A 144179-nucleotide genomic window follows, 5' to 3' on the forward strand; every position below is an offset into this window, starting at 1 on the left:
ATAATTGTGCCTAAACTAAAGCATGGTGGTGGAATACAGAGTACCAATTAGTTATTTCTTTCCACTGAGCAGTTCTACTAGCAGCTTTCCTGCTACAGGCTGCAAAGAGAAATGAGCCACACTGCTCATTGTTGCTCCTGTTCTAGAGTCAGAAGTACTACATGTCTCAGAGAACATGAGATGTCCCCTCTCTGCTCTCTGTGTATGTTGCTTATGACATTCTATATATACTAGGAAGCTGAGGAAGTCAGACATAAGTCTTTGGCACAAGTTCTGCATAAAATAGCCTTCTTAAAAACATTGTCTTCTCTCATGCACTAGGTTTTTTGTGGCTCAGTGCTTCTGGTAGTATGGTTCTGCCCAGTGTCAGACATTTGGAAAAGATTGAGGCAAGTGTATTTTAAGCTTCTCTTTTTAGTGTAGTCAAACAGCATCAGTTTCATCTATCCTGCAAATAGGATAAGAATAGAGGATGAGATGAAGTAGTAATTATTTAGAAATATTTTGCATCTTCTAAATAATATTCCTCACACCTCTACTTTAAGCGTCATGCTAAAATAACACTCATGGCTTTCTTAAAAGTTTCTGTAAAGTTTTAAATGGAAAGAAGCTATCTGCTCTCTTTCTCTTTTACATCTGCATTGTAACACCCGAAGAAATGCCACCCACAGCAATTCGTACGTATCTTCTCTTGCCATCCAACCATACCCAGCATCATCCCAGCTAAGTGGGAATCTACCTACTGCTCTTCATTCCTCTAGACACAGAGATCTGCAATCATAAATGTGATGTATGCCTTCTTGCTGTAATGTTCTTCTGGCATTGATTTTCTTTTCTCATTTCTAACAAGTCATTGGGGAAAATAATTTTCTAGCAGAGATAAAATTATGTGTATTCTGGTACTCTTGTATCATCTCCATGTGCCTTTCCAGTGTATTAGTCTACATCAACAGCTATTCCCTCTTTTAGCTGTGAAAGACAATGTCCTTGTATCAGGACTATCACAGATCTGTAATTCTTAGTAAGTACATATCATAACATTTGAGTGTATTCTGTAGTTTGTCTCTTAGAACACTGAGATGTTGCTACTGCTGGCCATAGTGAGGTGAGGTTTTATAATGCCTTTTTTCTGGTCTACCAGCTTAGTTCCATTTTGATTCAATCACAGAGGATAAGTCTACAGGTGTTGGATTGATGTCCATCAATAGCTAATTTTTTTCTCCACTCTAAATAAAATATTTTAGTAAGAGGAGCTTCTTTGATGCACAGGTAGTGCAGTATCTTTAAAAAAAACTATAAAGAACTAATGAAATGAATATTTTTTGACAGAAAATACAATGACAAAAAGCAACACAGTAAAAATTCTCCAGGTACTTTTCAACAGAGCACAGAAATGCAACTTGGCTGAAACATCTGCAGTATCACATCATCTGCTCTGCAGGAGTCTTGTTGAAGGTAATTAATTGTTAATCAGCAGTGTGCCAGCAGACAGCTCAAAAAAGGGTTGTTTGCTGAGTTAGCCCAAGTTGTCATATGTAATTTATGTGATAGAACAGCTGCAGTAACACAGTGTCTGTGTTGAATATACTAAGCCTGCTTTAGAGAACTTAACACATGCTACTTTCTCTAAAACTCTGGATGTTCCAGAGCTTAAGTGTTCACAGTGCTAAAATATAGACAAATACTGAATATGTGTTTGATAAAAGCTGATCAACAATTACTTTGGTTTACTAACATGCAGCTTCAGCCAAGAAGAATTCCATAATGACAACATTCCAAGTACAAAAGACACCTCGGGGGTTGGTTGGTTTGTTTGTTTGTTTTAAGTTTGAAGCAATATTTTGATGCTGCTCTCCATTTTCAGTGACAGACGATACTAAAAATAAAACGTGTGGTTGAGTTTTACAGAATTTTGGAGATAACTTGTCATATGTATTTTGTATTATTTTGTAATATGGACAAAAGTAAGTCATCTTCATTATGGGTTGACCTGTCATTTGGAGCTTTTTTCTTATTTGAGATAAATCAAACCACTCCTTCATTCACATCCTTTGGATGGCATTTCTTACGATAATTTGCAGTTCATGCTGATGTATTTTATAACTACGTTTGGCAGACTGTGTGCGGTGTTGCTGCCACCCTTTACTCAAGATGAGTATTGCATGGGTTACCATGTTTGTGAAGGACAATTAGACACTTCATTCAGTGTTCACGATTGAGCACTGGTCTTTCTCTTCTTGGTAGGTGTTGAGGTTTAACCCCAGGAGGCAGCTCAACCCCATATATCTGACTGCTCTCTCCCCATCAGGTGCAGGAGAGAGAATCAGAAGGGTAGAAGTGTAGTGGGTTGAGATAAAGACAGTTTAATTGGCAAAGCAAACCTGCATATGCAAGCAAAGCAAAATAAGGAATTCATTCACTGTTGCCCATCAGTAGGTAAATGTTTATCCATTTCTAGGAAATCAGGACTTCACGGTGTGTGACTGTTACTTGAAAGACAAATGCCATAACTCAATAGTTTGTCCTTCCTTCCTCCCTCTTCTCCTCAGTTTTTATCACATAGCATGGTGGTGTATAGTATGGAATATCCCCTTGCTGGGTTGGAGTGTCTCTTCCCAACTTCCTGCCTACTTGCTGCTGGGGCAGCATGGAAGATAGAAAAGGTCTTGATGCTATGCTATCATGAGTCAGTAATAGCAAGAGTATCATGTTTTGATCACAAATCCAAAGCACAGCTCCATACCTGCTGCTATGAAGAAAACTTAATTCTATTTCAGCCCAAACCAATACAGTAAGGAAATGTTAGAGATGAGCATACTAAGCTGTTGAATAAGAACAAGAGAAATTAATTTTCATCAAGAAATGTTTCTGCTCCTTGACATGTACATTTAAAAACATATATATAAAGACAGATAATATCAATATTTACATTTCCATGTTCGTTTAACTAGTGATCTGTAAGCTGGAAAATGTTTTTTGAATTACTGTTCTGTAGCCTCAGTCTAATGTCTAAAAGCCATGCTAAATTTTATGAAACTCACAGGCTAACACAAAGCCTGACTACATGGGCTGCTCATACAACGAGCTGCAATGGGACCACTACCTAGGGAACCTGCCAAGTTGGATCTTTCCACCTGAGGTGTAGAGTTGTTAAATTCTTTGAACTTTGAGGCTGTTTGTAGTCTCTCCACAATAACCTGAAGCATACAGTGCACAATGCAACTACCCTACTTTTCTTTCTTTTGCAGCAAGAATGAATGTCTGGGATAAGATAAGAGTTTAGATGCTTGCAGACAACATCTACAATCTGAATTTAATTCTGGCTTTATTTTAATGTTCACTGAGTGCCTTTAACAATACAAATTCTAAAATCTTACTGTAGTTGAAAATGTATCCATAGGCTCTGGGCCTCAGTTCATTCCTTTTCCAGGTTATAGCCCCTTTCAGTGATGACTTGGGCATACTGATTATGTTCATAGCTGTATGAAGACTGCAAGGTCAGTTTCTGACCTGGAAGAATAATTGACTGGTAATTGCTAGTGATAACGCAGTTGTGGTGTTATGTATAGAATTCTCCTGAGATCTCTTTTTGACGTTTCTTTTATTTGGTCCCACTTGTTTAGTCACATTAAAATATCATTCCATAGGTATCTTCTCTTTTAGTACTGCCACTTCTGTGGATAGGTGTTTTCCTCTCTTCACAGAAAAATAGTACGTTTTACTCTCTCTCTGTCTTGTTGAACACTTTTGTCTGCATGCCTTTGCTAAACAACTGGTGGATTGTTATTTTTTTATCAGTATATAGAAATATGCTTCATGTTTTCTTATTCAGAAGTACAGTCCCTCAAGGTTTGCAGTCAGAGGCATGAGAGTTTTTTTTCTTTCATAAAAATAACTTATTGTATATTGTTTGCTTTTCTTTCTGCTCTAAAAGTAGAAGTCAGCAGATAAGACTTTGACATGATGCAGAAAGGGTCTCTGTTCAATTTGGATGGATGAATACTAACTCTTGGAGGTTGTGTATATGCCTCACTGTTGGAGGTTTCCACCACGTGCTCTCTGTCTGTAAAACTCAAGTTTAGGAAGCTCAAGGTACTATTGGCCGTATTGGCAATGAGGTGTCCTCACAAACTACAATGGGAATGATACTTTTTTGTGGCAACTTGAAGAACCCATGATGTGTACCATTTTCATGAGATGTTAGATCTCCTTTGTCACACAGGAAAATACAAGCAGTCACCAAATAACTGTCAGAAAAGTCTGTCTGACAAAAGGCACTGATGGACCTGTAAGGGAATTGAGGTTAACCCTGTCACAGCAAGATGCTTCTGAGGTGATCCAAAGGAAAAGCTTCTTTTCTGTGAGTGTGTCAGAGCCTTGGACCAGGATGCACAGAGAGGTTGTGACATCTCTGTTTCTGGAGAGATTTCAAATCTGCCTGGGCACTATGATCCCTGGGCAACCTGCTGTGGGTGACCATGTTGTGGCAGGGGGATTGAACTGGGTGATCTTCAGAGGTCCCTTCCAACTCCCACCATTCTGTGAAAGAGGAAGACATATCAATACACTCTCTGTAGCAGAGAATCCTTGTTGAATGTATTACCTGCTCCTGTTTAGAAAGTAAGATGGTCTAGAAGATAAAATGTGAGTAACAGAAAGAAAACATGAATCTCAGACTGGCATCAAGGGACAAGAGAAGGCCCTTGATGCAACATCAACAGAAGAAAAAGTGGGTTTTACACCACTCTTAAACTCTAAATTCAGAATCTCAACCATTGTGAAGCACAGGCAATAAATCTGAGCAAGATCTATGATGACAGAGGTTAAGCCTTTCTAAACAGAAACTGAACAATCAGTTGTTGCTAAACTTAAAGTTATCATTTGCAGCAAGCAAATCTTTTATATTCCCCATTGCAGAAAACTGCTTAGGCACATATCAGACAGCCCACTGCTTTTTCACTTAAGTCAGGACTGCAATAGCATAGCTAAAGGTGTCTTGTTCACAAATTGCTTTACAATCTCAGGCTTTTGATCCAAAACATTCTGTTAGATCACTATCACTAACAAAATACTTTTCATATTTCTTTCTTTTGTGTAGCTATTTATTCACAAAGAGTTTAACTTTGTGAAATCTTTACAGAAGGCTTCTGCGGATTTTGTTTATATCAAATCTAAACTAAAGCTTTTAAATCTGGAGAGGATTGTTGTTTCCCCCTTCCTTCAATTATGTTGGCATGGGGTTCTATATTGTTGAAACAACACAGGAATCTGCAGAGTTACAGGGGTTTAAAAAGTAGAAATGGAGCTAAGCCCAAGACTTTTCATTTACAAAACTATATAACATGACTTTTGCTCATACTTGTGTGAATGTTGCATTGATCTCTCTATTAGGAAACTAGCTCTATTCATGGTAGCTTTAATCCTAATTTTTGGACAGGTCTTTATTGCCTCTTTTGAAAAAATTTAGAGGCACATAAGTAAGCTAAAATGTTATGCATCGTGGTAGAGATTTTACTTTCATGTAGCTGTAGTGCTACAAAAAACCCGAGGCATCCTAACAAGGATCCAAAAGGCAAGATAAATAAAGCATTCCAATTTCCAGGGGAAGTGTACAACTGAAGTGTGATAAGCAAAATGTGCAACTGTATCATACAGTTTTCTTTACCTGCCTCCTGAATTGTGCAGAGGTTGGGCACCTTAGGACAAGAGCCGTGAGAGTTAATTCTCCACGTGTTGGTGTGTCCTAATACTCAGTGTATTTGTCTCGAAAGTATGGCTCAGCTAGAAGTCCCAGAACAGAATAAATGGAAAAACAGACTGAAGATGGATTCTTGCAGTAACCAAAGATGATTGGGTACAGTGTGTATTCCTCAGTACATCTGGGTCATCTATTGCAACATCCTGGCAGAATTGCTATCCAATTTGATTAGATGCCTAGGCTATAGTGACACTGTTAAAGTTAGTGTTAAATATACTGCATTGGTCTTCTAAGAAGAACCATAGATCAGGAACTTTATGGTGCTAAGTTGTTAATTTTGACTAAACAATGCCTGCCTTGTTAATAACTATATCCTTGAAGAGTAGCCAACAGATTGATGATGTCTAGACTGCTGAAAGCTCCCATCAAAGTAAACAAGAACTTGTCAACAGAAGAAACTTCTATCAGCAAATCTGTCAGTATATAATCCCATTGCAACATATGTTCATAATGAGTGACCTTTACTTGTTAACGTATCGTTCTAATACTAAAATACACACCTCCTTGGGCTGAAAAGCCCATTACCTACAAACCCACCCCTGTCAGAGCAAGCACTATCAATTTTGTAGTTACCGTTAATTTAATTGCAAATGAAGAAGCTGTAAACCAATTAGGTGTTAGGAGGTTGTGCTTAAACTGTAGTTTGGTAGTAAGAAATTGTATATAACACACAGGGAGGTGTGCTAGCTTTGAGGGTGACAACCTAGTATCCAAACTTGCACAACTTTGTTAATCCATATTTCAGCTGTGTGTATATTGGCTGTTGCACACAAGATGAAAGAATCAGATTTTCAGACAACTGAACACTGTGGAGGATCTTTTGTTTTTCAATTTACTCTATGTGTCAGTTCCTCATGCTCTTTAATTTTAGTTTATAAAGTTAAATAAGTGTAGTGTTAGAACATTTGGTATTTCATAGCTGCTTTCTTTGGCTGACAGTAACATTTGGTTTCCACTTCAACCTCTGTCTGCTTTCTGCATGGAGTTTCCTTGGGATTTACTTGGGAAAGTGGAGATAAACCTGAACAAGGCAGACCTTGAATTGCTTTTTTAGGTTACATCATTTTAATGTAGGACTTTAGAGGAATGACCAGGAAACTTACTCGTGGTGAGTGGATTGGAGGTAACGATCCCAAATCCTTTGGCAGAGCTGGTGTTACATTATGGTGAGCAGAGCAGACAGAGCAGAAGAAATCTGCTTGGACAGAACTAGACTACTTGGTGTGTGATGCTTGAGCCCTTGTACACAATATGTACTGAAGTTGTAGTTAATTAACTGATGTTTTAGTAGTAGATACTGCTTTTACTAATAAGAGCCTTCTGGTGTTGGTAACTGTCAGCCTCTTGTCTTACAGTGCAGCCATGTTGCAAGATTCATTGTCATGCCAGTTATTGAGTTGCGCTCTGACTGCATGTCACGTGTGGATGTCCTACCAGACTGACAGATGCAGGCATGAATTCATGATGAGGAGCATGAGACACACTAGGTTAGTACTTGAACTGAGATGTAGCCTGAAATTCACAGATTTTTTTTTTTTTCATTCTAAGAGAGGTGGCTCCACCAGATTAAAAATCCAGGATTATTAATCTGGTTTAATATTTGGGAAGTTTTATGTTGCAAAAACTATGCTGAATTTCAGTAAAGTATTCCCAAAGATAGCAGCTTGCAATTACTCCCATAAACCTTTCAGTAGTTAGGAGACTGAGTGGGAATCAGTGCAAGAATACAGCAGTGGACTAAACACTTGTTGCCAGGAATTAATGACATCAGTGATTTAACACCCTTTGTACCTGCCAGTCATACTATACTGTTCTTTGGAGCAGGCCCCTCCAGTTTGGTATCATTGGTCTATTTGAAGAAGACTGATCTCTCCCATGTACTGAATCGTTAGTCATATGTTTGCTCTCCCTTAGCATCCCTTCATTTTTAGCCTTGCTCTCAGCAATGAAATGAGAATTCAGTTTTAGCTTTGATGTTTAAGTGTATCCTGTTGATCCTGCTCAGTCTGATTGGAATACAGAACTGCAATGCTTGTTTTGATCCCTGCTGAAAACTAGATGAAGATGGGGAGGATAAAGCAGCAAAAAACCCTCAAAGGTGGTTTGGGTTTCTACAAAGCCAGGTTGGGATAAAAAGCTCTAGTCCATCATCAGTTAATGAATACCAGCTGCATTTAAACCAAACCCAAACAAACCATAATGAGACAACCTAAATGCAGCTCTGGTCATGGCATGCCTGTGAAGGCCCAGGGTTAGGGTTCTGAAGTTAATGTAAAATCTATCTGTGGGCATCTTTCCATTGTCTTGAGTAAGCACCGGGTAAGTTTTCCTGGCAGTGTGAAAGTCCATGGAGCTGGAGGGCAAGAGGGAAGGAATCTGCATGGAAGCACATAATATGTCTGGGACAGCATCCTCCTGCGCACTTAAATGTAATCCAGGAATTAAGAGACAGTGTTCCACAGTGCATCTCCTGTAGCTGCAAAGCAAAACAGTGGTGATCGCAGCTGTGACAGAGAGTTTGGATCCCAGAGAAGACTCGAAGCTAAAACCTGAGCTGAGCCTTGCTGTTTGCCAAGGAGACGCTGCAGAGATGAATAATGGAAGAGGTATTTAGTTTGGGTTGAGAAACAAGGGGTGGAAATAACTGACCTACCAAAAGCAAAAAAAAAAAAAAAAAAAAAAAAAAAATCAGAAAATTCAATAATTAGAGAATTCAACCTGGAGCAAAACAGTTTGTGCTATTTTTCCTGTTCCTATTTCTGTTTCAGACTTAGCTTGGATGCTTGGATGCAAACTCCACATAGGTCATTTCACCTGTTTCCCAGTGTAACTGGGAACTGCTCACATTATTTCCACACTTTCCAAATGTTCCCCCCACAGTTTTCACCTCTTCTCTCCCTCCTTTTCCAGCTGAAGTTAATGCCATTTCCTTTCTGCAGGTACACATTTTTTTTAAAATTTATTTATTTATTTATTTATTAACCTGCCAAGCCTGAATTGGAGGCTGCCACACCAGGAGCCCAGCCCCCGGCTGCCCGGTGGGCGGCAGGCGCGGGGGAACCGGCGGGCAGGGCGGCGGCGGGGCCGGGCACTGCAGTGAGGCGGGCGGCAGGTGCGCAGCCACTGCTCCGCCGCCGAAGGCCTGTCGCAGGCAGGTCGCTTCCCCCTCACAGAGCGGAGAGCTGAGGGGATGCAAAGAGCGGGGCCGGGTGCCGCCCGGTGCTCAGACCCGGTTGCTTAGCGCCGGGCGAGGGAGCGAGGGGCTGGGGATGCTCGGATGGTGATGCGGGTGGAGGAGGAGGAAGAGAAGGAGGGGATGGGGGGAGCTGGCGGGACAGCCTGAGGTGGGCGGAGGGGGGAGGCGGGTGTTATACCATCGCTCCAGGGAAGGCTCAGCATTTGCAAATTCCGGCTTCAGAGCGCGGGGAGCATCCATCCTATCCCATCTCATCCGTGCCGGCTGGCCGGGCAGCAGCCGCAGAGCAGGACGAGGCTCCCCGTTGCTCGCTATCCTACGGCTGCTCGTTCTATCTCCGCCTCCCCTGCCCGCCTCTGCCTCGGGGCGCCCTGCCCCGTGCCTTCCGTGCAGCACAGCGGAGAGTTGCAGCCCGCGGGGTCTGCTCCGAGCCGGGCACTCAGCTAGAGACCTGCCCCTCGCCAGCCACGCAGGCACAGGCAGAGCCCTGGGTGAGTACTCTGAGAGCTCCCCTACTCCTCCAGGCAGGCCAGAACCATTCTGGCCCCCTTCTCCACATCTCTGTTGTCAGTTGTGTGCCTGAAAGGTGTGGGAGATCTCTGTCCTCTGGTAGGTTAGGGAAGTTGGGATCCTTGTTTAGGGAGGGATTTTTGAAAGCCTTCACTAACTGTGCCTTAAAACGGTATGTTACTACTGAGTTGTCTGTCTCCACTTAGAAATCTTTTCCTTTCCTAGTACACAAGGTTTTGTCTTTTTTCTTCCCCTCCCCCCCTTCCTTCCTTTTCCTTGTTTCCTTCTTTACAACTTCTCTAGCCTTACACAGTTGCGTCCTTGACTTTAAAGTTTGCAAGTTTATGTAGGTAATAAAAAGATATGCTAAAGGACTTGCTTCAGTCATAGAAGGATATCGACAAGTGACTTAAAAAGTAAAATCATAGCTGTACGTTTTCCTTTTGTTCTTCCCTAGGCTGAACAGTCATGACAGCTGAAAAGACTATTCCTATAATTAACGGCAAGCCAGAAGATGCTTTGGACCCAGAAGCCTCAAGTACCAACCTCGTCCACAGCAATGATAAGAAAGTTCATGAAAGGGGTCACTGGAACAATAAGGTTGAATTTGTGCTTTCTGTGGCAGGGGAGATTATTGGGTTGGGAAATGTGTGGAGATTCCCATATCTTTGCTACAAGAATGGAGGAGGTAAGATGGTATCATATGCTGATTTACAGCTCACCATACACATGTGGGAAATAAGCAGATTAGAATGTTTTACAGTGATTTCTTGCACTAGGTACAGACAGGTATTCAGGAAGCATAAAACATCTGATAGTTAAGAATGAAATAGTTAAATTTTTGTTTCCTTTTCATCCCCAAATATTTCCTGGTTTACTTTCACAAGTTTCTTTTCTGTTAGTATGTTTACATGTTTTATTCTGTAAGATTTTTAACGCATTAGAAGCCAGTGTTCAGTTCTAGCAGTACGCTGGATGTTCTCTTCTGCAATTGAACACAGACCCAAGCATGCTTAAATAAGTTTGTCTGACGTCACAGTTTTTCACAAGAGTATAATCTGGAGTGGATGGATATTTGTTTTGATAATGCTACAAAGTTTACTTTTTCATTTGTCAGATGAAAATTTCTTTAAATCAATTATAACTTTTTAAAATCATTGTTTGCTAGATCACTACAGTAGGGTAGGGGAAGATGTAAAAGCTGCCTGTTACTCAAAGAAGAGAGCAAACCTTATGTAATTAAGAATAAGAATGTTAGCTGAGAGAGGGAAGAACAGAGTTAACTTCTACCAAAGTATAATATGATGTCTATTGGTTACAGTTCAGTGTAGACTATGTAAGATGTGACAGTTAAGAATAAGCACATCAGCTGTGACTTGTAAAGCAACAAGGAATCCGTGTTAGCGTAAGCATGTAGGCTGGGTTAAAAATCGTGTGTTCAGTGGCTGATGTGCAAAGATCTGATCTGTGACAGGTTTGTTTGCCATCAGTACTGTGCCAATTTTCTTTCCCTTGCCCCTCCAAAACTAGACACAGTTGTCTGAACTCAGGAATAGGTTTGGCCCATTTTGTCTGCTCTTAATATAAGGCTAATGTTACTGTGAAAGATGGGCATAGGGCTTGCTGTTCCTTTCTTTATACATCTGTACTTTGGCAAAACTAAGATGATGAGAATTCACCTATTTTCAGACTAGCAAGCACTGCTGTTATTCCATAAATATTTGTATGCACAACAGTTTCTTGTTGATTGTCAAGGTTTTCCCAGAGAAGTTTTGGCAGAGGAGAAGATAGCATATTTCTTTATATGATGAAGCTTTGGGTATTCATACAGTAGCCTCTATATGCCCAGTTGTGTCTGTACATTGGCTTGTCAAAATGTGATGCTATCATTTTTAAGGCTATACATCAGATAGAAAAAATTCTAACCATATTTGTGGGTGATTTGGTGAAAAAGTAATTACTGAAATATCATTCTTAAACACCACTCTCTTCTTTAAGAGCAGAATTAATGTATGGACTAATTGACCATGTTCTGGGCCAGGGGAAATTTGCCATTGACTTTGATTTTATTCAATGAGGGCTTGGTCTATGACCTGTGTTTTCGTAACTCTCTGGAATGCCCTACTGGAATTAGACCAAAGCTGGACTTGTTTGATGCATCAGATGTAAATACTGAAAACTACTCAGTGAGTGGTAGGTGAAGACAATGGTAAGATATATCAGATAGCTATGAAACAACTTGCTAGATACAGAATGGATCTAGAAGGAGTTAGTAGGGAACTTCTGAGGTCTGACCTGACTCTGGTGATTACTCTGAGTTGTAACAGGTAGAGTAGGCATAAGCTTCTGTTATTTTTGTTTGTTCTTACAGATATTTAGTGTGGGTTTCAGGAAAATCTATTTTTTTGTATATTTAGAATTAGATATTTCTTGGAATATGATCTGTTGCAAGCTGGGAAACCTGATGGCCTCTCATTTTCAGGATGTAAACCTGGTGTATTGGAATAGTAGAGTCAAAGCTAATAATATCAATTTCAATAAGTTGACACATTAAACTTACTACCACCACACATATGAGTGGGCCAAGCTGGATTTGATACTGCTCAAACCATGTGCACAATAAATTACATGGTGAAACCATGTCTGAGATGCAAGGATTCCATCCTTTGTGCAACCTGCATGTACTGCTTGAGATGCAGCTGAGCTATAGGCAAATTACCTGGTTGAGGGAAGAGACTACTCATGAAGGGATCTCTCTTGATGTGCTGCGTCTTCTGAAAGCACAGTGTGCTGATCTGAAATGGAATGAATAGTGGGATGCTTTCATCATTTACTGGGAACTGTAAATTATATTAATTAGTCTTGTGGCCTGGATACTACACACTATGTATGTGGTACTAACCTTTGTTTTCATAACTTAATTAGACAGTTAAAGCTCTGTGATTTTAGTACAGTTTCAGATAAGCACTTGTCTGCTTGGTTAAACCAGTAAAACCTTTGGTGAAAGTAAAAAAATGGCAAAATCAGTTATTTTATGCTTCCTTCTCAGTATTTCCTTCTTTCATTGTTTCAGTCAACCAACATAGTCACTTGCTTTCTATGTCATCCTTTGACTTTATCAGAAAGTCTGAGTACTTGGGAATAAGGAAAAAAATTCTTTTTGCCTTATTTGTTAATGGATTCTCTACATAGCCAAAAGATGACATTTGTTGGGGTGGGTGGGTGCGGGGGGTTAATCATTTAGGTTCAATTCTAAAGAGAATACCTAAAATCCACATTATCCACAAGTGACATTATGCCTAACATGCATATCTTCTCCCAGTTCTTTGCTTCAGCACGCTTCACAGCCATGTTCTTCAGGTGTTTTATCTAGTAACAGGATCAATCATTAAAACAACACAATACTTCAGTGTTAATCAATAAGAAAAGTTTGTTGTTGTATGCAATGCTTCAGCATTGAATTGTACTATTCATTATCCATACTGGAGTTTACTGTCAGCATCTGACAAAAACGTTGATGCTTTGTTATTTCCTAGAAATTCACATTAATATTTCTAACTGATAAGGCAAACCTGCTTTCCTGTTCTTGCGCATAGCCCTAAAGTTTATTTTGTCATTCCCTTTTCATGATTCTTATCATCAGACTTATCTTTATACAAAGGACTTTGTGGATGTACTTTCTATTATACTTCTTCATCCTCACTTTCCTGAGTAAAGCAAGGAAGAGAAGACAGTGTAGACTGACTAGTGATGATCAGAGCAGAACCGTGGTCTTTTCTGTGTTTGAGAGAAACATGACAAAATTCAGTCTGTAGTGAGGGCACTTTGTTCTTTCGTTTAGTCCATGACACTGGCTTACAGGTTTGGGGCCAGGAATAAATGCTTCCTGCACTTTCAGCACAACACCTGAGAGGTGGCTAGTAAGCAATCTTTCTCTTAAGAAAACCAATTTCTCATTATACTGTCAAGGAACTGTGTTCATTAAAACCAATACCTGCCCAATGTTTTCTTGCAGGTGCCTTCCTTATACCATATGTGGTGTTTTTTATTTGCTGTGGAATACCAGTATTTTTCTTGGAGACAGCCTTGGGACAGTTTACTAGTGAAGGAGGCATTACATGCTGGAGGAAAGTTTGCCCTCTATTTGAAGGTAACATCCAGTTCTGTGTTCTACTGCAAAAGAGCATGTTAAATTTGAAGTAAATAAATTGTTTCAGAATTGAAGTAAAGACATACTTGAAGTAGTAAGCATTTGTTTTTAAATTACCAGAAAAGTAAGCATTTTCTCTTGTCCCCTGGGTTGGTTTGTTTTTTGGTTTTTTTTTTTTCCTCTAGGCATTGGATACGCTACCCAAGTTATAGAAGCACATCTAAATGTGTATTACATCATCATTTTAGCATGGGCTATCTTCTACTTGTTTAACTGCTTTACTACAGAGCTTCCTTGGGCCACCTGTGGGCATGAATGGAATACAGGTATGACTACAGCAGACCTTCTTGCTATAAAATGCTTCCAAATAATTGATTCATGTATTAAAATGTCAGGAACAAAATTATTCTGGTAGAAAAGTCTGTGGAAATGGGCCAATCATGTCACCACCAATACTGAAGATTTAGTCATACCTCTTTTGGTTTCAGTCATTGTGTAAGCAATTTTTCCTGCAGAATGTAATGCCAGAGAGCAGAACACTTTGAGTTTTGTTAATTCTATAGGATATTCTGACTAAATCCTCAGACTCCCATTTGCAATCATGTCTATTATCCCTGAATACAGAAAGTGAATTCTACTGAAGAGCTGATGACAGGTTACAGTCTTGCTCTTTCACTCTGAAATAAGGAGAGGAAAATATTAAATGTAGAATTTTGGATTAAGTCTTTTAAATGGCAGATGTTGAGGGACAATGCTTACATGAAAGATGAGGTGTGTGTTCATAAGAGTTTGCAGTATAGGGCTCTGCATCTGTCCTCTCACTGATACTTTTGCCTGTAGTGCTCTACCTATTGCTTTTGAGGATCACAAACATCCATGGGGAGGAATAAATATCAATACCCTTATTTCCAGGTTCCTAAAGGTTTTGCATTTATGCCTTGTATTTGTTCAATTTCCAATCATGTACCAATTGTACTCTAATGGTTTTTATTAATTGGTTATCATTGTGTTTGCTGAGCACACCTAAAGCTGTGAAATCTTGCAGTTTAGATTGTCAGGGAATTGGTCATAGGCCCCATAAATGTGGAAGGCTTCTGTACAAATTTTGGCAACCCTGCAAAAGATCTTTGCAATGTTGATTACTATTCAAATAGTAAATGTCAACTTAGCAATGCTGAGGTGCTTTAATTTCCTTTCTCCATATGGGAGATAACAAGCCAGAGTGACTTTCACTTGCCATGTTAAGGCAAAGTGGAAACTTGTTGCTGGCAGTGTTTCATAAGCCACGTGTTGGCACTGCCCATCAAACCGGCAGCTGGAGTAGAAGTATGTTGTAACTCCCAATCAACTGCCTCAGTTTCCCAAAGCATCTTTCTTTGGTATCAGATGTTTTAGTAGCCCTTGCCATTGCAACTGTACCTTTGGAAAGTGTCAGAGGAGAAGGTAGCATGCTGCACGGGTGTTTTTCTGGGCCAACCTTATGGTCTGGTGATCAAAATAATTTTGCAGAAGTAGTAGCTCTGATGTTTTAGTGTACCCAGAAATCCTTTAACCACATTGAGGAATTGTGTTACAGTATGGTGGCTTTGCAATATGCATAAATTGGAAGATGCTCAATGAGAAATGTACTTACATATTGATACAGCAAACTTTTTTTTTTTTGTTCTTTTATAGAAAACTGTGTGGAATTTCAAAAACTTAATATGAGCAACTGCAGTCAAGTCTCTTTACAAAATGCCACTTCTCCAGTGATGGAATTCTGGGAGTAAGTGCACATAAATTTTGCTCTTGATCAGACCGTTCCTTCTCTTCTCATGTTCTGATCATTTACACATGATTGGGTCACTTGTAACCCTATGGCACTTAGTAATGTGAGTTCGGCTGGAAATTCTCTCATACAGCCAAAGAGAGTCAGGATGAGAGTTTTAACTCTTTTTTAGAGGATACAAGGAAAGGAATTCCATATCCTGAAAGAACATAGAACAAAGTGTGCCACTTACTTGGGAGCTTGGCTCCTGCTGCTGGAGGAAAGAGCGTCAATCCCATACTAATGAGGAGGCAGAAGTGAAAGAAAGAGCACAATTTAAAATATTTCTTGTTTATTTCCATGATCTTTCTTCTCTTGATTTTTGGGAATTGCATCATCACCTTATTTGAGCTAATGAATACTTCAGCTTCTGTATCTAATTATGTTTTAAAGGACTATGTAAGGCTAGTTATTCAGCTATAATAATGTGGGAGTTTAACTATCTTGTCTCCTTGAGGCTGATTTCTACTTAGAGACTTAGAAGAGAATTTTATCTTAACAAAACGCAAACTGCTTTTGTGATGACACATAGTTTTTACTTACTATAAGTATTTAATTAGCGCGTGTGTAGTCACATTTGTTTCTTGCAGGGCACAGTGTGTGTTAAGGAAGTCATAGAACTGGAATGTTACTTCTAAGACTATGTCATCTCACAATTCAAAATGTGCTACAAGGTTCTGCACTGCTAAAATTTGAGGGTGCATTCTAATCCCAGTTATTTTTATTATTAAGATAGAGTCTTATTCTGAGGCTGTTTGTCCAAAGCTGTGTTTTACATTCAGGGCAACAATAGCTATACTTTGAAAGGATCATATATTAAGACTATCCTTGAAGTGGGAGAATGTCTAAGTCTTGTTACATCATTGACCTTAGCCTTCATGAGTGGTAGTTGTTGCTTCAGTAAATAATACTGTTTTATTTTAAAATAATAAAAAAAAACCCAAACCAACAAACCACCACCACCAAAACAACACAGAAAACCCCACCCCAACAACAAAACCAAATTAAGTGTGAGTAAAGTATGGATTTTTTTTTTAAGTTGTCATTGTATTTTCTCTTAAAGTTTTCAATAGACATTAAACCAAAATATACCTACTCCATCCACCTCCTAGCTAATATTTCAGAATAATCAAGAGTTTCTTTTGTGGCATCTTTTATTGCTACAGCTTCATCTTTTTAACAGAAATATCCTTCAGTTCTTTGGGACAGCTGGAACTAAGGTTTTAAACAGAGTAGATGAGCAAAGCATTTTCTCCAGTACTAGTCTTACTTACCCACTATCTTTATTTTGCTGATGCCACAACACCCAAAACTCAGCAACTGGTGGTAATTTCGTTTATCCAGAGAAGCAGGCAATGTTCAGTTGAACTATATATGGAGGGCACTGACTAAATTTTATATTGTCATGCTTCTAGGGTTTGGTTTGTTTTTTTTTTTTTTATGGTTAGTACTCACCTTTGAATGTCCCAAATTCCCACGTCAATGTTATTTTGATGTATGTAAGAATATTTTAAACGTGTTTCCTTATAAAAATTCTCTATAAATAAAGCAAACAAGCTTTATTTAAACAAGTTAGAGAGGGTTTTAAAACCTTCCAGTTTTGGACATATTTGTCTACATGATGTTGGCTGAGTTAGGAGTGAATTATGAAACTAGAAGACATTCCTCTAACTTATTTTACAGTTATGTGTATACAAAGTAGAAAATGCACACACTTAAACACTTTAAAACACAAAAACCAAAAGAGAAAGTAAACCAAATAATTTGTTAGTTATTTGAAACTTCCTTCTTTGTTGTGTTGTGGCCAAACTTTTTATAATACTAGCAGTTTACTGGCCAAAATAGCTGAAGATATTACATTTATCGTCTTTCTCTATCCAAGCAATACTCAAATTGCATAGCTTTTTGCCTCTGGATAAGAAATGCACGCTCTTCCTGCTGAAGGAGGTAGTTGCCTTGTTAAAATTTAACTAGATATGATGTTGCACAGCCCCAGATGTTAAAATAGAAATGGCAAACTAATTTAGAAGTGGAAGAATGAGCTTTATTAAACATTAGGACAGATTTTGTATTAAAATAACTAACTAGAATGATTAAAAGATTATAATTAAGTTATATATCTTAAATATATAAGGCATAACTACACAGTAGAGGAATTTGTGTGTAGATGTGCAGTGCAGATCAGAGTAGTTAATATGAAGTAAATTAACTAGACTAGTTAATTTGTCCAGCAAGTCATCTTACAAACTGTAGATAAGTGTTACCAGAAAAGTTATTTGCCTTTGCCAAAGAGGTCTTGTTAACAATGGTATTGCTTTACTCCTTTAGAAATTCTGGTGTCAGGAACCATAAATTTATTGAAAGACTCTTTCTGAAACAAATAGTAAAAGGAAAGTTGTTGGGGTAGGCTGCACAGAGCAGATGCTAGTGGCTATTTTTGGGAACTCATGTGGACAGTGTGAGAACCTTCTCTGCTGCAATAACCAACCACAGGACTGAATTAATTTGCATAATGACCAGGTTTCTTGCAATTAATTAATTGTTGCCTGTGAAGGGAAAAGGGAGGCTCTAGGTTTCTTCTGAACAACCACAGCATTCAAAACCTTTATACTTTGCTCTCTGTAATGTGATGTCTGTGATTGAAATTCCTCTAAGTAATGGTGACATAATATCAGTTTATTGTGTAAGAGATTAGCTGAGGTAAAACATATTTGGGTTTTGTGAGGCTTTTGTGGTGTTTTTTTTTGTTTTTTTTTTTTTGGCCTGTTACCATCTACTCATGAGATAACCTACAAATTGGAGTGGTAGTTATTGTGAGTAATGATCCAATTTGCTTAATGTACGTGATCCTGTTTGTCTGTAGAGCTGAACACTGCATCTGTAAATTGTTAGGCGAAAGTTACATCTTTCCTTTGGTGTGAATATCACATCACCAATATTTGCCATATCTTCTTTTTATTTTTTAATCAAAACCAAACAAACAAACAAAGGAAATCCTGTAAACCCTCCCTCCAACCCCTGCCAAACCCCAAAACTAACACAAATGTCTATTTTAACTGTGTTAAAGCTGTGTTTCTGTTAAGCTCTCAGTCCAAGAGTTAGCAGTGCGGAGGGATATATACGTTGTTTTGCATTGTAAAACAGGCCAGACTTGTACTACATAAATGCCAGCAGAGGCTAGTAGCAGGGACAGAAGTAGGATTTGGCTTTGTGTGTGTGCACACAAGTATATGAACACACCAGGCCTCAAAAGGTGGCTTTACCCTGGGGTTTTTCTCCCCCATTTTACTAGTACTATTTAGGTCTTTCACATCATTTAGGCTCCGAGGTTCCACACTTGTTTATTTGTGACTGGAAGCAAATCCAAATCCTCAGCTGTCTTGAGGATTGCAAATAAAGATTTCAGCCCCTCTGCTGAAGTATTTGTAGCTTTTATTGCTTCTGTGGTCTTGGCTACTCCTAAAACTGTGGCTCAAGTCAAACAGCAACTCGTGTAAATGCAGTGATGACTGGAGGATTCTTTGCAGTACTATGAAGCTTTTCTGGCATGCATACTAATAGTTACCTTTCCTTGGGTCTGTACAGAGGGCATACTCTTTCCTTGCTACCTCAGAAGGTATAGAACCACTTTCTCTGATAATTCAACATTATCTACCAACTTTGATGGCAGGGTCACACAGAATAAAGGCCTACTTAGTATTTAAATGATTGATTGTGGGGAAAAAAAAAAGGATGAGATAAGTACTGTGGTAGGTCCTAGATGCTGTTTTCCTTTTGGTGCACTTAGAAGAATCTCACATACATGCGAGGACCTCAAAACTTTCAATATTTTTATGAGCCTGTAAGTGATAACTACTTATGTGTAGCTATACAGTGAAAATGGTTTGACCCTGATGGAGGAGTGGTAGGCAAAGTCTGTGAGTTTGGACCCTTTTACTTTGTTTTCCTGCTCAGAATGCCTATCCCTATTAGTATTTTAAAACATCATTTGAGTTAGCAGACTTGCCACTGACCACAGGTATCATTGTTGACAACCCTGGGAAAAATTAGGAAACTGAAGTATTTCTTACCTTATTTAAAAAGACCTTGCAAGCCATACCCTTGGAGATTCGTATTCTGTCTGTGTGTAGTTTTCTAAGGTAAGCACTTGAATCAAAGCTCATTTTTTATTCATCAGACTCTCTGATGCTGTGTTCCAAAGAAGGACAGCAAGTGTCTGAGCCTTCAGATTTCATTTTATACTGATGCTCAGTATTCAGAGACCTTCCAGTTAATAACACTTCATGGTGTTTCTCTCATCTTAATTATATAGTTTGATTAAGGGTTTTCTCAGAAATAATAAATTCAAGGTACAGTGTATGGAATTTTTTGTGTCCAACCTTTAAACAGTTAATGGTGGTAGCTGCGGTAATAATTGTGGTATATGAACTTACATAAAATACATGAAAATACATTAAATCAGTCCCAAGAAAGAGAGCAGTGGCCTTAGATGAGATTATATTTATAGCCTGGAAAACCAAATGGAGAGAAGATCCTCCTCCATTGCTCTTTATGATTTCCTAGGAAAGGAATGCGCCTGGAAGGTAGAGGGGGCATCAGCCATGTCTGTGTGCTCTTTTGGCTACTGCTCCAGTCTGTCACCATGGGCAGGAATTTGAGGTTTCTAGTGCCTGGGAAGGGAGCTGGGTGGACAGAGGACCCATGGTTTTGTGGTTGATTCCACCTCAATAGTTTTTTATTGGCGGTATTACAACAACTTAGTCCTCTGTTAAAGAAGGTCTAGTTGTTGGCCTGTCATTCTCTGGAGGGGGTGACACATCCTTAGCCTTTCCAAGTAAAGCCTAGTGAGAAAAAACATTTTTTTTGTCTAGGGAAAAGAAAAGGGGCTGTTCTCAGCAAAAAGGAAAAGGCACAAACCCTTTCCTTGAAAAGTCAAAAAGAGGTTTTCCTGTTTCATTCAGGCTGCAAATGACTGCAAGAGTCACATTGTGGTTAATCCCCACTACTCCATGAAAAGTCATTAGCAATTTGAGCCTGATCTTGCAGTGCTCAGTACCCAGAGACCTTCAGCACCTCTCAGAACTAGACCCTTTGTGTGTGTCTTGTAGAACATTCAGTTGTGCCAGACTTGCTTGGTTTCTGTTCAGTTCATAAGAGGCCGTGTGAAAACTGCTTTTTGTTTGGAGCCATGTGAGCTCTATATCTGGTTTTGCCTCAAAACCACTGACTTTGCCTGGTTTTAGCTGAAAGAAGTAAATGAGATAGATGTCAGAATGCCAAGCTGATTTCTTAATACTAAGAGATAAATGTTACCCTGAACTAGGCAGATGAACTTCCATGGGGATTTGCTTTATCTTGAACATTGTACATAATGTTTTCATTACAGACAGAAAACAATCTTAAAAGTTGCAAAATCAAGTATTAATGTATTAGGAAATACTAGAAGTAAGGTTGTGCAATTTTAAGTCCACATATTTTATGAATATGATCATATTTAGTTGAAGAACTGCCTAATATTTTTCCAATAAATCTGCTTTTTTCTTGCTAGAAAATGGATAGGGAGGAAATACGGTGCAGATACTTAATATTTTGTTCTCTTGCCATTTTCTTATGCTTTTTATTATCATTATTTTTAGTTTCCTGCTATGCTAACAAAGTTATTAATTAAATCAAGGATTCCTAGGGTGCTCATGGTGTCAACAGCTTTGCAATCATAGTTTTCTTGATTATTTGCATGTTCATCTATCTTCTCAAAACCTTGATAAGGTCAAATTATTCCCATTTTAAAGAAGAGAATCTGAGATGAAAAGAGACAGTAAAAGTGCTAAGTATGAAAGGACAGAGGTATATTTTCCATACTACTTAGCGTTAAGGTTGAACAAATTTTGTTTCAATTAAGAAAAAAAAGATGATGTACAAAAGTCCTAAGATAAAATAAAGTTACTTAATTGAAGACATTGTAACATTTGTTTGAAACAAGTAATTGCTTTTTCATTCCAAATAAAACACATTATTTATTGTGCACTTGCCTGAAAATCTAAGTGATATACATATATATATATATATATATATAAAACCCAAAAATGTTTACTTTTGTTATGTTTGGTCTAACGATTCAGTATTTGGAAGTTTCTCTTCATTGTATTTTTCTTGCAAGAAGCTGAAGACATATGTTCCACTTCACTTTGTTTGGTAAGGGGTGGAAATTTCATCATCTTCTCTTGAATCTGCTCTACTTCATGTGAAAGTTAAATAACCATGAAATACAGTCTGGGATGCTACCATCTTACTTCTCGGGTGGTTGCTTTGACCAGATGTTTACAGGATCATTCTCCTACCGTCTCAGTACTTACATTGATGGTTTAGATTGAAGGGATACTTGAGGACAAGAAGAATTGAGGGGGGCTTTAGGTCAGTAGTTAGGCCACCCAGTCTTTATGCCAATAGATGTTTAAATTTTTATACACAGTGCTGACAGGAGAGAAAGAAAGCTTTTTTCTGAATCCACCTCTGCAGAGTAGCAGGAAGATGATAGCTGGGGAGTTCTGACAGAAAACTTTATAGGCTTTAGGGCAGAGGAAGTTTATGAATATAGATTTCCATCATGTGGGGTGAGTTTTTGGCAGTTTGTTCCCTGTCCTGGGGAATCAGGACAGGGAACTAATCAGCTAATCAGACTGCTCTTCCTTTTGCTCATTGCTTCTCTCTCTCTCCCTGTCTGCTAGTGAGAGAAAGTTTAGCCTCCTTGTCCGGACAGTCTCAGATCTTCAAGTCTCCCTCAATTCCAGTCTCTTCCAGGTGTTTGTATTTTTTCGGATGTTCTACAAATTGTGTAAAGTTAGTCATTGTGCAGCATTAGACCGTATTAATAGAGGATTATTAGGAATATTTAATCTATATCCTGATGAAGTTTGTTGGCAGCAGGTGCTTTTCTTTTTTCTTCAATGATAAGGCTGCTAGATTATGGCAATAAATTCTTTTGCCCCCTATGCCTGTGCTTTGAGTACAGCTAAAAATTAACATTTTGGAAGCTAATTATTATAAAAACCTTTGTTTAAATAGTAGGAGTCTGAATAAGTGTATTTGTATCTGAAAACAGGATTTTATAACAGAAAGTTTGAAATAATAAAAATTAGGTGTTAGGAGACCCACCTTTGTTTTGGAAAAGTAGCTTTAAAATGTTACAACCCCCTCCTCAGTAGTTATAGGTACTTACAGTGTGTAAATAAACTTCTATTTGTTTGTGAAAGTACCACAAACAAACTTTGTCTTTTATTTTCCTAGTTTTTAGAATGATTGTTACTTCAGATGGTGGTCATAAATAATTTATCTCACTATCTACTATGTAGAATGTCTTTTGGGAATTTGTAGCATTAAGTTATTTCCTACAACAAAATATGGGAAACAATAAAATCCGGGAAAGTTTTGGCCTACAGTGTTGGCAAAAATAGAAATTACACTTTTGTAGCAAAGATCATATGTGAGGTATTTAAAACACCCCTTAATTACGTAATTATAAAGTTCTAGCAATTGAACTAAAAGTTGAAAGTCTACTAATAGTCGAAAAACACGCAGAAGGGCCTTGACAATGTGCTTAAAAACTATGACTTTTAAGAAGCTGCTGGCTCAGATATTGAGATTGCTGAAGAATGTGAACCTTTTTTTTTCTTTTTTTTTTTTTTTAATGAATCAGTTATATAAAGAGCATTTCCATTGTTGTTAACATAGGAGCGTGTGTCTAAAGATGTGTATATCTATATATGCACTTTTTTGATGTTGTAGGGAAAGAAACATTTGAGCAGAACACAGTTTGCTTTCAGGGAAATGATAACATAAAACCCCAACAAACTAATAAAAATGTGAAAGGTCCAAACCAGCAAAACCTCAGTTGTGCCACGAGAAGTTTGGCCAAATCTATCAGTTGCAAAACATGCCAAAATACACAGGCGTGTTCCTCCTGGTTTTGCCAGGGTACTAATCAGTTTCTCACAGATATTTTTTTGTTACTTATGTAAGAGAAGACCTCTACTGACAGGGCTCCTGAAAGTTACGTGCAAATTCAAAAGTGAGCTTTCCACTCTTCTTTAAAAAGGAATTATTATGTGCTCAAATACGCTTGTATTTGAGCAAACTTTTAAATCATCTGGAAAACTAAAAGCAAGATACTATTGATGGCAATTGCTGCCTAAAACCAATTAGTCCACCTCAGTAACTCCTCTAAATAAGAGAGGGGTCTTGCACAGGACAAGTTGAAAAGTTGCACTCACATTCTACAAGGTTGCCCATCCCAACTAATATTTTCGCCAGCAGTTTACCACGGGAATTGGATTTGCAAGACTAGATGTGCAGATAAGTAGTATGTAACTCTTCCAAGACATATTTTTCAATACCTTTGGAATCCTTTAAATATGCATGTAGCTTTGCAAATAATAGTGTCATTTTCAGCTGTCCACATATGTGTCCATTTGATTTGCTTGCTGCCTTGAAACTGGGAATTTTAAGGACCATGCCACAACGGATTTTAGAGATGCACAAGTAACTCTGAAAACAATACTAAAGAGCAGTCACATCCATCTATTTCTTGGCTATCCTGAGCTACTGCAATTAAGCAAGCATGCATCTATTCCTGACTCTTGAAAAAGTAGCAACTCAAGAAAAAAAAAAAGAAAAAAGTAAAAAGAAAAATAAATGTAGTTTAGACACTTATTTCTCAAGTTTTTAGACACTTATGTTTCTCAAGTATGGTTTTGTAGATTCAGGACATTAGCAGAAAGGGCGCTAGCTTTAGTTTATTTAGGCAAATTGAATGCTCAAAGGAGATGTGTTTTTTTGCAAAAAATAATAGTGAACACAGACTGGAAAAAAATTATTTTATCATCATTCCTCCCCCCCTGGTTTTCCTCTACCTTCTCATATGGCAGCAAGGAAATTGATTTGCCATGTCAGGAGGACTTCTGAAGAAAGCTACAGAAATCGTGTAAGAGTTACAGAATATCAATCATTGCGGGCCTTTAAACAAAGATATACGCACGTTTGTCCTCTGTGTGGAAGGGAAAATGACTGATGGCTTCCCAAAGTCCCTTCAGCAGCTATTTTTAAATTACTTCAACTCTGCTTACTATTTGTTTTCATTTACAAATGAAAAAGGCAGCCAGTAGACTATCTGAATTTATTTAATTAGGAATCTACACTGTAAGTTGCAAGTGCTGCAGTAGAGTGGTTATTTTATGAAGATTCAGTAGCTGTAAATGTGAACAAAGGACCTCAGAACTCCCAAAATAGCTCCTGTACATTTGCAGTTTTCTTTTTTTTTTTCTTTGACCCATCAGTGATTCTTCATTGCTTTGTGTCCCTGCTCTTGTGTAGTTTTACTTGTTAGGTTTTTTCATAACCAGGAGTCAGTACAGTGCCAGTGAGTGTGAGAAATGTGTTGACAGTAATTCTTTTTAAGATTGGTTTTGGGTTCTTTTTGGTTCTGTTTTGTTTGTTTGTAGTTTTTGGTTGGTTGGGTGGGGGTTTGTTTGGTTTTGTTTTGGGTTGGGGTTTGTTGTTTTTTTTTTGCCAGTCAGGAAGTGGTTTTATATTGGCCTATTGTGTGGAAGAGCTGGAGCTTGCCATCATTCGTTACATGAGTTTGTAGCCAAAAGCTCATAATGAAGGATTATTTTACAAAATCATGGAATAATTCTCAATATTTTGTGGTGTGTAGTTCTCATTTTATGAACATTTAATGATGAGTGAGCAACAGAGTACAAGTTTACAGACAGCCTAAAAGGTTCAACATGACTTTTGAGAGCCATCAGATTGACTTACATTTCTTCTAGGTGCTTTCAGTTCACAGCTGCTGCTGTGTTGAACTAATTCGTCACTCAGAAGGTGAATAAAAGGGGAAGTTTTGTCACTGCATGACTTCTTCAGAGGAATAGGGAAAAAATGCAAAAGGATTAAGGAGTCATTAGAGATATTGAGGGAATACCAAGAAACTGTAGAGCAGAGGTGAGTGGAACAGTACAAAAAGTTGTTTGACAAGTTTAATTCTTAGTCTTGGTTAAGAATAAGTTGCCTGAAAGAGGGTGAGGAAAAATAGGTCAGGAATGGCTAGAGGAGAAGTGGGATGTTCTGTTTTTATCCATCACTGTCTCTCACTATAGATATATGTATATGTGTGCTTGTGTATAAAAATGAGAAAAAGCGTTATCTACATATATATATCTACCCAGGAGCTACTAAGTAGTGTCACAGCACATACAAATAACCTAAGCAATGATTTTAATGAGGCACAAGGGACAGATACAATAAATGTGTGTCATTTGCAAGCAGTGCTAGGAATTTTAGAGAACAGTCTGAGGAAATTTTCATCTTTTGGTTTGAAAAGATGTGTGAAAACGCATAATGAATGAAGCAATATTCAACCTGATCAGGACTTTAAGAAGAAAGAAATGGACTGAATAGCAGAAAATGTATCTTGGCTACGACTAATTTATTCTGATATGTGTAGGTTACAGGAAATATTTGTAAGAGGTAAAAACTTTAGAGCTGTGCATAATGCTCTGGCTGAGGGATTCTCAGTAATGTGACCACTGGGAATTGTCTCTCTTACTGCTTAAAAAAAGAAGACAAGTATAGAATAAAGTGGATTTCGAGGAGAGAATTCTTACTGTTTGAGAGAATTTTATTACTGATCCGTTATTCTAGTACAAGCAGAAATATGTCTTTCTAGTCATTGAGCACTGATGGCTCCAGCAGTAACTGGAAAGGGCTGTTTGTAGCCCTTTGTGTTGGTGTGAGCTGAAATTCCCCCCCCCACCAACAATAACCAGGCTAGCTCAGTCTGGAAGCAAATGAAAAGCTGTATTTACAAGCAGAGTCTAAAATCTACAATGAAATGCAATGAATATGTACAAATATACAAAATTCACAACATTCACAAATATATACAATCAACAGAAAAAGCACAATCGATCTCCCTTTGCTTCCCCCCAAGGGGACCCTCCCAAAGGGGCCTCTCTCTCCCAGGAGCTTCCCCCCAGACCCCCCTGGACAGAGAAGCAGAGTTAGTTAAGCAGAAAGTTGTTAACTTAGCTGCCAAGGTCAGTACGTGTTATCTTCAGCCAGAAGAGAAGGAGAAACAGCAGCCAGACAGCCCAGCAACTGCCCCCACTGCCGAACGCAGAATGTGCAGAATGCCTACTTTGTTTTGGGTAATAGTTCTTAAACATTTCTATCTATCCAATGGAAGTGTTTAGAACAATCGTTATTTTGCTTTCTTACACCCAATAGTGACTTATTTACACTCTTTCACTTTCTCTGTTCTGAACTTTGCAAGGAAAAATTAAAAAGACAGTTTCAAACCATCACACCCTTTTAGAAGCCTATGGATATATTATAGTTCTTATTTCAGACTTCACAGGAAACTATAAAAATGAGCTATGTGCAGGACACAGATTCTAGATCTTTTCTCAGTTCTGGATATGTTACAGGATTGGAGTAGATGAGCTTTAAAGGTTCCTTCCAACCCCATGCCTTCTATGATTGATTCTCTGTTGCTGCGATGGAGAGACGGGACAAGGCCTGATGCAAGCCAAGTGTCGATTTATTGTACAAAGCTTTTCTTTATATAGGTTAACATAACATCAGAAGGCAGCTTGTAATTGGTCATTGGTATGTCCATACTACAGTTGTAAATTCATGATTGGCTACAGAGAGAAAGTATCACACAAACGCATATATTTTTCAGAAGGCTTAAGCAAACATCAAGCAAGAGAGAAAGGGATTCCATAATTCTGTCCTAAGTTTTGCTTTGTTCTTGTTATCAGGTCCCTGCATAACTCCCTTAGGTCACAGTGGTCTCTAGGGAGCCGACCTGTCTGTGTTTTCCTTCTAGCTGCGCTCTGTTCCCAGGGTTTGCCACCCATCAGGGTCAAAGCATCTCCTTCCATCAGTAAGACAGTGTCTGGGGTTCTGGTCCCTAAATCAACCCCTTCACTCTGTAACTTTCAGAAAAGTGGAAGTGTCAGCTTACCTTGGCTTCTAGTGAGTTCAGCACCTGTACTTTTGCTGTTCATTTCAAAGAACGTACACTTTGAGTGACTAAATCTGCTACAAATTCACTAGAAGATTATTTTTATTCAACTTTATAGCTGTATCCATGTTTGTTCTGTAGATGTTTCAGTGATTATCATACTGCAGCACTGGGGAAAAAAACAATGCACCTGACAGAACCAGCTTAAATGTTTAATTTCCTAAATGTTAAAATCTAGAGAGGAAGAAAGATTGTCTGAAAAGAATCCTTCTTTCTAAGACATTCTCTTTCTGAAAGATATATGCCTACTGTATGGTATTAACATTATCAATGTCATTCTTGCCCTCATCATGTAAAAACAGCTATGCAGTTTAGTAAATCAAAAGAGGGTTCATTCAGTGCATCTTCTGCTTGTCTCCTTCACTCCTCCTGAGGTTTGAGATTGCATAATATGGGTGCAAGTAACACTAGAACCTTATTAATATGTAGCTTGAATTATATGTGTTGCTAGATTCTGACATTCATTTAGGCAACATAGTGTACAGTATGTGTAGTACAGGAGTAGTGCGTCGTATATATAATACACTGGGGCTTACCATTACAAAGGTTATTCCTGTTAAAATAGATGTTTCCATCCTGTGAAAGGGAGAGATCTCCCACACAATTTTGATACGGTTCTATACCATGTAGGTTCTCTTCTAAGAAGAATTTTTCTTCATTCACTCAGTGAAGCTCAGGTAGTCTCCTTTATTTGGCAGCTACCTTTTTAATATAAAGTCCTGTAAAGTATAGAACAGGATGTTTGATTTGTGTTTTATAACTGAAAATTGTTTCACAGATTTGATATTGTTAATACACAGACTGTTGCTAAGCTTGTTACCCAAGACAATATTGCAGCATTCTGTACATTTTCTTGTGCCAAGCGGTAATGAACCAAGCCAGTGAAGAGAAACTTTGGAAACTCTCGCTAAAATAGTGGGAGTAATAAATGCAGTAATAAATCCACTAGGGAAGTGACTAGGAGAGTCTTTAGGTTCATTTGACTGGAGGATATCTTTTCTTTTAACCTTGTTCTATATAAGTATGTATAATATACATATATGTACTTAGTAAAAAGTCCCGAGGACTTTGTGAAGTAATCTCCTAGCCTTTTGGTTTCTGACAGTTTTTACATCCTTTACCATTCAGCATAGAATGTGTAAATTTATCAGATGAGAACCCTTATCAAAAGTTATCATATGAGTATGTAAGGTGGTGGATAATACTATCTCAAATCTTTACTGTCTTGGACACTTCAATACTTCTTTTTTTTTTTTTCCCTCTCTTTTTTTCTCTTTACACTGTGGAAGAAAGCCATGTAATTGTGTCACCTTCTCTAAGCTGTTATTCCTTACTTTAGGAGACGTTGTGTGTCTAGTCCTTACATTGGAGACTACTGTCTCAGACAACAGAGCCTGCTCTGAAATATTACTGCATGTATGTTTACGTATTATTATTAAATAAACGTTTTTTCAAATGTTTTCCTTCCTCCTAAGCTGCTACCTTTCTATGCAGTCTGGATGCATGGATCAGTCTCTCTTCCAAATTAGGTTATGATTACCCTAGATTAGACAACCACAGGAAATTGTCACAACTCCCTGGCAGCTATTCCAGTACAGGAAAACTTCTGTACTGTTCAGCAGAGCTTAGTGTTTGAATAGAAGCAAAGGAGCTTCCTGGGAGATCATTTAAAGATTCTTGTAATCGTAAGAGTTGAGGAAGCACTGACTTGAGGAAGAACTTGCAGCTGTTCTGTCTAGGAAGGGTGCAGGGTCAAGTGAGCATTCAGTTTTTTAAGATGCTCCATCAGAATAGCAAAGCTTCAGTGCTTCAGACGACAGAACAAATGCTACTGGTGGTGAAACAACACAAAATAGCTGTTTCTAAGCCATTTGTGTAGCTGCGCAGTTGGCCATGCTCTCATCAGTAAGTAACGCGTCAGATGCATTAGCTAAGCAGCTGCTTCTGATCTCTGTGACAAAAAGAATGTCACTTTTAACTTTTTGTGTGTCCCTGCCAAACATCTCAGCTTTTCAGTATGTCTGGAAGTACTGTAATCATTATGGCCTTACAAAGGAGGCTGATTTCATGACTACTGACTATTTGAATAAGCTCTGTGATTGTTTGCATGCAGATGTTTACCAGAACCTTGGATGCTGATAGCACTCTGGCCTAGCAGTTCAAGCACCCATAGGGGATTCTGGTACATGGAATCCAAATCCTGCCACTTTCAGAAGTCACTTAATATCTACTCTGATTTCTGCATGTCAGAAATTGTATATCTGCATGGATTTGAAATACTTGAACCAATAAATTTTCACAGAAATTAAGAAATGTTAGTTGCATAAAGTGTGATGATGAGAGGAAGGATGAGTTGAGAAAACATCTCTTTGGTTAGAAACTTAAACCTAGTTTAACACAGGAACCTTTGTCTGTGGTCAGGCCTCCATGTCTGAAAGCTATTGATAGTTTTCTACTAAACTATTGAGAAATCTGTTCAGCACTAGCACTCAAATCTATTGTGCTTTTTGTACAAGGAGCTCAGTAACAAGGGTCACAAGGTAAATATGAACTGTCTGAAAAATCTGCAGGGCTGAAAGGAACACAACCAAAGCACATAAGAAAGCCCATTGCAGAATAGCACTGCTGCTTAGATGCTTCGTTTTGTTTTCTTTTCATACCTCACAGAATCCTCTGAAGACAGAGTCTGGCCCAGAGTAAAAAGAAACATTGCCACCCATGTTCCTGGCTGAGCAGATACAGATGGAGAAGAGGCTGCCTCCTCTGTTTGGGTGTTGTTAAAGAAAAATACCTTGGAAACTGCTCCAAATCAGAGAGGGAACACGAAGGGACCTTCTCAAATAGACTGAATCTGGTTTTCAGCCATAAGTACCCCAGTACATTCCTTTAAACAATGTATTGGCAGGAGCTCATTCCCTTTCTATTCCAGAGCCTGGGACAGTTCTGTACATTTGAGCACTTTAATCAAGATGCTCTTTCCAAAGCAAAATGTAGTGTTCTCTCATCTGAAAATGTAGTGTCACAAGCTTTCCAAATATTAGCTTTTAAATTTGGATGGAAATGTTGCTTTTCAGTTATGACTAGTTAGAAGTAGCTGTTACTTCACAACATTCCCCTCTACAGCAATTCCAGCAGTGGAGGGGCCCTTCTTCCTATCAGCTGTACTGAACTGTTAAACTGAAAGGTGTTTTAGTACATTCTCAAACAAATTAAAGGCCTTATCAGCAAGTGTAGAATACATTTTGAAGTAATTTCCTCATGGGATTTTATCTTTCTGAATTTTCCTGGGGCATATACTTGCAATGATATTAATTGAAAGAACAGAGGTAACCATTAGCAACAGGATGTTCCTGGAATGTAGGCAGCAAAAGGTTGTATGCTGTCTAGTTTCTTGTCAAGTACATTATCTGTGTGTAGCTAAAGTATGCTGAAATTTTTCTGTGGCTCTGTTATCTCTTCCCAATTGTGTCGGTGTTTATTTGTTTTTCCCCACATTTATGTTTTGGTTCAAGGTAAGCTGGAGGCTTAAGATAAGTTTACAACATTTGGTACTATAAACTGTAACCAGAATAAATCTACCCCATAGTAATAATGTCATGATGTTGCTCAGTCTAGTTGCAAATACCCTTGTGACTGAAAATCAGCCTTTCTGACAACTAACAGGAAACACAAAGTATGCCAACCACCAGATGTACGTCCTACCAATCCACTTAAATTTATATTTTATTCATTAGATTCTTCTAACTTTCATCATTTCTGTGTTATGTATAGGGGGAAAACCAGTGAAATCTTTCTTCAGGATCATTGAGTCAAGCTATATGTGTGTGACTAGAGGTAGTCTTTGGGTAGGAGATGCATTACAAATCCATTCTGGCTTAAATTCAATATTCTATCTACAAAATATCCTGTGTAGGATTATTAGTTTGCTACTACTGAACTAAAACCCATATTCTGGTGGGAGTTAACCTTTGCATTCCTAATTAACCCCAATACTAATGGAGTTTATTTCTCTCGGTACTCTGTTCAAGATGCTCAAATGCCATCAGTCCGCTGGCTTCTTTCCCAGACTATGGGTTGGTTCAAGAAACTGAACTGCTGTGTATTTTCAAACAACAAAACAAAACCCCTCCAAGCAACTACAACAACAAAACCACAAACCCAATACCTAAAATAAATCTTTTCAAGCCCTCATCAATTTCTATTTTCAATGAGATCAAAAAATTATTTGTATCTTCAGGTCTTTGTGCAAGACAATTTTTTTTTTTTTGATAGTGAAGTTTCACGTAGTCTGAAGTGTTGGCAGCAAATTCAATGTACTCAAAGATACTCTGCTTAAAACTGCTCGTACTAACCAGAGATCTTACCTTCTGTAGTAATTCACATGGTTAATGCAGCTGCCTCCAGTTTGCTGCAGCTACAGCTGTAGTGTTGTTCTTGGACTTTTTACTATGAAGATTATTGTTCGTTTTTAAAAAAAATTCTCTAAATGCATGACAGTTTCTGGAAACTTTCATTTATTAAGTGAATATCAGATAACCTTCCTGAGCCCAGTATCTTTTCCCCTAAGTGGCCTGCAAGGTAGAGTTTGCAGTATTTTTTTGAAGTTGGCAGTAGTGAATTCTAGTGATAAAGTTTCAAGATGTTCCAACGAAATATCTATAAAGATATTTTTCCTCATTTAATTTTGGGAAACTTTACTTAAAGATTCTCAGCTTTAATAAATCTTGGCATCTACAAGAAGTTATTTCTCCATGCAAGTATAGATCAAACCCATCTGATGTGCAAATTAACTCTCCTGATCCCATCTGGGTTTTTGTTTGTTTGTTTGTTTTTGCTGTTAGGGACAGACATGTTGTTTGGGAAGGCATACAGATTCAAGAAGCAAAATCTAGGAGGGCATGATGGGGTTTTTTATAGGATGTCTGGCATGTAGTGACGCCTGTGCTAAATCATATGGCTGCTGGCAATCTAATCCCTCCTGGAATATGTAGATTTGACAACTGAAAAGTTTTATCACAAAGAAATGTCTTGAACTTATGTCTTATCTTAGGCTTCTGATTCTTGATAATACAGTTACATAAAATAGCTTTGTCAGTTATTTCAGTGCTTGCCTGAGACTGTTTGACTTATGTAGTTATCTAGCTAGGGTGCCTTGTGCTCAGAAAATCACTATTTTTCACTTTTCATATCACCTTTATAACTGGAATATAAAGCCTCTGTGAGTTTGCAGTTTGTCTTGGAATCCCATTGTCTTCTTTTAGAGGATCATGTATTTTACCTGGGGTTGCCTAGGGTGAGACTGATGCCCTCTGTTCAAGAATAATTTCACTTACAATGACCATGTTCACAACCCCGTGCCATTACATCCACATAACTTGCACAATATTAGAAATTGCTCCCCTCTGCTCTGCTTTAATAAATGCTGAAATAAGTTTTTCCATTCCTGAGCATCTCACGATGGATCTCCTCTTTCTCAAACACTTGTTATGTCAAGCCAGAAAGTATTGCTTTCAAGGCTGATTTTACTGCTCCTCTTTCATCTTTCCCTGCATTAAGAGGTGAGGAGAACAAGGTAATGTAGGGGACTTGCAACACTATCACTTGTTTGTTAGTTTGTGGGATTTATGTAAGGCCATGGCAGCTTTTAGACAGAAGATGAACTGCTGAGGAGCATGAAGCTGCAATCAGCTCTGTTATCTTCTGACTGCTAAATATATCAACCTCAGTCCTTGGACACAGGGGAGAATCATGTGCCTTTAAAACACTCCCCTTTTTTTTTGGTTTTAAGTTGAAGAACAAAGGCAGATATGTGGGTATCTACAGTCAGACAGAACTGAGGCTTTATGAGAAGTCTTTCAAGGTCTGAGTGCCTCTTCCCTCCAAACCTGCATCTGCTGCTGCTGTTTCAGATGGTTTCATCAGCAGAGCTAAGCCCAGGCATTAGGGAGAGCTGTGTTGTGCCTGTTGAAGAAATGACTGCTAGCCTCTGACTTGCTCTTCCTTGGATCTATTCTTGGCATAAATTTTAGGTGATAGTTTCATTATATGTTCTAGACTTGCTCCTGTTTACTTTCCTACTAAACCATTGTTCTTCTTGAACAAAGAAAATAAAAAAAAACAAAACAAAAAAACAATTTACAGCAGTTCAGTGTATTTAAATGCTCATTAAGGTTGTAACAGTTGAAGGTGTTTGGCACCATGTGTCTTTTTTAAATGGGAGCAGCAGGATTAATTGTTGAGGTCATTAATCTGCCATTTACTTTCTGTGACACTCTTTACAAAGGAATCAGGCCAAGATTTTTGGATGGGTATGGTGGGTGTCTCTGCTCTTAGGGACTTCTCACAGAACATTCAGAAAAGGCTGAGCATTGATTTCTGCAGACAGCTTCCAGAAACCTGTTGCTTTTAAAAACCCTCATCTCAAATTTTTTCATTGAGATTTGTGTTAAGACAAAGTTGTCCTTTGTTGTGGGAAACATTCTGGCTATGATGGAAAGAGAGAGAATAATAACATTAAGAAGCTGTTATATGCAGTTAGGGAAGAGGATTGTAGTAATTCAAGTGGCTGGCTGCTAAAATAAATTACTTTGACAGCTGGACCTGGATCATACTTTAAACTCCCTTAACTCATCTCTTCAGCAAATGCCTGAATCAGGTGCAAAAGGAACAATTATTCCATCTGGCTAATTGTAGGTTGGACTTATTGAAACTTATACTCAGCTCTTGACCTGAATATGTTTTATTAACGTATGTTAATTATGTTATCTGTATAACTATATATATGGCAATGATACATATAATACGGTAATTATTATTGTTATAGGGCTTTTAGCTCTATCACAATAACTGTGAAATTCAGTTCATTTATTTACATTGCAGTCATAGTATTGTTTAGGCTGGAAAAGACTTTTGAGTACAACCATTAACCCAACACTCCAAAGTCTGTTGTGAAACCATGTCCCTCAGCACCACATCTCCACGTTCTTTAAAATATCTTCAGGGATGATGATTCAACCACTTTCCTGGGCAGCTTGTTCCAGGGCTTGCCAAACCTTTCAATGAAGAAATTGTTCCTAATACCCCACCTATTCCCTGGCACAACTTGAGGCTCTTTCCACTTGTCCTATCACATGTTGCTAAGCAGGAGAGATCAACCCCTACCTCACTCCAACCTCCTCTCAGGAAGTTGTAGAGAGCCAGGTTTCCCCTCAGCCTCCTTTTCTCCAGACTCCCTCCAATGTTTCTGGGAAGGAGAATAGTGTAAGTCCAGGGTCTCTAAGGTTGGGTAGATAACATATAACAGATTCCACAGGAAACTTTGCCCAGGATAACTTACACGTGTGTATATGTGTGTGTACAGGTGTGCAAAAAGCTTTATCGGAGCACAAATGGAATGAGCTGTGGCCAGCCCCTCAAGAGATCTGATTAAGTCAGTAAAAAGCTTGAATGACTGAAGTTGAGTTAGTCTTTTTATATAGTTAGCAATTATGTAATGCTTGCTTTTAGACATTTAAAAGCAATAAGGTGTTCCCAGTCTCTGAATGTATGGCATTTAAATCCATAACTTCTGACCTCACACACTCGTTAAGTCACACTTTTTTTATTATGGAAAATTGAAATTCCTGGGAAAAAAAAGGGACTTTATATATAGGATTTCTTTCAGACTTAAGTGCAGTTGCAAAATCTCAAGAGAATTCATGAAATCATTGATGTGATATAGGAATAAATTTCTGCTCTTCCTTTTAACCTCTTCATCCATACAACCAGGAGAAACAGTTTTTATTCATGTCCTGGTAAATAATTTGCATTTTGTATAATGTGAGTGTTTATTTAAAGGAAAAATAAAAGGGCATGAAAGGGCCACTCATCTCCCATATAAGTGCATCTTTCTTCTCTCAAAAACCCTAATTATTTTCATGAATAAAATGCTATTCCAGATTTTTGGAAATGAGGATTAAATTAGATTTTTTTGCCCTTTATCCTCTGAAAAGTGTCCAGTGTTTTATTTTGGGCTTATGTATGTCAGTTATTAATTCAAACAGAATTTTTTGAGTTTTTCTTTGGCTTTATACAAAAGCTATTTTAAAATTTTTTTATTGTGTTACTACCCTGGAAAAATCAAATATTTGTTCATGTTTTACCAGATGCAAAATTCATTGGGAATAATCTGTTTTTCCTTCTGTCTTAGCATGGTGCATTTTCACTAGTCTCCTTGGGTGAAGCTGATTTGGTTTTAGCCCAGTGTTTTAGATCTAGTGCTGTTTTGCTTCAATATTACTATCTTTCTATATTTTTTCTTTCTTTGTTTCTGGGAAGACGAAGGGTGCTGGCTATATCTGATGGAATTGAACATATTGGGAATCTTCGCTGGGAACTTGCACTGTGCCTCCTTGCTGCTTGGACTATCTGCTATTTTTGCATTTGGAAAGGAACGAAGTCTACTGGAAAGGTGAGGTTAAAATTCAATGCATCAGCTGTGCTCCAAGCCTGTGTTGTCATATCTATTTATTTTAATCAGAATTAGAGAATTTCATAGAATAATTTCAGCTTAAAAAGACCCCTCAGAATTTAGCTGTTCTCTAACTCTGCCAAGCTTGCGGCTAAACCGTGTCCCTTAACACCACGTCTCCAGGGAGCCCTTGCAGGGATTGGAGTTCAACCACCTCCCTAGGCATCCTGTTCCAGTGTTTGAGAACCCTTTGAGTGAAGATATTTCTTCCAATATCCAACCTAAACCTCCCCTGGTGAAACCTGAGGCTGTTTCACATGCATCTTACTTTGCTGTAGGTAACTATGCTAGGGGGCATAGAAATTATAACACAAGGTACATTCATACTTTGTGTTGTTTTGTGTCTCTTGGCTTTCATGATTTACTTTTTCGCTGATTTGGTTTATTTGCCATGGTGCTGTTAGGTTAATGATTGGATTTGATGATATTGGAGGTCTTTTCCAACTGAAACAATTCTCTGGCAGGTTGGTTTTGTTTTGCTTTGTTTCTTTTAAATTGGACAGACTACACTTTTGACATCAATACTGTGTTCTGTCAAGGTATACAAAATTTGAATTGTGTCCCAGACTGACAGGAACTGAAAGTCAGCCACACAAGTAAATTGCACATACTTAGAAATACAAGCACCCTGCAATAAATGCAAGCATAAACACCAAATGCAGAAACAGTGAGAAATCTCATAGGGTTAAAGCTGGGAAAAAAAGGGCAAACTACCTTACACGTGTAATTTTTTGAGTGAATGTTATTCCATACTGGACACTCAACACTGAATCTATTGCACAACCTAAGTCATGGGATGATGGAGAGCTTGTCTCTGGAGTAGCAGCAGATGTAGATCTCAGTATAATATATGTTTAATCAACTAAAGACAGAGAGGAAAAGAGACAGTTCTGGATGGGCTGGGTGGCTCTAAAAAAGTGGCACTGGTTCTCATGTTGGAACTAAAGAATATAGGAACAGTGCATTGAAGCATTTTGTCCATTTAATTTATGTTTATTATTTAGTTTGGAAGTGTGGCTGGATATTTTTGTTTCTTTCTGGCTTAGTAGCTTACTTTTATAGATGAAATATTTGAAATGTAGTGTGGAGTTTCAGCTTTCTCAAGAACACACGTTCTTCCTATCAAAATTTGGGTAGAAACTCTTTGCTGCATTCTGCCTGTCTTTGCCAACTGTGCTAGTCAATCTGGTACTGCATTTTCCATCTAAGTATTTGCAGACACAGATTTATATAGACCTTCTTTTATTGAGTCACTGCAAGAAAAACGCTGAGAAAGACTGTCTTGAAATACATATGAGCATGAATAGTTTAGAGAGGGGAAAAAAAGATTGGGAAAAATGTAGAGAAGAAAAGGTGATATAAGGGAATGACAAGATAGATGTCCATATGTCTTTGAAGCATGCACTCCAGGGAGGTACAAAAGTGGTTCAGAGTTGTCTGAGGAGCTACAGCTGGCAGTGAAGAAATGAAACTGAGCACAACTAATTTTCTTCTTTCCATCAGAAAGACTGTCTGAAGATGGAGATTTATTCTACCATAGTATAATCTGACCCAAGGGTGGAGGGAAAAACATGTCCTGTGAGTGCACATGTGTGCATGCACGCAAGGTTGTGCAAAACTGCACTTAAGAAAAATAGCACTGGTAGCAATCATTTGCTGATAGGGAGAGCTGGTGATTTTGGAATGGGCATATTTTCCATTTTTGTGGTTTACATTCAGAAGTTTATTGTTCTTTGTATGCATATCACAAGAGATTCATGCAGTTTATTTATTTTCTTGCATCTCCTGTATAGATCTTGTATTTTGAAGTAAAGTGAGAGTGACCTGTTTGACCTTTTTTGTTGTTGTTGTGCTTTTTTTTTTTTTTTTCTTTTGGTAGCTTAGCTAAAATCTCAGTTTACTGATGTGTGGAATAAATTTTATTTGATTTTACTTCAGTGTAATTTTGACAACCACCTTACTGGCTGCAGTTACTAAATTGAATTAATATCCAGGATGCAACTTCATAAATTTAAAAATAAAGAAAAAAAAATCAGGGTTCTTTAAGAAGTAGGCTCATCATATATGTGCACTATTTAGGTCAGATTACTATAAGCAGCAGTTCTGTTTGCAAAAATCCTGAAGAAGCAGCCCAGTAGATTGCTGAGTTCCTCAGGAGACATTGTGGTGTTCAGCAGACTACCTATGCAGAGGGTCCCTTTTTTCTCAAGAAGCACAGAATCACAGAGTGGTGGGGGTTGAAAGAGACCTTTGGAGATCATCTAGTCCAACCCCAAGGCTGAAGCATGTTCATCTAGAGCAGGTTGCACAGGATAGCACACAGTAAGGATCTTTCATAGTTAGTATTAATTGCTTCTTTTTTTCCAGATCTGTTCTTGTAATTAGGAAGGAAAGCTTTTTACCAGATGAATGTATGACATTGTAATTCGTTTCCAGTATTACCCTTCTTTCCTGGACATAAGCTCACTTCTTAGACACATTTAATCATTTTCATATTCTTATACTTGCCACGCTTATTACAGCCAAAGACACTGGAAACCTGTGCCACCTTGCTGCCTTGCCAGACCAGCTAAACAAAGACATAGCAGTCAGGTGTTGTGGATGCTACATGGGAATGAAGTCCTGTGAAACAGAAATAACAGACTGGTGGTATACTAGGATCCAGTACAGGGGTATTGGTGGGACCCCACTGGCCTAACCACTGCCCCTTGTCCCCTGTCCCCTTCCCAGAATTATTTCTGTGACATCTGGAACGTCTTCAACTTTGTGATAGTACTGGGAAGCATCTCAGTGATTGGTGACTGAGCATGGGGTAGGTGGCACCCAACACACCCCATGTCCTCATCTGGTAGCAGCTGGTCACCCACCCACCAGCAGAAGACCTGGTGTCAGCACTGTGTGTGCCTCCCAGAACAACTTCATCAGCCTGAGCTTCCTGCAGCTGTTCCATGACACATGGCTCATCAAGGTGCTGCACCATCCACATCATGCTCTGGATGTTTGTCCAGTCCTTCAGTGTGCCACCTCATGCCCACCTCCCAGCCAAAAAAAGAAACCCCAGAGACCCCCATCATAAACCCAGATTTCTGGGCTGCTGTTTCTGTTTCTGATATATTGATATTTCAAAAGTTCATTTTTAAGATCACCCAGTCATAGTCCTTCACACTAGATTGAATTTATTACATGCTCATTTCCAGGAAACACTTAAAATTTACTTATAGGTTTTCCTCATAATATTAAAAGTGATTTTAGGCTAGCCTGTTGTATTTGCTATATAATTTAATTGGATTGACTGATTTCAGTTAAATGACCCACTTAAAGCAGAAAACTTCTTAAAGTTTTCTCACACTTGGAAAGATGTTCAAAGGAATTCTGTGGGGCGGAATAGGTAGAGAGAAAGAGGGCAAGGAGGCAAAATGGAGAAGAGGAAAGAGAGACTTACTATTCTTATAAAGCTGCTTTCTGTGAAATATTCAAGAGGTTGGGTTATTCTTTTCCTCTTTTTTCTCTGCATCCTAATGCATGGTGAGAAAAAAATCCAAGCCTTAAAAGCTGTCATAAAATAAACCCATCATTTTCCAACTGGCACTACCACAGAACTCATCTACTCAGATGATGAATATTTAATACTTTAAGACATTAAATATATTAAAACTAACATATAGCTTAAGTCCAAATAAAGTGCTTGTGACACTGTTAGTGAGATGTTTCAAACTTTTCCATTACTGTTCTTACTTTCTCACAAAACATTTTAGTTTTTCATTCCAGCAGATCTGTAATACCAAATTAATTTCAGGTGGTTCTGGTGGCTTTCAGGAGAAACATATTTGTGCCTTTTCTGAGGTCCTTGCCATTTATTATTTAGTCCTAGATCTGAGGTTATTTGTATGGTAGCTTTCACACTTCAGATGTTGCATATATACTAAACGCAGGGCCTGTGAACGAGAAATTCAGAATTAAAATTATAGAATCATAGAATGGTAGGGCTTGGAATGGAACTCTGAAGATCATTGAGGCCAAATTCCTTGCCAGAGCAGGATCACCAAGGGCAGACCACTCAGGAAAAGGAGAAAACCAGGACAATGTAGTGTTTACCATAACATTAGGTGTACATTGAAACTTCCTGAGCTTGCTATCCATCTTATGCATCCTAATGGCTTTCAAAGATGAGGTAGGAACTGTGTAGAAGACCAAAGAAAGTTCATTTTCTATACATTTAAATTATCATTCTAGACTCTGGTAATTAGGGCTTGGTTTAATGTCTTATTTTTCTGAAATATTTGTGATTACTAATTATAATGAATCTGATTATTTCTGTAATGTATATATCTACGTAGTTGCTAAGTGTTGCTAATTTTTGATCTTCATATAACATTAATGAAATCTTCAGGTACCAGGGAACCAGTTCTTTCTTGGATCTTGGCTATCTATTTATTTATTTTAAGAAGTGTCCTTGTTCTTTAAACTTTGAGAAAGGAACACTGGAATTTCCTAATCTATTCTTCTAAATTGCTTGCTAAAGGAAGTAATCCTAAAATTTTTCTTTTTTTCTTTTTTTTTTTTTTTTAAGTGAGAGTGTGGAATTTTTTTTTAGACAGTGATTACTCCTTTTAGCAACTTCTACATGAGTCCTTTGAAGTGAGGAGGCTGGTAGAATGAGGGTTACCCACAGGCATTTTGCTAATCTCTGTCTTATTCATCAGTCCTTTCCTTTTCTGTTCAAGTATCTTGCTTACTTTCTGAATGCATCAACACATCCCTGTCTGGTAGTGATACTGTTAGTTTAGATCCCTGTCAGGAACATGGACTAATGGAATCACAAAATGGTACAGGTTGGAAGGGATCCTCTTAGTCAAAAAAACGTCAACAATGTACTCAGAAGAGTTTTCTTAATGCTTTGGCTGTGTCTTAAAAGCCTCCAAGGACCAAGATTTCACACGTCTTTGGGCAACCTGTTCCTCATGGTTGTACTCATCTGTATTCCTTTATTAATTCCTCCATATAGGTTCATTGCCGTATTTAATTTTGTTACTGAATTATACTTTTATTTTTATTTTTTTGCTGCATTTGTTGTATTTCTGCCATCCGTTCCTGATTAAAACATATTTTTGTATCACCTGTGTTACTGTGTAGCATGGGTTTGAGTGCAATTATTCATGCACACAAAAGGACTTGAAAATACTGCTATATTTAAAAAAGTTAAGAGCTGGATGTTTGTGGGGGGGATTCTCCATTTTTGGTTTTTTTTTCTCCATTGTCGGCAGAACTGCCCTATTCCTGAATGGGAGTGGCAGCTAACCAACACAGACTGTGTCACACAGCCATGGGACAACTGATCAAACAAATCTCATAAGATTCTATTCTTCAAATTTTGCTGAAATAGATTTGTGTTGCAGAAATAGTCTTCAGTAATCACTATTGTTCTATCTGATTCTGACTTCTGGGTCTTTTGATGCTTTCTTACTCTTTGTGTTCAGTTCAGCATCATCCTGATCTTAAGAGTATGTTAACTTTATGCTGTCTCTCCTCTTGGTATACTTTCAAACTACACCAGAAGGAGAGGCTATTAAAATAGAGGGTGATGCTGAAAGGTAAGGTCAGGAATGTTGCCCTGACTTGACACAAGAGCATGTAGAAGGTATCAACTCTTTCATGAGTGTTAAGTGTCTACAAAACAATCTAGATGACTAGAGTGAAGAGGCTGTGTCCCTTGCTAGAAGCTGTGGATGTTGCTCTAAAACAAATTTGCTTGTTTTTTTCCCTGATCATAATCAACTTTGCAAATGTCTTGCTTGCTGTCTCATCAAGCTTTAGCTTGAAAGCATCCTAGAAAATATTAATGTGGTTCTGCTTATCACTTGCTACCCCTTTTCACTCTGTAGGTACTCTCTTCACCATAGCAAAGGAAACGTTGCTGAAAGATACTGCTGTGCTTACATCTGTTTAAGTGCTACGTAATGAAAAGCATTGATACAGCTATTCTTTCTACATAAACATGAGTTGTCTAAGATCTTTGATTAAATAGTCCTGCAAGTCAAAATCTAAAATAACAGATTAATGATTACACAGTATCTCCTCATAAAACATTTATGACTTTTCTCCTAATTTATCATTGGATCGACTCATCTTATCCATTGCATTTCTGAAAAGGAGGTGTTCACTTAAGAGTATAGTTTGCGGTTCATCATTGTATTAGAAATGACATTACAAGCTTTCTTGGTGATGTAGTTGTCACATATAAACATGAAAGTAGGAGGCACTCCTTTTTTTGTGTGTGTGTGACTTTCAATATTCATTCAAGTATTTCACTTTCTACCCTGACATCGTTGGAAGAGTTATAAACACCTTAGGAAAGCAGAGAACTTTCTTTTTTCAAAGGAGCAGCAGTACTGGTTTACCTACCAGAAGTAAGCAGGATATTGGCTTGAATGTAACTGATGGCATCATTTTATTTTATTCTCATGCCATTGAATTTTTTTCTTTTTCCTTTGTATGTGTACAGTGTCTTAATCTGTAATGTTCTCTGTAACTCTTTTCAGTTTAAGAGTTTAGGTGCAAACCTGTCTTATTCTAAATGTTCTTTGGCAAACTTGGTTAGGTTCCATTTGAACTCCCAGATTTTTCCTGGTTTGAGTGTTTTATTTAAGCTTTACATCTGAAACATAGAAAGGAGTCCTTCAAAGGCTGCTAAGTGCATTTTGTAACTGTGATTAATATAAGGGGCTTAAGCTGAACTTTCTGAAAATCATTTTGTAACTGCGTGGCTGTTGTCCTTCCCAATGATGCGTTGTTCTTTGTTATTTAATTAGTTCCATAATCAGTTTGATTTGCTGAGGTGAATGTAGAGAAGAACCTTTTAAGTGTAAATTGTCAAGAAATGTTAAGGAAATCTTTATTAAGTCTATCTCTTAAAGAACTAGAGATAAAAGGGTAAGGTATGGCCTGCTTGACTGGGGCATCTTGGCATAGACCTATTACCATTAATAACAAACTGGCTTAGGAAATAGTTTTGGCATCATTGTTAATCTGTGAGTGTGATGGGAATGAAACAATCATTGAAAAATGCAATATATAATAAATGAAATGATGATTGCAATGAATAAATAAGATGGCCACTGAAACATACTAAAAGATATTTAACTGGCATTGCAGTTTAGCAAGTTTTAACTGAAGGTGTAGAGCCCTGTTTTTATCAATCTAAAGTGCTTCTGAAGCCCTTCTGTCAGGCTGTAGTCATAGAATCATAGAATCATAGAATCAAGAAGGCTGGAAGAGACCTCAAAGATCATCGAGTCCAACCTGTCACCCTAAACCTCATGACTATCTAAACCATGGCACCAAGTGCCACGTCCAATCCCCTCTTGAACACCTCCAGGGATGGTGACTCCACCACCTCCCTGGGCAGCACATTCCAATGGCCAACCACTCTCTCTGTGAAGAACTTTCTCCTCACCTCCAGCCTAAACCTCCCCTGCACAGCTTGAGACTGTGTCCTCTTGTTCTGGTGCTGGTTGCCTGGGAGAAGAGACCAAACCCCTCCTGGCTACAACCTCCCTTCAGGTAGTTGTAGACAGCAATGAGGTCTCCCCTGAGCCTCCTCTTCTCCAGGCTAAACAGTCCCAGCTCCCTCAGCCTGATAGGCCTGAAAAGTTCAACACAAAATATGCGTCTCAGCTACTGAGAGTTTATTCCAACAAATCAAACTCCTCACTATACATTACTAGAAAAATAAAATAGGTGCAACTGTGCTTAACCGTTGGTTACGTTTTCTCTTTCCTTTTTACATGGAGGAAAACCCTAGCATTTGCATGAGCAGTTTAAAATGTAAATTGTAAGCTGTCAAACTCTGGCTGGCTGAGTGTGGTGTCATCTCTCACTGCTCAACTTTACACATTCTCCTCTTACTTTTTATAGTCATGCTCCCTCCTCCACCTCACTTGCAGTGCCTGGGAGCATAGGATAATCTATGGATGTTTCACTGTTCATCCTACCAGATAAGATCGTTCTGGCAGAGGGGTGGACCCGATGATCTCTGGAGGTGCCTTCCAACCTCTAATGTACTATGATTCTGTGATCTAGACTGGAGACAACAGGACACACTAATAGTAAATTGGTTTTCTTTTTTTTTTCCCTTCTTTTCTCTCCAGCTTATATTTATTTGTATTTTTGTGACTGTTTTATATGGCTCTCAGACAGACAGCTGAGATAGTTTCAAGTTTATGTAGCAGCTATGCAGAACTTCAAGATTTGAGGGCTTCCCTCCTTCATTCCAAGCCTTAGATTTTGGAAATCACCTGCCAAGGCCATCATTTTTAGAATGTATCCCCACGGCAGAAGACTGACTCCATGGAGTTTCCCACTACAAGTATGGCAGAGAGAGCCAGCAGCTTCTATGCCAGTCTGCGTTCACCTGCTTGAGCTGGCCTGTTTGTATGCTGACCTCTTTTTGTATGCTATACAGAGCTCAGTGTTAGTTTTCTTTCTGTGTCCTTAGGCCTCTGCTTGGTCCTTCTGTAGTTCCTTTGCTTCTTTTGCATTGTGCACTTGTATAAAACCTAGTTTATCATCCCAGAGCAATAAAGGTTTTCCAGCTTGCATGCAGGTCTGTTCTAGGGTAAGCTGCAGGGCACTTGGGTTGAATCCAGCTTTACTGTCTTTGAAATAGTTTATCACACTATTGGCAGACCTGAATGGTCCTTATATTTCTGACTGTGGATAATTCTGTATTAACTGGGAGAGGACCTAATTTTACATCTCTTCATAGCAGCACATCCTTGTTGATGACAGTGCCTTCTAATTTACAACTGTGTAAAATCGATTGGCATATGGACCTAAACCAAGCAAAATAATTGAAAAGAGTATATTGATGTGGTTGAAAATATGAACAGAAAGATAACTGAATGTAACAAGACTAATGCATGAAAGAGGTGGAAAACCTGCTAGGATTAAGATGGTCCTTTTTCTTGAGCTGATTACCAGCAAGACACTGCAACGTATCCAGTCTGGTCAAAGATCTTGAATTCAAAGATGGACTTTTCCTACCTTTTATCCATCATTTTCTCTCCCCTCCCATCAGGAGTTAAGTCTTGCTTGCCAGCAGTTAAGACTCAGTCACTGGTCCCAAAGAAAATTTATTTCTCAATAGCTGGCTATATAAAGGCCTTAATGGATTCAATGAGGCAGAAAAAAAGAGTAAAAGCACAGAAGAGAAAAATAAGAGAAAGATGTGTGGAAGGAGAAAAAAAAAAAAAAAAAGAAAGAAAGGACAAGAACTGGGGCCCATTGTAGGAGCCCAGGAAAAGGAACTAGGCAGCAATGATTGTATCTCCTGAAGTGTCTTTTGTTTTAGCCTAAAGTAGCAGAAAAGAATAGCCCTTCATGGTGAGGCTTTAACACTCTGTCCAAGACTGATCTCTGTATTCAAAGGGGGAAAGTAGAACATTCATGAGATGCATGCAGAGTTCCTGCTATCCGCCTCCTCTGTGTGAGGTATTAAAACAGCTACTGCGGTATTTTTTTCACTCTCCTGTGCACTGAGCATTTAAGGACACCTCAGTTTTGTTTAAAAAGGAGATTTTTGTACCTTTCTCAGTGGTTTTTCCAAAGTTCTGTTTGTCAGTTAAATCAGAATCAGATCTTCACGATTTCTTTCCTTCTTAATTGCACCTTAACTGCAGAGATACACTTTTATATGAATACTTACTTAGACTGGATCTAAGCCTTGGTCCACAGCCCAAGCAAGTCCAAAGTGTGTTTCACTTTCACCGAAGGACAGCTCAGGGCACATGCAGATGTGAGATGTTTTAAGCAGAAAAATCACCAGATCTGTCAATCTAACAGATGAAAAGGGAAGTGGAGGGGGGGGTCAAAGGATGGAAGACCATCTGTGATATTTGTAACAGTAATGCAGTGAAATTTGCTGAAAAAATTGAAGGTGAAGCCAAAAGGCGCAGAGTAGTATTGAGGTCTCTCTAGAAGGAATGCACTGAGCAGCTAAAGGCAACAGACAGATTTTTTGTTTTTCTTTCTGTCTGTTTTTTTTAATCAGGAACTTCTAGGTCATTATCTGAAACAAATACACTGACTCAATTAAAAAAAAAAAACAACGAAGAACAACAACAACAACAGCTAAAAATCCCCACAAACAAACAAAAAAAACCCCAAACTTAAGAAATGCAGTAATTTCAGTCATTTGTTCCTCCATAACCTCCTCGTATTTAATTTCTTCTTCTACAGAACTTGTCCTTCCTTATGCATTGTCCTATTTAGGACCATTTAGGGGCAATGGTTTTAAACTGGAGCAGGGTAGATTTAGGTTGAACATGAGGAAGAAGCTCTTTATAATGAGGGTAGTGAAACATTGAAATAGGTGGCCCAGAGGTATGGTGAAGGCTCCATTCCAGGAGACATTCAAAGTCAAACTTCATGGAGCCCTGAGCAACCTGATCTGGTTAAAGATGTCCCCGCTCACTGCAGGGATGTTGAACAAGATGACCTTTGAGGGTCCCTGCCAAACCTGATACGTTCTATGATTCTATTTCTGCCTCCTTCCCAACCCCTCCAAAATTATCACTGAAAAATGCTGTACAGAAAAACATCAATCAGAAGCCAGAATGTAAGTTGTTTCTGTTCCTTGTGGTCATTGTTGATGCACATGTCAGGGCTAAACCTTTACTCCTTCAGGGGCATGACACACTGCTTGTAGCTGTGATGTGAAACTGTTGAGACTTTCTGAAGCTGTTTTACAAAAATGTCTGTGTGGCTTCCCAAGCCCTAGTCTCTCTGTGTGTACAGAAATCACTATAGATACTGCTTTGTTGGATCTTAGGCTGTGTATTTGGAGTATTACTTGCACCTTTTCTCCAGCAAGAGCATGCAAGCTATCTTTTTGGTGCCTCAGCTAAAACACAGAAACATGAGAGTTGGTTCCCGTTTATAGCACTAACTCTCTTAGTGATCCTTCAATTTCCTATTTTGTTGGCTGAAACAGAAAAGGTACCAGCCCCTGTTTCTCTCACAGGTAATTTGTTCTCATCTAGTGCTGCTCTAGACAGCTTCAAGACTAGCTCATTCTTCTCAATTTTCAATGCAGTTCATAGGTATGCATCCCAATGGCACTGTATGCAGGGGCTGGTATTAAATCAAATTCCTGCCAGTGGGAACGCAGTCTCTTTAGTTTCTGCAGTCAGTATATGCTTTATCTGCAATGTAAAGGTGTCTTTGTAGTGGAAGTTTTATGTACAAGGCTGTTCTTGTGAGATTTACAAACTTTAATTCTGTATACCACCCCAGTGTCAAGTTGCAGGGATTGAATCCAAATTTAGTCTTAAGAAAGGGAAAGCTCAATGAAATAAATTGCTGCAGGAGCAACAAAGGCAGCTTCAGGGAGCTGTTGCTGGTGCTCTGTTGGTAACTAAAACACATCCACAAGTAGTGAGTTGGCTGCCATGCACATGCTGTTCATTTCTGATGTTGGGCAATTGAAATATTTGCGTGGTTAAAAAAGAAAAGGAAAAAATCTCTCAAAATATTCTGTATAAGCTTGATTGTGTTATATATAGGAAGTATAAGGCACAGCTGTAACATTCTGGCTGAAAGAATTAACTGTAATAAAAAGTTCTTGGAATTAATTCCTGTGGGTATAAAATATGTTCATTGCTGTCCTAGCAAACTAACCAGGACTGTGAGCATTTTTGGGGATTGATTTGTATGCCACACGTTCCTGGGGTGCCTTTCTGAGGTTAGAATCTCACTGTACCAAGACTTGGATGAATACGGTGAGATGTCTCTATTCCCTGAAGATCTTCCTTTACATCCACATAACAGACAGTCAGAAGGCTCTGGTGAACTGAAGGGATGAAGGCAGAGCAGAGACATCAAAATTTGTCTAAGATAGATCTGTGGCACTAACATACTCTTAACTCACACTGTCTTCCAGTCCAGTGTCTTTATTCTGTGATTCCTCTTCTATTTCCTGTGCATCACATCTCTGCTTCTCAGACTGAACCTCAACTCAAAACCACGGTTAAATTGCAGCATGCTGTCAGATCAGTGTCCTACAAGGCAGCCTTGAGGTGATTTAGGGGCTAGATGCTGAGGCTGTTGGTAGGGAAGTTGCCTTTAAGCAAAATAAAGATGTGAGTAACTGCATTCTAATAGATGTAGAAGCCATAGGAAATGGAAATGTGGATAACTGGGGTCTGGATGATAACTGTGCTTATTAGTTTAGTTGGTTAGGCTATTTATCATATTTCTAATATAATTTCATACCTAATACAAAAGTACTATTGCAAATGCTTTACGGAGGGCACATATTTTAGTGGTCACCACAGTGATAAGGGCCTGTATTCCTCAGTGGATAATAGAAATTTGTTTGGCAGCCTCTGGGGAGATGAACACACTCTTTTTTCAATAATATATGATAATCTCTTTACTATCCTATAAACATCCTGAACTGCCCAATAGAATCACGGAATGGTTTCAGTCAGGGAGGGCCCTTGAAGGTCATCTAGTCCAATACAGAAGACAGTTTTGTGATTACAAAAACTATCAAAAGAAAGAAGAGGTATGAATGTGCTATAGGAATGTCTTTTATGCTTGCTTGTTTAGAAATAACTTTTTTCCCCCCACAGCCTTTACTGCACAAGATCAAATAATGCTGGAATCATAGGGGTTGGGTTTTTTGTTTGTTCAGGGTTTTTTTTTTTTTTGTTTGTTTTGGTTGGAAAAGACCTTTAAGTTTATTAAGTCCAACCACTCTCTAAGTGTACCAAGTTGGGTGCTAAACTACCTCCCTTAGCACAACACCTCTGCCTCTTTTAAACACCTCCAGGGATGGGGACTCAACCAGATTCCTCAGGAGCCTGATCCAGTGTTTGAGTGAAGAATTTTCTTCTAATATCCAACTAAACCTCACCTGGCACAACTTGAGGCCATTTCCTCTCTAACTGTCCCAAGTAACACTTGGGAGGAGACTGACCCCCACCTCACTCCAGTGTCCTTTCAGATAGCTGTAGAGATAGAGAAGTCCTCCCTGAGCCTCCTTTTCTCCTGGTTAAACAACCCGAGTTCACTCACCTGCTACTCACAAGGCCTGTTCTCCAGACCCTTCACCTCCTTTGTTGCCCTCCTGGATCTGCTCCAGGACCTCAGCATCTGTCTTGTTGTAATGCTGTGGTACTCTGAGAGAACTGTGCCAAACTGATTGATAAATTATTTAGAAATGGCTACTAACATTTGAACATTTGGAAGATTGATAGCCTACGTAACAAATAAAGTGTCTCATGTGTGACTAGTTTTGGTGTAAATTTGAAGGGACCTTTTGTGACTACCTGAAGGAGGAGGGGTTCTGGGAAACCTCACCTCCTGATGCTTTTGGTGGATAGCATTGTATCCACTTTGCAGACTGCATGCAGCCATCTTTATTTACTTAGTGGTGGTATTCATTTGGGACTGGGGACAAGCAAGCAATCTAAGGTAGAGATGATGAGGAATGTTCTGATTCACTGAAACTAGTCATTCTGCAGAGCAATTAGTGATTACATGAGGACAGCATTCATCAGGACAACTCTCTCTCATGTCCTCTAGCAAATAGTCTGAGGGCAAACGAACTTTACTGCCCTCTCAATTAGATGAATGAATTGGTCAAAAATTTTGCGTTCATTCCACTGCAGACTTAAAATCTTACAAGTTTTTCTGTGATACTTGCTAAGAATCATGCCCTGTCCTGACCTTTGTATCTTTCTTTGCTTTACAAATTGAACAGTTTTGGAATATGCCAGACCCTAATGACTGATGTCTTCAGTGAGATCTGGAAGGCAACTAGAGTAGTAAAGGAAGCATCTTCATATAGCACCTTATCAAGTCCCAAATTTCTGCCTGTGTAAACCAAGTAAGAAAACTGGGAATTCAGGTGCTAGTATGGGATAATTCTGACCCAATTCTGTAAATTACTTTCATAGAAATAAGATTTTCCTATATTATTAGCAGCCTTCCCATGTTAAATGTTTTTAAGGAAAATTCAGGTTTCTCTGCAGCTATGTAACTGATATATCTGGCTTGTTGTGCATGAAGGCAAACTAGACAGCATTCAGAAGTCTGAAAATCTGGGAAGGTTACAAAGAGGAATAGCTTTGATTTATAAAAGCTTGAACTTTTTAAAGACCTTTTAAAAATGAAAAAACCTTCAGTTGATTAATTAGTCCTAATTTATATTTAAAAATGTGCCTGATTGAGTTTTAAATTTGACTTTTACTTGATTAAATAGCAGTCTTTGAGATATTTGTGGCTCTGCAAATTCCTTCCTTGATGGGTGCTCTACATAAACACTTCTGCTTGCAGTGATGAGCTTAGCCAAGATACCGAAACTTGCTTCCTCTCCTTGCCCACAGCCACAGGGCAAGTCTTCCTCTTTATATGCTTGAATGTGAACAAAAGCAATACGTTAACATTATTCTTTTACATATTCATAGTTATAAGACATCATTATTTCATTTGTCATGCTAGTTCAAGGCTCTCCCATTTATGGAGGAAACAAAATAATGAATGTAAATCAATAACCTCTTCAGGGACAAAAAAAACCACACCTGTCCTGATTTTGCTGTGACAGAATCCCAGACCAGCCATAGTCTGCAGGCCATTAGCAATTTAAAGTCAGTCAGGGCAGCTGAGCTGAGCTGGTTACAGGTAGATTCTGGACCATGAATGTCATGCTCAGTATAAAGGGGGGGATGTTGGCTGAGAACAAGGGCTTTCTCATTAGGCTCTTCCTCTTGCTTGGGCTCCTCTTGACCCTACTCCTGATGGTAAGGATTGCCTTCCCATTTAGTGTGACCACTCTACCTTTTCTGTGCTTCTTATGTTTCATGTTGGTATTAGTTTGGCTATTTCAATAAATCTTTTTTTTGATTGTTTTGATAATTTCCCTGATTCCTCTTCTCTATTGAGGAGGGGTCACTGGGTGATAGGATACCTGCTATGGTTTAGCTGCAGATACAGGCAAAACATAGACACCACACAAAACAAAAAGATCCCACCTAGGTAATAAGGACAATGATACTTGGATTTTATCTTTGGATTGCTTCTTTTATATTTAGGCTGGCAGAGCTGTCTCTGCCACATTGTAGTGTTCTTTTAAATAAAGGATTTCTGCAACTTTCTGCATGTGAAAGTTACACCAGTGACTTCCCCTTGTTCACAGGTTTATTTTGGGCACGTTGTTTTTACAGCTGCTGCTATGTTTGTGTTTAGCTGTGTATTAACAATACATTAACAATGTCAAGCATTTCTCACAAATGGATAGCACACTCTAAGGCATATCAGTGTTCAGAATTGTTGCTTTTTTTTTTTTTTAAATCAACAAAACTCTTCTGAGGACACTCAGGCAGTTGATAAATGTGGGATGAATGTTGGTTTTGGACAAGGTAATTTTGGAGACTGACCAACAGCAGCACAGAGAAGATGCAAGTCATTGAACTGAGTTTCTGAGTTTTCCTCTGAGTTGTCTTTACTATAGATACTTATCTAGGAAGTAAATCTTCCTGTTGTCATCTTTTGACCTTTAGCAGCAAAAAATTATAGTAACATTCAAGAAACAGTATAACTAATTCTCAGTGTTTCTTAGTTCAGGCTGTGTCCTTGTTCAGGCCAGCACTTTCTTTGCAAGTGATCAGGTCATTATTAAGCTGTGCATGTGTATGGTCAGCTCAAGAAAGAATCTGTTTATCTGATTTTACCATTATTTAGTGCTGAAATGCAAATACTCACATAACTGATTTAAATAATGTAATAAAATTCACTGCTGCTAGCCATTATATAGACACCGTCGTGTGTTCCTGCCATCACAGTTGAGCTTTACTGATGATGTCTGCATGGAGGGGAAATTCTGTTCCAAAAAACACTTTGTAGTCTGTTTCCCACTTTTATCTATTGGGCATTCTCTACAAAATCAATGAAACTTCCTTCTACTCGCATGAGAAGGTTTCTTTCTGAAGATGTGAGGAATTTTTTACCTTCTTGTTATATTCAAACACCAAGCTGAGAAGTGGGAATAACTAAGGAGCTCAGGTGTTCCTGGGATTGTGAAGTGCACCACTTCTGCAGTGTAATGTTCCGAGACCATATATATGAATATTTCTGCTATGTTTCTATTGGTACTATGACAAATGAATGTTTTGGGGCAGCAGTATCTGTTAAATTATGGTATTTTAATGCAAATACGTGGAAATCTACTTTGCATTTGGTCTAGGCAGTACGTTTTTGGTTTTGTTTTGTTTTGGGGTTTTTTGGTTTTTTTTTGGAAGAATGAGGCCTGTAGAACCCATCAAAGTAACCAAGAAACTTGAAGAGCAATTTTAGCAGAAATAAAACTAATCTTGATTTCAATGGTCATGGGCAATCTGGCAAGAAAACCAGCTGTGGTAATTAGCTGGGAAATAATTTGAAGTTAACACACATTTAGGAAACTTGATGCTGCTTAAGGAATATTTATGGGAAGAAAGAGCTCATCATCTAAGTGAATTGTTCAGTCACTTCAGCCTGGAATGCAAGCTGTTGAAGTGCATTGGTGATGCCTGCCTTTGGTACTTCTTCCTTGCTTGTCAATTTTTGCTGTATTCCTGGGTTGCTTCTGTTAAAAGCTTATTTGAGCACTAGGGCACTCAGCACTGAGTCAAAACTTTCACCACATTTTCTTTCCCCCTGCTTTGGAACTTTTGACTACAGGTGGGCAGGTTTTTTTGAACACAGTATCTTGTTGAAGTGGAATTTGGAAAATGTTGAAAAGTTCATAAAGTCAGGTCTAATATAAATAATAATTCTTGCTTTAAAAATAGGAATTGTTTTTCAATTTTTCACTTTTTTTTTTTAATATTGGAATGCATCTTACAAATAATGACTTTGGCTGGTTAAAGTCCTTTTCAGTCAAGGCGTATCTCCTTTCTACTCATTCAGTAAAAATGCCAAACCAAAATAGAATAGGATATAATTCTTTTCTATTGACTCAAAATGAATTTTGGAGTTGAGTTTTCATTTCATTGTAGAAGAAACTATTTCAGCTTGACTCAAGCTGTTATTTACTTACTTATTGCCTTTAACATCACATGGATAAAAATAAGGACTGGCACAGCTCTACTAGACAGAGATCAGAGATCTTTTTGTGTTGAAGCCAGTGTCTTCAGTATGTTGTGATATCAGAAGTGTTTCTTTTTCTTCTGCTGTTATGGTGTCATATAGAATCCTCTGCTTCCTGTGATCACTATGCATCTAACAAGGTCCTAGCATACTTTCATTGTGTCCTCTCCTTTTTCCCAGTTTGTCTTGCATTCCCAGTGAAGTTTTTCCTCTTTGACTTTTTTTTCTCAACTCCTATTAAATTTCCTAAGCTGTTGGGTTTTGAGGTTCTCTCTGCTTCAAATGAAACTGCACTCACATGTGATTCATTAGCACCTAAGAAGAAATTCTACAATTTGTAAGCGATCTGATTAAGGATGTTTACAAGGTTATTCTGGAGCAAATTTCCTTCCATGGATAAACAAGGCAGAAGAAGATGATGAACAAACACAGAGAAAACAGAAAAAACCCAACAATTTTAATGATTCTAAAAGACACACAATTGGAAATCACATAAATTCGTCATCTGAGTTTTCATTTGATTTAGTTTTCTGCATATGACATTTTAGCTTTAAAATGGAGGTAACTCTAGACTGATTCCTGCCCCCTACCCCCCGCCTCTTGACATACTTAAAAAAAAAAACAACTTATGAAACAGCTGTCATTCCTTTATAGTGCTTTATAACTCTTTCCTTTAAATCTAATCAAGGTGAAAAAGGTTTGTTTGCAATTGTCATTTGTATGTCTATAGATGCTGTAGTATCATATCAGCAAAAGACTCTTCTTCCAACAACGCTGTGTGGGGAATTCCACAGTATACAAAGATGTCCACAAAATACAATGTTTTAGTGTGTTATTTGCTGTTCACTTCTAGGAAGTTAGAAGTAAAGCAGGATACATCATGCACGTAGCCAAATTTTGGGTTCCCAAGCAGTTTCTCCACACAGGAGTGTACATCAGTGTGGGCAAAGTTGTCTGTCCTTTGTCCTGTGAGACATACCTTTTATGTCACTGAGATCTAAAGATTACTCAGCAGTTCCCTCAACAAAGGAAGGTGGTGGTGTTAATCTAGTTCTCTGGGATCCACACTGTCACTTATATGACTGGCCAATAAACGGAAAACACTAAATGAAAGATAAGAATGAGCAGAGCATGCTTATTTTCCAAATAACTCTTCCAGTACTGAGTTGGAGCGAAATGCTGGTGATTCCTGCTTGGATACTACTTGTGTTCATAGCCTAACAGAGTGGTAGAGGACTTTAGAGGAAGAGAATTAGCAAGCCAGTAATTTTCTGAAGCATCAAGTGAAATTAAACACTTTTAGTTCATCTACATCAGTAAACAATTTCGTAAAGGCATGTTTCTTTCAGGTTCCTTTGGGTATATTTCCTCACTCAGCTTCGCCAAGGATGAGGTTTCTTCTTCTGTACCCATGAGAGTAAAGGTACTCGTGTACTGTAGACTGTAATCCCCCAGAGCCATCCCGGCTTTCAGTTATACCTCACTGATTTCTCTTCGCTGTTCCAAATGCCTTCCATAGCCTATCCACACCTCTTAACACTGTTGCAATTACTAGAACCACAACTTCTAGCACAGTTTTATCATGAGGGTAGCTGTGCCTCAGCTTTAAAGAAATAAGGACTCTCCTTCTTTTCTGATTACCATTCAGAAAGAAGACATCTATATAGTGCAATTGGCTCAGCAATTTTGGCCATAAATACCAAAGCAGATATCCAGAAAAATGAGAGTGATACATCCTTCCTGAGCCAACTGAGATGGGTGACAATTTATTGATGTTAGTGCTTGCACATCTGACGAGGCTGCTAAAACTGTGAGATTCTCCTGTACTGCAGCAGCTAGGTGTTGTGTATAGAGAGGAGAGAGGATCACTACTTGTAGGTGGTGTTCCAGTCTCCCAGTATGTTGAGCCACTTTAATGCCATAGAATCCAGTGCATCAGTGGCTTATTTGACCATGCATCTCTAGGGCTCCTGAGGTGATGGAGTATGAGGCATTTTAGAAATCAAACCCCATTATTAGTATCATTATCACATCTGTAGGCATTAAAAGTTTACTGAATTGTTTTCTTTTCTTTCACCACATCAAACCTCTCTGAATATAAATGAACACAACTGTTTCTAATTACACTGCATCCTGGTTTAATTGACTATAATTGCTTGGTATGTTAATTTGCATTCCAATGCTCAAAATGCTTTTTTTAAACTCTTGTCAGAGCAATGCCAATGTTTTTGTTGGAAACAAAATAAAAATTTTTGGCATTCTACTTTTTGCACCAAGTTCTCTTATTGCAATACAGTTGAAAGACAAATTTGCAAAGTTATTTAGACTGGAGCATCTAATAACTCTTAAGACTACTTAGGTGCTTAAGTGAAAGTACATTAGGACCTTGGATCCTGAAATCACGTATTTCATTGACTGCCATGAGTTACAAGTACTAGGAGTTTAAATACCAAAACATTAAGAGACTTAGATATCTGTATCACTCAAGGTTATCTATAAAGTTATCTAGGTGTCTATGTGATCATTTCATGAGTAAGGCACCACAAAGATCTTGAGGACTAGTTTGCATCTTTCAAGTTTCAAGTGAAGGTGACTTAGCTTGTGCAAAAATGTAGAAGAAATACATGATAACTCTGTTGAGGGTAAGGAAGAAGCCCTGCATGCGAGGTACTGAACTACACACCTCTCTTAGGTGTAAAAGAAGAAACCTCATCCTTGATGGAGCTGCATGAGGAATCACACCTAAAGGAAGCCAGGAAGAAATCTGCCTTTACAAAATTGTGTACTGATGTGCAAAATTTCAGGGCAGTGGCAGGATGCACAAGATACCAGGCTGCAAACTAGTGTCCTTAATGAAGCATAATGTGATGAAATGTTATTCTTTAATGTTAGAACAGATGCTTAGGTGCACTATCTTCCATGTCATCAAATGGATATGTCTGCTGACTATTCTATATTAAAATCAACTGTTGATTTAGAAGAAGTTGAGAAAAAATATCTGACACCTGAATGATATGTAGATGCTTAATTCCTGTTAAGATCAGTAAGATTAAAGTATCTAAATATGGTTTGGGCAGCTGGACAAGTTTGAAGATCTGCCATGTGATTTTTAAGTTCCTTCATTTCTGAATGTACTTGTGAGATGGTTTACTGTTTGGGGTTAAGTACTCAGCATGGGTTGAAAAGTTAATCTCGGTTTGTTAGACATGAAAAGGTTTGAGAGTAATTTCTGCTGTATCCCTTTCCTTTACACAGCCACGAGACAGATAATAAACTGAATAATATATTTAATAAATATATATATAATAAAACAAATATTTTTGAAGACTTTACATGTATTTTTCACCAAAATATTTTACTCATTCTTGAAGCTTGTTGAGTGATTCAGGTTTATGGATGGTAGAAGTGTATCATCTCATACTGAATATTTAAACCTACCCTGTACAGGTGACTATAGAGAATTATGCTGAGTTGAGGTATGTTTTTATTTAAAGGAAATATTTGTAGTGACATGAAATTGATAATTTAATTCATATTCATACTGACATGGAATTTATCATTTAATCCATCTCCAAGTTTGAGTAGCTACCTATTGCTCTCAGGTTTGTGACTGTAAAACAGAGTCAGTTATGCTCAGTTTTTCCTTTGGGAAGTGTAACTTTCAGGTTTCCAGAAAGGCTCAGTTGCTTCCCATGCACAGAGCACACTGATTTCTGGAAAAAAGAATATTGGCCATGTATGTGAAAACAGAAATTGCTGGTTTTCAGCAACTCAGGAATTTTGCCTGAAGGTGCTTTGCATGATAATGGCGTTATCCCAGATGGTAAGCAGGTATACATGGCATTTAAACTTTAAGCTTGATGAAATGTTTGTTCTTCAAACATAGACATCCAGGCTAGGTGACTGAGAATTCATTGCATGTGTTTTATATAATTCATGCCATTAATTACTTGCTAATACAGGTCAGTTCCTCCATGTTTGGAATATAATGTGGTGTAGTACAAAGGTGCACTATATAGAGTGTCTGGTTACCTGTCACAAAGAAAGAGTAAATCAGGTGCTTGAAGGGAACTTTCCAATCTCTGTAAAAATGTGTTGATATTTCCTACCTTCCCATAGAGTAATTTAGAAGGACAAATTCAATTGGCAAGAACAAAGGCAATGAAACCACTTTTCCTCCAGAAAAGGATTTGGTTTTTATCTAACAGCAAGATGGATGTGGAGATGATTTTGTTGCAGCTAGGAGACCATGTTTTTCTAATGTTTTCTTCTTCTTGCTAGGTTGTATATGTAACAGCCACATTCCCTTATATCATGTTGATGATTCTTCTGATTCGTGGAGTAACATTACCAGGTGCTTCAGAGGGGATAAAATTCTACCTGTACCCTGACCTCTCTCGACTGTCTGACCCACAGGTAGGATCATGGTCCAATCATTTATTTTCTTAGATTGGGAAAATTTGGAAGTTTCTTGGGTTTAAAGTTTTTACAGGTGAATGTTGGATAGTTGTTCATTGTTAGAGATTTGGAATTGTGGATAGGGCTTTAAAGCCATTGGTGCTTATGTGTGTTGGAATATATTATTCTTTTAGTGGAAAAGTACTTTGGGCCATAAACCAGAATTCTCAGATGTCTTCAGTTGCAGTTGCTGCTTCTACCACTGAGGGGCAAAAGTATTGCTGCTCGTTCAATGCAAACAAATTTTACTGATATTTAGGTATTCTATGGTTCTTTGCTCATTCCAAATCTAACTCTCAGTCAAAATGAGCAGAGAAATGAATTCTTCAGATAATTGTTGTCTTGGAAGCAGAAGACTATGTGCAATCAAGGAGGTATTAAGTATTCAAACTAGGAGCTCTCTTTTTTTTTTTTTTATTGTTTCTGGAGTGGAGCTGAATACTGGATTAAGTTGCTTTTTCTTTTCCATGACAGATGAGCACAATAGAATACTTACTATGTATAATTTGTCTGACATTGAAGAGGAAAAATGACACAAACTCTGCAAAACCTGACAGGTTGCAGATGGTACTCTCCTTACCTAGTTTGACAATGTAAAAGATGTTACATGGTGTCACTCCTAAGGCTATTACAGTATTAAATGGATCTTGAGATGAATATAGAAAGGAAAATTGTGAATACTTATCAAAGTGCATTTTATGAATCTGCTAACTAAAAATGCGACAGAATAACTTTTTTTTTTTTTTCCCGCCTTTGCTTGCTGAAAATGTTATTTTGTTACAAAAGAAAATAGAGGGGATCCTTCAGGTAATTTCCTTGAAGTGACTGAAATGACTGAGTCATGTTCACTTTAAACAAGTAATATTTCTGCAGAAAACAAGCAAACACACACACACAAAATCTCCCAAACCAACCAAACCTGTTGCAAAGGAAAAGAATAATTAAAAATATTGAAAATTTTAGATGGGAAATTAATTGTTGCCACTTTTGGACTTGACAGTGTTTCCATTGTTCTATGTCAGCATAGACAAAGTGAAGTGAAAAAAAGGAAGAGAAAGCAGAGCTGTGGAGGTGGTGTTGGAATGTCAGTGCATTATGGATTTCCAAGGACTATTTTGCTTGTGGTTCCCCTGAGAAATTAACATAGTCACAGAAAACCAGAGGACTCTGACACACTCCCAGTTATTTGACTACACTAGTTTGTGGTGTTGCAGTATAGCAAGGTAGCCCATTTTCAAGTGAATATCATGCATCTTAACTCATTTCAGTAAAGACAAAAAATTTGGCTGGCAGATTCATACTGAGAACATGATGAAATCTCTTTTTATTTTGTCTGCTTTTAACTAGTGCTATTCTCTATGGTTCTGATATCTGTTTATTCATTGCCTAAACAAGAAGTCTTCACTGAGTACTCTTCCACTACTCCATGACTCCTCTACCTGCAGTCTATTCACACAGCCTGAGTGGGAGGTTGTCCTGCAACTTAAGTGTCTATCCCTCCGCTAGTCCAGCTGTGTGCAATTGGCCTATTAAGAGGATTCTGTCCTGTGTGTGGATTTTTTCACATGCCACCTACACCCTTGCTACTATTTGTCACGGAGGGAGGGCATGCAAGCTTAAGCAACATCATTGTCAGTGCACAAGAGGTTTTTATATGCCTATTTACTATAGTGGTTCCATTTGTAAGGCAATATGTTGTTGCCATGGCAATTTCCAAAGCACATGGTATTAGCCTAAGCAGTCTGTGGAGTACAAAGCACTTGAGACACGTGTGCATGTATCTGTTTGTCCCACACATATAGCTCAGTTGATAGTAGAATGGCTTTTGGGAAGGCTTAATGGATTGCTTTAACAAGCCAACTTCCCTGTTTCAATGAGGCTTTGACTGACACATCGCTGTACTTTCAGCCTTAGTATTTTAAGTAGCTTCTTATAGGAACCGTAGTACAGACTGGGAACAATAATGCAGGTAATTTAACTGTAGTATATGTGATGAAATGGTTTTAGAGAATTAATTTTTGTGTTGAAAAATTGTTCCACTGGATTTATTTTGTTGACGCTAATCCATTCAAATTTTGAAGACAGATTTCTGAGTTATTAGCAGGATCTCTGGTCAGTTTTTAAGAAACAAAGGAAGTTTAGCTTTTCAGTCTTAAAATTTGGCAGAACTTGATTTATTAAAGAAAAAGTAAATGGAATTGGTTCAGCTTTATCGCAACTTTTAATAATTAGATTTTATGGGACACCCAAACTTAATGTTCAAACCATTGTATCAAACCTTCCTCTTCCATAAGTCTCTTCTCAATTTGTTCTAGAGCTTTTTGCTAAGGAGCAAGTGTAGGGTAACTCAAGTAGCCTCGATGTTTGTACTTCCAGTTTCTTCTTTACTCTTGTTTATCTGGATTTACTCTCCAAAACTGAAGCATAACACATGTACTTGCAGAAGGTGTTTTCCTTTTTGTTTGGAGGTCTGTTTAAGTAATGTCGCAGACTAATGTGGCTGCATTAGGAAAGGGGTATGTGCACCACAGTGCCAACTGTGCTTATTGTGGATTAAATAAATTTTCTCTTCAAGGCTCACTTTAGTTTGAAGTTCTTCAGTCTTTTGTCTTTGTATAATTTGCATTCCATGGTTTGTTATTGCTTTCTAAGCAGCTATTCATCTGTTTTTTTCAGTTCCTCTTAGCTTTCAAGTGCTGTGTTCTCCATTTAATTTTTATAATCTATCTTTTCAGCAGACTGAATCTCTTTGGTCTGAAAATGCTATATTTTTGTCCTGTGTATCTGTGGAGCTCATACCAAGCACTTTTGTTATAACACTGGAGTACTATAAGTAAGCTTTCAGAAGTGCGGTTTTTTTCATCAGCAGTAAGATCTTTAAAGCCTTCATGCTCAAATAAGCTTGAAACTTGTCTTTCTACCCCAATCTGGTAGATGCAGGTGCTGTTTACAGCTTAACTATGGGGTCTTTCCTGACTTGTAACTGACACAAAAGAAGTATTTTACAAAGTTAATAGGATTGTTTTGGGGATTGTATGCAAGACTGACTCAGAGTATGGTTCTGGCTGTCCCTTAACAGATTTAAGTAACTTAATACATAATTGTGCTTCTGTGTGGTACTCATGGCTCCTTTTCGGGTAAAACACTTTCTTCATAATGGGATTTCCCAAACATTGTAGATCCAGAAGCTGAATTGGCTAGGGACGAGCAGACATGCCAGTCTGATGGATCAAAAAGTTATATTGTAATTAATAATCTGGAAAACACATGCATGTAAATGAAAACCCTGGTCTAGCAGTGGGTTCTTAAAAATGAGGACAAAAACAGAGCCACCTTGTTTCTTGTGTGCTGGTATGGTAGTAACTGGCTGAGTTCCTGGGGTTTTATTAACAACAGTCCCTCCTGCTCCCACCAAAAGGGAAGGAAAAAAAAAAAAGAAGCAAACATTGTTTTAGTGAAGATATTCGTTCTAGCATCTGTAGTGTTGAACATATCAACACAGTCAGAATTACACTCTCTTCTGGACAGTTTGGTGCTTACCACACTCTTGAACAAATTTAGTTAATCTGGGTTTTGTGACTGAATAGCACATGAGAACATATTTCTATGTGGAAAGAACACAGGTTGTGCTTTACATCTTAATACACTTCAATGTGACCATTCAGTATGATTATGAACGACAGGACAAATTACGTGTAAGGTACAGGAAGATCTGAGCCATCTCAGTTAGGATTGATTTAAAATTTCTCTCATTTTTTATTTGTGGTGGTAAAGTGTTAAAATTGCAGTCAAATTTCTGATGGCAGAAACATTTCTACAATTCAGTTCTAGCAGGTCATCTATGCTTGTTCAACTCTTAGGTAGCCATGACTGTGTGAATGGCTGTGCAGAGCTTCCAGGTGTTTCCAATGGGTACTCCACTGAGTCTGAAAATGGCTTTCAGAAGGACTTTTCCAGCAAATTTTCCTGGCACTGAAATTTGATTCATTGGCTTGTAGCTCACTGGATCTTCCTTGTTGAAAATAAATGCCAAAATATGAGTGCACAGCAATGAGCTTCACCTTAGAATGCAGGGGTTTTTTAGTTTCAGTTTTATAGCACAAAGATGACTCTCTTATTCCTCTCGGTCTCAAAATGTTTGTCTTTCTGTATTTTCCTGTGTGGCACTAAGCTAAGATTTCATGGTCTGTGTGTTTATACAGAAAAAGAACATCTTAGTACATCAGATAATCTCTTTCAGGGAAAATGTTTGATTTGGTAGGAAAAAAACCCACTATTTTTTTGGTAGAAAATCACTTAGAATAAAGGCACATTAATTTTTTTTTATTTATTTGTTTTATTTTTTTGGGGGGAGGAAGGGAGTGTGCCTAAAAATTGTAGTTTTACTTACCTACTTCTTAATGTTCAGGTTAGGATGAGTTAGTTTTTCTAGTTATTCACTCCTGCTGTAACATCACCTTGGTATGTTTGGACATATACATAAAGTCATATTTCTAAAAAGATGCCACTCGAAGGCAGTAAACAATTGCTATGCAGTGTAATTGTAAACATGTATATGTGTGAGTGACATTTGGGAATAATCTATGGGTCTAGAGATAATATTTTCTTAACTCCTGTTCTGAAGACCAAGCTAGAAAAGCTTTTTATTTCTGACTGCTTTCTATTTCCAATGTTTAATAGTGCAGAGCTGCTTCAGCAATGAGACGTGCAGCAGTAATACTATCCTGATTCTTTACCCTGAATTTAGCAGAACTAGCCCGGATTGATTCAGTTTTCTTACGGGCAGCCTTGAAAGCAAGCGACTATCACAATTGTATCGCCACCTTGAGGCAGGATGAAGCCTGTGTTCAAAGGCAGAAGGAAACAAAAATTCTCTCCTTGTTTAAAAAATGGAGCAAATGGCTGCATTTAAACAGAAATCTTAGGGCTCACTTTTCGTTAAAAAAAAAAAAATATAAATTATTTGCTGTTTGGGTGGTTTCATGCTCATAAAATCGAGGCAAATGTATGGATTCCTGAATAGTGGCAATTAGGTCTGTACTGCATCTATGGAAACATTATTTATCCTTAAAACTGAATCCTAAGAATTTTCATATGTTGGCAATCAAATAATATCTAATTGATGGATTTTTTTTAAATGCTTTTGTTTGGAGTTTGACAAGTCAGAAATTTGCAGTCAAATTGGAAACTTAGTGCTGGATGGTAAGCCAAACTTTTAAGCATTATACTTTGAGAAAAGTGTTCAGAGGCAGAGTATTTGTCCTAAACCTTATCAGTCTTCAGCAGTTTATTACATTTTTGACCATTGTAAGAACTGAGCAGCTATTAAAAAAAAAAAAAATTGTCATGGGAGGAGGAAGATGTCTGGCTCCCAGTACACTCTTGCAGTTCTGTGAACAGCTATGGGACTGACTTTTTTTTTTTCCTGTCACTTTCTTCCCATTCTCTGTATTGTTTGCTCCATGTTCACTTTCTGAACCAGGCAGTTGTTATGTACATGCATGTGCAGTGAATTTAAAAGGGAGTGAAAGACCATAGGTATCAAAATTCTCAGCTGAATTTACTATCTATGTAACTACAACTCCCACTTCACACACATCTTTGAACAGTCTTTGTTCATCTGATATGGAAGATAAATATCAAACCATTCCTTCTATGAAAGTAAAAAAGGTATCGCTGCTGGTTGTGAGGCTCTCACGTTGCTGTTAAGTAGTAATCGCCTACACAAACTTCTTAAATTTAAATTGGAAAAGGATGAATTCTTTCCAAAAATCTGCTCTTTGCATCATCATCACAAATTGCTGGGATTTTAAAATTGTAAGGTAAGCAGACAATATAGACTGATTCAATGTTTAGAAACATTTGGCCCAACAATGCAGTTTATAATCTCCATAATGAGGAACTATTTCATTTTCCCATGTACTATGGCTTTTGCATTACACATTGTTCATGTGGTTTTAAAGGACAGCAAAACCAGACAAATTGCTGTAATGCAGTGCTCATGCTGAAAGGACACAGGTGTTTAACACAGCCATCAGTCACTCCTGGGATGGATACTATTCCTGTTTTCCCCAGAGGCAGACTGAAGGCAAGCCTGGGGGCACACTGTGCTTCCTCTACTCAGAGGAACATAACTACTGCTGTCTCGCAGTGAATCCACTCTGGGGAGACTCAGCATATCCATTGCAAAATGCATGGTCTGAAGGCATTCAGGGACTTCTACCAAAACAAAAAATTACCTTCAGTGATGCATGGAATGGCTTAGTATTTGTGCACTGCACAAGTCGTCACCCTGTGCAAAGATTTCATGTGTATTTAAGTATGCTGTGGGAAAGGCAATATCTAAACTGGCTGCATCACTGCTGAGCTGTTGGCGTGTAGGGGGGAATGTGACATACCTTTTCAGGACTTGATTGTACAACTCTGTGTTTTTCAACAGCATAACATTGTGACTACTAACTTTTACCTAACAAATATGGTTTCAGAAGTTGCTTTGAAGAGTTATTTCAAGACCTGAACAAACAGTTTACCTCCTTCTCCCCGTGTTTTTTCCTCGTGTTTCTTGCTGTTGCTACAGAAGCAACAGAAAGCTGAGCAGGCAATAGCAGATTTTGGCATTTAGAAGAGGCTTGTTGAAAGAATGGAGTTATTTTGTAATTTCCTTGGGATTTCTAGGCCATATGGGATCTCTTCCAGCTATCCCAGCAACTTCTTAACAACCTTGGCATAGAGAGATATCATCTGAGTTTCAGGGAAGCTCTAGTGACACTTGATTGTTAGAGGTTATGGGCAGTGTGATGTGCCACTGGAGGGAGACAGGATCCACACATTAGCTCAGTGTGCTGGCTTAACAAAGGCAGACTTTTCACTGATTACCAAGACAGTACCTGAAAAGAAGTACTAGATAAATCTGAAGACCAGTTTTGTGCCAAAAGTATGTAAAATTCTCAGGAACTTTTAAGGAACTGTGAGTACTATCAATAACTCCAGCCTGTTGGCTGCTCTAAAACTCAAGTCTCCAATCAAGAGAAATGCTGTTGTTTAAAATTTGTTTCAGATTAAATTTTTAAAAAATGGTACCAGAACTATGAAATGATATATGGGTATAAATTATGAGACAGTAATAAGGGCACAGTGAGGATAGTCAGTAAGGGAAGCAAATAAATATTCCATTCTAGTTCGGGGACAGTCCCATGTAGTTATATGATGTCATGTAAATGGAGGTACTGGAGATATATTTTAAGAATTGATAACTGGATTCTTGTTATTCCAGAAGAAGGAGAGAAAAAAGAAAAAGGGAAGATTGCTACACAAGTGGAATGATGTGCAAAGATCTGTTATTTCGTGTTTATAAAATCGAGTGTGCTTAAAAATTATTCTTTGAAGATATGTACAAAAATACTTTCCAATCCCCCCGACATTTCTGAGTCTTTATTTACATTCCAGAGCTGGAAGAACAAAAAGAATGCTGAGCAAATATCTGCAGAAAAGTAGTAATTGCTCAACTGTACTGTGTGCACCCCACAAACTATTATTGGAGACGTGCCATACTCTAGGAGTTGACTGTGAGTCTGGAAAGGTCTCTACTTAAGTAAATGGAGTTGGGGGTTTTCTTTGGAAGTAGTCTAGAGGGGATTGGTGCTGAAGTTTTTCTCTGAAGGTGTTCTCTGAGGTAATGGAAACCCAAAATGAGGAGGAGGCGGAAAGGAGCAGAAAAGGTGCCTTCCTCCAGCATCATGTAAGAAAGTTGGGAACTGCACTGAGTTGTGGGCTATGCAGGCATCTTAAAACTACATGTACCTTTCTGCTGCTTTTTCTTCCCTCTTCTTACCATGCCAGCATATAGTTTGTATGACACTTGTACATGAATACATGATTTATTTGCAAAGGCAATATGGGAAATGAAGGGGAGAAAAGTGGTAGAAAACAAGGAGAGGGAAACTGGAATGAGAAAATGGGAGCTGACTGATGGCCGTTGAAGGCATCCTGCCCTAATATAGGTGGGAAAACAAGCTGTGTCTCCCATGAGCTGTCACTAGCTTACAGCAAGGGTTCAGATCCAGGAAAGCAAACTAGGAAGATGAGATGTGTGTATTGGCAGCTGTGACTTTCTGGTGCTTTCTACTCTCAGTGTCTGCGGAATTTGTGACTGTTCCTTCCTTATGGATAACTCCAAAGTATTAGTATAGTTTTCGTTCAGGCCATTGAAACTAGATTGATTGTTGAGCTAGCACTGCATAATTGCCTCTTCCTTATGCTTTATGAAATGTTTGTACACCCGCACAGATATATATATATGTATATATAAAATCTATATATATCTATATACACACCAGGGTTGTATCATCAAGGTTGTCCATGGACAGGATGGGGTAGCTAACATGCTTTCTTAACTTCAGATTCCACTATGATGCATTAAGGACTTGGGCATAGAGCTTGTAGTCTTTTCTCTGAAATAAGAGTCTTTTAGGGAAGAATTAAAAAATATTCCTATGTTGATATTAAATTCGAGAAAATCTGGTACTGGTAATACAGGAATTTCTGCAAAGATCACTAGATATTTTTAAAGATATTTTCCTGAACTGCATTTATAGTCTTAGATTTCCATATGTTAACATATTTTCCCATATGGATGTTTATAAACAACTACTTTCAACACTGAGGCTCAAATAAGCTGAGCATTCTGTGACCATTTGCATCAGAATCCTGATGGCAAGAATTTCTTTTTGTGCCATCAGAAAAGAGAGGCAATAACATGTGTTTGTCACACAAGTGCCAACCAAACACTACTGCTTCAGCTTAGGACTGTAAATAAGGATAAGGAAAGAAAGCATCTGACTGTCACAAAGGGAGGCAATGAAAGGCATTGAGTAAATTGGTTACAAACTTGGCAGGAAATCATCAGATGTTGATGCAGTTTGGGATGTGGGTTCACTGATCTTGCATTTGGTTGTTTATTGTCAACCCATCTGAACTTTTCAGAGGACATTTGAATCAAGAAAACGCAGCTGAATATGTAAAAAACAGGAGGCAGCATCTGGTTCCTGATGATTTCACACTTAGGTCCTGGCTTCACATATTGGTAATGTAGCAGAATAAGCACAAAACCTTTCAGGCAGAGTAGAGCTTTAAAAAGTGTTTTTATTTTAAAGAGGTGTTTCCCTTTATTCCTTTTACTATTATCATTACATTTTGAAACAAAATCTTGCTTAGAAATTAAAAATTAAATGCTTCATTTAGCAAAATAACATTTTACTTCTTAATAACTTTTCAGTTTGTGACTAGATGGTTCTGCTGCTTGACACAAGCTTACAAATAGTGTAAATTAAACAGAATCTCCATACATCTGCAAAATTAAACATTTGATCACTGTTAATACATCAGTAGCCCCCTAGTGTCAAGAAGTGCAGGTCCTGAATGCAATTCCCAAGTGACATTTTATTTTACTCTGGTGCTTTTGTTATCTTGAACTGAGTTTTTCTTTAAATTTCTGCCAGCGCTGTGGCATAAAAGAAAGGTTTTTCATTGCCCAGTCTCCCTTTAAAAAGGACCAGGCTCACAGCAGAATTTTAGTGAACACTGAGTGGCTTGTTTACCAAAATTTGCCAATTAGGTATACGGTTCCTGTCACTCTAAAAACAACTCAAGCTTTTAAAATACTTTAAATCCCTTTGTGTAAAATAATAAAACAACACAGTGACTCTGAAGGATGCTCACAAAAAGGTACAGTGAAAGCTTGGACTTTCCCAGCCTGGAGGTCTAAATGAAGGTGAGCAGAACATAGGTGGAATATGATTGTAGCAGTTGAAACACCTGAAAAAGTTGTAGTTGTGGTACTAGCCTTCAGTGAGTTACCATTATATGGAGGAACACAGAAAAGTTGACTCATGATTAAGAACTACAAACTTAAACGATTTGTTCTGTGTCTTGGTCTTCACAACAAAGATACAGTGGGCCAGAGCTGTGTTATTTAATGGCACATATATAACTGGCATTAGCAAGCAAGGTTCAGACTTTGTATGTGGCTGCCTCTTTGATCAATGGAGAAGGAAAGGTGTCCTGGAAGTGCAGTTCTGTTGTCCACCATTTGCATCTGCCTTACACATTTTCTTTTTGCGCTAATTCTTTAAAGCACTTGAAATGACCAGTCCTACAGCCATATCAGAGACATGTCCCTCAGCTTGAGTGACTGAGGCAGAGGCTAAAGAACACAGAGGCCAATTTACTCCTCTGGGTATTCTGGGGCTGACCAGACAATGGTCTTCAGTACTGGCATATCACTGATAACTCTAGTACAACTCCACTTACTTGCAGAATTCCAAGAGAGGTGGTTTGTATGGTTTTTTTAAAAAATATTGGCTTAAATTTTCACTTGAGTTACAAGTAAAAGAACTGAATGTGTATACAGAGTTGAGTGAATTTACAGCAATTGGGGAAAGGGAAGAAATAAACCAAACCTCAGTTCCTTTTTGTATTCTGTCCATCCCATTGTATTGAGTGCTCTAAACTGTAGGTACCAGACACAATTGAGTTGCCCTTCAGATGGAGGGGAACATGCAAGAAGTGATTTTGAGGAACAGACTCAACATCAAAGCTGCTTGTGTGTTGGAACAGCCTATATATCACTCCATGCTTCTGGCTGTGTATGAGGAAAAATACCTACCAGCACACCAGCTCTTTGAACGTTTCAGATAAGCATTTAAAATAAGCCTGGGATATCAGCAGTACAAGGTCTGTTTCCCAGATTAACTTCTCCAAGACAAATCTGTCACAGGGAAAGAGATGACAAGCTTATGCCTGAAGGTCTAAAACAAATTTGATTTGTTAATTTGCCTTTCTCCCTCTATTCTTGCATTTATTTATGAACTTTATCTAGGGATCTCATTCTGATTTTTATCTCTGATGTGCACCTTATGGGGCTGGATGTTGCTAGTAGCTTCCTCCATAGTGATGTAACTTTTTTAAACTGTCAGTTTGAGGTCTCAGTGACTTGTGAGATCAACCAGAAACCCCAAAATGCCCATTAAAAAAAATTTGAAATTCTGAAAACCTGAGATTCATTGGACAAGTTGTTGTTGTAAGCTTGTAAGAGAAATCTCAGAGATTCTTGGCATGTAATCCTGGGTAAGCACCAGGCCCTTGGTCTGGTTCCAATCAAATTCCAGCTACCATTCATCAGTAATTAACTCTGAGGCACATAATCAGCCAGTACCTACCCAGCTGCCATCTTTGCATTGACGCAGTGGTGCCCTGCCAGCTTGCAGAGCTATAGCCATGCTCAGAATGAGACTTGTGCAAGTCAGTGGCTTCTCTACTTACCCTGAATACTAGAGCAATTCTTTCTTTGAAGGCATTGTGTCTTGCTGTCTATTGCAGAGTCTGCAAGATTTCCCACCTCAGTGGTCCATTGCATTTAGGATTAGAGGCTTCTGACTTGTGTGCAAGTCAAGGGTATCAAAGAGATGAATTTGAAGTTGGCTATTTTATGATTTTCTATAAAATGCCAAAGTTAATGACTATTGTTTGCTCAGCATTAAATCACTGATGAAACTCAAGGAGAAAGAGGCTACAGGAGGAGAAGTAGAGTTCTGTTTGTGAATATGGAGTCTTTGAGACTGCAGTAAATAAATATGTATGGATTTGTGGCAGACACTCATCGAGGAGGTAACTGTAATGATCAGTATTCTGAAATATTTTGCTAGCTGGGCAGTGCTGCTACAGAATTGATATTCTGAAGGTTTAGCTGTGAGGTAACCTTCGCAGGTTTGTTCTTTTTCTTCCTAGAATTGCTGTTCTGTTTCGACTGCAAAATAATAAGTAGCCTTTTGTTTTAAGTCACATGGGGTGGGGGCACATCCACTTAGCCTTAACTTAAAGATATTGTTGGCTTTTAATTTCTGTGAGGTTCCTTGGGCTGTCATGCAGATAGTTCTGTGTATCCTTGGCTCACTCATGTTCTTGTCTTTTACATTCAAACTGGATAAAAATATTTGTTTGCCGTTTGAACATAATTGTACGGAATGGCAGAAAGTAGAGCACCAAACACCAAAGCTGTACCAAAGGCAAGGGCCAAGATGCTCTGGCCCTGAGAGTTTCTCCTGGGGCAGAGTGATACAGTTTAAAGCCTGGTGGTGCCCCATGACCAGTGAGGTGGGGGGGCTCCCTGTACAGCCAGTAGAAAGAGCCACCTTTGGAGAGCATTTCCATTGAGCTATACTGAAGTCATTTGAACTCTGATACTATGTAACTTTTTGATGCAATTTAACTGACATGAATAAAAGTGGTATTTATCGGTTTGGGAAACATTTTCTGCAGTCTCCCCCTGAGCAGTAGTTAAAGAGGACAGTGGGATACTTTTGCCCTGATTGAATGTAGCCATACTTCTATGTATTTACATCCAAACACATATCCTTTGTTACTTAAGCATCTAAAGTAAAAACATGCTTGTGTTTGATTGTCTTGATAGTAATTTGAATCCTGTCCATTCTGCTGTTGCAAGTCATAAACCCAGAAAATTACAGTTCTCAAGTGAAAAGATTTAAATGCCTTAGTCAAGCAGTTAATCCTGTAGATGAACTAGAAGGCTTTTCTTACTGCTTTGGGGCAAATTTTGCTGAGCTAGCATTGGATTAGCCATATCTGCAGCTTTGTTCAAGGTTGTGTGACTAAAATATGATTAAATTGTAATAAAATTATATCCTTTCCTGTCTGTCATTTTGGATTGTTGACCTGGATATTTGAAGGAATACGTTGCACAAGATCTGTATTCTCCATGTTTTTAGATTACTATTTAAAAAGGTAATTAACTTCTAAGTGTGTCTTTGATTTATTCTGCCTAAGCGTTAAGGTTTTACCATGCTTCTGAAGGGCAATATTTAGATTATTATGAAGGCAGCATGAAATCAAAGCTGTCTTCAATTAAGCATTTGTGTGACAATAGTTAGCAAGTTATCCTTTGGCACCTTTAATTGGTTTATAAGATACTGGGTTTAGTTGAGGGATTTTCTAGCGACATTCCAGTTAAATATTTAAAATGTTTTTCATTTTCCCTTTTGGTCTTTATAAAAATAAACGAACTATAGTAAAGGCACTCAGTGGATAGTAGCTGGAAGCTGGGCCATGTTTTGGATGGTATGGGAGACAAATAGTTAGAAGAGCTTTTCAGAGAACCATATCGTATTTGTGATGAGCAATGGTATTTCTTTGGGGCAGTCAATGCTTGGTTTTTTTGTGAAAAAAGAGAGGAAAGAAAAAAAAAGAAAAAAGCTTTTACACACTGTCAAACCTGAAACTGGAACACAGCCCTTCTGATTCTGTAGCCAAGGCTCCATTCCCTGTTGGTATGGCAGCCAGCCAATAACTGAGGAGGTCCTGCTGGAAGCTTGCCTTCGATTTGGCAAAAGTCTATAAAAATGGAGATGTAGTGGGTTTAGAAAAATACAAAAGAATGTGCTATTTCACACAATGAACAACTAAATGGTGGAACTTGCTGCTAGAGGATGTGGGAGGCCGAAAGTATAAAATCATTCCTTTAATTATGGCTACGTCAATTGTGAACAGTTGAACACAAGAGTCCACACACAGCCTGTGGTTCCAGTTTGTTTCTGCTGGAGAATTTCTGTCCAGTTTTTACTGGCAAGTTCTCTGTTCTGGGGTGTCCACTCTGCAGGTGCAGTCTCTTGTGTCCTGGCTATGAAATAAGAATGATGTGCCAGCTGCAAGTCAGAAGAGGCTTACTGGGATAGAAAACAACACATTAGTGGTTGACTCCTACAGATTCCCAGTTTAACTGATATCCTTAATCCTTTGTTAGCAGCTATTCATCATTGCTGTTATTCTGTACACTAGCTGGTGGGGGAAGTTCTCCCAGAAGCTATACAGGTGTGGAAATACAACAGTCCTTGTTTGGCTACTGGCATTTTCAGGTGAGAGATTAGGAGAAATATAGAAATGAATGTGTGAAAACAGCTAGATGGTGTTAGTGGAATCAACAGTCAAGTCAACATGATACTTTCTTTGGCAAAACAGGGAGCATCAAAGTAAGCATCAATATATTATTTGGTTGAAATTATACAAGATTATCATTTACATAAAAGCTTACCTAGAACAAAGGTGATGTAGCCTAGTATACTGTCTCTAGCAGTGGATTTAAGAGAATTCCTAGAGAAATGTATGACACCTGTTGCTTGAACTCTTTGGACAGCCAGGTATTTTCAGGTCTGGTGATTTCCTGAGGTCTCTGTGGCTTTTTGTGTTCATAAATCATCAGTGGATTTCTCTTACATGTAGTTTTCTGATCTCCCCTAAAGCCCATGAAGACTTTTAGTATCCCAAACATATCTTGGCAACAAGTTCTATAGGACTGCTAAGTGTATCAGGAAGAGCTACCCCCTCTCTTCTTTTTGAACTGGATCTAATGTAACTGTAAGATAATGTTTCCAAGCCAGAATTATCAGCTAAGAGCCCATCATTTCATAGGTCAAATCAGAGTTGCTTTTTCTTGTATCTGTTACTTGAAGTGTAACTGAGTTTCATCTGCATTACTAAAAATGTTATTTTCCAGTTGTGCCAGCTCCTAAATCCCATGATCACAATTAGCTGTCAGTCTTGCTAGTCTTGGTAACTTAGGGTCACTTCTTCTTTAACTATCATCTTTGCTAGTCTCACTAAGTTTGTGTCACCCTTTTTTTCTCAGTGACATGGGGAAAAACTGAACATCAGAGGCAGAGGTCATTGTATTTTTCCATTGGTGACCTCCCTTTACAGTAAAAATTATTCCTTTACTGTTACCTGGTGTTTCCTACTTTCTCATCAGCTAGTTTTCTGGCAGCAAGTTTCTTAAACCACAGATACTTAGTTTCCTAAAGAGCTTTTGGAAACTTTTCCTAAATGCTTTTGGAAATCAAAGCAGCCTCACACACATCACATCACATTCAAACACACGGCTGCTGACCACTTAAAAAAAAAAAAATTAGGAGTAATAATCTCACTTGGTTGGGGCTTGTCTCTTTTTGCAGTCATTTTTTCAACTGCCAAGTGTAGAATGAACAGAAAAAACAAGTTCTGAAATAGAGAGAGATGAATTCTGCACTGGTAATGCCATAGAAACTTGAATGGTTTCTTAATTTCTGAAATGCATCTGCCAGTGGCACAATTCCAGCATCTGGGCCAGCTTCCAATGTTGAGGTGCCCACCCGTGGTGCTATGCCAGTGTAGCTGACAAGGAGAAATATATTCTTCACCTCTGGGCCAGTCGACACTGCAGACTTGTGCTTAATTTGGCCTTGGGCTTTTCTGCCTTTGGCAGTGGGTGGAATGAGGCAGTGCTGGGGATTATGAAGCTGCTCTTATGACTGCTACCCTCTGCTTTCCATGACGACTTTATGGAGACAGAAAATTTCCTCAAAGTCACCTGCTGAGTGCAGTCACTGAAAAAAAGCGGTTGTGCAAGTGGAAAATACTCCTAGGGTGTGATTTTACAGCCAGTCTGTCTTTGAGTCGCAGGTTTATGCAAACAAGAAGTACATCGTTCAAAGATGAGGAAATACTTAGAGTCATAGAATGGTTTAGGCTGGAAATCCACTTCTTTCAAGAATTCTAGCCTCTACATTAAGAGTGGCTCACATGCAGTTCTGTATGATTACACCACTTATTTTTAGTAATGTTTGGAGTGTATTCGAGTTTTCACTTGGTATGAATAATAGCTGGCTCTCATTTAGTTCATTAGTAATCTGAAACCTTTGGATCAGTATTCTGCAACAATAAACCACACATGCAACACACAACACTTCTCAAACTGTTTCAGTCAGGGTTTGTGTATCATTGTAGCATTCATCATTTGTGCTTGGACAGTGTCTAAACTGCAGAAAGGAATAGAAATCTCCTTGTGGAAAACTTCTTTCTTAAGAAGATTGCTTGAAAGAATAGTTTAGAATTATTATTATAAAAGAAGCTAGGTTGAATAAGATTTACCTTCATGTTGTTGAACCTAAGTATCTTTTCCTATTAATTTCTGAATGAAGTGAATTCCTTGAATAATGATTCAGGACCAAAATGTTTAGCCTTTTTCTATTTGCAGTCAGGGCTGAATACTGTGTTTAACATCTGCAGTGTTCCTCAGGTTTTGAGAATGCTGAATGAGAATCTTAAGAAAGTAACAAGGGCAAACAAAAAAAAAGCTTCCAGAGAAGGGGTTGTTTTGTCACTGTGATATTACAGCCAAGCATCTGTGTCACAGCAATTAGATATTTTAAAATAATCATCTTGCTGAGAGTGTGTGGAATCCTACTACATTTGCACAAACTCCTGCCTCATTCTCTCCCTAAAATCCAAACCAACCTCAAAGCCCTACTTACTGGTAAATGTTATGCAAATGGGTATCTGAAGGGAAAAAAAAAAAAAAACAAAACAAAACAACCAAACCTTAAAAATATGTCTATTTGGATCCAGGGTACTCCAGATATTAGTCAGAATGACCTCTCTCATCAGCCCCATAACTCAGTTGAGTGTAGATGCTCAGGAACTTCTCTGACTGTCCATAGGCGTTATTGTGTATGTGGGAGCAGCCAAATGTCTTTCTGAGAGCATTTGGTGATAGTGTCTCAGTAGAGAGGAACACTAATTAACTCATTTTAGAAATTAGTTAACTGCACTTCCTACAGTTATTAAAAAAATAACATCTTTGTTAGAAATGAAGTGTGCCTTATGTGTGCCCAAAAAAAACTGTTAAAGTCTGGTCTAGGACATGGAAAATATACACTCAATTGAAAGGATAAGAAAAGGCAATGACTAGTTTACTAGTTTTTGTGTTTTTTTTCAAATCATGCAGAGAATGAAAAAATACTAACTTCTTTTACTTCCAAATGCCTGAATCTTTATGTAGTGCAAGTGTATGAGAAGACAAAATTTCTGATGCTTTCAAGGCACGCTTCAAAAGCTCAACTGGAACATGTGGATGCTGTAGCAGTCCATGACTTTTACTATTCCAGACTGCTGGACAGTTCTCAGTAACCAAAAACTGTCAGTACAAGCAGGCTTCATCACAGAGGAGCTCTGCAGACAATCCTGCTGATCTGAACTCTATATATGTTTGGTATGCAACTACAAGAAATGAGTCAGGGAAAAAATAGATGCTGATCCCAAGAGACATCAGGATTTAATGGTATTTTTACCTCTTACCATTTTTAAAAGGTTTCCATCTTGCTAGATTCCTCAATTCAAGCTATCAATCTACTGAGGACAACACTCATTTATTATCACTCACCCTCCAAAGAATTGTTCCAGCTACTCAGTGTTTTTTTCCCCTAGAGATCATGTTCATCATGAGGCCATAAATGTTTAAATTGAGTAATATCTGTGGAATATTTTCTGTGTGCATGTCAGCCATCTTCTCACCTAAAGTAATGGAAAACTGGGATATACTTCAATGGAAAATTCAGTATTAGAAGATAAATCCCTCCTTATGTGTATTTTGTAACTGTTGGCTATATATGAAAGCATGGAGTTACATCATCAAGGTAGTTTAGAGAATTTGTTGGACCTGTAACTACCTTTGTAGATAGGATTTTTTCCCTTTGGGCAAAGTTAGAATGCTAGTGTTGACTTTCAGGTAAAGATAGGCCTAAATATGGGAAAAATCCTATAAAAATATTCCTGGGAATGTTTGTGTCTTCACAGGAGAAATTAAGGAAGGCATAAAGTAGGTTGGTGCTATTCAATCAAAGCTCTTTAACAAGGAGTATCAGGATATTATTTCTATCGTACCTTTACATTTCTTGGATGGTCAGCACAAGACAACTAACAGCCATTGAAATACTGGTGTCTTAATAATGCCATTTTATACACCTCCAGTTGCTCTTTGTGATGTAGCTTTGTTACAGGCTAAATTTCTGGACAGGGTAACCTGAAAGGTTGCTTTCATGGTCATAATAAACTCCTCATGAAGGCCAAAACTGCCTTGGACATTGCTGTTTCTGAGTGAAGGTGGGGAATGTAGAGATACTGGCACATCCCAGAGGTTAGAAGCATGCTCTAACTGCATTGCCACTCTTGCAGTGGCCCATACATTCCTGTGAGCCTCCAGGTGTCCAAGGTGTCATTGTGGTGAGAATGCCGTGGAGGAAAAACAGGGTTTCATCTCTACCACTGTGGAAAGCTGAAGCCACCTGAGTATTCAGTGTCCTGGAAACCAGAGTCCACTTGACATTTGAGCTGCCAATTAAAAATGGAGATAATATAGAGGTTAGAGATGGAAACAAGCATACCAGCATTAATGCATCTGAGCCTTGTGCCTGTCAGAGTGTGGGTGAAACAGGAGGCAGAGACTGCTCTTCTAATAAGTTAGTTCTCTGTACTACAGTTTAATGAAATAAGAGATTTACAGCTGGAGTTGTTACCTTCTGCTGCTTCTGTAATGATATTAAATTGGAAGGAAAGCTGTGTAGTTGTGTGGTGCACGTGGGGTGTTCAGTTAGCTGTCTTCAGTGATTAGTCAAGTGAACAAGACAGTGAGAAACCAATGAAATAATGATGCTATATGCAAGGTGTTTAACACCTTAGCTCTTGCCAGGTTGGGATTTCTCTTAATTGGGGTGGTAGTGTGTGTATTTGAGTCCTGACATCAGAATACGCTGACTGGGGAGGGAATCCAAAGCCTCTGGTCTGTCCCCTGTTGTACCATGCTGAGTGAGGTAACTTTGAAGATGCCAACTGACAAATCCATAATCACGGTTAATTGCAAGCTCAGAAGATGAAATCAGAGTTTGGAAATCAAAGACAGGTTTAAAAACCCACAAAGCCTGGCACTTGGTTCACTGCACTTCCCACAACCTCACACATCTACCTTCTCTCTGAAAGGAGCATCCAAGCCCCTAGCCATCCCTGTTAGCCCTCTGCAGAGAAGAATGATTTTTGGTCATGTTTACTTCTTTTTTACTGCGTATGCCCCCTAACCATTCCAAGTGCATTCATGATTGTGCAAACAGGCAAGTGAGGCAGCACTTTGTGGCTGCTGGTTTTGGAATCACACCAGGGCAATCAAGATATCTCCTAAGTTTTGGGTTAAGGACTTCAGGAAAGTAAAGCAGCCTCATAACAAACATTATTTCAGTCATGAAAAGCAGTCAGAGCGAGTGAAAGAATTCTTCTGCTAAGTCCTAGAAGGAACCTCAGCATGCTTTGCTGCAGCACCTGACTTTCAACATTGGCTGGCAACACAGCAACATACTACTGGTGTGGCTCCTGTATTGAGGAAGGTCCTGTTCCATTTTAGCAGGGTGGTACTTGGCTAACAGTTATGCCTCAGAAAATTAGCATTTAAATATGTGTAATCTGAGCTATAGTGTTGGTCTCCAAAGGCAGCAATGAATAAACAAAACTTCAAGTATTTAGGTCCTTTTCCCCCTCAGCTCACCATTCTTGTAATGAATATACTGTATTCATCCTGTCTGTAAGTAACATTAGCAGAAGGTAGGAGAGAGACTGCCTAGCAACCCACAGAAATCCCAAAGAGAGGTGGAAAGGAAGTGATTTTCATGTAATTATTCACTCCTACAAAAGCTGTTGTCAGGTAGACACTAGAAACATAGCTGTTTTATTATTCGCCTAACCTACTTTTAATCTTTTGAGAATCACTACCATTAAAGAGAGAAAAAAAAGAGCTTAATTCAGCCATTTTCTGCCTGGCCGTTTAAGTTGTGTTTTCTTGCCCTAATGAAGGCTCTGCTTTCAGAAGCTGTGTTGTTTAGAAACCCCTGGGTAGTAAACTTCAGAAACAAACTAAGTCCTGGATCCAAATCTCAACATTATTTTTTTATTTTGCTGCTTCTCCACAAGACACAGTTCATATCTGGTTTTGCTTTACTTTCCCATTTAATGACATTTCCCAAGAAATTGAAGGATAATTTTAATTTTATTTCTTTTTTTATTTTTTTTTTTTTCCCCCAAGAAGGCATTTTGGGACAGAAGGCAGGGGCCTAAAGAGCTTATTTACTTTAGGTAACACAGCTGGTGCCAGCATGCTTGGATCCTGCAGGGTTTTTTACTTTTCTGAACAGCAGGACCCCAGCTTTGCCCTCAGCCACAGTTCCCTGGAGTTGACTGAGGCTGTGTGGAGGTAACCAAGGGATGGTTTAGTCCTGTTCCTGCCATCTGGATAAGTCTACTGCAGTTGTGCTTCACTTGTAAAACATCGTGCTAAACTCCCTAGCACATTCATGACTGGGCAAACAATTGCTACTTCCAAGTAACCTGCAGACAGACACAGTTTCAGTACACAGTATGACTTCTATTCTTCTGCATCACACATATAGACAAAAGACTTCCAGCACAATGCTTCTAGCATAAGTTCAACAAATGTAGGTTGTATAACTTTCGACATTCAAAGTTTCCTTTGAAAAGAGTGTATTTAATGGAATAATAGCAGTCTGCTGGACTGCCATTGAAAGTCTGTTTGTTGACTTCCAAAGTTCACCTTGGTGATAATATTGTAATTTAACTAAGAGGTGTGGGATATAAGACTGGAAAAAGTCTCATAAATAAGAAATGGTAAAGCTCCCTGCATAGGAAACTTGAGGCTATGTGGTACTTTCCTGTGGCAGTGGAGAGCATGTGCTCTTTGTTTTCCTAACATCAAAGTTTTACTTTGAGTGGCCCCAGAGCCCTGCTGTTTGCTGCATCAGAGCAGTTGTGGTCAGGAGTCTCTCTATGTGCAGGATTTGTACATCTGCAAGTGTGTCTGCAGGAAAATAAACATGGTTTGTTTGCTTTATTACAGCTGAATTAGTCGTGCTGGTTCCATGTGTACGATCACAGCCCTGCTTATTGGTGTCCATGTGAAATAAAGACCTATTGATTGTAAGAAGAAAGAAAGATTCCAGTCTGATGTTGTTTCAAGGCTGGAATACCTCAGTAGCAATCTGTCCATCTATCTGATTGTCATCTGAAATGTGACTGTAGGCTCAGAGCATGAGTATTTGCTCTTTTTGTGTGGGGTCACAGCAAAAAGGTCAGCATGGTTTCAATTTCAGCTCCTGCTCCGTAAGATATGTTAGCTACTGACTGAGAGCAACCTTTAATGATGAATTGATAGAAAAGAAAGATCCAGGCTACCTGAGATAAAAGCAGAGAGTGAAATAGGGGCTCTGGCTTTCCCTCAAAGTTATTAGGAATTGTCTTTTTTATTTCAGAAATTTTTAGACCTATTCTGACCTGTTGGAGCAGTGCTTGGAGCTGTAGCTGGCATTGCCAAAGGTGGCAGTCCCTTAAACACTCTGATCTAATTCAGGTGGCAGGAGGGAGGCTATATCAGGGCTATGGCTGGCAGATTCTTTTGAAATGGTTGAGTTCTCCAAAAGGTTCTGGTAATGCTCATGGTTAATGTTGTTAATTCCCTCATGACTGTTAGGGCTACTCTTCAAGTGCAGGTTTATTATTTTCTGATCTTGGAATAGTCCTTGTGCTGTGGCCTCCTGAATTCCTTGTATTTGGGTGCATGAAATATCCAGGTAGCTTGACTGACTCCCAGGTGGCTTGTCTGTAAACCATACATCGTGACCACAGACTCACAAAGCATGTACTTTAGAAGCCAGCTTGCATATGTTAAACCTTGTGATCTAATACAGGTAGAAATGTTCCATAGCTGAGATGAAATTTTGCTATCTTCTGCACACTCCCCATATATCATGACAGACCCTGGCACATGAACTAATGTCATGATGCATAGGACTTCAAATCTAGTAATGCTCCTGTTGAAGTCTTCTTGGCAAGAGTTAGTTTTATTCAGGCTTTTTGGATGCTGTGAACATCTGCGACTATTCTATGCCTTTTCCTTGAAATTAAATTTATTATATCCTGACAATAAAGGCTTTATCCTTAAAATTCTTATTTGAAACCAAAGGGAAACTGCTTTTTAAAACACAGACCCTGTTGAGATTCATCCAAAAGCAATGAATAATTTAAATTAAGAGAAAACTCTAAAGTGATTGCTCATTCTCTGATAACAAAATGGGAAATAAATGACTATCAACATTTGGAGCGTCGTGTTTTAAAGAGTGAGTGCAGCATTTAACTGGCCTGTGAGATCTTCCATATTCTCAGAGTGCTTCATTACGGAATTGTCATCAACCACTCTGTAGTTAAGGATGCTTTGAGCTTTGCAGCTGAAGTGGGCATTCCATCTCACTGTTTAAGATGAAAAAAAAAAAAAAATGGCATATTTATGAAACTACACCACTGGGATGCATATTTCAGCTGCTACTCAGACAGCCATATGAAATTAATTCCCTTGATTCTGATAGAAATACTCAAGGAAGCAAACTGAAGTGTGTGGGTACAAATATTATCAGCCCTTAAGTGTCTGTCATTTCTAACAGACTGTGGGAAAAGCAAGGGGATGCCAAATAAACATGGTATGCATTTTTTTAGTAGAAGAACCCTCATAGTGCTCAACTGTTCTTTTAGTTCTGTATGGAGAAACGGGGATGCTGCAGTTCTTTTAGATCAGCTGTTACACTGAAAACTCTCATCTCTGAGCTAAAGTATTACAATGATTTGGTACCATTCAGAAATCTGTGAAACAGAATTTGAAAGACTGCAAAAAGCGAAAGGGTGATGGGTGTGTTTCTTTACACGGATCTCTCTGAAATTCTAGTTGAAAGGCCTATGTGTAAGTCCAGACTAGTATCAGGAAGCCATAGCTACTATCTCAACCCCAGTATTGATTCTCTGAGGTCAGAGAGCAGGACCATGGGGAGGACATCCCGCTTCCTCTCCTGTGACAGGTCAGATGCAGCTCTTAGGTCAGAGCTGACTGCAGTGACACCCAATACTGTGTTCCTGTTTGGTGTAAAGCTGGGAGCCTTACTCTATAGCAGCTTTATTCATTCCTGCTACTTCTCTTTGTAACTAGGCATATGCTTTATTGTCTAGACACTGCCTGCTCTTCAGAGTTCCTCTGGGATTTTTTTTTTGGTATAAATTCCATCATCTCTTAAATTCCATCTCTCGTAGATGGTCTTTCCTACTTAATGCCTCAGTGATTATAGCACTGATGTTACACAGTGGTTATTCTTATTTGTTGACTTGAAGTAGAGAGAAAAATCACCTTGCAATCCCAGCAGATCTGTGAATCAGCAGCTAGGAGGCAGCTGTCACCAAATGCAGGGTGCTGTGAGGATGTATGAGGACACACCACTGATGGTAGGGACCAGCGTTTTAAGTACAGAAAGTGGCTGAGGTGGTTTAGTACTGCAGTGGGCCGTTTCTAAAAGATCATATTCTCTTTTGTTTGCTTTTCCCATTTTTCCCCATTACTTGAGTAGCAGATTGAAAAATCCAGCCGTAAAGTGGTGTTTATCCCAAGAGCTTGCCTACCCAGCCCATGGATCTGTCTGACAGGCACAGGCGATGTAGGCTGAATGGGCCCTGTCTTGCTCCAGGCTCAGGCACTTAGGTGTGAGATACCTGCCTATGGCTGTGAAAGTATAACCTGCCATCAGCATAACTTCTGACATTTAAAAAACAAAACCTCCCACTTCTGCTCAGAATGTCATCAACATAATTATTAGGTATCTTGCATTTTCCCTCCAGACTAATATTCATAGATTTATAAAATGGTTTGGGTTAGAAGGGACCTTAAAAATCATCTAGTTCCAATGCCCTCTTCCACGGGCAGGGGCACTCTCCGCTAGCCCAGGTTGCTCAAGGTCAGCTGCTTCATCAAAATATGCAGAGACACAGTGAGACAGAATAGTGACGTTTCATTAACAGCTTCCTAGCTGAGATGTGCAATGGAGCTTTTCAGATGACAACGTGGTATGTTTTTTTTAAAAACTACATTTCTTTTAGGAGGATAAGACTGAAAATAACCACTTACTTTTTTTCCATATTCCTAAGGATGTAGAACAGTTTTTCACCATTTGAGTTACATTCAACTGTTTTTCATGACTTTAAAAGCTTGTGAAAGGGCCAGTTAAAGTCAGCTTATCCTGGGACATGCTTCCTGCAGTCACAGGAGGATTCCATAATAGCTGCATAGTAGTGTTTGCTTTGCTTTAAGAGCAGTAAAGGGTTTCTGGAATGAGGTATGGCCTTGAGTGGTGAACAATATTTCAATTATTTGGTATGTGGAAATTATATGGATTAAAGATGGCAAAGGCTCCCTCCTGAGAGAGGCTGCTGCAGGAATCCCCATAGATCCTGATGTCTGTGGTTTCCCTACCCCAGCACAGGGAATATGTCAATATATCTGTTTGAGAAGACATGAGTTCACATGACTTGTGCTTTGAAGCACAGGAGGTCTCTGTGCCTGCATTGTGAGTCTGCTGCGTGCAAATTACAGGTACCACATGAGAAACCTGTTACACAAAGTTGTCACAATGTGTTTGTAAGGCAGAAGTGATTCTGTGTATGGAGGTATTGTCTTTTAATTGTGTACTTGTCTTTTCTATACTTCTATATTGTATCTATACAGATAATATGGAAAGTAAAAGGAAGGTACACAGTTAGAGAAAAATCTGGAATCTAAAGATAGTCCTTTAGGTGAGCAATGCTTGTTTTTACTCCATGCATTATGGATATAAACATCTCACCACAAAACAGATTTTCCCCAGGGTCTCTGCTTCATTCAGGAACAGCATGAACTAAGCTCATTTCAGGATAGTTGTGCAGCATTTCACTTTATGGTTTTCACTCTTTGCTTGGCCCTGTAAGTATACCGCACATCATTCAGACCTCAATCAGCCTTTCAAAGTGACTTATTTCTGCACTGTCCCTCTGCTTCATAAACCTCAGTTATTTTGTTTTCAGTGTATGACATGACCCCATACATGACTTATGTAAACAGTTAGAGAGACCAAAATGAGAAGCTGTCAGTCATCTGCGGATTTTCAATTTCAGGTTGGTAGACCTGGCTTTTAATACCGTTTTTTTTTTTTCACTTGTCTGTACATGGCTTTCATTCAGCTTGGTTGCAATAGTGAATGCTCAGTAATTTTGTATTTCACTTTGGGCACACATTAAATCAGGACTACCCGGTTATTTAATGTTTGAGAAAGGGTTGATTTAAGTGATTTATGGGCATAATGTCACATAGAATCTTTATTAAGAAGACACAAAAAGAATCTAATTCTCCAAAGCAGTATTTTGTTGTCTTCACTACAGCTCATCCCCCTTCTTCCTTCTTTGTCCTTCTTCATCCATTAGACACACTACAACCATGGAAACAAAAGAGGCAAGGGATCCTCTTAACAACAGGATCCTCTGTTTGACCATCTCAATTCATCTCCCTGGGCAGGAAGATGAATAGTCATGTAAACAAAGGTTGTGCCCTAGACCTACACACAAGAAGGCCAAACTCAGGTTACCCGGGCAGATTGGTATCTGCCTGTTGCTGCCTTTTAAGAGCTGACTTTGCAACATGGTGTTTTCCATTCTTAGTAAGAATGTTGAGTTTTATCCTGTTTTGTGGAATTGGGTTTGTACCAACACAAGCCAGTTATCAGTGGGACACAGCAGAGACCACTGCTTGTGGCTGCTGATGTGAGTCAGGAGAGCTGTAAAGTCAACAGGATCAGGGTGCAGGCAGCTCGATTGTTCCCCACTCAGAAAAGCAGAAAGACTCCCTATCTCTCCCTGTCTTGCCTCATTTCTGCTTGGTGAAAGCAGAACTCCATAGAGATGAGGCCTGTTTACTTTGCCTTCTCTCTTTGGGACCAAAGCTTCTTCACCTGGGCTCATTGAACAGCCAGTTCTTCTAGCCAGCAAGAATTGTTGCCATGCAGGAGCCAGAATTGTACTGTGGTGGTCTAAGCTGGTGTCTGCATTCTTCTCATTTGCCCATCCATGCATTCAGGTACTACTGGGCCCATGAGTGTAGAAAATGGCTGCAATATGGGTGCAAAAATGTGAAGGTTCTGTCCTTTGCCATTTGGATGCCTTAATATAGGGTATAAGAAACAAAAAGTTTGTGCTTTGGTTTTAATCTTGTTTGGGCATGAAAATATTTTAAGATGAAAACAATAAGAAGAAACTTCTAGTTCCATCTTTTTAAAGTAGGAGCTAATAGAAGACTGTAAAGTGTTTCCAATTCCCAGTTTTATGAATGCATACTGCTGAATAGACTTAATTATCGCTAACCAAATGACTTTCAAGGTACAAAGTTTATTAAGCATGGACAGGATGTTCTCTGGTACAGGTCCTTTCCCCTGGAATTTACTCATGCCAGAAACACATCAAACTCCATCCCATTTCAGAAAAAAAATGTACTCTTTTTGTCCCAGCCTTTCACCAGCTGCTGGCTCCAGAAGCCTTGGTTTGCAGCTTCCTGGCAGTGTTTTCTTTGTCTGTGTCCTTCAGAATTTCATTGTTCTGCAATGAATTGTGCTACACTCATTTCATGTACTTGGAAAATGTTACAACTCCTAGTCTAAGCCAGACACTGCAAATTCAGCACTCTCCAAAATAATTTATAATGTTTTTATTGCTATAAGACAGATGGATGACACCTGGGTTTGAGTGGTACCTAGAGAGCCCATCTCTTCCCACTAGAAGCTTTAATGAGAACGGCTTCCCCCAAGGTACAATTTATGAATGACCAAGACTGGGTGTGACTTAGACTAATAAACCATTTGTGTACTTCAACAAATTCTCTGACTGTGAGTGAGCACTGCACCCTGATGCTAAATGTCCCATAGTCACTAGCTTCTGGGCCATGAATGTGAAGAACTGATCTGGCATATCAACTTCAGGTTTTCAAACTGCTGACATAGAATGGTAGAGGTCAGAAGGGACCTCTGGAGATCGAGTCCATCCCCAATATGTTGACAAAAATGCACTGAACTTAGTCCATCTCTCCTCTCTTTCCAGCTACCAAAAATCCACCTGTGATTTCTATATTTATTTCTCTATTTGGTGCTTCTTTGATCAGTTGTAGATGTTTTTGCCATTTCAGAAACCCAGAATTGAAATATGAATGGTCATCACAATATGAATGTCACTGTCATGAGCATACAATCAAAAAAAAAGCTATTCTGGATTCTGATTATTCTGATTCTATTATTTCATTCAGTGAATAAGGTTCCTTTTTCCTTGCTGTTTAAACATTAGCTGTAAATTCTGATGGAATTTCTTGATCAGTGTCATACAGTGCAACAAAAATAAAAGGCTTCCCAGACTTCTATAGAACCTGAGAGCTGTTGCTTACAGAAAATGTTTTGCTTGAAGTATTTGCTGCTTTTTATGTTGAAGCATTGGCAAATGTCATGGTCTTTAGAGAAAGCTTGTTTGTGTTGAGGGAAATTGTATCACTTGTGGCCAGAATTTTATCTGCTTTTCTAGGTAGCTACACAGGCCCCTCAGAGGGATGTGTTCTCTGCTCCTCTTCTCAAAACACCTCTGGAGGTTCTCACTTCAGAATACAATTCTTCTTTGCCCCATTTCCACCACAACTTGCTCTCCAAGGAATAATTACTTCTGTGGGGCTGCCTTTTCCTGCCAACAGGAAAGGCCATTGCTCATCTAGGGGCTACATGATGCACTTCAACAATACATTGTGCAAGAACTGAAATGGAAGGAAGCAGCAGATTCTACATGTGCTGATCCAGTTTCCTAGCTTTTGTTTATGCATTTTCAGTTGACCTGTGCTACTTAGAGCTTTTTGGGAGCTTCTGATCTTGTTAAAGAGCCTGTCTATCAAGAGGCTTTCTCTGTGCCGTTTTTTCCTTACCCAGTGGTGAAACTCCAAGATGTAATCAGCTGTATCTTATTCAGCATGACACAAATGAAACCATTTAAACCACTGATGCAAATCAAATGTGATCTTAATGTTATTCCTAAACAGAAACACTCACAACAACTCCAGAGAACAAGGTCTCACTTGGTCACATGTAAAACAAATACATCCCCTTCATATATTTGTGAGTACTTGATTTGCTATTATTAGTATTACTGTTATTAGTCATGAAATCATTACCTGCGTTACCTCCTTCCTGTCTCAGACATAGCGCGGTTAATGGTTACACAGCTCTTGCCTCTGGTCATCAGTCAGGGTTTTGTTTCTTCTCTGAAAAGCACTTCAGTTGCTCTGCTTTACAAAAAGGACCTTACAGAGCTCATTTATCCTGGGAAACCAGGAGTCAGAATTTATTGGATTGGAAATAACAGTGTAGCTATGTAGATGTTGGTTCTTTACTCTCATGGCAAAACCAGGAGTTAGAAGAGTGTATTGACCTCCAGCAGAAACATACCTAGGCTGTAGTCAAATGAAGTGAACTGTTTTGTTGGAGTATTTTAAAGATTAAAAACAAACAAAAAAAAAAGGTGCATGTTGTACTACTGTTCTGAGAACGGCTGTAAGGAGAATAATCTCATGCTGCTTCTTTTTTGGTTTTTTTTTTTTTCTTCTTTTTGATTTAGAATTTAGCATTTGCATTAATTTAGGATTAGGAGGTAAATGTTACCATTATGACACTATAAAGATATTTATTGCAAAGCTCTACAGAACTTTTATTTGTTAATTGTACAGTGGCCAGAACAACCATGTCCTGGTATCTAATTTGGGCCAGTGAGTATTGCTAAAAAAGCCCTTTCCTGGGTAAGTCATCTCATCTATTTCCCCAGCTTAATTTATATAGTATCTGTGAATGAAATATTTTGGCTTTAGAATATTTTTCCACACTACGTTTTTAAATTTTAATAAATAATTACAAGGTGAGAATGAGATAAATGCAGATGATTCTATTAGGGGACAATTGCTAACACCTCATAGCATTAATAAAGACATGAAAGAATTTATACTGGGTGAGGCTCTTCTCCAAAAATTCTGTCTCTCTTTCTACGCAGATTAAGTTGAACCTGTAAAGACTCAGCTGAGTGACTCCTTGTTTATACCACTGGGAAGAAGAGGGGAATTTAACTCACAGTATAATTTGTCTTAAGGTTGTGACTTAGAGAAGGTTTGCCAGACACTATCACCCTGTACAGCTGCCTCTGCAAATCTATAAGCAGTATATCCATAAAGGTGGATTCTTCTTGACTGTTTTTAACCACTTTGTTGTTGTTGTTTTTGTTTTTCCTTCTGGTCTGCAGGTGTGGGTGGATGCTGGCACACAAATATTTTTCTCTTATGCGATCTGTTTGGGGTGCTTGACAGCTCTGGGAAGTTACAACAACTACAATAATAACTGCTACAGGTAATATCTTCCACACCTCACCTATCCATTCAGTGATGGAAATGATTACATACTCAGCTTCTCTCAGAGCTACTTCCCTTTCCTGTTAGCTGTTTGCATGAATAATCATGAGCACACACACATATTTTTCCAAAACAGAGATCTAGAAAGTTTCTTAAAATTGTTTCAGAGGAACTCTTTGGCAAAAGTTAGTGTTTTCATCCCTTTTGATCATATCTGACCCTTGCACAACCACAAGCCACTGAGTATACATGGGCATACACACTTGTATTTATAAGGTACAGAATTTCATTCACTGCAGGATTGGATTTTATAAAGTATCTCTGTTAAAAAAAAGTTTTAATCCTACCAGAAAATTGTTATTACATCTCACTTGACTTTGATTTATGCTCTGAATGTCACTTTTCCTCCCAATTTAGCTCCTAGCTAGAACACGCTAGAGATGGACAGAATTTCATTACTTATCTTTATAGAAATCAGTAAAGAAATTGCTAATGACTTCAGTAGGTTTTAGTCTTTCCTGAATCGATGTCAAAAGGACATGACTCATACAAAATCCTCATTCCACTTTACTGCCATGGGCAGGAATGTTAATGTTTTTTTCTTCTGGCATCAGTAGTGAGTAAATTAGTTTTCCTACTACTTAGCAGCCTTTAACACAAGACAATAAATGACAGTTTGATTGTACTGACTCCATAGTGATCTCCTGAGAGAGAATGCAAATTTGCAAATTTCAGTCTCTAATAAAGGAAAGAGTAAAGTCTAAAAGCCAAATAATAATACACTCCCCCTCCACCAACCCCAAAGTGTATTTAAATGTGAAATTATAGTTTCAATTGTAGAGTTCAGAAGGCAGTTTTAGGAAATGCCACAGTTGTTCAATGTCTTAGCAACAATTTGCTCTTCTGCTGGAGAAACAACAAACACTAGGACCCTCCAGATGGAGAGGAAACTAAGATGTTAGAAACCCCAGAGACCTGAATGTATCCACCAGCTGAACGTCTGCAAAGCTACCCAGGATGAAAGGCTGAGAGACCTGGGGCTCTTTAGCCTGCAGAGTAGCAGCCTCAGAGGGAATCTGGCCGATGCTCAGCAAGAGCTAACGGGTGGGGGGCAAGAGGATGGGAGCAGACTCTTTTCAGTGGTGCCTAGGGATAGGACAAGGGGCAACAAGTACCACCTAGAACCCGGGAGAGGTTCAATCCAAACAAGAGAAAAATACTTCTTTGCTGTGGGGGTGCTGAAGCCATGGTGCAGGCTGCCCAGAGAGGCTGTGGAGTCTCCTTCTCTGAGAGATTCCAAACTCAGCTGGACATTGTGATCCTGTGCATCCTGCTCTGGGTGACCCTGCTTTAGCAGGAGATTGGACTAGACAGTTTCCAGAGGTCTCTTAAAACGCCCACCATGCTGAATGTAGCGATCCAGTACTTTGCCATCTAAGCTTGCAAATCCAAACGTTTTTTTGCATAAAGTAGTGTGAATCCCCTACAATCTTCACTGCTGATTGACATTGTTTTCAGACTAACAATAGAGATGCTTCAACAGAGGCTAATGGCAGAGCAGTGGGCAATGGAAGTTTTCCCTAATTAGCTTAAGTGATGCTTTAACAAAGGCACTACTTCTTTTCTCTCATTTAATTTTATTTTTATTTATTTCCAGTTGCATCCCATCTAGAAACTATTGTGCCACTGCCTCAAGGATTATAGTAATTATTCTTACTATGTTTTTGTAACTCATCACTAAAAGGAGTTTTGATGTGTGATCAGAGAGCTTATGTAATTATCCTTTTCCTCTGACCCTAGCAGCATGGCTTGTAAAAAACATCAGCAGTTATTTTAAAGCTCCAGAGCAAGATGCTTTTATTTTTTTCAAAAAATATAGTTCACCAAAATCGAGCTTCTCAACTCCTCTAACAAAATATTTTCACAAATTTCCTGAATAGGGCAGAATTTTTGTGTCCTTAAGCCTGATTCTTAAGAAATCTGCAGAAAAGAGCAGAGCAGAAGTTAACTGCAGAAAGCAGCTGAGTTAAACAGGGCTGTTGACAGAGCAACAGCTGTGCAGTGGGAATGAAATTTGTATTCTACCTAGTACTTAAACAAACTAAAATCAAGCTGTGGGCTTGCCCCTTGCAGTGTGGTGTCTAATTGTAACACCTATTTCTATATTTTTTGCACTTGGTTTTACTAAATTTCTTTTTTCTAAGGGAAAGTTGCAGTGGAAAACGATGACATGAGGTGCTTTAGTAGGGAATGGAAAAATCTAAACTGCACGTGGGTTTTTCTTGTTGGCAGCATGATCTAATTCATTAACATTGGAAAGGAATTGCAAGCAAATCACTTCACATCTTTCAACAGGGAACTAATTTTTATCATCTGTATCTTTCTCTGTAATATCTTAATACAGAACCTCCCTGAATTTGCTGCAGTTTATGTCAAAAATGACTCTAACAAAAAGATGAAAGTAATGGCAGTTTCATCAGCAGGCAATGGTCTTCCCTAGATAAGTAAAAGATTTGGTGCACCAATGAGTCCTCTAATTTTTGCCAAGTTAAGAATTCTTAATCCATCCAGACCTTCTAAGGGATGGATTAACTTCAGACAACCTCAGAAGACAGGAGAGGAAAAAGTTCTTGTTGCTGCTTCACGTGCAGTACTTGCAGAACTGATCCAGCCGCCTGCTGGAGACTGTGCGGTTCCCAGCAAGTGCCGTTTAGTTCTGCACCCCTTGGCACTGGACTGCAGCTCAGCAGCACCATTTTTTGTGTGACCCCCATGTACAAATTGGGGTCCAGCTGCCATGCTGCTGCTGTGGTGCAGGAGATAAAGGAGAGATTTCTCGCACCATCAACAAATGGTCCAAACTTGGAAGAAATGAAGATCTGTCCTTTATCAAGCTTCTAGTCTAAAGGAAGAGAGGAATGGGAATCAGACTTGAGTGGATCCATAAAGGCAAGGAAGCAATTGAAGGGGTGCAAAAGGATCTGTGTACTCTTCTCTCTGAGCTTCCTCCTTAAGAAAGGTAGAATCAATTTTCAGCAGCATTCTGCCAGTCAGGCAGGGAGAGGATAAAGGATGCACATCTTGAATTATTCAGCTGATTGGCAAGAGATTAATTTAGAAGAATGTGAGTTTTCATTCATGTGAGTTCAAAATTTGAACTTTTCTTTCTATGTGAAATCAGTTTGGGCTTCAGCCAGGCTCTGATGCCTTCCCACCAAGGATGCTTATAAAAATGGTCGGAAAATAAGACAAACTTCGTGTTATCCTTCCACTGGTGCTTCCACTGGTTCTTGGGCATTCGTGTTCTAAAATGAATTGGTTTCACAGTCAATGGATCCAGATTTCCCTCTCGGTCTTCCTTCCTGTAACAGAAAAAAATAAAAGACAGAACTATCTAAGGAAAAAAAAAAGGGGGCAGGAGGAGTTGAGAGATTAAGTAGAGTTCTTGCAAAGATAAAGGACAGATGGATACTGAAGTCAAGAAACGTTGCTAGGTCCCCAGAGAACCAAGTGTTCAGCCTGTGACTGTCTAAATGAGGAAGAACATGATGAAGCTGTGGTTGTGTTATGTCAAAAGAATAGGTGCCTCACTAACAGGAGATGATGAAAATCCCCTTGGGTTCACTTTTGCCTGTTTCCTTGGAGAAAGCACACACCTGCCCTGTAACTATTGTGTACCATAGCACCATGCAGTCATAGAAGCACACAATGGTTTAGATGAAGGGACCTTAAAGATCATCTAGTTCCAACTGCCCTGCCATGGGCAGGATTCGTGGATCTTCCCTGTGAGTGGAGAAATGTCTGTGATCTTGTTCTCTCATAGATGGTCAGGTTATATAGGGTTGTCCAGCTTAAACCACTTGGATCTTGCCCCAAAATCTTTCAAGAGGAAGCAACAGGAGCTGCCATGGCTCTGAAGCTGTACAGGAAACATTGTGTCTCCATCTCAGCCCTTTTCCACATGGTTAGGAACCAGCAGCGCTCAAGTGTCCTGTGCCACATTGTTCACTAGAAAAAAAAAAAAAAATCTTGTTGTCTGGACTGCATTTGAAGCCTGGGAATTATCTACAACAAATCTTATCTGCAGAAAACAGACTGTTCCAAACGGAGGCATCATACAGCTGGTGAGCAGCCAGATCCATCCCACTGAATTGCAAGGGACTGAAAAAATACATCTTCCTGCCATCTCTTATTGACAGAGTTTCATCCCACTTAGTTTTAATTTCTCAGCACTGGAGTCACTACTATTTTAGGTGAGATACACCAGAGTGAGAATCTCTCCAGAGCTACTTCAGTGCTGGTAAGTTCTAGGAAGATGATCTTTTTCTTTATTTCTCTGCAAAGCACAAAGAACAATATGCTCCTACTTCCTTTCCTAGAGATTGCTCTTTGGCTTTAAAACATCCAAAGTGTATGACCAGCCTGGCTGTGCACAACTACAAGAACCAACTTCATATGACCATTGTCAGAATTTTCAGCAAGGTTTTTAAAGGACCAATTTTCCTCTGCTAGTGCACTAACAGTGTTGATGCATGAAAGAAGTATGAACATCAGTGGACTTCTCTACATCTAAGCCTTGATCTACAAATGGGAGTTTTAATTCTTTTCCATCTCTGGGCAAATGGGTATTTATAGATGAAGTGCCATATAGATTGTTTTTTTTTTACTATGAAAACATAAAAATATTCTTGAAGCAATGGTTAAAATTAACTGTAGATAGGTGATGAGAGAGAGCCAAAGTTTCCCATGGCCCAGTGGCCATAGTTCAGCTAATCACTCACTTTGCAGTGCTGACATGTACACCTTCTTCCTGTCACTTAGAATGAAAGTGCCTGATGCTAAGCTGAGGCATAGTCAGAAACAGGAAGAGCTCTGGACAGAAGTGCAGGGCTCATTAGTGAATCATAGAATCAGTCAGAGTTGGAAGGGACCACAAGGATCAGCCAGTTCCAACCCCCCTGCCATGGGCAGGGACACCTCACACTAGAGCAGGCTGGCCAGAGCCTCATCCAGCCTGGCCTTAAACACCTCCAGGGATGGGACCTCAACCACCTCCCTGGACAACCCATTCCAGGCTCTCACCACTCTCATGGTAAAGAACTTCCTTACGTCCAGCCTGAATCTCCCCACTTCCAACTTTGTTCCATTCCCCCCAGTCCTGTCACTACCTGAGATCCTAAAAAGTCCCTCCCCAGCTTTCTTGTAGCCCCTTTCAGGTACTGGAAAGCCACAAGAAGGTCACCTCAGAGCCTTCTCCTCTCCAGACTGAACAGCCCCAACTCTTTCAGTCTGTCCTTATAGGAGAGCAGCTCCAGCCATCTGCTCATCCTCATGGCCCTTCTCTGGACACCTTCCAGCACGTCCAGATCCCTCTTGTAATAGGGGCTCCAGAACTGGACATAATACTCCAGGTGGGGTCTCACCAGAGTGGAGTAGAGGGGGAGAATCGCTTCCCTTGACCTGCTGGCCACACTTCTCTTGATGTAGCCCAGGCTCTGGTTGGCTTTCTGGGCTGCAAGTGCACACTAACAGCTCTTGCAGTCCAGAAAGCCAATCAGAAGCAGTGAGATGCTAAAACTGCTCACTTTCAAGTGAAAATGGTGAGGTAAAGTTCCAGGATGAAAACACCAAGTGAAACTAGCAACAGGACAGGGACATTACCACCAAAGTTTTGCTGGAAGGCATGGCAGGACCTCAAAAGTATGACTTGTCTCTAATTCTCAAAAAGGCCCTACACATCCATGGCAAAGACAGAAATCATTACTGAAGATGTGGATCCAGATCCAGAACCTGTTAGATTTAATTTCTTCTTATAAATAACTTCCACAAAAATTTGCTTTAGAGCCATAGTAGGATGGGAATAAATCAGAGAAAGGTATAGGCTTGAAGGAGCTACCAGCTTTCCTTGTGTTTCAGTGGTTTAGAATCCATATTTGCTTTCAGGCGTCTAGGTTAGACTATTACTTGAAGTACATAGCTCCCTCTCCTAGCAAACAGCCCTAGAAGACTGACTGTTGTGATAAATCATTGCTACCTCATCATCTGTCCAGCCTGAAGTGCTGTCTGAAGCAGGAAGAACAACAATATTTCACTGAGCTCTGAGAAAGATCATGCCTTCCTCAAAAGAATTTTCCCTTTCTTCCCCCCACCCCCAAGCGATTTACTATTGTGACATTTCCAATCTGGGAAACAAAATATTTCTTTGCCTTGACTTAGTAATTGTCGTTGGTTGATGTGTAAATTGCATCGGTCTAAGGGACTGGTGTCCAGGTACTATCTTTCCCTACTTGTTAGGCACTTTTTTTACATACAGACACAGTTCTTAGAGAGTATATGGAGCTCTTCATTCCCATGGCTTGTTAAAGAAAGTTTATTAACTAACCTGGAGTTGTATTTCATACAGATATATATTGTCAACACAGTGTAAATGGAATAGAATTAGCTAAGATCTGACCACAGGATTTTTTCCCAGGAAACAATCATTTTATTACAGTTTATAGGATTGCAGTTTCATTTCAGTTGGAAAAGCCCCTTAAGGTCATCAAATCCAACCATTCTTTAACTTTACCAAGCCTGGGGCTAAACCATGCCCCTCAGCACCACATCTCTGCCTCATTTAAACCTCTTCAGGGGTGGGGATTCAAGCACCAGCCTGGGCAGCCTGTTTTAGTGTTTGAGAACCCTTTCAGGGAAGATGTTTCTTCTAATGTCCAACATATATCTCCCCTGGTGCAAAGGAGTTCATATACTCTGGCACACATTATTGCAACTGCTGCAGAAAAAATTGTTCTGAACACCATTCTAGCAGTGTTTTTACATGTTATTAAACTTCTTATTGGAAACCTGTAAGCAAGAGGCTTGCACTTCAACCGGTTAAAATGCAAGCAAGGCTATAGTGATGAAATCCTTCCTTCAAGTGCTTATACCTGACTGATCTCTTTCAGACACTATCAGTTGGGAGCTTACCCTTAATGAGCAACTTAATGTCTATTCCTGAAGCTTGGGGTCCCATGGCTCAGTATGTGAAGGAAATCCAGGCTCTGGAGATCAACTGCAGTGTTTTTTATTTATATTTTCAGAGACTGCGTCATGCTCTGCTGCTTGAACAGTGGCACAAGCTTTGTTGCTGGTTTTGCTATCTTTTCAGTTCTTGGATTTATGGCTTATGAGCAAGGCGTGCCCATTGCAGAAGTTGCAGAATCAGGTAAGTTCCAAGTTCTAAGTTAATAAAAAATGCCCAGAGGTTGCTGACAGAATGCTTAGTCTGTGGCATGTCTTATGGATAATGATTGTTTTGCAGTTAGCTTTACAAAATATCTGTTACCTGACTCGTGCACAGTTACATGTGGAAAATGCTGATGTTACTGTGCATAGCTCCAAACTCAGAAACCTAAAGAGGTATTGTAACACAAACTTAGTTCAGCTGAGCATCCATAAGATTATTTAGCAGAGATCTTTTCCTCAGTTATGTCCCTTGAGTGTTATATCCTCAGTTCAGTTTTCTTTGTATGGACACAACCCAAAATCCACACAAATACTTATTCCTTCTGGGGAAAAGAATAGGAAGAAGATTTAACTATTAAACTAATGAGGGACCAACAGTTTAGGACAAATCTTTGAAAGTCCTCTGAAGTCTTACTTAATGTACACAGTCAAACCATAGATTTCTAATAGTCAGCTAATATAATTCCTAATGTCAGTAAGGTTTTTTTTCCCTCAGGAACATACATGAGCCACTGTGGTTGATTAAGTATAAAAGTTCTTGTTTTGAGTCCAGAAAGGCTCAAAGGCCCAGCTCTGAGAGAAATTAACCATCTAATGTTCATTGCTACCACTTGGAGATAGGCATCTGATGACAGTTAATTACTCTTCAACACCTTTGTGGATAAAACTTCTTTAAGCATCACTGAAAACTCAACAAGAAGAACTGGAGTGCTGCCCTGGAAGAAACTTTTTTTGAGACGGAGAAAAGACTCTCATGAAGTTATGAAGTTAGTCAAGGGCAACAGGAAAACTGCAAAGCAAGAAGGGCTTTACAGATACTGTTACAGAAAATATTTTTCTTTTCCTAAAACCCCCAAGACAATTGGCTTATACTATTACAGAAACTATATAGAAAAAGACTGAGAAACTACAGCAACTCTGGAAATTGTAGGAGCTTGTAAATACTGCATTAGATGAAAACGCAGTGTGCTGACAGGTCTTCACTGAAGTTATTGCAGCAGGAGCACAGGGGTACTCCATCAGCATTGTAATTCTGCCTTTCATCCATGCTTTAAAAGCTGGCTAATGCCAATAGAAACTGCTATAGCATGAGAGTTTGCAGCAGCTGAATAATGGGCACAAGGAAATTGGAGCAGGAAAATATGAGCTGGGTGAAATGGTGTTTAGCAGATCTGAAAAGTTTCCAATGCTTTTTCAAAAACCTTCTTCTTCAAAGATTTCTGTAAATAAGCAGGCAGTGGATTGATGTTATGTACCACCAGCAGCACTCAAAAATGTAGAAAAAGTTTTGAACAAACCAGTAGACATTCGGTTTCCACCATGTATGCCTTCCAAACTGCAGATCTTACCACTGACTGTGTTCCTGCACAAAATGTCAGATACAGGGGGGAAAAAGCAACGGATACTAGAATCTGTTCAGAAGGTATTTAAGGCAATCAGAGGACAACATTATTTGTTCAGGTATGCAAGTCTTACTGTACATCCATACAAAGGAGGAGAACATAAAATATGGTGATGTGTTAACAGAAGCCTTGACTCTCACCTTTGGACAGGCTGTAGGCAGTGTTAATGTGCCAAGCAAGTCTTCATTACTGTTCAGCCTCATCAACAAGTGCTTAGACTATTGGACACATAGAGTTTGCCAAGGTTTTCAGTGTTGAATTTAACTCCTCTTACCTGCAATAAGTTGTGGTGGGTTGAGCCTCACCAGCAGCTGAGCATCCACACTGCTGTTCATGCACTCAAGCATCTCAGTGGGATGGGGGGAGGAAAGGGAGAAAACTGGTGGATTCATCTTGAGACAGTTTAGTAAGTGATGCAGTGCAAGCACTGTTCAGCAGGAGCACAATGCTGGTGTGAGCAGTGCTGCTCTCTGCACAGACCTCAGCACTGTACAGGCTGTTATGAAGAAGGTTAACTCCATCTCAGCCAGACCTATGTACAAACTGTATCCTCTCTTGTCTTCTTTTTCAGGCCCAGGACTTGCATTTATTGCTTATCCTAAAGCTGTTACCATGATGCCTCTTTCTCCTCTGTGGGCAACTCTGTTCTTCATGATGCTCATATTCCTTGGATTAGATAGTCAGGTATGAAACAAATGCTCTTTAGATATCTTGTCAGATTCACTAGCATGTGTGTATCAGTGTCCTTGGTGTAAACAGTATCTAACCTGATAGAAGAATGAACCTTAACTTAATTCCTTGCTTAAAACCATTGATTCACATTCCTTATTTTACATCTTATTTACAAGATGCTGAAGATTCCTTTATGATTTAGTGTGAAGAATGATTCATCCTGACGTTGGCTTTCATTATTAACACAGAAATCAGTCTGAACTTAAATATGGGTGATAAAAATTCACCACTATGTCTTTTCTCATTTGTTTGAAGCACTTTGCAATGAATGTTAAGCTGAATATCAGATAGTGGTAATGAAAGTTCCTATAGTGTATTTATACTTCAGGGTTCTATAACAAGAAATGCATAGTCATATTCTGCAGCAAAGTGACATCATAGAAGTTATTCTTTCTATGTAACCAAATAAATTGTGGAAGCTGCTTGATGAAAGGTGTAAAGTAGCTGTCATGCCCTTGGCGTGATTCTGTTCAGAAAGTTCATGACTGTGTACTGCAACATTGAGTTCTTCAGTGCTTAATTTAGCATGACATTTCCAATCACTGAAATGAACTGCCTTTTTTTTTTTCATCCCTCATTTCATTTTTAAAAGTGTTTTTTTTTTTTTTTTTTTAAAGAGCATTTCCTGAATTCACTCTTTACTGTTCTGGTGAAGTAGGCTTTATTATTTTCTGCTTTGGGGCAGTCATGGATGCCTCCTCTCTGGAAGTGTTCAAGACCAGGCTGGATGGGGCTTTGAGCAGCATGGTCTAGTGGAAGGTGTCCCTGCCCATGGTAGGGGGGTTGGAGCTAGATGATCTTTAAGGTCCCTTCCAACCCAAACCATCCTGTGATTATTTTTGGTGCCTATTTTAGAAACATTGCTCCAGAGCCCTGTGTCAGAAGCTTGAGCCTCTTTCTTTCTGCTTATTTTAAAAGTTAGTAAGAATATACCTTCACTCATTTTTCAGATGAACCAGGCTTGGACACTTAATAGCTTTGTGGAACTTCTCTCTTTTGCAAAATGGAGAGAACTTCTCTAAAACCCCTGTAGTTCATTTAGCAGTGCTTGAAGGTGCAGAGCACTGTAGAACATTCCTCTGAGTGACAAAAGTGCAGGATGCTTAGAGTGAAATCCTGCTGCAGTCCTACAAGTAATTTGTAGCTTATTTAAGTCCCATTCAAGCCACATTTGAAAGATCTAATTCTTATGTGTTCCTTCTGCTGCTGAGCAAATGCACTCTGAGATAATATTAGTGGATTCAACTATGTGAATTTGGTAGTGGACTTTTTAATTCTGAAGCTCAATTTGAGCTTCTGCTTACAGAGCATTCTCAAGCTTCATTCAATCTCTGATGAGAACACAGAAGAATATTTGAAACATTTAGTAGCAAATCCAAATCTTAACAGCAGCTGAGGCACATACTTCATTTGTACTTTACTATCTTTTGTTCTAGTTTGTGTGTGTTGAAAGCATTGTGACAGCTGTTGTAGATATGTACCCAAAGATTTTCCGAAGGGGCTACCGAAGAGAGCTGCTGATTCTTGGCCTTTCCATTGTGTCGTACTTCATTGGCCTAATAATGTTAACTGAGGTAAGATGTGCTTTGTTGTACTACTGCAGAACTACTACAGGTTTATAATTGTGTCATAAAATGCAAGAACATTTGACACTGGCAGCCTTCACAGTCAGGAATACAACTACAAAGTACTTGAGAGACTCTTGCAACCTACTGTGCAGTGTTTGAAATGTGGAATGTATCCTCAGTTTTTTCAGCTGAGCTCAGGAAATATTTTAATCAAAGTTTTGTAGCTAAGGAAATTCCTTCTGCTTTGCACCAGCCAAGCAGATATGCTGACCATGGCTTCTGCTTGCTTACTCTGGGCAGAGCAGTCAGAAAACAACGATATTTTAGATGCATAGATCAACAAAGAAGGTGAAGTAAAGTGAAAATAGAAAACTAAAACATCTTTGATTTTTACATTACCAGGCTGGGTCAATCAATGCAGCCAATCTCTGGGCAGAAATTCCTTCAGTAAGAGTCAAAAACTAAAGAAATGTTATTTTTTTCTGAACAAATCAGGATATTTTCTTTGGGATGTTACAACCCAAAATTACTGAGGATGCCAGTCCATCCCATCAGCTCATGATATGACACGTCTGTCACTACTGTGTTTGATACCCAGGTTGGAAAGGGCTTCTGGCATCCTTTGGAACTTGGTGTAGGAGTTTAGTGCTGGCTTTATAGGGTGAACTCTTAACAGCATTCTACCCTCTCAAGACAGGAAGAAGAGGGGTGGACTCCACACCCTCCTCTGCCCATACTCTTCTGTTTGCTGGGCCGCTAAAGCCTCCCTGTAGCAGGGACCAAGGAAAAGAAAACTCACGTCCGAGGAGCTATTAGAATTCAAGTGTCTGAGGACTGTCCAGGCAAGCCTGGATGTACTGGGCATGAAGGGCCACAACGTGGCTCTGTTGTGCAGCAGTCTTCGGAGGGTTTCCCAGGAAAATAGCCTCCCAGGGCTCCATGAACTCATCTAGGGTCATTTAAATTCCCTTAACAGAGCTCCTTAGTCCTTAGACTACGTTCTTTTCAAGTTGCTTGTTACTGAAAATGAGCAAATTTCATCCAAAAATGGTGTCAGGCAGTTGTAAGCATGTTTATCTGTCAACCTCAGTGTGCAAGCTTTTACAACAAACAGAACAACTAAACTCATCAGATTATTTAAGATTTAGATACAGTTTCCAGGAAAGAATAACTAAAGATAGGGTGGAAAGTGGAGACTAGGACAAAATAAAGCTTTTATGATTATTTTTTTTCAGTTGCAGTTTGTGCCAGACTGATCAGAAAACTTGCTCTGAAAAGATATATGAGCCTGTAAGAAGTAAATGCATTTGAGCAGAAGTTTCATGAATTTCAGTGAAGGAATCAAAGATTCACCACAAGATTTCTTATTTTCTCACACCATAATTTTTAATTATAGTCAAAAGAAATGAACAGGTACAAGTGACTGGACAAAGAAGAAATGATGACTGTTGGTGTTAAGAGACAGTGGCTGGGATGAGATCCTTAGTGAAGTTACACAGAGAGCTCTTGGTAGCAATTTCATCTAGTACCTGTAGTTGACTTGCTCTGGAAACAAGTCACATATAGTCACTGGCTACGTGCAATTAGCTCTCTGGTGGTGTATTCCTTCTTCATTTTAAGTTATGGCAGATTTCAGTCACTTTATTGGACGTTTCAAAAATAAATAATTTTTCATTCATGTTCAGAATTCATGTAAGCTGGCAGACAGGTAGAGCAGTTCTGGAATTCCTTATTGTTCCAAAGAATAAAGCATGAGTTCAGTCTTCATTAAAAACCAGAGAATTCATAAGAAATCTGTAGCCTAATGAGTGCATGAATGATGAAAACTCAAAGTCATCCATAAGATTTAAGTCCAGATCAAGCTTCATTAACTCTGATGTTCCTGGGTCACAGAATAAGGCATAAAGACAGGTTAGGACTGGATCACTGCAACATTAAGGATGGGATAAACTACAGTTGCATGAGGTAGGAGGTCAGGCTTTGGCTATTTTACCTTTGGTTATTTTACTTCACCAGAAGCTTTCTCAATCAAATATATGGTCATTTCCTAACTCTACAGCACTAGTTTTGTCAAATGCCTGCTTGGACATCAATGCTGGTTTATAGACAATAACTTTAGAACATTCCTATGTTCTGTAAAGTTTAGAAATTATTTCAAGTTTACAGAGTTCATCTTAACTCACCTTCATTCAGTTAATGCAGAGGAAAAAAAGGTGGAAATCCCAGACATAGGTTGTGATTTAGTTTTCTTCATATATTTAGGATTCTCTCCTATTTGTAGAAAATTGTCTGAGGTGGAATGGATCATAACTCCTACCCAAATAGCATTATATATCCACTGAAGAGATGCTCTTTAGCCCCTATTTCCTTCATGTAGCTTTCTGCAGTCTACTGAAACGATCTTCTACGAATCTACTCCATATTATCATCTCAGTATTGAACATAAAGATGAAGCACATTGCACAGAAAATTGTGTAATATTATTAATAGAATGATATTATTCAGGTTGTCCATAATGTTATTAATTTGACTTCAGTGGTTTTCTTCTGATCTTGCCTCAAGCCAAAGGCTCTAGAAAGCCAAGCAGTTCTCTGAACAGTTCTGACTGCTGCAAACAACTGAAAAAAAATGAAGAAAAACATTTGTCTTTGATAGATGTGACAATTAGTTGAAAGCACATTTTCATTTTTCCTACTGATTTGTATTGGGATACCACTGAAGGTGGAAGATTTCTGGGAGTGCAGAGGCTGCTGTTTTGAAGCCATCTGGAGAGCGATTATAGTAACTACAGATTTTGCCGGAAGTTGAAAATATAGGAGTGGGCAAGCATTTTGGAAACAAGTCAAATGTAGTTCACTCCACTCCAGGATTTACTACCTTAAAGCAAATGCACAATATTAGACTGGCAGAGGGAAAAATCTTATGTGCTTTGATAGAAAAAATTCTTTCACAGTAAGAAATCACTGAGAAAAGAATAATCTTTGTTCAAGAAGAAACCAGCTTAAGTAGGAAGACTGCCAGGGAACCAACAGATTGATTCTGCCATTAAAGCCACCTTTGCTATGAAATACTTCTCCTGGTTCCAACACAGTATTTCTTTCCCTTTTCCTGTTCTTCTCTTTCAGGGTGGGATGTATGTCTTCCAGTTGTTTGACTCCTACGCAGCCAGTGGCATGTGCCTTCTCTTTGTTGCCATATTTGAATGTGTCTGCATAGGGTGGGTTTATGGTGAGTTGCTGAAAATTGCTGGGTTTCAGCTTTTATGGAAGTTTGCTCTTTGCAAGAAAACAATGTGAAAGCCTTGTAACCTTGTGGAGTGCAGCCCTACACATTCCCATGCCCTACCAAAAGTCAGAAATGCCTTTTTTTCTCCCCTCTCTAAATAACAATACATAGTAGCATAGATTTGATTTGATACTTTATTTTATACTTTATTTTATATTTTATTTTATTTTTAAAATTTAATTGAATTCAATTTTTTATTTTATTTTATTTTGGTCCCTGTCAGAACTGACCTCCACCTTCCTTCACCAATTATGTCCTTAGCTGCCTTAGGGGGGTGGCATTCAGATTTTTTTCTCTCACAGAGCATTGATGCTGGGCAGGTTCCCTTCCATTTCTGACACTGAGAGATAAATTCAGAGAGTTGGAGTCCCTGCCACAGAAGGGACACAGTAGTGTTTCTAACTGCTGTTTCTGTCAGCAAAGTCAAGGGAAACCACCACAGTGCTAGGGGTGTGCATGGTTCCACCCTCAAGCCCTTTTTGCACACAAAGGATTCAATATTTTGCTTCATAGAACAGCACATGAATTCAGACTAGACCTGTTCCCAGCTATGTGGGGCCTCACACACCAGCTTGTCATGTACATGTTTGCTGAGACTGTTAGTGACCAGCAGCCATGTCTCTGACAGCTCACCCACTCTCTCTCTCCCCTCATGTTGGTCAGATACAGATGCAGCCATCAGTATGGAGCAGATGAGAGCAGAGACAGCGCAGCTCTGTCAGAGCTGGTGGTTTTCCCTGTAGTGCTGTAAATGCTGACCTGTACCCCCTCTGATATGTGCATTCTACATCTGCTTCTCCTTTGGTTTCTTTGGGGCAGGCAGCAATCGCTTTTATGATAACATTGAAGATATGATTGGGTACAAACCTCTGTCGCTGATTAAATGGTGCTGGATGGTCTTAACTCCAGGTATTTGCGCAGTAAGTACAGAACATCCAGATAAACTTGGTTTAGACATCTTCTTCTGTGCATGTTTGCAGAATTCTGTCTCTGCTAATAGTTCACAGCAGTTGAGAAAATGCCTGTTGATTTCTAGCATATGTTTGAATTAACAAACACTGTGTAGGAGCTGCAGAAAGTGTTCAATTTTCTGTGAATTGTGAATCTTCGTCTGTACAATAATAAGGAAAAAATTAACTCAGGGCCCTCAATGAACGCTTGCTCATATGATGAAGGCTTTTTTTTTTTTTTTTTTTAACTGCAAGGTATATCTGGTGTCTATTTAGCATGACTCCAGCATAACTTCCTTGCTGTCCCAGTCTCCTCTTTGGGTGAGCAGGCCTCTTTCAAAGAAGACAGGACAGGACATTTTTCCTTCTATTAAAAGCTGTAGAGGAGGTCCAAAGCACATCTCATATGCATGAAGAAGGGGAAGGGATTTCCTTTGCCAGAAGCTAGCAGGACTGGTGCCAACTCTGGCAATCTGCTGAGGCTGTGTAACAGGGTCATTACTAAAGGAACATGACCACATTGCCTATAAATTTGCTCCACAAGTGCCTGAGGATTAGACACTGAAACCTTCCAGCTCTCCAGTACATAAATGATACCAACTGCAAAACCACAGATGCAAGGGCACCTGGAGATCCAGGTTCCCTTGCACTGTGCTAGTTTCTTTGCAAACTTTGGCTTGTTTTCAGCAATTCTGAAATGAATTATTTAATATAATTTGCCCTTGAACACTCTTTTCATCACTTTGGAGAAAAGTATATAGTAGCTTTTCTACATTTCACAAATTGCTTGATTAGAAACCCATCAAATTCAGATGGGTATAGTCAAGCATGAGGATGTAAGCATTGGCCTGCAGAAGTGAAGATAGAGACAGTGGATTAAGGCAACTTTGAAAATGTTTGCTTTCTGTTTTCATCAGGTCAGGGAGGAGAGAACGCAGCTTGTGCTGCTTGATCACAGCTGGTTCATGGTAGTTAAACTTCATCTTTTCTGCCCAGGTACTGTTTGCCATCCAAGTGCAGGTTTTATTGTCATCCAGTGGTAAACAGGATTTAAACTTGAAAGGCTGTTCATTTCTGTGGAAGCTACTGAGGTGTTTTATTTAAGCTCTACATAAAAGAAGATACTGCTGGTTATGCTTTTCTCTGTCTTTCATCTTTAGGCAGAATGGCCTTGCCTAAACAGTCAGTCAGGCCATGATGTCTTCAAATACCACTAATATGTTTCTCTGCTCGTTTCAGGGAATTTTCATTTTTTTCCTGGTGAAATACAAACCTCTAAAATACAACAATGTATATATATACCCTGACTGGGGCTATGGCATAGGGTGGATGATGGCACTGTCTTCCATGATCTGTATCCCTTTGTGGATCTGCATAAAGCTGTGGAAGGAAGAAGGTACTTTCATAGAGGTAAGATGTATTTTCAGATTAATGATACTGAAAAAATAAGTGGGAAAAGAATGTGAATCCTCACCTGCGTGAGACTAAGCACAGTGTAACCAAAAGGGCAAGGCCATGTACCTGCTCCAGCAGGAGCTTGAGTTTCGCCTCAGTTACTGGTGGAAAGAAGCATCTGACTTTTCTTTATTTTCTTCTGAATTTTGTGGTGGTTTTGCCTTCACTGGCCTTAGCCTGTGGTAAACTAATCAATACTACAGCTTTACAGTGCTCTATTCCTGCTCAGTTTGTAGCTTAAAATGACTACAACATTCACTAAACCCCCCAAGAGGGTTTGTACCAGCCATTCATTCAGGTCATCTGCCTTTTTTCCATGGTTTTGATAATGTTTGTGCTGTCAGGATGTTCCTTCAGGAGTTGAGTAGCAAGCACACAGATGTCTTCTGGATGGTTTTCCTGATTACAGTTCTCTAAGTGAGAAATGGAATCAGTTTGGTTGGAAGGGACCTTCAAGATCATTTTGTTTCCACCTCCTGCCATGGGCAGGAACACCTCCTGCTAGACCAGCTTGCTAAATGCTCCATCCAATGTGGCTTTGAGTGCTTCCAGGCTTGGAACCTTCACAACTTTTCTGGGTAATTTACTGTGCTGACTGCTGGCAGTCCATGTTGAACTGCCCCTGTTGAAACAAGTACAGCCTGAAGACTACCTAGGAAGTCTTTACTGTGGATATATGTAAACAAAAAAGTGAATTTGCCATAATATCATTTTCTTGGCATGTCAGAAAAGGAAGTTTTGCACAGAGATGAAATATTTCCTTCATGTACCAACTTTCCCCTGTGTGTTCCAGTAAAGACACTTTGTTTCTAGAATTTTGTTTTGCCTTGCCTTTAGTCTGAACCAGTGCAGGCAGGTTCCATACAGGAGCAATGAAAGGTGTTTTTCAATTACATTTGAGAGCCTCCCAGGAAGCCAAATTCCTGCAACATCTCTGCTCCCCATGCTGTAAGCAGCAATGTTGCTAATGATGTAATTGCTGTAAAAGAGAACGCTCTCAGCTGAACACATATTTTTCTTTTATTCTTTATTATAGTCTCTTAATTTTTTGTCAATGTATATCCTTTGACTCTACCATGGAAGTAAAACGTTGCATTCAGTTCTGGGCACCTCACTACAGGAAGGACATTGAGGTGCTGGAGAATGTCTAGAGAAGGGCACTGAGGCTGGTGAAGGGCTTGGAGCACATGGCCTACAAGGAACATCTAAGGGAGCTGGGGTTGTTCAGTCTGGAGGAGGCTGAGGGGAGACCTATTCACTCTCTACAGCTACCTGAAAGAAGGTTGGAGCAAGGAGGGAGCAGTCTCTTCTTGATGACGTGACAGGACCAGAAGAAATGGTTACAAGCTGCATCATTTGGGTTCAGGCTGGATATTAGGAAATATTTCTTTACTGAAAGGGTTCTCAAACATTGGAATGGTCTGCCCAGGGCAGCAGTGGTGTCATCATCCCTGGGGGTGTTCAAGCAGAGTGTGGACCTGGTGCATAGGGCCATGGTTTAGTGTTGACCCTTCAGTGCTGGATTTGAGGGTTGGACTGGATGATCTTTGAGGACTCTTCCAACCAGATATTTACTGTGGTTTCTGTGGTGCTCCATGGGAACAAATATTACTCAATCAGCAGGGAAATTCACTATGGCTTTCTTTTCCCCTTCGTTCTCTAGCCTTTGGTTGGGTGTGATTTGTAAAGAGTGGTGTGGGATGTGGCACTGTGGATGTACCTGCAACAGGAAGATGAGAGACAGGCATGCAACGGAAAAAGATTTTGTAGTAAAGCAGTTTAAGAAACATGTCTGTGACCAAGAAACAGATAACGATTTCTATTTTCTTGAATTCTCTAGAGATTCAGGAAGTTGATCACACCGAGCTCAGACCTGAAAATGAGAGGGAAGCTTGGAGGAGGAGCCTACATTGCTGCGATAAATGACTGCGATGCCAAACTGAAAGGAGACGGCACCATCTCAACCATTACAGAAAAGGAGACACATTTCTGAAAGAACTATCTTTTTGGTTTGGGTTTCTGTTTGTTTGTTTGTTTGTTTGTTTGTTTTGTATAAAAATAAATGAATAAATAAAGTCACTTAATTATAGAGGCTGGCTTGTTTTGCACAAAATTTTATTAACCAGTTAATTTTAAAGTGAACATTGTATACTTGTTTAAAAGTGATTTTTTTTTAAAGTACTATAAAAGTAATGATCATGTAAAAGAGAAAGAAATAGTATTATATGGTATGTTAGTGATGACTCCTTGTAATATGGTTATCTCAGTAAATGTTTTTTTTAGAAGTTAGAAGAACCTGTATCATGTGTTGTAAAACTTTTCTACTTTGATGTAATGTTTTATAGATATACATGTTTTAACCTGTAAGTGTGTCAGACCATCTCAGCTGTTCATGTATGTATATAAAGGGGACCAGAATGTCCTTCTGTTCATATTGGAGGAAGTTGTTGAAGGGGTCGGGGGTAGCTGGTAACTGCTCTTGCATTTCACTGTCTAAACGTGGGCCTGTATCTATCCTACTGAAACAGAGAGATCCTTTCCAGCACAGGCCAGTGGCTTTTGCGCTGGGGCTGTGTGACCCAGCCTTTCCCTAGGCCATAGCAAGCTGGAGAGCTAACAAAGCTGCTCTTTCAGGGCCAGTTCTGTGGAGCCAAAAGGAAGCAACGCCTCATCTGTTCTTGTCACCTTCCCTCCACCCTCCATTTGCTTCAACAGGTCTAATAAGAGGTGGAACCGTCACACTTCTTAGTCGCTGTTTTTCTGGAGATTGGATAGAGAATGTTTCTTGAGAGCTGTGAATTTTGCTGCTCTTCTAAGTTAACAATCTCTAAGGTGATGTGTACTGCTTCAGGAGACCTCTAAAACTTTCTCCTTTTATTTACTTCTGAGGGGCCAGCACCTCATTTTTGGTGGACACTTCCTATCTCCTGAAGAGAAATGTTTGTCTATGCTTGTACAACAGCAAATCAAGGATATGTTACACATGTGGAGATGTTCTGAGCTGAAAATGAGCAGGTTTAGAGCTCTGCATACCAAGGCCTCACTGTCTCTCTATCTGTTTGCCATTCTGTCTGTACAGCTATGCATTCCATTCAAAAGAAACAAGGACAACAGGTAGCATTACATAGCTTGTCTTCAAGGAACTTTCTAGGTACCCTCAGATTAGGCACTGATGCTTCTACACTGAATGGGATATGGAGGATTGCACTGAAGTTAGAACAGGAAGGCTAGAGTAATCGGTCCTTAATGGCTACAAGAGTTCAAGGAGGTCATTTATATATGGTGTAGATGGAGAAATTAAGACAGGGATGTTGAGGCTACTTGTTCTGCAAGGAGAGCAGTACTGGGTGTGTCATACCAGACATTTGCATTCTACCAGTTGTGTGCACTGGCTCCCTCTGATGTAAAACAGGCTTTGTATGTGAATCCCAGCTGATGGAAAGTTGTTAGCATGAGGTCTGCAAATGCTAGTCCCAGTATCAAAATTTCTAGACTGTCTTCTCTTGGGTGGTTTGTTGATTTTCCTGCTAATATTCCAAATGCTAATATTTATTCTGGACAAATACTTTTTTTTCTCTTGTCCTGGTTGTTTATTTAATGGTTGGATAAGAAACTGTACAACACTGCAGAGTGTTTGATTGGGAGAGACAAGCGACAGCCTGACACAAAAAGTGTCATAAAACCTGCTGTCTTCTCTGCAATTCAAAAATCACCAAAGCCTAGACACCAGCATCTGGAGTTATTAGAAACAGAAGTGGCTGCTGGCCTTCTGCAGAGGAAAACATTTCACCACAGGTCACTAAGTGCATCTTAGTATCACAGAGATCTGTACACATAGCCAGCATTTCTTTGAGATTTTGTGGTTACCTCTTCAAAAATCATTTTTATAGAAACACTTTTTCTCAAGTCACAGCATTAAAACTCATAGTTCTATTTAATTTTACTTTATCTTAGCTGGGTTTTTTTTGTGTTTAGGGGGGATAAGGTGGAAGTCTAAGAGGGAGCTTCTCTACTACAATTCTGTTTCATCTATTTTCAAGTCCTGCTTGCCTTTGTATGTCTCTATTGTTAGGTGCTTAGGAAAGGCCATTTTGAAGGAGACTTCAGAACCATCACCTTGTGACTGCTGGTCTCCCTCAGAGGGGGTCTCCAGGTTGGCATCCGGAACTGGAGGTTACCAATGAAAATCTCTGTCCTGTTGGACAATGAGACCTCTGGCAGAGAAATGCTCACAGAATTGAAAACACAAGTCAAGGTACATACAACAAAGCAACTGGGAGCTACACATTGACATTGAAAAAATGCTCACTCCAAAAGCTAGAAATTAACATTTCTGGAACTCCTGGCAAGTCATAAACATTTGTAATTGAGTGACCCTTTCTGGTCTTTCTCTCCACCCACTAGAGCTGCAGAACTGAGGCCACATTATGGGCCCTGAGATGGACTATATTGCCTCCAGAATAAACAGCAACACCTTTTCTTACCAGTGAAGGATGTGTAAATGTAGGTGCACTGATAACTTCATATCCGTGAAGTTATCATCAGCAATCGGGACTCCTCAGGAATGTTTACAGTAGTGTGCCAAGAGCAGGAACCCACCCCTGGCCATCCATTAGACACAACAGGAAAATCCCAGACAAGCCAAGATAGTCCATTGGCTCATAACAGTTGCTGCCATAGCAGAAAACCTTGGCTTGTGCATTTGAGCATGTCAGTGTTCTTCCAGCTGCTGTACTTACCCAAATATCTCCACAGGAGCTATCTGCTCAGTATGGAACATGCTTCCTCTTCTGCTGCTATGAACCATTTCACCTGTAGCTTTATACACATACATATGGTTTGGCATGGTCTAAAGGATTATACAGTATTACTAATGTGCTGTGCTTGTAAATGTGTGCAGTTAATACCTGACTTCTTTAACACTTTGCTGATTTTTAAAAAAGAAATATTTTTCTTTTGTGGGGAGGTCTGTGGGAGGGTGAATTTCCTAATAGTATTTGTGGTTTCTTTGGGGGTTTTTTGAAACAATAAGAAGGGGGGGAGGGGAAACACAAAATTGACTATATGATGATGATTTTTTATGCAGTAGAAACCATCTTGCCCTTTTCTGAAATATCTGCAGTATTATTAAAAATGATGCAATAAAAGTGAACAACCACTAAGGTTTATGTAACATTTTACACAAAGAAAGATTCTGTTTGGTTTTGAAGGGCACAAGATTTCGTCTACTTGGTTTCAAAAATTAAAGGAAATGGGGAAAACCCATCCTGTGTGTTTTAGTTTATATTGATGTATTTTACATGATCCTCATCTCACAGATTAAATAATCACAAACACCCTGTTAGGGCAGACATATGTCCCTTGATTTTAAAGGGGAAGGTTAGAAACAAGAGAAGATTTAGCAATTGGTCTGAGCTTATCCAGTAAATCTATGGCTGAAACAAACTGAAATTTCCTGATCCTTAGTGTCACTAAATCCATGTTGCCACGGAAAAGTGCATACTTGACACCACTTTTCTCCCCCATCCCTCCCCACTCCTGGCTGTGTCTTGCTTTGTGTCACTGGTGGTTGGGAGAGCCATGCAGAGAGTCACCTCAGGAACTGATGTGGCTGAACCTTCACCCAGGCCTGTGGTTACCCCTCAGCAAGTGCAGCTTCTGGCCTGGCCATTCAAATGCTTGTGCTGAAAGGAGGCACCACAGGTGCTGGAAGAATCACATCTTCCACCTGCTATACTTGTTACATTGGACTCAAATAACCCAGCCATGGCCTCAGCCATGTGCCAGTGCTCTGTCCCTTTGATGATCTTTTCTGGAATGATTTCAGGGTTTTATAGTTTTCTGTAGCCCTGCAGTACTGTGTTAGGCTCTGGGTCCCCAACATGTGAAGGACATAACCTGTTGGAGTGGGTCCAGAGAAGGCAACAAAGATGCTCAGAGGGCTGAGGTACATCTGCTATGAAAACAGGTTTTGAGAGGTGGGGCTCTTCAGCCTGGAGAATAGAAGGCACCAGGGAGACCTTCGAGCAGCCTTCCACTACTTGAAGGGGGCTGGGGCGAGGTTGTTACAAGGGCTGGTAGTGATAGGACAAAGGGTAATGGCTTTGATCATAGAATAGAATCATGGAATTGTTTTAATTGGAAAAGACCTCTAAGATCATTGAGTCCAAGCATCAACTTAATAACCCCACAACCATCAAACCATGTCCCCAAGTGCCATGTCCACACGTTTCTCCAACACCTCCAGGAACAGTGAATCCACCACTTCCCTGGGCAGACTGTTCCAATGCCTGGCCACTATTTCAGGAAAGACATTTTTTCCTCATAGCCAACCTAAATCTCCCCTGCTGCAATCTGGGGCCATTTTAAATGGAAAGAGGGAATATATAAGGAAGAAATTCTTCACTGTGAGGGTGGTGAGGCACCAGAATGAGTTGCCTAGAGAAACTGTGGAGGCTCCAAGCCTGGAAATGTTCAAGGTCAGTTGGATGGGGCCTTGAGCAAGTACTGCCCATGGAACTAGATGATCATGGAGATCTCCTCCAACCCAAACCATTCTGTGACTCCTCCTTGTGTCAGCAGTCCACGTACAGCATAAAAAGCTTGCTCCAAGACATGGCACACTGATGAAAAACTCTGATACCCTACCCTGAGGCACTCTTATATAGCTGCCTGCCACCAAGGAAATGAAGCTCTCCTCTTAAAGGCTGTTTCTCATCTTGATTAATGAAGCATGGCTATAATAAGGAAAATGTGCTGTAGGTTTGACAAAGCCTTCCAAGCCCTCTCTGACTGTACCAAATACCACACCCAGTAGCAAAGACAGCCCAGGAAGGATTTGCACCCTTTTCGTATGTTTGGTGCCCCTGCACCCGCAGGAGCAACCCATGGCAGACCTAGGATCCAGCCAGGCAGCATTACAATGTTCTTGGCCCCATCTTGCAACTAAATATTGAGTAAATTTGAACAGATCAGTAAATTTGTCCTCAGATGTTGATGTGTCCCTATTCAGAGGAATATCTAAACTTGGTCAGCCACAGTGCAGCAGCAAGCCTAGTGAAGACTTCTAAAAACACCTGCTTCTGACGAGATTAAAAATGTCCTAGTGGATGATATATTTGCACCTTTGGCTGGAAGGAGATGTGAAAATTTGCACACAGACATTAAAAGGAGAAAAATGGCTGAGATTCTCTTAAAAATAATTCTGGAAAAGGTTGAAAAGCTTGAGAAGGCAAAACGCACAACTCCTCAGACTCATCAGATCTGTATGGACACTGAGGGGTGAGCACTAACTGTACAAGATTCCAGCTCCCCAGCAATTCTTGCCAAAGCCTGTCTTAAAATATAACTTATCCATTACAATGTAAGACAGCAAATGGGGCCAAGAGCTGGGTGCTGATATGAAGTGAGAATTTGGGGGAAGAATGACACCCCCATTTTCTTACACATTTTAATTTTAAAAAGATTGGCTCCTTCATCTTTTTTTAACCTTTGCTCTTTGAGAGCAGCAGCCATATCAACCTCAGCCACTTCCTACGCTCCCTGAAGTCACCATGAATTCCAGTCTCACCCACCTCCCTGTTGGCTGGCTGTGCTCATATTAATTGCAGAAGGGTCTTTGGGGGCTTTCAAGATAATTTTCTGCACCTGCCCTTCTCAGTTGCTTTGATCATCACCTGGGCTTTCTCATTCTACAAAGAGGGTAGCCTTGACCGATACTGCAAATCAGAAACCCAAGTATTGCCAGAAGTGGAAGGAATAAAAATCTTGTCAGCAATTGTCCCTAGTGCTATTATAACATAAATGCCAGAAGCCTCAGCCAGGCTGTTCCCCACCTGATGCTACTGTCAGCTGATGGAGAGAGTCCTTCTACATCATGATGGGGCCTACAGCCTTTAAAATGCATTTTTTTGCTGCTGTGGTATTCCAGTTAAACAAGAAGAGAAGTATTAAAACAATCAAGAGTTCCTTGGTGTTAAGTGTCTAGGGACAAAATATTGGGGGATGCTTTCTATTTCTATCAGCTCACTGTCAATACATCAGTCAGCTCTGCTCTCCAGTCCTGACAGTACCTGAGAGGTGCAGAAGCTTTTCTTAAATGTTGTTGTAAAACACCTTCTGTGGAACACTGATTGCTCTGGCTGATCTCTTTTCATTTAAATGGAAACACTCATTTATCATTCTCTCCACAGATGAGTCATTCCTCTCTTCTCCCCAAAGGGCTAAGAACCGTCTGCAATTAAGGCATGCCATGCTCAAAAGAGCAAACTACAACTTTTGGGTATTGAGGCAGACACCTCCAGGGCCAGTTCTAAGTTTGGTTGCAGCCAGTCATGTGGAATTCAGCTGTGCTCCCGTCGGGGCTGGTGTCAGGAAGCTCTGGCACCCACATGCACTGGTGAGAGGCAAAGCAGATCAAGGCCACATGAAGCATGGTAGAGGGACAGGGTCAGGACATTGTGCCACTTGTCCCTTCATAAGCTTTATGCATTTGGAAAAGGTATTACGTGGTTATTCCTATGTGACAGGAGATGTCAGGGCTGGTTTTGCATTTCCATCCTTCCATCTGTGAACCAGCACAACTGGGCTTGTCAGCGGGACCAAGCCCAGCTGCGAGAGCAGCAGATCAAGAGCTGCTGCAGAGCTTTGTCCCTTGCTTGGAGCTCGGATTAAGCAGGTTTGCAAAAACCTGTGGTTCTCTCCAATTCAGTCTTAATCTAAACTTGCTCCCAAGATAAGAAATAGTTAAACTTTAGCAGAAACGTGTCTAGGAATTACTTCGGGCTTTAGCAGGTTACTTGGTTTGGGCATTTGGGTGTTTCTTCTCCTTTTCCAGTGAAATTAGCATTGTCTGTGTTGAAATGCAGGCAAACATTACAAGCCAGCTAACACAGTACATGGCCAGCAAGCAGAAATCGAGAGGCTATTAAGGCAAGCAAAAGACCACTAATCTCTTTGTGTTGTCGGCAGAGCTGAGAACGTGATGCATTACAAGTGACATCGCAATCAGCTTTTAACTTTTACTGCTTGTTTGCTCTAAGTGCCACTTTTCTCCTTTCCCTTCCGTACATCTGTGCTTTCTCTTCCATGCAAACCAGAACACAGCTTCTGCCTCTGCAAAGGAAAAAGGGAGAAGTGGTGGTGTGGGAGGCTGTTAGCTGATTGGGTTAATTGGAAGTAATGGACAGCACATGGTGACCATGTGGGGAAGGAGAGGAAAGGGATATAAAAGCACGAAGAAAATTGTGTTTGGGGACAAGCTAGAAGGAGGGTTTATGGAGATGCTGCTGTGAATGCTTGTTGGCTACTACAAAGTTTCTGGTTGTGGAAGATGGTACCATGGATGTAGCAGCTGTGGTCTCTTCTATCTTCCTCAAGCACACAACAGGTATGGTTCACAATAGAGATTAAGAAGTGTTGGGGTGGGTGGCAGAGTTTTAGCTCTACTTCTCTAGCATTATCTCTTCTAGAATTACTCTGTAAGGGTTTTTTTTTTTTTTTTTGTGCATTTCTGGGTTGTATTGGAGGTCTTTTTGTGTTGTGATTTGAATTGGCAAAACAGTTGTGGGGTCTGGACTAACAGAATGTGCAGGTCATTCCTCAACTACTCTTTCTCTTGCCAAACTCTTCACAAGATCCTGTATTATTTATCCCACCCATGCCCAATATAGCCTGCTCCATGGTGTTGCTAATTAAAAAAATCCTTATTTCTTAGTTCATTTAGATAGGATAGCTTAAAATTCTTTAGAGTTTTCAACAAATGTTCTGAAAACCTTGTATGTTCTTGTTGGAGTTGTAACACCTAGTCTAGCATAGTCCTGTTGCCCAGCACTAGTCTTTATTAGCTTAGACAACTGCCTTGTGGGAGTATCAGGGGAGGCTTTCTTCTATTTAGTTGAAGGAATTTAGTTTACCTTCGTTATTGTAAAGCTTGTGGGGTTTGTAGGAAAATACCAAATACTGCAATAGATCTGAATTGGAAGCTGTGGTGTTAGCTTGGTTTTGGGCAATAATATGCAGGTAAGACAGAGTCAAGATAGAGCACTGAGGGCAGCAAATTTGGCACTGTCTGTCTGGGTTGGCTGCTAAATAAAAGCTACTGTGGTAACTTCATGGACTAATAGAACTATTGGTGGAATGCCTAAACTGAGTGAATCCAGTGGTCTTTGCAGCCTGGAATGCTGCTGGCTTCCAATTAAGATGGAAATGATAAAGGAAGTCTCTTTCAGCTGAAACTTCTATTTCAGAATTGAAGTCAGAGAAAACAGCTCATGTTGTTTGCTGGCTCTCCACTGTGCCTTGTGATGGTGTGGAGCAGTCTCCTGGGAAAGGCTTTCTTAGTCGGTGCAGGTGGAAGGTTGAGGTGCTGGATAACAGCAGGCTCCTTGGCTATTGGGTGCTCCTTCCAACAGCCTTTCTGTGGTGCAGTGGGGACACCTTTTGGTTAAAAGCAGTCCAAACCTGGTGGAACTGCCGAGTTGCACACAACCCCCCTCTGCATACTTGCTGTTTGCAGCAGGCAAGGCGAGCTAAAGCTTGTAAAGAAGTAGGAAAAGCTGTAGACGTGTGCCTGACATGCACCATTTCAGGTAATTCGATTTGCAGGTCCTTCCTGCAGTTGCTCCTTGTTTGATGTAGTTCTGATTCCTTTCAGCAGAATTGCTGTATCCTTACCTGACAGCTCTTGGAAACAAAATCAATTTGTCTCTGTAGCTCAGCACCTAAGCTAGGGGATGTGGGGTCAAGAGGTTTCCTTAGACCTCAACCCATTTATGTCCTTTACAGAGAAGCTAGAAAAACTTTTTTTTTTTAATTATTTTTTTAAATTGAATATCCCCAAAGTTTTGTGCTGAAGCTTCCGTTGTGGTCTTAGAGTTCAGTGAGACTTCGATAGAAGTTTAAAATAATGAGAAATAATACTTGGCATGAAGGAAAAAAAGACAATCCACAGTGTGTCAAGTGGGAGAGAGATCGCAGATGTACACAGTAATATTATTTTTTCCTCTGTGAGAGGAATTACTTCCACATCCAAATCTTGAAAAGTTATTGTAGTGTTCTCAAGAAGAAAAAAATAATCTTTCATGCCATTTTCTTTGGAGCAGAATTAACTTGTAATTTCTATGTGAAATAGAGAAGATGAAACAAGGGCATCATACTTTACTTTGTAGAGGCAAATATCAAGGAACTGACTTTCCAGAAAATAGGCAGTGGAAGGCACTGATTGTTTCAGAAATACAGAAGGAAACAAACCCATTGTGATCACTTTCAAGTGTAGATGCTTTTATCATGTCTGAGGGATGGTCTAGCTCATAACACACCCAACCCCCAGCTGAGTTCTGATGAGTCATTCTCATAATGAACTTTATCTTCCCCAGGCCACAACAGAGAAGTATTTGCAGCTGTTAGTGGTATGACACACATTGCTCTAAGCTGTGGAAGTAGGTTCTGCAGCTACACTGAGGGGGAACTGCCTTATTGGCCCTTGCTGAAGGGATCTTTCCAGAGAATGCTACCAGTGATGGCCAGCTTCTACATCAGAGAATGGTCCAGGCTGGAAGGGACCTCCAAAGCTCATCCAGTCTGACCTCCCTGCAGTCAGCAGGGACATCCCCAGCCAGATCAGGTTGCCCAGAGCCTCATCAAGCCTCACCTTGAATATCTCCAGGGAAGGGGCCTAAACCACATCCCTGGGCAACCTGTTCCTGTGTTCCACCACCCTCATAGTGAAGAACTTCTTCCTGATATCCAATCTAAACCTGCTTTTCTCTAGTTTGAAGCCATTGCCCCTCATCCTGTCACCATAGGCCCCTGTAAACACTCTCTCTCCATCCTTCTTGTAGCCCCTTTCATATCCTGGCAGGCTGCTATTAGGTCTCCCTGGAGCCTTCTCTTTTCCAGGCTGAACACCCCCAGCTCCCTCAGCCTGTCCTCATAGCAGAGGTGCTCCAACCCCCTGATCATTTTCATGGCCCTCCTCTGGACCTTCTCCATCAGGTCCATGTCCTTCCTGTGTTGAAGGCTCCAGACCTGTACAGAATATTCCAGGTTTCAGCACAGTCAAATGGCAGAATCACCTCTCTGGATCTGCTAGCAACACATCTTTTGATGCAGCCAGGGGTGCCATTGGCCTTCTGTGTTGCAAGGACACACTGTCTGCTCATGTCCAGCTTCTTGTTCATCAGTACCTCCAAATCGTTTTCCACAGAGCTGCTTTCTAACATGCAGGTGTCAGCTGGAAATGCTAACCAGTGTTAGCTGCAGGGATTTATTTCCATTTCCTCAAAACCTCTGCTGTCAAGCAGTCAAAGCCACTTTGTGTAGGGGCACCATCATGATTTGTAGTCCTCAAAACTTCTTCTGTTTGAACTGAATCTAAACTCGATGGGTTTAATTGCATCCTACATGTAGGTAGTTCTACTCCAGAGAATTTGAGTCCAGGGTTGTGTGTATCTGTGGATACTCCTGGGTGTTGATGTCTACAGCAGTTTAATGGCAGTAGTTGAAACAAGTGAATTTTAGGCTCTATTGGCTAAAATGGAAGGGAACTTAATTTGGATTTTTAAGTTGTTATATGCCTAAATGTAATAAGAGTTGCTTTAGAACTTTGGGAAGGCTTGCAAGAAGCTCTTATGGATCAGTGGTTATCACATGAACTAGTTTTGATACAATGATAGAATCTCAGAATTGTTTTGGTTGGAAGAGAGCATTAAGACTGGGTTCAACAATTATGTAAATCGATGTCTGGTGCTAAACCATGTCCCTCAGCATCTCTGCCTCTTTGAAACACCTCTGGGGATGGGGATTCAATCAGCTCCCTGGGCAATTTGTTCCAGTATTTGAGAACCCTTTCAGGGAAGAAGGTTTGGGTGGGTTGGTTTGTTTGTTTTGTTTTGTTTTCCTAATGTCCAACCTAACCCTCTCTGGTGCAGCTTGAAAAAAGAAACAAAACAAACCAACAAACAAACCCACAACCAAACAACCTAAAATGCCCCCCCAAAACAAAGAAAGAAAACATGAACACCACCACGACCCCCCCACATCAACAAACCCCCCCAAAAAAAACAACAAACAAACAAAACCAACAAACCCAGGCTAGCTAACAAGCAAACAAAAACCAAGCAAACAACAAAGCACATAAAAGAACCCTCAAGCAGCTAGTTCACTCAGTTGCATTCCAAGGTCACTCTTTCACATAGAGCAGCAGTATAGATCCAATTCTTAGGTCTGCTTACTTTAACCTCAGAAGGAAAATTCAGGTTTGCATTTTTCATTCCTTGCATCATTCTTGCTCTGTCTGAATCTTTCTGAAGAACATCTCAAAACATACAGTCTGCAGAGCTAAAAATGTCTCTTTTGTTCCCATTTGGATACTACATTGAGTGTCTAGGAATTGGAGAATTAACAGTTGGGGCAAAGCTCCTACCTTCTATTAAATGAGAAGGTGTAGTTAGTGCCTGTAGACAGTTTGGTGTACAGGTGCAAAGTGAGATACTTGATAAGCAGCAGGCAAAGAAAAATGAGAACAAGGAGAAGATACAGGTTTAAATATGTCTGTGTGTTCCCCTCAAACAAAGCCTTCAGTATCTCTAGGCACTTTGTGAATGGTCCTGAAAAGTACCTGTCTGAGAGGAAAAATCCACCTGAGCCTGGGCAGGACAGTGCTAAAAAAAAAAAAAAATCAAGTAAGGACCAATGCATATTGAGGCTTCAACTGAGAGACAATAACAGGTAGTGGGAGCTCTCTCATTAAAGCAGCTGTGCAACTGCACCTTTGGTGGGCTGTCAAGGCCCTTCAACTCTAATTTATGACAGTTCTTTGAAACAGATGATTTAAAAACTGAGCTTGGACCTTCAAGGTTTGTCTTCTGTGATTCTTCAAAACTGAGTTTCTGCCAGTATCAGTTAAAACTTTTCTTCTGCTTTCTCAGTGCTCCCTCACCCCCTACTTCTTCCAAACCTTGTTAATGCTTCCATGTTTAATCTTGGATTAGAGCCCTGAGCATCTTGAAATAATTTGGATCGTTTTGTCATCTCTGCCTAGGACTTGTCTTTCAGACACAAATAAATGTGTATTCCTTACAAATTTCCACTGAAGAGGTAATTACAGTGGGTACTGGCTTAAAGAGCCTGGTTTGTAATCATAAGGAGGCCTTTCTTCCAGTGCTGCTAATAGACAACTGACAAAGCTGGGGACGATTTAAAGCTCCACATTTTCCCCCCCCACTCCCCTGCCTTTCTTCTGACAAGCCTGCACATTGATTCTGATGTGCAGACTGACAGCTTCGTGGCATTTTGGAATGTTCCAACTGCACTGAGAATGCAGTAGGATATATTTTGGTGCCCCCCTTCCCACTGCAGCCACTGACTCACACAAAAAAGCTAAGAGCAATCTTTGGCATTTGCTTCCTGTGCAGCCTGATTTGCCCAGTTCATTAACCTTCTTTAAACAGATGTAAATCCTGACTCTGATGGGGCTATTTCTGGGGCATGTGTCACAACTCTGAGCAACATTTGCTCCTGAAAATGTTTAAAATGGCTTCAGCAGTTTTGGCCTTCTGTGTTAACCAGGTTTGTGTTCTGTGTTTGAGTTTCCATTAAACACTGTTACTCTCAGCCAGTTTACTGAGGTGATGCCTTAATGGGAGGAGTGGCTGACACCCATCAGGCTGACCTGGACAGGCTGGAGAGTTGGGTGCAGTACAAAACAGGCAAGTATAGGGTCCTGCACCTGGAAATGAATGACTCTTGCACCAGTACAGGTGAGGGGTTGACCTGCAGCTCTGCCAGGAAGGACCTGGGAGCGCTGGTGGATGACAAGGTTGTCATCATGAGCCAGCAATGGGCCCTTGTGGCCAAGAAGGCAAATGGTCTCTTGGGGTGCATTAAGATGAGTGTGACCAGTTGAGGGATGCTTGCTCTGCTCTGCACTGGTGAGGTTGCACCTGGAGTACTGTGTCCAATTGTGGACTCCTCACTTCTTGATTCTATGATTCTCTTGAAGGCTGTAAGAGACCTCAAAGATCATCAAGTCCAACCTGTCACCCTAAACCTCATGACCATCTAAACCATGGCACCAAGTGCCACATCCAATCCCCTCTTGAACACCTCCAGGGATGGTGACTCCACCACCTCCCTGGGCAGCACATTCCAATGGCCAACCACTCTCTCTGTGAAGAACTTTCTCCTCACCTCCAGCCTAAACCTCCCCTGCACAGCTTGAGACTGTGTCCTCTTGTTCTGGTGCTGGTTGCCTGGGAGAAGAGACCAACCCCCTCCTGCCTACAACCTCCCTTCAGGTAGTTGTAGACAGCAATGAGGTCACCCCTGAGCCTCCTCTTCTCCAGGCTAAACAGTCCCAGCTCCCTCAGCCTCTCCTCATAGGGCTTGTGCTCAAGGCCTCTCCCCACCCTCGTTGCCCTTCTCTGGACATGCTCCAGCAATTCAACGTCTTTCCTAAACTGAGGGGCCCAGAACTGGACACAGTACTCAAGGTGTGGCCTAACCAGTTGTGTCGGTGTGAGCTGAAATTCCCCCCCCACCAACAATAACCAGGCTAGCTCAGTCTGGAAGCAAATGAAAAGCTGTATTTACAAGCAGAGTCTAAAATCTACAATGAAATGCAATGAATATGTACAAATATACAAAATTCACAACATTCACAAATATATACAATCAACAGAAAAAGCACAATCGATCTCCCTTTGCTTCCCCCCAAGGGGACCCTCCCAAAGGGGCCTCCCTCTCCCAGGAGCTTCCCCCCAGACCCCCCTGGACAGAGAAGCAGAGTTGTTAAGCAGAAAGTTGTTAACTTAGCTGCCAAGGTCAGTGTGTTATCTTCAGCCAGAAGAGAAGAAGAAACAGCAGCCAGACAGCCCAGCAACTGCCCCCACTGCCGAACGCAGAATGTGCAGAGTGCCTACTTTGTTTTGGGTAATAGTTCTTAAACATTTCTATCTATCCAATGGAAGTGTTTAGAACAATCAGTTATTTTGCTTTCTTACACCCAATAGTGACTTATTTACATTCTTTCACTTTCTCTGTTCTGAACTTTGCAAGGAAAAATTAAAAAGACAGTTTCAAACCATCACAGTCCACCCCTTCTAAACAATTCCATTGGCTGCTACTATCATTTATCTAATCTAAAATAATATCTACAACAATAGGTGAATAAAGACCATAGTCCATTCCGGCTATTTCAGATGTAGATGATTCAAAAGAGTCAAATCACAGGAAAAACAGCAAACAGCTTGTTTCCTCGCAGATGGAGCGAAGGAAGGAACAGGGACTCTCAGGTGACTCAGGGCTCTCAGGGTTCGTGCACCGTAGATCTCATGAACTCTCCTCTTGGGCGCGATGCTGTATCTGCGCAACACTCTGAATTTAACCTCTCTCAGCCAAAGTTAGATTTCTTTGTGGAATACACTGAATTTCACCATTTTCTTGCATCACCCAATAGGTGTGACCAGGACCTTCAGCAGAAACCACCCCTCGGACAGGTTTGGCCTCTCCTGAAGGAGAAAATACCCAAACAGTTTTGCCTAACAGATTCTTTTCTCTGATAACAGGAACTCTATCACCTTCTTCCTTTCGCAACAAATCTGATTGGGCAGGTCCAGCTCGATTCACTGAACCTCTACTATTCACCAACCAGGTTGCTTGTGCTAAATGTTTCTCCCAGTTTTTCAATGATCCACCCCCCATGGCTTTGAGAGTGGTTTTCAGCAAACCGTTGTAGCGTTCGATCTTCCCTGCAGCTGGTGCATAGTAGGGAATGTGGAATATCCACTCGATGCCGTGCTCTTTGGCCCAGTTTTTTACAAGATTGTTCTTGAAATGAGTTCCATTGTCCGACTCAATCCTCTCTGGAGTTCCGTGTCTCCACAGGATTTGTCTCTCCAGGCCAAGAATGGTGTTACGTGCAGTTGCATGAGGAACTGGATAAGTTTCCAGCCATCCAGTGCTTGCCTCTACCATAGTCAGCACATACTGCTTACCAGATGGAGAACGAGGTAGAGTGATGTAGTCAATCTGCCAGGCTTCACCATACTTGTACTTGGACCATCGGTCACCGTACCACAAGGGCTTGATCCGCTTTGCCTGCTTAATAGCAGCACAAATGTCACAGTCATGGATGACTTGTGTGATAGCATCCATGGAAATGTCAATGGATCTGTCACGAGCCCATCGGTAGGTTGCATCTCTGCCTTGATGTCCTGACGAGTCATGGGCCCACCGAGCTAAGAACAGCTCACCTCGGTGTTTCCAGTCAAGATCAGGATCAGGATCAGAGTTTGTGTCCACCTGGGAAACTCTTGCAGCTAGATCTGCCTGATGGTTGTGTTGTTGTTCCTCTGTAGCTTTGCTCTTAGGAATGTGAGCATCGATGTGTCTCACTTTCACTGGGATTCTCTCAATGCGAGCAGCAATGTCTTGCCACAGATCTGCAGCCCAGATTGGCTTTCCTTTCCTCTGCCAGCCATTCTTCTTCCAGTCTTTCAGCCAACCCCACAAGGCATTGGCTACCATCCACGAGTCGGTGTAGAGATAAAGCTTTGGCCATCTCTCACGTTCAGCTATGTTAAGAGCTAGCTGGACAGCTTTTACCTCTGCGAATTGACTGGATTCTCCTTCTCCATCTCTCGCTTCTGCAACTCTGCGCGTTGGGCTCCACACTGCAGATTTCCATCTCCGCTTGTTCCCAACCAGACGACAGGAACCGTCTGTGAACAAAGCATATCTCTTTTCATCATCAGACAGATCACTGTAAGGAGGAGCTTCCTCAGCACGAGTTACTCTCTCCTCTGGAGGTTTAGCACAGCTTGTGCCTTCTGGCCAGTTTGTGATCACCTCCACCAAACCAGGCCTTTCGAGATTTCCCATTCGAGCTCTCTGTGTTATCAGAGCCATCCACTTAGACCAGGTAGCATCTGTTGCATGATGTGGTGAAGAACCTTTGCCTTTGAACATCCAATTCAGAACTGGCAATCTAGGAGCTAGAAGAAGTTGTGACTCAGTTCCAATCACTTCAGAAGCAGCTTTCACTCCTTCATAAGCAGCTAAAATCTCTTTCTCTGTTGGAGTGTAGTTTGCCTCTGAGCCTCTGTAGCCACGACCCCAGAAACCAAGAGGACGTCCTCGTGTCTCCCCTGGAGCTCTTTGCCATAAGCACCAGGTTGGGCCATTGTCACTCGCGGCCGTGTACAGAATGTTCTTAATGTCTGGACCAGTTCGGACAGGTCCCAGACCCATCGCTTGGACTACCTCTCGCTTGATCTGGTCAAAGGCTGCTTGTTGCTCAGGACCCCATTGGAAACTGTTTCTCTTTCGAGTCACATCATAGAGAGGTTTCACAATCTGACTGTATCCAGGAATGTGCAGTCTCCAAAATCCCACTATGCCTAAGAAACGCAGAGTTTCTTTCTTGTTGATGGGATTTGCCATGGTGGAGACTCTGTTTATCACATCCATTGGGATGTGACGGCGACCATCTTGCCACCGCACTCCCAGAAACTGGATTTCTCTGGCAGGTCCTTTCACCTTGTCTCGCTTGATAGCGAAACCAGCTTGCAAGAGAATGTCAAGGATTTTGTTACCTTTCTCGAAGACTTCTTCAGCAGTCTCACCCCAGACGATGATGTCATCGATGAATTGAATGTGTTCTGGAGCTCCACCTTTCTCCAAAGCATCATGGATCACTGCATGGCAGATGGTTGAACTGTGAATCCACCCCTGGGGCAAACGATTGAATGTGTACTGAATGCCTCTCCAGGTGAAAGCAAACTGAGGCCTGCATTCCTCTGCTATGGGAATAGAGAAGAAAGCATTAGCAATGTCTATGGTAGCATACCATTTGGCCTGCTTGGATTCCAGCTCATATTGGAGTTCCATCATGTCTGGTACAGCTGCACTCATGGGTGGAGTTACTTCATTCAAGGCACGGAAATCAACTGTCAGACGCCACTCTCCATTCTGCTTTCGCACAGGCCAGATTGGACTGTTGAAAGGTGAATGAGTTTTGCTGATGACCTTCTGACTCTCCAACTGACGAATCAAGTTTTGAATGGGCACCAAAGAGTCACGGTTGGTTCTGTATTGTCTGTGATGCACAGTTTGAGAAGCAACCGGCAGCTTTACATCCTCTATCTCATGTTGTCCCACAACTGCAGATTCATCTGAAAGCTCAGGTCTAATGGACAACTTCAATTTCCCTCCATCAATTTCTACAGTTGCTATTCCAAAAGCCCATTTGTAACCCTTAGGGTCTTTAAAACGCCCTTCTCTCAGAAAGTCAATTCCCAAAATACAAGGTGCATTAGGTCCTGTTACAATAGTATGTTTCTTCCACTGCTTCCCAGTTAACCTTATATCAACCTCTATCTTAAACAACTCTTGAGATCCACCAGTGACTCCCTGAATAGTTATAGATTCTCCCCCTTGATAATTTGATGGTATTATGGTGCACTGAGCTCCTGTGTCAACCAAGGCCCTGTACTTCTGAAATTTTGAAGTGCCAGGCCACTGGATGTACACATCCCAATAGATTCTGTTATCTCCATTATCCCTTACCTCCCCCTGGCGGAAGGCAGGGCACCCCTAATGGTGGGGATTACCTCCACATGTACAGCTGGCACAACGTCCAGCATCAGAATTAGGATCACTGTTGGAGCTATCAGAGTTGTTCTGGGAAACTGAGGAAGCGACAGCTACCCTCCTGGTATTGCTACCTCGGGATCTGCCCCTCTGCAGCTCCCGTAACCTCTTGAAAAGATCAGAAGTTGGTTGACCATCCCATCTGTTCATGTTCTCACCAAACTGATCACGCAGAGTTATCCAGATACTGCCACGTGATTGCCTCTGCTGTCTGTTTTGGTTTGACCTATTCTGGAATGGCCTTCTTGGAGCACGTCTGTTCCTAACAGCTGAAACTTGTATCCATCTGGAGGAAGAGGAATCAGAATCATCCCCCTTCATCAAGTTGGATATGGAGGTTTTAAGTTCCTCCTTCAGCTCTTTCATGCAATTCTTCATTTCTCCAGACAAAGTTTCAATGGCTGAAACCAAAGAAGTACGTGCGAGACTATCCTCCAATTGCCTCATTTGGTCAGTGAAATGGCCAACAGTAGGAGGTGCTCCACCATAATTTCTTGCCACAATCCTGCTTGCCAGAATAGTGGCATAATTAGGAGGAGCAAGCTTAATGAGCTTTTTGGCAAGGCCTGTTCCAACAGGAATTTCATCAGGATTCAGAGTCTTATGATCTCCATACATTACTTCTCTCACAGCAAACTCTCTCAGACGCTTGATTCCCTCAGCTATTGTGGTCCAAGGCTTAGGGTTCCATGGTAAATCATCTCTGCTGGGGTACCTCAGCGAGACTGCCAGTAGGAGGCGTGCCCACAGAGAAACTTTACCAATGCACTTGCCTAGGTGCCTGTCTATGCCTGTATCCTTTGAGAGCATCCCCAACTGAGAGGCCGACTTGTCGCCTACCACCAATGCTGGGGCTCCCATATCAAAACACCTGGCTAGCCAAGACAGGACTGGCTCATTATCTCCTCTGATGTAATCCTTCCTCACATGTCTAATTTCCTGTCTGGGTGCATTAGCTGACTGTATGTCATCCTCCTCATCATCATCATCATCCTGAGGTCGCTGTCCCCATAATCCTATTTTAATCCTCCGTTGAATTTCTTTGAGTTCAGAGGCACTACCAGCAGTTGCTAATCTACCAGGGTCTACATCCTGACCTACATCTCCATCATCCATGTGGGGTCTCAAGAGGTCTACCAGAGTTTTAAGGCTAACCCTCTCTTCCTCATCAGAAGGATCTTTCTTAACAGAGGGACCCTGAGTAGAAGGACCCTCATCTCCATCTGCACCATCTCCTGCAGCATCTGCATCTCCTTTACGCTTTCTGGTTACAGTGGCCACCAAATTTACTGGCTTGGTTTTCACATTCACAGCAGAGTTGGAAGAGCAAGTAGCCTTATGTCTTTCTTGACACAGTGCTATCAGTAGCCATATGATTATTCCAAGAAGCAACAAAATTAAGATTAAGGCTAGTACAAGATATCTAGGGTACCACTGGTTACAAAGACCCTCTGTAGTTGTAAGAGGAGTAACAAACTCATATGTGTCTGCTAGCAGATCCATAGTTGAGTTACCATAGCTTCTTAGCCCAATAAGACCATAACAGAATTCACCAACATTCAGTAACTTGTTCTTAACCCAAAGAAACGACTTATATGCCACATATCTCACAATCTTGTCTATCATGCAGGAAACAGCCCATCTGTAGACAATCACACTGATAACAGAGGAAATAAAATTACTCAAAATCCAAAACAGCTTCATTTTGCTTCCTAATCTGAGCAGAAATAAATCAAACAAGCAATCGAGCCCCACGTTGGGCGCCAAAAATAAAAAGTGTGTCGGTGTGAGCTGAAATTCCCCCCCCACCAACGATAACCAGGCTAGCTCAGTCTGGAAGCAAATGAAAAGCTGTATTTACAAGCAGAGTCTAAAATCTACAATGAAATGCAATGAATATGTACAAATATACAAAATTCACAACATTCACAAATATATACAATCAACAGAAAAGCACAACCGATCTCCCTTTGCTTCCCCCCAAGGGGACCCTCCCAAAGGGGCCTCCCTCTCCCAGGAGCTTCCCCCCAGACCTCCCTTGGACAGAGAAGCAGAGTTAGTTAAGCAGAAAGTTGTTAACTTAGCTGCCAAGGTCAGTGTGTTATCTTCAGCCAGAAGAGAAGAAGAAACAGCAGCCAGACAGCCCAGCAACTGCCCCCACTGCCGAACGCAGAATGTGCCGAATGCCTACTTTGTTTTGGGTAATAGTTCTTAAACATTTCTATCTATCCAATGGAAGTGTTTAGAACAATCGTTATTTTGCTTTCTTACACCCAATAGTGACTTATTTACATTCTTTCACTTTCTCTGTTCTGAACTTTGCAAGGAAAAATTAAAAAGACAGTTTCAAACCATCACACCAGTGCTGTGTACAGGGGTACAATGACCTCCCTGCTCCTGCTGGCCACACTATGCCTGATGGGGAACTACTGGAGAGAATCCAATGGAGGGCCATGAAGATGATTATTGGATTGGAGCATCTCTCTGAAGAGGAGAGGGTGTAAGTCCTGGGGCTCTTTAGCCTAATAAAGAGAAGACCAAGAGGGGAGCTTATCGATACCTGAAGGGTAGAGGGCAAGAGGATGTGGCTGGACTCTCTTCAGTGGTGCCCAGTGACAGAACAAGAGCCAATAGCTACAAATTAGAATGCAGGAGGCTCACTTTGAACATGAGGGAAAATTTCTCTGCTGTGAGGGTACCAGAGCCCTGGTGTAGGCTGCCCAGAGATGCAATGGATTCTCCTTCTCTGGAGAGATTTCAAACCCACCTGGACATTGTGATCCTGGGTGACCCTGTTTTAGAAAGGGGCTGGACTAGATGATATCTGGAGGCTGCTTCCAACCTCTTTTATAAATACATAGGAGAAAAGCAGGGCCCACAGAGTGGTGTATAAAGCAGCAGCTGTGGGATGTTGCCCTGTAGCCTGTTTCACCACAAATGATTTTTCTGCTTGCACAACACATGATCACTGCAGATCAGTGGAGGCTGAGCTTAAACTCTGCTGTCACTTGTAAATGGGCTGGAGTGTTTGTACACGTGCAAGCACATATAAGGAAGGGGAGAGGTCTATGTTGTAACCATGTGAGAAAAGGCTCCAACTTGTCTATATTTTTGTGTATGCAGTACAAAATACCGTAGACAACTAAATTTAGTCCCCTTTAGTGCTGCAAATTACTTGTGTGATGCCGGTGTACACAGCGGAACTTCTCCAGTGGCAAAAATATTTGTAGAGGAAGCTCTTAATTATGGTTAAATTGGTGTGGGCTGGGCAGTGCTTCACACAGGGTGTATCAAGGCATCTTAATTCATATAGAAGATGATTTCTTTCTTAGGCTTGCCAGGTGAAGGCATACTGCAGCTTCTGATCGTGCTGAAAGCCAGGGTGTTTTCTAAGTTTGTAGTAGAGTGGGGGTCTACCCATCAGCATTCTAGCACAAAAGCTTGGCTTATATTGGATTTCTGACTTTTAAGTAAGAATGAAGACATTGCTCTGCAGCTAGAGTCTGTTTCCAACTGCTTTCCCCTCATGTAACTGATGCTGGGTATCAGATGTTGTGAATAAAACGCATGCCAAGAAGAAGGAGATGTGAACGCTTGGGAATAAGTCAGGAACAGCAAATGAGGTGAGCACCTCTCAGCAGTGAGCTTACTCACTGAAACCAATTTGCTTGGTAACACCTCAAGAAGCATCACTGCTTTGCCTTTTAAAAAGGACCTGAGGGTGTTGGTCGACAGCTGGTTGAATATGATCTGATGTGTGCCCAGGTGGCCAAGAGGGCCAACAGCATCCTGGCTTTTAGCAGAAATGTTATGGCCTGCAGGACTAGGGCGGAGATTGTTCCCCATACTCACAACTGAACCCAATACTCAAGGTGCAGCCTTGCCAGTTTTGGGCCCCCCACAAGAAGGATGTTGAAGGGTTGGTGTGTGCCCATAGAAGGTGGTGAAGGGTCTAGAGCACAAGTCTTATGTGAAGCATCTGAGAGGAATAGTTTGGGTTTCTTTTGTTTTGTTTTTGTTTTTTTTTTCAGCTTAGCCTGGAAAAAAAGGAGGCTGAGGGGAGATCTCCTCACTCTCTACAACTCACTGAAAGCAGGGTTGAACCAGGTCCAAGCAGATCTCTTCTCTCAAGTAATAAATGGTAGGACAAGAGGGAACACCCTCAAGTAGCACCAGTGGAGGTTTAGGCTGGACATCAGGAGCAATTTCTTGTCAAAGGCCAGGACCAGGTTGCCCAGGACAGTGGTGGAGTTATCATCCCTGGAAGTATTGAAAAGCTGTGTAGATGTGGTGCTCAGGGACACGCTTTAGTGGTGGAGTTGGTACTGTTAGGCTAGTGGCTGGACTCAATTATCTTAAAGGTATTTTCCAACCTAAATAACACCATAATTCTGATAGCTCTGGACCCCAATACCATATCTAAATTCCACACAGCCCTTCCCCCTTGATCCCTGCATCGAGTCAAGAACAGTGTGGGGAAGGAGGGAGGTTGAGAGAAATGCATTGGCCTCTTTTGCTCTTGTCTTTCAGGGGTTTGTCTCGCTGGTTCTGATAAAAACTCTCTCCATTCCAGTGGCTTCTTTCTTGGAGAGATCAATGCTCAAAACATGCAACTTTCCTCCTGCCTGATGTATGCTCATTTGGCCTAGGGCTCACCTCATATGTACACTTTCCTCTTCTTCCCTCAAAAGAAATTGCATTAAGAATTAGATCCTCAGTGACCTCACTCTGCTGCACCATGCAGTTCAGCAGACCTCTCAGTCCTCTGCTATGGTAGACTGGGTCTCCAGCTGCTGCTAAGGTGTAATTGGATTTGTTTCATCTCATTTTCTATCATGACTTTAAAGCTGTCCCTTTGCTCAAAGTAGAGGATTCATTCTGTTTTTTCTAGCTGCCTGGTAAAATTATTTTCAGATCATCTGGGGACCAAGCTAGGAGGAGAATAACCCCCTTAAGCCTAGGAAAGAGTAGGATCCTTTGATTTAATACCCTCTTGATGGGAGAAGCTAGTTACTAAGATCAGAAAAGTTGGAAGTAGATGAAATGTGAACATGGGATCACCCCTGCCAGTCTTGCATGCTGAGCCAGGTATTTTCTGTCCTTTTTCTGATGTTCTTTGGACCATCAGTTTACACTGAGGGTTTGCACTCAGATGGAAGTGTATTCTCCATAATCAATGTAAAATCAGTTTAAATTAAAAAATATTTGCTAACTCTGCCATCCAGGTGTACAGAAAGATGCTTCAGCTATGTTCTAATGTTGAAATTGGTGGAGAGCTAGGGCATGCCTGTTCATATGTGCTAGAGAAAATAATGAATACATCTTAAACATAAGGAACCAGAAGAAGGCAGCAGTACAGATGGCAGTTCTTACTGGAATGGCAAAACATCACATAGAATCATAGAATCAAGAAGGCTGGAAGAGACCTCAAAGATCAAGTCCAACCTATCACCCTAAACCTCATGACTATCTAAACCATGGCACCAAGTGCCACATCCAATCCCCTCTTGAACACCTCCAGGGATGGTGACTCCACCACCTCCCTGGGCAGCACATTCCAATGGCCAACCACTCTCTCTGTGAAGAACTTTCTCCTCACCTCCAGCCTAAACCTCCCCTGGCGCAGCTTGAGACTGTGTCCTCTTGCTCTGGTGCTGGTTGCCTGGGAGAAGAGACCAACCCCCTCCTGGCTACAACCTCCCTTCAGGTAGTTGTAGACAGCAATGAGGTCTGCCCTGAGCCTCCTCTTCTCCAGGCTAAACAGTCCCATCTCCCTCAGCCTCTCCTCATAGGGCTTGTGCTCAAGGCCTCTCCCCAGCCTCGTTGCCCTTCTCTGGACATGCTCCAGCAATTCAACATCTTTCCTAAACTGAGGGGCCCAGAACTGGACACAGGACTCAAGGTGTGGCCTAACCAGTGCTGTGTACAGGGGTACAATGACCTCCCTGCTTCTGCTGGCCACACTATTCCTGATGCAGGCCAGGATGCCATTGGCTCTCTTGGCCACCTGGGCACACTGCTGGCTCATGTTCAGCTGCTGTCACCCAGCACCCCGAGGTCCCTCTCAGCCACTCTGACCCCAGCCTGTAGCTCTGCATGGGGTTGTTGTGGCCAAAGTGCAGCACCTGGCACTTGGACTTGTTGAATGCCATCCTGTTGGACTCTGCCCATCTGTCCAGCCTGTCAAGGTCCCTCTGCAGAGCCCTTCTAACAGATCAACATCTGCTCCCAGCTTGGTGTCATCTGCAAATTTACTGATGATGGACTCAATCCCCTCATCCAGATCATCAATAAAGATATTGAACAGGATGGGGCCCAGCACTGATCCCTGGGGGACACCACTAGTGACAGGCTGCCAGCTGGATGTGGCACCATTGACCACCACTCTCTGGGCTCTGCCCTCCAGCCAGTTCCTAACCCAGCACAGAGTGCTGCTGTCCAAGCCACAGGCTGCCAGCTTGGCCAGGAGTTTGCTGTGGGGGACGGTGTCAAAGGCCTTGCTGAAGTCCAGGTAGACTACATCCACAGCCTTTCCCACGCCCACCAGGCAGTCACCTGATCATAGAAGGAGATCAGGTTGGTGAGGCAGGACCTGCCCTTCCTAAATCCATGTTGGCTGGGCCTGATTCCTTGGCTATCCTTCAGGTATGCAGTGATTGCCCCCAAGACAATCTGCTCCATGATTTTCCCTGGCACTGAGGTCAGGCTGACAGGCCTGGAGTTCCCAGGTTCTTCTGTCCGTCCCTTCTTGTGGATGGGTGTCACATTGGCCAGTTTCCAGTCTTCTGGGACCTCTCCAGTGAGCCAGGACTGGTGGAAAATGATGGAGAGAGGCTTGGCCAGCTCATCTGCCAGCTCTTCCAGCACCCTAGGATGAATCCCATCAGGTCCCATGGACTTGCCAGGGTGGTTCAATGTCTCCTTTCTGGCATGTGACTTCTACCTCAAATTTGAGCTTTTCAGGTTTTTAGTGTGCCCTGTCTGGAGAAGGATCCTTTTGAACTGTTTTTATATCTCCCTGTTGGTTTTTTTTTTTTTTGACCAGTAAAGAATTGCTTGAGGTGGGCTTTCTCTATTGCTCCAAACATAGGGTCTGCCTTCAGATAAATTAGCTTGGCCTGCAGTCATCACAATTTTCTCCCATGACACTGAACTTTTCTTCAAGTATACCCCTGGCTCACCCTGTTTGGCTCCATTTTTCAGGACTTGAGGAAAAGATATGTATAGGGATCTGTTTCCAAGGTTCCAATGCCTTTTATGTCAGAACAGCTGGATTAAAAAGCTGTGCCAGAAGAGATTATACTCACTCAGGTTTAGAATTTCCAGTTCTAAGCAGAGTTATTTCACACATGCATACCTTTAAGACTTCTGTGAGGTGACTGTCTTAAAGTGGCCTTTGAAACCAACAAGCTGGGGTTTTCAGAAGTGGGTCCTAGATCCATGTTCTTCAGAAGTTTCAGACATCCCCAAATTCCACAACGAAGTGGAGTGTTCTGGTTTCCTTCAGCACTAGCAGATCCCTTATACAGATCCATTAAAAATCAATTTACATATCTTACTTCAGACAGTTGAGCCTGAAGACTTCAGCTGATGCATTTCCTTCTTGATGTGGGATATTTCCTTCTTAGAGGCACAACATGAAGTGGCCTCAGCTTGTGCCAGTGCGGGTTTAGGTCGGACATGAGGAACAATTTCTTCCCTGAAAGGGTTGTTAAGCCCTGGAACAGGCTGCCCAGGCAGAGTCCCCATCCCTGGAGGGCTTGAAAAGATGTACAAATGTGGTGCTGAGGGACATGGTTTAGTGATGACCTGAAGTGCTGGGTTAATGGCTGGACCTGATGATCTTAAAAGTCTCTTCCAACCAAAATGATCTATGATTCTATAGTGTCAGTGACTGACATGATCATAAAAATGGATGTTTTTAAAGCTGGCAGTCCACAGAGGTTTATCCATTCACTGGCAAGAAAACCTCTACACGCCACTGGATGTCACTCTAACAAAGCTCAAGGTACTTTACCAGCACAAATCTTTACACTTCCCTTAGCAAGCAGCATACAGTCTGTTAAACACTGGACTCCTCATCAAAAGGGGAGCAAAATAATACAGAAGCTGCCATATGAACTGTCCCATGATGAAGCCATTGTCATCTCAAGTGCTACAGCAGACAAAAGACAAGTAGTTTTCTTTGTGTTAGTAAACCATTCAGGGTGAAATGTCCCCATTGAATCTATCATCTCAGGTTTTTTCAAGTTTTCCTTTCTTCAACCTGTGTTGCATGGGTCATTTTGGGCTTAGAAGGAAGGCAAATGTCAACTTTGGTTTGGTTTGGTTTTTTTGTCCTGTGCCAACCCATGATTGAGAGTGTCAGTGGAAAGTGTGGAAGCTGAGTGATCAAATCCTCATAGATTCCAAATAGAATCTAACTTTCTCCTTGACTTTGGTTTCCAAGAGTGACAAACAATTGTAAGCCAGTAGTCTGCCAAAGGATAATTTAGTTCAGGGACCAAGAATGCTGCCAGTATCAACTTCATATATGAAAATGTCTCGGAGAAGAGGCCCATCTGAGGGTGTAACAGAAACTCATGGGGTTATGTTGCTACACAGGGAATCTGAGTCACAAAACAGCTGAAGTTGTAACTTGAGGGTTGGTGCTCTTCCTAGAGACACACAAGCATCCTCTCAAGATGGTAGGGAGGGCAGAGAAGTTCTAAAGTACACCAGTGGAGAATCTCTACTGCTGGAAGACCATAAGAATAACTTCTGACGATGTGTTTTAAATTACTCAGGTCCAGCTGATCCTTCTGTGAGGCATAGTGACATCTTGATCTCTGCTGAACACATTTCCACACTTCACATTTTGGCTCACCTGCATAAAACACTGACCACACTCAATTTCACACAGACTGGACAAGTCCTCTTTACCACTTTCACCTGTGCAGGGACAAAGTAGCTTTCTTCCACCATCCTTTTACACTTACTAGGGGAGGAAAAAAAGTCTTGAAATGTTTGCACTAAGACTTCAGCCACTGATTAAAATTTAAACAGCCTTATTAATTTCTCCTCAAATATCTCTAATACCATATGCAGATAGATAGAAAAGCCATCGAGTGCTACTAAACTGTGTCCTTTCTATGGCAGGCTGGATAACTTTCACGTGTGTCATACAACAGAACAGAATGTCAGGGCACTGTACAGAATTTTAATTACATAATTAGTTGTCTGAGTCATACAACTCTTTGTCCTTTAGCTGTAGCTGGGTTTGGCATGTAGCAAGCTATTTCCTGATACAGCTTTATCTGGCTGCTTGTTCCTCATGAATTTTGGTACCAGCTGAAATCTCAGAGGGGCCATCCTACAAACTGTAGTATAGAGCTTTTTTTTTTTTTTTTTTTTTTTTAAGAGGTAATGGAAACTGAGGACATGATGAAATCTACATTAGAGCTGTAAGCTATCTACATGTAAACTGCTGAAGTGTGATGGGATAACTCTCTTTTGTCATTCATGACCTGCACTTGACTTAGTGGTTACAACTGCAGAGCTCTGAATTCTATTACCCAGCTCATCTCATGAAATTGATGAATGTTTCCCTGATGATACATAAATAGCTCAACCCTTTTAATAACTGTCAGGAAGGGGCCTTCATTTTTCCCATGTGCCTCTTTATCATTTGTTTCAATGGGCAGAAAAAATAGAGTCCTCTGACATTTCCAGATTTCAAAAACCTCATTAATATGAAATGCAAGACACAGCCTGACTTCTCTCCTCAGGCAGACCCCCAACTTGTCTCTCCCCACTGCATGGGTGATGGGACTTATGTGATACTCTGAAAATATTCCCACTGAGATTTAATCTTAATTCTTATTACTAAGATTCTGTCAGCCCATGGCCATGATATGCTCCTTAAAGAAGCTACCTGGATTGATGTGGTAGTCTCTACTGAATCACAACTTACATGCATTTAGGAGCACTGGATGTGCTGGGCTCAACTGTAAATTTAGGATGGCAAGTGAATGTGGTGAGAAAGGAATGCTGAGGACTGAGCAAGATCTGCATGTTGTGGTGTTGTGAATAAGAGCAGAAATTTGCTTTGTGACTTGTGGTTTTTCTGTGGCATCACTCTCTTCTCCAGTTATTTAACCCAGAAAGAATAAAAGGCTGCTAGGAAGCTCCTCTGGAAGGGGGGAATGGGTTTAAGTTGTGCCAGGAGAAGTTTAGATTGGATATTAGGAACAATTTCTTTACTGAAATAGTGGTCAGGCATTGGAACAGGCTGCCTGGGGAGGTGGTTGAGTTGCCTTCCATGGAGGTGTTCAAGAAGTCTGGAGGTGTGCGTCAGGATATAGTTTAGTGGTCATGGTGGTTGGGTTATGGTTGGACTCAATGATCTTGAAGGTCTTTTCCAACCTTAATGATTCTATGAAGTATGAGTGATGCCTTTCAGGTTCTCTGATACTCTCTTCCAAACACTTCACTGCTGAGGAGTTGTGGGTGATAGTCCTTGATCATCTCAGCACCAAAGACATGTCCTGTTTTATTTGGTTAATGATGATGTCCTCATTTAGTTACAAATGTATTAATACCTTGTGTCACTTTGGCAATTTCCTCCCTAAGGCACTAAAAAGGTTCTGTTTTTTTACTTTACTGTTTTAATCAAGCTATGGTGAGGTAATAGAAATAAAATAAATTATTTTGTAACAGGTGGTTGTGGTCTCTTTTGAGGTATTTTGGTTATTTGCCTGATTAGAAGCTTGAATATATTGGCTGATTGATGGTGCATTTAACTGCAAGTGATACAAGCCCCAGCTGGCTCAAGCTAATGGTTGCCAATGTCATCCTCAAGTTCCCTGCCTGAAGCAGTAACAAATTCTTGCTAGCAGCCCATTTGGGAAAGGGTTTGACTGCTTGTGTTATGATGGCATTCTTGCCATGCAAAACTTTAAAGGGCATGGGTTGCTCTTTGTGGGACATAGCGTTGCATGAAGTCTTAACAAAGCAAGAAACAGGAGAGACACTTCTTGCTGAAGGCAGGTCTCCTCCAGTCTAGTCTATGCATGTGACAATCTGCTGCATCCATTAGGTTGGAACACTGTTCCTTCTCTAGTGTAAATACAAACGTTGGGTCTACAGAAAAGCAGGGTTATGCTAGGGTCCAGCTTGACTTTTTCCTTAAAACAATATTTATGAGTTCACAAGATTTTTTTTTTTTTTTTTTTTTTTTTTAGTTATTCCCCCCACTTCTTTCTGTTCCAGTTTACAAACTGGAACCCAGGAGGTTCCACCTCAACATGAGGAAAAACTTCTTTACTGTTAGGGTGCTGGAGCAGGTTCCCTGGAGAGGTGGCAGAGTCTCCTTCTCTGGAGACTTTCAAAACCTGCCTGGACCTATTCCTGTGCAGCCTGCCCTAGGGTATCCTGTTTTGGCAGGGGAGTTGGATTCAATGATCTCCAGAGGTCCCTTCCTTCCAAGTCTTACCATTCTATGGTTTGTGATTCTCTAGCCTCATGCTTGCTCTAGAAGGCCTAGTTTAAAGAGTGGATATTATCATCAATCTTCTCTCAAGGGATGTAGCTCAGTTGTGAGTTCTGGGCAGTGTACTGTGTCAAGATTCTGATCCAGCCTTTTGGATCACTAAGTAAAGATACTGTGCAAGTAACTTAAAGCCACTTCAACTCCACCTAAACAGGTTTTTAGTATATAAACTGTCTGGGTTTATTAACCAAAGCCAAGAAGGAAACAAGGTTCCTATCAAAATGAGGCTACTTTCTGCTGTTAGATTTGTCTGTTCTTCTAGCATAGCAATACCTTTCTTCATGCATCTATGTGTTTTCTCTCTGTAATCTGGATGGCTGAATGAATCTTTTCAAAAGAAATGTGTGGGGTGGGTAGTCTAGAAAGACTCTTCATGAAAAGTTTCTGGTGACTTTGTGAAAATCTGCTAAAGAGATTTCATTAAAACCTTCCTGCTTAATCTAGGAAAGTTTTTAAAGCAAAATGGTGAGTGGGTGCTTCTGGGCTAAATCCCTGCAGTGGATTGAGAAATGTTTGCAAGTGAGAGCTCTCCTGAGTAAAGGTGAAAATACAAACCCTGCCCTCAGCCCAATACAGTTAGAGTATCAATTTCTTGTGCAAATTGAAGTCCATGCTCGTGTGGAGAGAGGTTACAATGCAGATTTAATAATTACAATAATGTCAGAAGTCCAGTCTGAGCTGTACACAACAGTCCTTTTGTTCACACCATGTCACAGGATCATAGAATGGTTTGTATTGGAAGAAACCTCTAAAGGTTCAACCCCCCTGCAGTCAGTAGGAACATCTTCACCTAGAGAGATTTCTTAGAGTCCTATGTTTCACTGCCCTCATTTTGAGGGGAAAAAAACTAAAACTTTTTTTTCTTATCTAGTCCAAATCTCCCTCTGTCCTGTCACAAGAGGCTCTGCTAAAAAAGTCTGTCCCCATCTTTCTGACTGGCCTCTATGTACCAAAAGGTCACAAGGGCTCCCTGGAGCCTTTTCTTCTCCAGTCTGAACAGCCCCAGCTCTCACAGTCTGTCCTCACAGCAAAGGGGTTCTACCCTTGAATCATTCTTGTGGCTTCCTCTGGACCTGCTCCAACAGGTCCATGTCTCTCCTCCAGAGCTGGACACAGTACTGGGGTCTCAGGGAGGTGTAGAGCAGCAGGATCACCTCCCTCGACCTGATGGGTATGCTGCTTTTGATGCAGCCCAGGCTACAGTTCCAAATACAAGTAGAAGCTTAAGCTTAAACATAGGTAGGTTTTGGCTAGTGTCTTGTTTTCTTGAGACGATTTGCTCCTATCCAATTGTCCTTTCTGCAATAAAACAGGAAATGTGGTGACATAGAGATGACATGTGAGGTTATGCAGCATTAATCCTACACTGAAAATCATGCAAGTCTAGGCTTTGAATATCTCATGTCAGTTCAGCGAGCAAGCCTTTAGCCTGTTCCAGGTTTTTGTTTACAAGCTTGCAGTTATTTGTGGCTTTAGACAGAGGTTTCATGCAGATCTTATCAGTGAGGGGCTGGCAATCAGAGACAGCACACTGTGCTCCTCCTGAGCACAAATATTTGTTTTGCTAAAGCAGTTTGTATTGTTTATTTTACAACATTTCAAATTGGAGCTGCTTCTCTTGATAAAAGGGAACAGATTGTAGCCACCTTTTCTCCTGTTCTAAAACTTCACTGAAAGCTTACAAGAAAGACTTGAGCATCGTGGTAAAAGGATACTTAAGTTTACTTCTGCTGCTTGCAGTCTGAAGCCCATAACAAGCTGTGGCTTTAAAACCCACTGCTGAAGGCAATAATTGCTTTAGGCTACTCATACTGCCTGAGAATCCAGCCTTGGAGCTCCTCATGGTGACCTGTTTAAATGTCTTAGCACCCTGAACTTGCCAAGGAAGTGATACCAAAGATGCCTAGCCAGTCTCCTTTGTAAGTTTAAAATTTGCTTAGGTAAAAAGATACTTGATCAGTGACAGCTCATTTTCCTAATAGCCCCAAGCAATTCTGTTTTTTTCACTTGGCCTGAGACAGTGTATTGACCGCAGCACCATCAGTTCTCCAACATCTCATGCATGTTGATGCTTACATCAGAGCTGTTTACAGGAGCCTTGAGTCTCCCAGTGTCACTCCTGCTTTGCTGTGTAAGCGAAACCAGATCTTTCATACAATGATTGCTGCAGAAAGTCTAATAACTTGTAATACAAGCTTTAGAGAGATGGTGGGCCTGGCTGACTTAAAGGCCCTGCTGGTGATAATGTGTTTATTGCTTCTCTTGCTAAGCTGTTCTAACCGTTGATTATTTTCTTATGGTCTTAGAGTGTAAAGTAATACGGTTGTGGCTACATCTCACAATCTAATTATAAGAAGGAGCATTTATAGCTCTTCAAATTCCTTCTCATGTCAAATTTCTTTGCTATTGAAAGTATTGATTTATTTTTCTGTGTTTTAAAACACTGAGAATCTAAACTGCAGTTGACTTCAGATTAAATGACCTGCTTTGTGACAGGTCTTACATAACACTGAACACTTTGCAGCAATAAATACTTTCATCAATACATCTCAGTTCTCTTACAGGAGCCAGTCTGTGTCTATAAATGCTGCCCCTGCAGTATTCAGGCTACCTACCAAAACACCAAATGTGTGTCAGCATGGAAAAGAGCAGCAAAAGTCCTAATTTAATACTTGAAAATAAGCCAATAACTTAATTGCTACAGAAACCATAATTAGAAATCATTTACTGCTAATAATGTGTTTGGAAGACTGGGAGCATTACTGATGGTGAACTATCATCCACCCAACTCATTTACATGCTAGAAAGGCTTTAAGGATTTATGCAAGAGGATTCAAGGTGACAGTGGAAAAACTAAGATAAAATAATTTTCTAATCCTTCATTTCCTTTCCTTTTTACCAGACTTACTACCTCTAGCTTTTTGGTTGGAAAATTTCCTCTTCCAAAGCTTCATTTCTGAAGTCCAAAGTAACAAAATCAGCCTTTGGTAAAGAGATGTCCTCTCTAGCATTGCTTATTTCTTGATACTTTTTTCTTCTATAAAAAGTGAACATGAACATCTTTCTGTCCAAGCAGATGATGGTATGGCGGGAAGAAGAGATTAAGTCTTTAAATCTGGTGGTCCTACTTGGAAAAGAAAGGTTGTGAAGTGTCTTGTCTATCAAATTGACAATGAGTGTCTGAATGTGCCAAACAGTCACACAGCAAGCAGCTGTTAGGATGAGGAACCACAGAACTCCCAGGAAATGTGTTGCTTATTGATGACAAAGCAAGTTGTTTAAAAAAGATTATTTTTAAAAGCTTTGTCTGGTAACATGTACAACAGGTTTGAACTTCTCTGTGTATAAACATTCTGCTTGTGGTTCTCTCCCTCTACTCTACCTGAGATCCCACCTGGAGTACAGCATCCAGTTCTGGAACCCCGATTACAGGAAGGATCTGGACATGCTGGAACATGACCAGAGAAGGGCCACGAAGATGATCAGAGGGCTGGAGCTCCTCTCTTATGAGGACAGATTGAGAGAGCTGGGGCTATTTGGTCTGGTGAAGAGAAGGCTCTGAGGAGACCTTATTGTGGCCTTTCGGTATCTGAAGGGGGCTACAAGAAAGCTGGGGAGGGACTTTGTAGGGTGCCAGGTAGTGACAAGACTGGGGGGAATAGAGTAAAACTAGAAGTGGGTAGATGCTAGGAAGAAGTTCTTCACCATGAGAGTGGTGAGATACTGGAAGAGATTGCCCAGAGAGGTGGTGGAAGCCTCATCCCTGGAGGTTTTTGCAGCCAGGCTGGATGTGGCTGTGAGCAACCTGCTGTAGTGTGAGGTGTCCCTGCCCATGGCAGGGGGGTTGGAACTGGATGATCCTTGAAGTCCCTGCCAACCCTTATGATTCAAAACTGGCATTGTAAAATGCCAAGTAAAATAAATATATTTTGCTTTTGGAACAATGTCATGAGAAGGAGAATGAAAGGAAGTGTAAAACAAAAGTCATAGATGATATGTTGATCAAAAAAGGTTCACTTGAGTGACTTAACATCCACAGTATGCCTTCCCATGAATAAAACACATCAAAATAGCACAAAGCAAAGTAAATATACAACATAAACCAGCTAGTCAAAGTCATGATTTTATTGGTAGGGTCTTCATAGAATTACCTGGTTGAAAAAGAGCTTAACATCAATAAGTCCCACCACAAATTCAATTGCAAATTTAAGTCATTGCTAGAAATGAGTTGAGAACTGCAAAAGCTACAATTCAAAATACATATCATCAAGGATGATAACTACTAGCAACAAAATACCAAAAGTAAATACAGAAATTAACGCAAGATCACAACAACCTGTTGTGTCTGGAAAGAAAGATGCAGAGTGAGCCAATCCTTTAAATTCATCGAGATCTAACATGGAGGTTCTCATACACACACATAATGTGTCTGTATGAATAACTTAGAGCTTCTTTGATTCTTGGCAGTTTCTCAAACAGAACACAACCTCGTGCAGACATGTGGTCCATCTGAACTGTGGAAGCAAGCAGGCCTACTATTGACCAAGAAATAAACTCATTTGTACTTAAATGTTTCACCTAAGCTGGGTCTCTGACCTAGAAACAGCTTTTGACTGACCAGCTGTTGCTTCAAGTATGCAGGGGCTGTAGATAAAATGATATTCTAAACATTCCCTCTGGCTTATAGTTTGGAGAAGTGTTGAAGTTTTATTTCTGGAAATGTATAATCTTCTTACATTAGCCTTCTGCCTTTGTGGGAAGGATTACTTGCAGGGAGTAGCTGGGCCTGTGACAGGTTTGTGAGAGAGTGGCAAGGGAGGTGCCTGCTCCCAAATTGCCTCCCCAGTTGCTTAGTAACAGATGTTCAGCTCTCAAGTGACTAGAAGCAGCTTGATTGTCTGGCTGAAGGAAACTGCTGACTTGGGTACAGCGTCCTTGGACAGCCTTTCTAGTGAGGAAAGCCAAAACCTCCTGCTGCATGCAATGTTTTATTTCTGCATTGCTACAACATGTTTTGAGTGTGCAGTTTAAGATGTAGCATATAACATGGTGTTCAGGTTGAAATGAAGCAACCACACCAGGGAAAGATTGTTTCCTTGCATGGAAGGAGGCAACTCTTTGGCAGGGAAATCTGGCCTCAGGTCATGCAGAATATGAGGGTTCTTACTTATGTTGAAGGCAAGTTAAAGAGTTTCAATTTACTCAGGAAAACATTAAACAATGGAAATCATGTTCTTGGGACATCACTGATGCTTGCTGCTCTTGATTAGCTTAGATTAACCATTATTTTTAATGTCTTTGGCCATATGAAAAAGCCACATTTCTCTTACCATGATCCTTAGTGTAGTATGGCATCTTCCTGCATCAGTGGGATTGGGCTGGTATCTCTCTGTCTTTGTAGGATCCCTCTGCAGTTTCTACTCTTAAAGATATTAATTGAAGGCCATAGTTGTAGTTCAGTGTAGTCAGTGGATGTCAGGTCAAGCTCTTCTTGATGGTTTCCATTTACAAAAGGTTGTGGCAGCCTGTAGGTTTTAACAGAAAACTTTTTCCGCTGAGAAAACTTCTTGGGTTTGTGATATGTGAATGTGAAACTAACTTCTGAAGCTATTCCAGCAGGTAGCCATCTTGTCAAGAACCAATATAATTTAGATCCCAAGCAGAGCAGCAGCAGCAGCTCACTACCCAAGGAAGTAAAAGCTTCTACTGTTGTGCTGACTTTGCAGCAAAACGAATTAAAGACTACGAAGTTTTGTGAAAAGGAGTGAGATTCATCTAACCCTTTATCTCAGACTGAAATCTCATCCTGCAACACCATTCAGATGATTGAATCAGGCACAGCTGAAAAAGGCAGAATGTAAGGAGCTTTAATTGTGTTGTGTAAAGAGAAAGTCTAAGTGGTTTTCAAAGCTGTGCCATGTGTGTGCTCCTGAGTGTCTGTACACCGCATCAGCAATCAGCCTCCTAAAACTCCAGCAGAAAAGCAGAATTAAGCTTTGCAGACCTGTTGCCCTGTTGCAGATCCCATGAAAACACTTAATATAAAAGCCATGTACACAGAAGAGTAAACACTTCTTGTGGTGCAGTGTCAGCTATTTATTCTGGTTTAGTGAAACACTGCCTCTCCTTGGGTTTGATGTATCTGTGAGATAAAGGGCTTTGATGTGCTAGACTAGAAGAAAAACTAAGTTGCCTGCTACTGCAGTAAATTGATTCACGTTTCTAAATGAAGATAGGGTAGCCTAAGATGGACATAGCCTTCTTGCCTCTCATCTAAATCACACTGGTGAATGTGCTTTGATTCTCAAGGCCTGATGCCAAGTACTTTGGAATCAGTGTCAGAAAGTATTCTTGGGCTACAGTCATGCAAGTATAAAATCAAACTGTCCTGAAGAGAGCATGCTGTTAGCTACCTGAGAGTGAAGAGATGGAAACCACATTTTTCAATGAATCCATAAGAGCATTGTGAAGGATGGACTTGACAAACTTGAGCAAGATGATTGCTCTGTTCCCATGCTCCAGAGGAAACAAAAAGCATTCCTTAGTGCATGACCTGAACATGAAAACAAATTCCAGTAAAGCTGAGATTGATTCTGTCTTGTATTTGTTACAAGGGATGTATATTTACATGTGGGATGCTTCCTATTGTTATCCCCTGGCCCTTCACATCCAGCACTGACTGGTGTTTAGTTTCATCTTCTGTTTCATGACTGAGCAGAGGTAGCTGTCCCTGCAATGCTATTCAAAAGCCTGATATGCTCACTCAAACATCAAAGTGTACACAAACTGTAAGCTACAATTTGATGCCCCTCTTGCTCCAGGGATGCTGTAGTGTATTCTCTTGCACACAAATGCCTTGGTTTTGTTTTTGTTTTTTTTCTCTCTAGACATCTACTGAGAAATTGCTTTCAGACCTTAGGTATGAAAAGGAAAGGAATCCATACACCCTGCATATACAAGTCTTTTGTGAGAACACTGGCAAATAAATTATTTGATAGTAACAAAAAGTTATTATCTTAGACACACATTGTGCAAAATGGAACATTTTGTGGCCATTTTTGTTTGAGGAGAATAAGGACCAACGTTATTTCACAGCCAGCATGTCTCCAGCTGAGCAAAACGCTTGAGTATGTTCTTAATTTTAAGCACATTAATAGATCCATAGCCCTTCAGTTACTGTTTTTTATTACTATGTAAAATCCTGAGCTCCTTTCTCAGAGCTTTCACTTCTTATGTCTTCTAATCAGGCAGAACTCCCAATAATTTCATAACACACTTGAGGCGTTATGCAAACTATTTATAGATGCCTTCAACAGAAATAACTTGGACAAATCTTTCGTGCAGAGATTTCCAAGCAGTCGCAGCAGGGTGCAACGTTCCCTCAGCAGCTTTTCTGTGAATCTGAAACCTGAAGGGCAAATCAGGCAACTTAAAGCCTAAGTATCTGGTGTCAGTGTCATGCTGATGGATACTCAGGTTTGCTGGCCTCTGCCCAAAATGCAAACTGTATTTGCAAAATACAGCTTGGTTTGGAATGAACAGAGAAGGTTCACCCACATATAACATCTTCAGAAGATGATGGATGTATTTAGCTAGAACAACATACTATAAAAATAGATTTCTGGTTCTTTTATTTTGGCACAGAAACAATGAGATGTGGGAAGAGGAGAAAGAGCCTGAGAAATTCTGCATCAACTGTTCCCTGCTGAGCCTAGAGGGAAGCCTGAAAAGTTTTATCCTCTTGAGTTCTCCAACCAGGGGGTTATCTAAAAATGTTTGAGAACTTTTCTCTTCATCTTGGGCCACAAAGGAAGTGTGTTTTAGGAAGTTTTGACACTGATTTTCTCCTCATGCCCTCAGTAATCTTTGTACTTGATGGAGTTCAAGCTGATATGAGACATTAAATTCCTATACGGTTCCTGAAAATAAGTAGCCAAGAAGACCCAACCTATTAAGGATGCTATATTTATAGAATGTAATCTATGTTCTCAGAGTGGAAAGCTGCACTGTCATGGTTTGAAATAAGGAAGCTCATAGGGAGGGACAGGTATTTAAAAACTTTCAGTCATGAGAATTTCTTGGATTCTTTTCTGCTGTCAAAACCAACCCGAAAACAAACTCTGGAAATCGCATCTCTAGAGTTGTCACCTTTGCAATAGATCTTTGAATGTATTTACCACCAGTTTCAATCCATGTAGTACTAACAGTAGGAGAATGCAGATGTCTGTTTCACTGAATAACCTTTCCTCCTCCTTTACATAAATCAGTTTGGGAAGGGAAGAAAAACCCCAACACTTTCCAATATCTCCAGTTCTAATACACAAGGACCACATAAAGATGTGGACTGGGCAACAAGATGGTGTAGTTTGGTTTAAATTGTTTTACATTTTTTCAAATCCCTTTGTCATTGGTGCAGTAAATCTAGCAAGGAAATGTGACTGTGGTTTGGCATTTTCAGATACTGTTTTTTTTCCCTGGCAGGCTCCTTGGGCAGTATCTGAATGAGGCTTTAGTTTGGTTCCCAGATTCCTTGTCTCAGTCAGCACGAATCACATGCTCAGAGCAAATTTAGACAACCAAGTCAGTCACAGTTCATACATAAAGTTATAGAAGGTGAAGAATATCAAAGCTGATATGAAGCACATTTCAAATTTGAGTTAAAACTCATTTGAATGTTAGTTCCTTTCATACTGTCACAACTAAAGGCAGGGGGTGGTACATTTCCACTGTTTGTAATGCTGGTGCTTGTCCATTTGACTGCAAAAACGTGCAAGAGGTATCACAATAAAAAACAATGGTTTTTTTTAATGATTTCACTAAGGAATGAAGAGTCAGAGAAGGATCTAGATTGCTAACTTCAAGGCAAAACTCCATAATACAGGGATCCTAGAGCCCTTGTTCAGCTGCCTCACTCCAGAAGACAACCACCAGTGTTTTTGACACTCTATGCTGCACAGATGGTCATCCAAAATATATTGAGAATTTCTGATGTCATTCAGCTACTGGTGGTGCTTTCAGACTATCTGTATGCACCACGCTGTAGGGCTGTCCATATTGAATCAGAACAGTAAGCTATCTAATTTAGTATCCTCCTGCTCAAGGCAAAGCAAAGGGAGCTCTACAACAGATGCCTACTGATGAGGATAGTAGAAAGCATTAATTAAGAAATGAAAATGGATAATAAGTAATTTTCTTTCATCCTTAGCCTTTGCTTGTAGGAATTAGGAATAATTACCAAAAAAAGGTGGGAACAAGAACATAGGCCATGAACTCAACAGATCAAGACTATGTCTTCTAGACTATAAACAAACTAACTAGGCATTGCTTGTACCTACAACTTTGCCACTAGAAAAGTATCCCAAAGGGAATCTTTCCTTCTAATACTTCCATGTGACCAGAGTAGCTGTCTGAGCTCAAATTCAAGTCCAGGACCCTAGAACTGGTTGTCAATATTATGTGCTTGCTCGTTCCCTCCTGGTATTCATCTACTGTGGACTCGGTGCTGCTATTCAAAAGGAGAGTCAGACACAGAGTATAGGAGAGGTCCTTCCAGAAGCTACTCCAGTAGTCTGGACACAGTCCATACCTGCTTGG

At 40.2% G+C, this 144179-nt stretch overlaps 1 protein-coding gene across 1 annotated transcript; it reads left to right on the forward strand.

Annotated features, from left to right (window-relative positions):
* The first annotated feature begins 9932 nt into the window (after positions 1–9932).
* Positions 9933–105398, forward strand: SLC6A11 (solute carrier family 6 member 11). Its single transcript, XM_054387166.1, has 14 exons — positions 9933–10152; positions 13480–13614; positions 13800–13940; positions 15289–15379; positions 35820–35952; positions 57424–57558; positions 86683–86786; positions 93868–93992; positions 95987–96099; positions 97584–97721; positions 100841–100943; positions 101820–101920; positions 103190–103360; positions 105246–105398. The coding sequence occupies exons 1-14, from the start codon at positions 9933–9935 to the stop codon at positions 105396–105398; spliced, it is 1863 nt and encodes a 620-aa protein (XP_054243141.1).
* Positions 105399–144179: the final 38781 nt, after the last annotated feature.

The sequence above is a fragment of the Indicator indicator genome, chromosome 15 (genome assembly GCF_027791375.1).
Source record: "Indicator indicator isolate 239-I01 chromosome 15, UM_Iind_1.1, whole genome shotgun sequence".
In the NCBI taxonomy this organism is placed as follows: Eukaryota; Metazoa; Chordata; class Aves; order Piciformes; family Indicatoridae; genus Indicator; species Indicator indicator.

Coding starts and splice junctions, on each gene's coding strand:
- SLC6A11 (XM_054387166.1), top strand. CDS start 9,933: ATGACAGCTGAAAAGACTATTCCTATAATTAACGGCAAGCCAGAAGAT. Junction 13,615..13,799: donor AGTTTGCCCTCTATTTGAAG/GTAACATCCAGT, acceptor TTTTTCCTCTAG/GCATTGGATACGCTACCCAA. Junction 57,559..86,682: donor CTCGACTGTCTGACCCACAG/GTAGGATCATGG, acceptor TCTGGTCTGCAG/GTGTGGGTGGATGCTGGCAC.